This window comes from Peromyscus maniculatus, chromosome 11 (assembly GCF_049852395.1).
Source record: "Peromyscus maniculatus bairdii isolate BWxNUB_F1_BW_parent chromosome 11, HU_Pman_BW_mat_3.1, whole genome shotgun sequence".
Classification (NCBI taxonomy): Eukaryota; Metazoa; Chordata; class Mammalia; order Rodentia; family Cricetidae; genus Peromyscus; species Peromyscus maniculatus.
The window spans coordinates 49,894,112-50,009,245 of NC_134862.1; the positions used below are offsets into that span (position 1 = coordinate 49,894,112).

Sequence of the window (115,134 nt, forward strand, 5' to 3'; positions counted from 1 at the left end):
TGATGAACTGAGTGGTTTGTTCAACACCTTAGAGAGTGACAAGGACTTAAATAGTCCAAGAGAATTATCAGCTGAAGCTGAGAAAGAAGGCTTTGGTGGAAAATAAAATAAAGGAACACTTGTGGATCATGTAGAACCAAAGTTTGATTGCATTTTGGTTATTTTACCCTCTAGACATTCTCCTACAGAAAACTGTAATGCAGAGGGAAGATATTACATTGCAATGAATATTTCTATCAATTAAACAGAATATAAAATTAAAAACTTATGTGGAAATGATCTTTGAGATAATTTTAAAAGAAAAATTGAGACTTTGCCAATTAGCAGAAATAGGCCCAAGCAGAAATTTTAGGACCTTTAATTAATGATGAAATTGACAGATTATGGGCAGAAAGTGAACCTTGGTAAACAGCTTGCAGGAATTTTCTGGGAGAGATTAACAGCAAATCTCCCAAAAGTGATAGAAATTCAACTTATAAAGATAGCTAACTGGATCTTGCCTCACATTGTATGGGAAACACAAACAAAAGCCCGTTATATGAATGGTAGATGTATTGAAATATAAAAATAAGTGTTAATACTCTTCCCTTTATACTGGAACTACATCTTGACTAGCCAAGGTACACTGAAAACACTCAGTTTAAATCCATTTTAAATACTCAATTTCTATTAATTGGAGTAAACCTACATAGGACATTAGAATTGTTGCTTGGTTACCTTGGCTGAATAAGAACTATGGTGAGTTACTGCTGCCCATATTCATAGTGTCAAATTATACATGGAGAGCTCAGGAATAAAGATAAAATCATAGCAGTAGTTGATGAATAATTATTACCTTTTCACTGTCATATAGTTAACAAGTCATGTCCATCCACTGTAAATTAGAAAGTCTTTAAAGATATTAAATGGCAACTCAACACTATTACCTCTAAAGATAAATACAGTGGGTTTTAAAAATAAATTTTATTATATTTATTATTAATTTTACATTATTAATTTAGCCACAAAGTATGTACATGTTCATTACCTGTTTATCAGTTATACAGAGTATTTATATGTTTATGTCAGTGATAGAACCCTATATCCAGTTAAATTTTAATTCCTTTTTTAACTGCCTGAATATGTCACTGTGCCAAATTAACATATTCAGAAATTCACACACAAAATGATTCTTAGATTTGTTTATTAAAACAAAGTAGTATTTAGCAATTATTTATATTCATTGGTAATATTAAGTATGACAGTTTGATTATTACATATTTGTGAGATAAATGCTAATTTGAAGATGAAACAATATGACTTTTGTCCATCAATAATCAGAGTCTTAGATCAAAATGTATTAAGGAAGATTGGAGAGATTTGAAAAGTGGTGGATAGAAACAGACACTGAAGTGATTGCATATATTTTATTAGCATTGATTATTGTGCTAACACAGCCCATTCTGCATTAGGAGTTTTGAGTGAACTACTTTGCATTTGAGGCAGTTTTCTCTCAGGCTCCAATTTTTTCACCATATATCAATACAAGTTTATACTCATAAGAAGAAGTGAGTTAAACAATGCTTCAAATATAAATTTTTGAAACTACATTATTAATATTCATGCACATTTCTAAACAAAGACTCATTTATCCGCTAAACCAATAATGTGATTTTGAGCAACTGGGATAACTGATGTGACCATCAACGCACTTTGTACGGAGTGAAGGTGATGTTTTTATCTTTTTATATCCATATTTACACTGGAATTCAACCTCATCCCCTGATGGAGAATATAGCTTTTGCCTTTCTTTCCATCTTAAAGTTATGTTATGTCTTTCCATGATTTCTTCTCGTATTACACATGCATCTGAAAGAAAAATTACCAAACATTTGTTAATACATAAACCTACAGAGACTCAGCTTTCAAGTATTATTTCTCAAAGTTTGTAAAAACCTGTATTAAACCAGGACATCTAATTAGTTCATATTAAATAGCAAATGACATCAAAACAATGTTTTAATGTGATAGTTACATTTCAAAAAAGATTTCTAACACCGATGAAACAAGACACTTGGATTTCAGGACATTTGTGGTTGTTTGCACTGATTTAGGTATTGGGCCAAGGTAAAAAATTTGAACCTTGACATATATATGATATTCGGATGCAATGTTCAGTGAGATAAGTAAACTTACAAATACTATTATTAGTAGCCAAATCATAACCACCTTCATAATGTTTATTATTCACTCACAAGATTGTAACTATGAATAGTGATTATTGTATCATAGACTTAATTTTCATAGTTTTACAAATAAATCTATCAAATTCCATTCTGAATAAGTGACTAATCTGCTTGGCAAAACAGCTTCTGCAATCACCACCCTGACCTCTGGCCTTCCTTACACTTCTAGAAAACCAAGAGGACATAATGTCCAAGTTCGTGTTATCTCCAACCAATTCATTTAGTGCTGCCATCCTGCCCCACAACACATCTGATCATACTCTACTGTAAAGGCTGGGACTAAGTGCTACAGAGTGGGTGGCAAATTCCCATAACCGCATCTCCCATTGCAGCATCTGGTGTCATGCCATTGTCTAGTCAGAGGAGAATCCTACTGACCTCTTGCTGCTGAATAACCCTTGCAATCTGCCAATTACAGTTTCTGAGAAAACCTGCATCATCTTCTATGAGCTACCACACCCATTGTAGGAGTTGACACAGTGAGCCACCTGTGCCCTGAGCTGTCTCTATCACCCCACGTGGGCTGATAAGTGTCTCACTTTCAGTATAATTCACAGAAACAGTGGTGCACATTGTGTCCAAACGTGTTCATTAAAGGCAAATAACCCATAGGTGCCACATGGAAGTCACTCCTCCACTGTAAGCCAAGATACATCTCCAGTAAAGAGCTTTTTACTAAGAAAGTCACCATAAATATAGTGTATAGAAAATTGATCCAGCAGATGTGAAAAAAACACAAGAAATATGAAAAAATGGAAGACAACAAGATTCTTCCAAAGTTGCATTGCTGCTCCAGTAACAGACTCCAAATGTACTGACACGAATCAAAGATCAGTTGGAGAGTTTTTTAAAAATCATTTTTAAAACACAATTATTTTCAAAGGAACACAGAAAAAATAATTAAAGAAGTGAAAAAAGACAATGGGGAATATCAGTGAAAAAATATGGAAAATATACAATTTGAAACAGATTCAGATGTAAGAATTGGAAATTAACAGCTGTGTAATTTCAATAAAAATAGGTCTGAAAATGTCATTAGAAGCAAAATCCTGACCATTCCAAATGGCAATTTTAGCTCTTTAGCAGTTCAGTGAGATGTATCAACTGGGAGTTAACCAACCAACCAATAACAAAAAAAAAAAAGCCTAAAATATTTAAAAACAGAATGAATGCATATCTAACATAGCTAGCTAACAAAATATTCTCTGGAGAGAGCAACACTCAAAATGAAACATAGCTACCAAGATGAAAATGAAATACATACAGATCACACAAGAACAGAAGATACAAAGATTAAGAATAGAGAAAAGTCAAATATATGTGAAAAAATTCTTTTAAAATTTTATTTCAGAGCTGGGAAATGGTGGTTCATGCCTGTAATCCCAGCTTTCAGGAGGCAGAGACAGGAGGATCTCTGTGATTATGAGGCCAGCATGGTCTACAGAGTGAGTACCTGGATAGCCAGACTACACAGAGAAACTTTTCTTGAATAAAAACAAAACAAAAATTTGTTTCAGATATTTCAGAATTAGTGTTTTTAAAATAGATATACTATAAAATTAATTTTCAGTTTAATGAAAATTCTAATGCTATGTTCTTATAGGCTTAGAAAAAAATATCAGAAATCTTACCTAAGCACAAAAGAGCTAAAAGCAATGCTAAATAGTAAAAACACTGCTGGAGGGATCCTAATATCAGAACTCAATTTATAATCCAGCACTATAGAGATAAAGACAGACTAATACTGCCGTAAATATACACAGATAGGTTAAAGGACAGGAACTGAAGACCAGCTATGACCACCCATTTTGGAGAAAGGATATGAAAACATGTGCAGGAAAGAGAGCCCATTGACAAATGTTGGCTCTGGCAAAACAGGATTTCTAACAATAGAAGAATGAAATCAGACTCTTGTCTTTCGCCTTGAACAAAAATCCATTCAGATCAGATCAGACACCTTAAATAAGAGCTGAAAAACTGAAAGTTTTAGAATAAAACCTAGGGGTTCCACTTCAACATACTGGAGGGGGCAAAATTGTGAATAGAACACCAGCAATGCAGAAACTAACACCAAGTATCAACAGGTGGAAAGACTTGAAAACAGAGTTTCTGTACAGCAAAGGACACACTCAGCAAAAAAAACCCAGCCTACAGATTGGGAGAAAATCTTAACCCTCGACACCTCAGACAAGGGGCTAATACTTAGAATTTACAAAGATTTAGAAAACTTTAAACTGAAGTAAACAATATCGCTAAACAAATGGCCAGATGAACTGAATAGGCAATTTATCTTCAAGATTCTTAAGGTTTACTTAAGCTTTTAAAAATATTTCAGCGGGAATTCTTAGAGATGGTCCACCAGTATCAATTTTTATTGCCTCTCAGAAAAGAAAGGATAATTCAATCCATCTACATTAATCATGTACTACATTACATAATTGGATGAATGATAAATGATCATGTTAATAGATATAGAGAAAACATAAGATAAAACTGTGTGTATCTTCAAAATTAAAAGATTGACTGAACAGCTTAAGGATATATAAGAGAGTACAGCAAAATCATCAAACGCCATAAAAGGTATGTACACCTGATATACCTACTGCCACTGCCTTGTTGTTTGTAAAATGCCCTAAAAATTGACTACATGCATCATCAGAGAGCCTTCCTCCAGCACCAGATAGGAACAGATGCATACACCCACTCTCCACATTATGTAGAAAGAGAGCATTTAAACCGAAGGTCTCCATCAAATCCCTCCTCTTGGAGCTCAGGGAATCCCACAGAAAAGGAGGTGGAAAGATTCTAAGAGTCAGAGGATATAGTGGACATGAAGAAAACAAGATCCTGGGAATCAACTAAGCAAGGTGCATATGAGCTCACAGGACCTTCATGGGTCTAAAACAGATCCTCTACATATGTATTATAGCTATCAGCTTAGTATATTTATGGGACTCCTAACTATGAGAATGAGCGGGTCTCTAACTCTTTTGCCTGCTCCTGGGACTCCTTTGCTCCCGTTAGGTTGTCATGTCCAACATCTGTATCATAGCTTTTGCTTCATCTTTATTATATTTTATTTTGTCATGTTTGATTTTTAACTCCTAGAAGCCTTTTCTTTTCTAATGAGAGACACAAAGGGAGTTGATCTGGAGAGGAGGGGATATGGGGAAGAACTGGGAGGAGTAAAGGTAGAGGAAACTCTAATCAGGGTATATTGTATGAAAAGGGTATAATTTTACTGCACATTGCTATTAAACAGAAACTAAGATGGGAAAACTGTCTCGGTACCAACCAACTGATGAATTTATAAAGACAATGTGATATACTCTTATGTGAAATATAGTTCAGACATTATAGACAATTTTTATTATTTTAGTTAGAAAAGGGCATTGAAGAATGTTAAGTGAAATCAGCCCAACACAGGAATACAAGTCCTTTGTGTTCTTTCTCACACAATGGGAAAAACAACTAAAATTCCTCTTGAATGCCTAACTGTGATTAATACAACTTAGATGATTTTTCTAAGGGAAGGGGAGATATATAAGGGGCACTGATTTCAATAACTGCAAGATATATACAGATGTAGTAATTTGAATAAGAATGGCCTCTGTACTGGGTGATTTTTTTGTGTCAACTGGACACTTGACACAAGCTACAGTCATTAAAGAGGAAGGAGCCACAGTTGAGAAAATGCCTCCATGAGAGCCAGCTGTAAGGCATTTTCTCAACTAGTGATCAATGTGGGGAGGAACCAGGATGTGTGGTGCCATCCCTGGGCTGGCAGTCATGCATACTGTGAGAAAGCAGGCTTAGCAAACCATGAAAAGCAAGCCAGTAAGCAGCACCCTTCCATGCCTCCAGGATCCTGTCCAGTTTGAGTTCCTGTGCTGACTTCCTTTGATAATGAGCAGCAATATGGAAGTGAAAGCCAAATAAACCCTTTTCTCCCCAACTTGTTTTTGGTCATAGTGTTTCATCACAGCAATAGAAACCTTAACTAAGACAGCTTCCATAGGCTTATATATTACTTATTTATCAGGGAATGGTTCTACTTGAAAAGGATTGGGGCTGTAGCCTTGTTGGAGTAGGTGTAGCCTTGTTAGAAGTGTGTCTCTGGGGATAGGCGTTAAGGTTTCAAAAGCCCAAGACAGTCCCAGTGTCTATAGCTTCCTACTGCCTTTTGGGCAAAATATAGACCTCTGGGCTATTTCCCCACCACCATGTCTGCTGTGTCCCACCATGCTCCCTGCCCCCCATGCTGATAATGACTATATCTCTTGAACTGTAAGCAATCACCAATTAAATGCTTTTTTATAAGAGTTGCCAGAGTTATGGTGTCATTTTGAAGCAACAGAGCACTGTTGAGACAATGGGTATGGAAATATCATGCTGGTACCATGTTTTATGGACATAAATACATGTTATCAAAAACAAAATAATAAAGAATCACATGTATAATTATATTTGCCAATTATTTTTATATAAAAAATCTAATAATTTTACTTTCTTCACAAGCTGATATTTGGCAATGAAACACTAAGCAAAAGAGTACTTTTAGTCTGTAAGTGTTATTAACAGAAAAATATCCATATCATGAAACTGAATCTGCTATGATCTATAAGCATGAGTTACTTACGTAAACATTTTGGTGGCTCTGACCACTCTCCATTTCTACATGTTATTTTCTTGTTGCCCTGCAGTTGGTACAAGGACTGGCACTGATATTCAACTGATGATAATGGTGCATATACTGGCAATGGGAAGGAGGTGATGTCTCCATTGTCAATAGGTGGAGGAGGCCCACATTTCCCTGTTGAATCTACGAGTACAACATTTGAATGTTTGAGAAATCAAATCAAAGTACAGACTTAAACAGAACCAATGAAAGTATAATGTTAAACAAGACTTTAGTGATTTCTGGCTACAGAAATGATTACTAGAAGAAATTTCAATCATTTAAACTGAGAGTTACAAGTTCTTCCTTCCTTCTTACCTAAAGCACTTACTTAACTGGAACAAGCATGTCTACTCTGAAGTCTTCAGCTTCTGAGCACACAGACTCCAGTGTAGACAGGTAGTGTTTCATTGTTTTGAAGACACTAGAGTATTTTTTGTTTTTGCTCTATATATTCCTGTTCTTCATTATCATTTTTTAGCAACACATATTTGTAGACAACAATTTAAAGCTTTTAAAGTTACAGAATGCAAAAGAGGCTTCCTGGATCCATGATAGGGGTGAAGTAAGTACAGGCATCTATATGTTATTCTTTCTAGGTACAACTAGATTTCTTGAACATAATATGTTTAGTAAACAATATAGGAACAGGGACGATATTGATAATTCTACTTAGATTCAGGATTCAACTAAGTGTACCATGCTGGTGTGATATTTGTTTCCCTTCTGGACTGCTGATTGTGCTAGTGAGGCCACAGGAAAAGATGAAAATTAAATACTGATGATATGTTCTATTGAGTAAGGCCTCAACAGGATCATCATGAAACTGAATTGAACTCCAACATTGTTTAGAAGAAAAAAAGTATTCAAGATTCAAAGAAAATGTCTTAGCATGAAGGAAAATGAAAAAGGTTGGGCATAAGGCATGCATGTGCATATTTAAGAGCTAAGTAAACTCAAACAGCAAAAGTCCCATGAAGTTCATTCAGATACATGTATTGAAACTGCTTAAAGAAAACATTCTGAAAAAAATCTTTATAAAATCACCAGCTGCACTGAATCAAGATCCAAAAGAAAGTGACTTTCCATCTACTACGAGGAAAAAGAAGAAATATGACTGATAATCACAGAATACAAACGCAAATTAACAAAAGAAGAGATATATCAAACTTACTAGGAATTGTTTTACATGCAAGTGATCTGCATACAGAGATTTTAGTGGTGGACTAGGCACTTGGAGTTTCTTTATATATGTTGTAAATTTATGCATCAGCAATATATAGTTCCTATTCAATAGTAAGTGACTTATTGAGGTAATTTGGGAAATTTCTGTTCTTGTAAAACTAATGTATTCATAGAAAATACCTCGTGTGTGTGTGTGTGTGTGTGTGTGTGTGTGTGTGTGTGTGTGTATGTGTGTGTGTGTTTGGTTGGTTTTTGTTTTTGTTTTTGTTTTTTTTTTTGCAGTCAGGGTTTCTCTGTGCAGCTCTAGAGTCTTTCCTAGAAATCACTTTCTAGACCAGGCTGGCCTCAAACTCCCAGAGGTCCCCTTGCCTCTGCCTCCCAAGTGCTGGGACTAAAGGCATGCGGACACCACTGCCTGGTGAAAACTCCCATATTTTGAATTCAACATGTAAGAATATCCCTGGTGCATGAGCTGTCTTTCTAGAGCCTGTTACCTATGGTTGGAGGCTTTGCTCATCCTTGATGCAGGGGGGAGGGGCTTGCTCCTGCCTCAGCCTAATGTACCAGGCTTTGCTGACTCCCTTTTGGAGAAGGGAAAGGGGAGGTGGGTTAGGGGAGGGAGCTGGGGGGCGGTGAGTGGGAGAAGGTATAAGAGGGGGATCTGTGGTTGGTATATAAAATGAATAATTAAAGGGAAAAAAAGAAACCCTCATTGCTGCTTGCCCCTTATCACATGTGGCAGGCAGGAGAGCTGGTCCCTGGGTCATTAGAGTGGGAGAGCTGGCCCTGCTCCTCACCAGCTGTAGAGTGGTCCCTGCACCTGGCCAGGGCAGTACAGAAGAGCTGACTTTGTTGGTGGGGGCTTGTGTGAGCAAGCCCCTTCTAATATTAGAGGGACCAGCCTTAATATTATACATCCCATGGGCTCTGGAGAAAGAACTACTAACAGCAAGGACTGTTTTCAGGGAAGTAGAATCTCAGCACACAGAGCTCTTAGTCCAGTCATTTATTCTTCGAAATCTTCTCCCTCCTCCCGTGCCCTGGAGTCCCGGTATATATAGACTTATAAGCAGTCATTCCTTGGCAGTGCAAACTAGGCTTCCAGGGTCAAATGGAAGGGTGATAAGAACCACATAGAGGGGCAATAGTTGTTAATTATCATTTGCAACCCAAAAGGGAAGTGACTAATGGGGAAATGAATTAACTCAAGGCTAAATCCAGGTAATATCGAAGAAGAGGGATCTTGCGTACTCAACTATAGTCTTAAATGTGATTGGTAGAAAATATTAAGAATCTATAAGTTGCTAGGTCAATGGGAGAAAATAAAACTGCCTTCTTTTTTCCTGTGGCTTCTATCTGTCCAAGCTATCTGCCGTTTTTCTGCAGGGTGGGGGAAAGTGTGCTTGGTCACTAGGCAACCTGTGCACAGCTAGATGCCTCTGGTGATAGTTAAAGGGAGATCTGGAACTAGAGGTAAGGTTTGGGAAAGGAAGAAGTAATGCTTAATTGGCACATCCGCCAGGCCTTCTCAAATGGGTAGTCTGGATGCTTAAGTCTGTTCTTATAGAGTACAGAGGTATCTCTGATAAGGTACTTTCCTCCATCTGGGGATGGACCTGGTCAGATGCTGCCAATGATGATAATTACAGGGAGGCTTGAACTGGGGTTCTTTCTGGCTGAGCACAGCTGTCAGCACAGAAGGTTATCTGAATATTCCTTTAGTAGAGGGGAAATGATGCCCAATAAATGATGGAAAATCTACAACAGCACACAAGAAACTCATAGAAGGAAATGAATGGCTGATAATCAAAAACCAAATATCACCATGGCTCCTTGAGCCTCACTCAGCTTGACCTCTGGAATGCCCTTGGCTACTTCCAGGTATTAGCTTTGTCATAATCAGCTGAAATCCTACTTTATATATTTTTGCAGCTTGTAGAAGGCCCTAGGGCATGAGTGTAGGAGAGTTAGCCCTCCTTCTGGCATGTGGTGGCATGGGTGAGGGAAATATGCCCTCCCTACCCTCACATCTTGCCATCTGCATCAGGAGGAAGAACTGGCTTTGGGTGTATGAGAGTGGGATACCTGACCCTGCCCATCACAGGCTGCTGCACTTGGGAGAGTGGACCCTGCACCTTGCCTGGGCAACACAGTAGTCCTGGTCCTCATGGTGTGGATACAAGTGAGCTGGCCCTGAGGGAGTGAGAGGAGAACTGGCCCCATCCTTTGATGCCTGCTGAATTGGGTGAGCTAGCTGAGGCAGTGCTGGAGAGCTCTCCATGGTGGTGAGGGTGAAGGGGAGCTGGCTGTCTGACAAATCTAGCTACCACCCAGGCCCAGACCCAGGACTACAAGTTGGCCCACCCCAACATCCACTCATTTATGAAATGCTTGAGCACATGAAGGGGCCAGTCTTGTGGATCCAAATCTGTATGATCTCCATCACACAGGGCAACAACAGGATATCTACAAAAAGTTCCAATGAGGGCCCAGTATCAACAGTGTAGCAGAAGTCAAAGGCCTCATATACCACGGAGTGACAAGGGTAAGGGAAATATGCTCCCCAACCCCTTGCCACATGAGACAAACAGGCAGGAGAGCCAGATCAGGGGCATGAGAACAGAGAAGCTGGCCCTGTCCCTCTCCAAGTGTAACAATCCAGAGAATGGGCACTGCACCTCTCTGGGGCAAAACAGTAGAGCTGGTCCTGGTGGTGTGAGTGCATGTGAGCCAGAACCTAAGATGTGAGAGCAGGAAAACTGGCACTGCTCCTTGATGTCTGCTACATGGGGTGAGCTAGCCAGGACAATACTGGAGAGCTCTCTATGGGGGTGATGATGAGGGAAATCTGGCAGGCTGACCAACCCAGCTATCACCCAGACCCAGAACCAGGACTACAAAGTCCTACTACATCCCAACATCCACCTCACCTATGAACTGCTGGAGTATGTGAAGGGGCCAAATCTGCAAATCCAAAGCTACAGGACCTCCATGACACAGACAACAATAGAATATCCAAGAGGAGTCCCAGTAAGGATCCAGTATCAATAGATTAGCAGAAGCCAGGGGCCTTGAACCAGATCAATGACTCATTGCAATAAACACTTACAAGTAAAGATGTATGGACCAAAGGGTATATTATGTGACTGATTTACTGGACCACACTACAGCTTCAATGCTGAGAATTTTTTGTTTGATTTGGTTTGGTTTTGGGTTTGGTTTTGGGTTTTACTTTAAAATTGTGTTTTTTGGGGGAGGTAGACAGGGCAGAGGGCAGAAGCAAGGGGACAGTGAGAAGAGTGGGATCAGTATGCACCATGTGAAATTCACAAGGAATCAATAAAAAGGTTTAAAAAAAGAAATGAGGAAATCTAACAAAAAAGACATTGTATTTTACTATGTGAAGATATTCTATTACACTACTCATTTACATTTTGAAGTAAATATTCTGAAAATCTTTTCTCAAATGTATTTTATCCATTTAATATTCAATAAATAAGTGAGAGGCTTAATATTAAAAGTGATGGATTTTTACTTAGTGACAATTATTCCTCGAATCTGATAGAAACTTGGCTGAAAAATTGCCACCATAATTCTTCATTAAGTTCACCAAAAGAATTAAAACTTTATCAATATAATTTTATTTTCATTTTCTTATCGTTTTGGTTGTGAGCCTATCATTTAATGGCTGAGCCATCTCTAGACAGCTCTGAGTCTCCAAGAAACAAATACTGGGTAGCCCAGAGTAATAGGATCAGTGCCTTGTCTAGTCATCATTAGAGAGGCTTTGTCCAGGAGCAGATAGGAGTGGATGCACAGACCCACAGCCCAACATTGTGAGGAGTCTAAACTGGAGGTGTCAATTGGATCCCTTTCTTGGATATTGAGGAACCCCACACAAGAGGGGGAGGAAATATTGTAGAAGTGAAAGGGGATGGAGGACACCAGGAGGACATGAATCACCTCAATCACTATATGATGGGCTCACATGGGCTCTCAGAGACTGAAGCAGCAAACACAGGCCTGCATGGGTCTGCAGCAGGTGCTCTGCATATATGTTATGGCTTTTAGCTTGGTGTTTTTCTAGGACTCCACCAGTGGAGGTGGGTGTATCTCCAACTCTTTTGTCTGCTCTTGGGACTCTTTTCCCCCTATTGAGTTATGTTGTACAGCCTCAATATGAGGGGGTTTGCCTTGTGTTATTGTATCTTGTTTTGTCCTGTTTGGTTGTTGTCTCTTGAAGGCCTGTTCCTTTCTGAAGGGAAGTACTGAGGGAGTGTATCTGGAGGAGAGTGGATATGTGTGTGTGGTGGTGGGGGGGAAGGTAAGTTGGGAGGATTGGAGGGAGGGGAAATTGCAGTAGAGATGTATTGTATGAGAGAAGAGTCTAGGGTTGGGGATTTAGCTCAGTGGTAGAGCACTTGCCTAGCAAGCACAAGGCCCTGGGTTCTATCCTCAGCTCCAAAAAAAAGAGAGAGAGAGAAGAATCTATTTTTAATTTAAAGGAAAAAAAGAAAATTAGAAAAATGTTTATTATATGAATTACTTCACTTTATCTTCACTAATGTACAGTAACCAAATTACATTATCAAATAAACATTAGGAAATATGATGGCCTACCTTTGCATTTTGGTGGCTCTGTCCAAACCCCATTTTGACACATCACTTCTACTTCCCCAAATAGTTCAAAAGATTTATTACATTCATACCGTACTTTTGCATTGGGTGGATATTTAGCCATGGGCCTTGTTACTATGGTAGCATTTTTCACAAGTGGTGGATCCACACAAGAATTGTCTAAGGAGCAATACAAAGTATCATTACCTATTTGTTCATCGTAAGATTCCAATCAACACATAAGAGTCTAAATGTATTTCTCAGCAGATGAATAGATAAAGAAAATATGGTATATTTACACATACACACACAAATGAACTTATGAAATTCACAGGTCAATGGATGTTACTAGATAAAAGTCAGTCTCAGTAAGGGAATCCAGACATAGAAAAACATATATGATGTACATTTGCTTATATGGATACTAGCTGTTAAGTCAACAATAGTCATGTTACAACCCATAGAGTAACAGAGGTTAGGTGTACAGCAAAGGACCAGGAGAGGGAGTAGTCTCCATAGCATAGGGAAATATTATAGATAGTTATGGAACAGGGAAGGAGAGGCAAGGAACAGAATACATAGAAATACAACTAAAATTAAGCATTATTGAAGGATATTATAGAAACATAATAAAGTAGAAACTTCCTAAAATACATACATATACGAAGACAATGTAATTGAAATAATCAAAAATGTAGGGAGACAGAGCCCCAATGGACAACTCTTGTTATCAAATGGAGCTTCTAGTACCAAGATTGGGTTACATCTAATTGAATTAGTAGCCAAAGATGTCACATGAGAACTTCCAAAACACCCAGGCTTTTAGCAAGGCTATAGGTTGTTTTACACAAACTGGAGGCAAGGACACATTGTGAAAGACAATACATTCACAACCCACTGAACACAGCAAAGTCAAGCTGGTGCCTACATATAGGATAGCATCTTTGGTAAAGGAAGGTACTTTGCATGCTACCAAAGTAGAAACATAAACACCAACCCATCCATATACCCTTGATCTATAATGGTGTTCTGTCTGCAACTTATGATAGGAAAATGGAGACACCAAACTGCTGTGGATGATTGATTGATAAATAAAACACTGATTGGCCAGTATCCAGGCAGGAAGTATAGGCGGGACTAGCAGAGATGAGAAGGCTGGGAACAGGAAGGTTGGAGCAGAGGAGATGCTGCCAGCTGCTGACAGGAAAAGATGTTAAGATACCAGTAAGTGGCCACACTAGTCGAAGCCCATGAAGTGTGGACTGGTGGCTGTGGAGCCCCCATGGGACTGGACTAGGCTCTCTAGATATGGAAGATGGTTGTTTGGCTCCAACTGTTTGGGGGGGGGGGCACCTAGTCAGGTGGATCGGGATCTGTCTCTGGTCTATGGGTAGGCTTCTGGAATCTGGTGCCTGTGGTGTTACACCTTGCACAACCTTGGTGGAGTGGGAAGGGGCTTGCCTAGGCTTAGTGTGCTGGGCTTTGCTGACTCCCCCTGAGAGACCTCAATTTGGGGGATGTGGGGATGTGGGATGGCTTGGCAAAGAGGGCTGGGGGGTAGGAGGAGAGAGGGCGGATCTGTGGATAGCATGTGGAGTGAGTAGAAAATTTCTTAATAAATAAAAATGAGCCGGGTGGTGGTGGTGCACGCCTTTAATCCCAGCACTTGGTAGGCAGAGGCAGGCAGATGTTTGTGAGGTCGCGGCCAGCCTGGTCTACAGAGAGAGAGATCCAGGAAAAGCGCAAAGCTCCACAGAGAAAAAAATTGAAAAAAAAAAAAAAAGATACCAGTAAGCCACGAGCCACATGGCAACTTATAGATTAATAGAAATGGGTTAATTTAAGATATAAGAACAGTTAACAAGAAGCCTGCCATATCCATACAGTTTGTAAGCAATATAAGTCTCTGTGTGTTTACTTGGTTGGTTCTGAGCAGCTGTGGGATTGGCGGTGAGAGAGATTTGTCCTGACCGTCGACCAGGCAGGAAAACTCTAGCTACACCAAACTTGTTGGATTGACCAAAGAATATCGACTATAAATTAAGAGCTCCTCCATGAGTTGTAACCCATATCTGACCCTGCTTGGGTGGCCAAGAACCTGAGACTAGATAGCCCAGACACTTTATACTTCTGTGAAACCAAATATGACTCTTGTTAAAAAAAAAAAATTGAGATAAAAAGATTCCACATGACCTTCTTCTATACTCTTAGATCAGTGCCTTGCTCAGCTGTCATCAGAGAAGCTTTTCCTGCTGCAGATGGGAACAAATACAGAGACTCAAATAAAGACATTATGTAGAAACCTTGGAACACTCCAAGATTTGTCATAGAATGACTCAGTCAAATCCCTCCCCATGTGGCTCAAGGAACCATACAGAAGAGGACGTGGAAAGAGTAAGAACCAGAAAAGATAGAGGACACCACGAAAGCAAGGCCTTCTAAACAAAAAAGACTGATGCACATACGATCTCATAGAGACTGAGTCAGTACACAAAAGCCTGGATTGGCCTGCACCAGATGGGGTTCTAGAGCTAAAAGGAACAGGTGCCACAGGCCTACATCCCTAACCTAGAAGCAATTTCCAATTGATAACCACTGGCAAATAAAAATTTAGAGTTCTGCAAGGAAGAATCACATGAGAAACAAACTACTGTTAAGGGCAGGCTGCATTAAAAAAAAAAAAACTCAAGGACATCTTTGGAGGTTCTTTGTCTCATAATGTCTTGTTAGGGCTTTCTTTTTTAAAAATCCATTTTATTTTTCCGTTTTGTTTTTGGTTTTACTTTATTTTATTTATATGTTCCTTCTCTCTTTTAACCCTACAGGTCCTTTGCATATATATTATGGTTTCCAGTTTAGTGCTTTCATGGGATTCCTGAGTGTGGGAATGAGTGGGGCTTGTAGTCTCTATCAGTCTCTTGTCTTTTCTTCAGCTCTTTCCCCTCAGATTGTTTATTTTGTCCCATTCCAATATGATTGTTTTATTTTATTATTCTGTAGAAGGGTGTTACTTTTCTGATGAAAAATTTAAAGGGAATTTGTGCAGATGGAACATGAGGTGGGGAGGAACAGGAAGGAATAGACAACAAAAAAACATAATCAGAATATATTAAGTAAGAAAAAAAATCTGTTTTCAACATAAGGAGGAAAACATTGTTTCAAGAATAACATAGGTATAAGAAAATGATGATCAAACAGAATATCCTAATATTGTAACATACAAAATATCTTAATATTGTAACTGATTAGAGAAAATGAGATATAAAGAAGACCTCAATTGAAAGGTGATTATGTAACAATGTATTTACAAATATTTATAGCCTACAGCAATGGTTTTCAAACTGAGTTTGCCCAGAATCCCTAAGGACATTATAGATGACTCAAGGTCTCACATCCAGATGTTTTTTTCTATTTAAGATCTTTAGAATGAGTTCCTCAGTATTAATTTACATTCATAATATTTGGTCAAAAGATAATGATGATGCTGGCCATGGAACCATACTCAGAAGATCATTACTCTATTAGCCATCAGGTTTTTAATTCCATGCTTTTATTTTAAAAAATAAATAAATTTCATCTTGCTTTTAAAAGCTAACTTCTGCCCACTTTTAAATTTTGCTAGACCTTTTTACCAGACCTCTAAAACTATAATAAATACATGTTGAAAATGCATCAAACTACCTTTGCATACCACTTCTCCAATCCATTCGCGATTAACACATGTCACAATGTTGGACCCATTCATATGATAAGAAGGTGCACATGTGAATGTCACTTGTTCACCTGACCTATATGAATATTTTTCCTCTTCTTGGGGTATGGCATTTTCAAACCTGGGCAAATTGTCACAATCTGTTACTGAAAGAAAAAAAAATATACAGGGTTTTGTTTTCAGGAAATTGTAGGATATACAATGTATGAAGCAATATTTAGGTTCATAGAGACCAATAAATAGTGTAGATTTCCCATAGATTTGACTTAGTTACATTGAAATGTGCCAACTTTATAAAAATAAATAAGGTTGGAATGACATGGGATATAGAATACTGATAGTTATAATTATTGAGATATTTTCATTTTGCTTCAAATTTTTATCTCATATGAAGCTATGACATATTTCTACTTCAGGTTCACCAAATGTGAATTAATTATAATTATTATTTAAAAACATTAGAGCATATGTAGTTGTGGTGGCATTGCTATTAAAACCACCACTGTAGTGATGAGCCTCTTGAACAGAGCCAGTGTTTTCTAGAAGTCTGAGGATGCTGATAGGTCAGGATACATGATGTGAAAATGAAATATAACTATGTTTTACCAGTACTTTGTTTGTCTGCCAGCATCCAGTAAAACCTTCTGATATGCTAGATTTACAGCTTGCTTTCTATTTGTGCCAAATATAGCTTAAATTAGATAATCTATTACACAAAGAATGAAAAAAAAACTATACCCATGCAAGTGGGTGGCTGGGACCACTTTCCTCCTAAGCATTTAATCAATGCTGGTCCATCAATTCCAAAGCCTTCAGCACAACTGTATGTCACCTCTTCTCCATGTTGGTAACTGTCTAGTTCATGAGTCACAATACCATGCTCGATTGAAGGTGGAGGTCCACAAGGAAGTCCTGAAAATAACACAATGAGAGGAACAGAGTGAAATGATTCCATATTGCACTAATTTAGAAACTCACTCTCACACATCAATTCTATGTGTAGTAGTACTAGAAGGAAATGTTAACAAGGAAGATGTTCAATCACAGAAGAGGTGGACAGTGCTTCTTAAGACCACCTTCTGTTGCCTTGCATCTGCTAAACTGCTTACACACCAAAAAAGAACTTGACACCAAAATTTCTGAAAAATCATGAGTGGCAAAAGAATAAAAAAAAAATATTCTCAGGAAACCTTCCATATATTGCAGCTGAAACACATTGTCGGGAAAAGACACTGAGGAGTTTAACACCCAGTGGCAAGTCACACACTACAATGCACATGAGCAGGGAGGTTGGTAGAGTATGCATCATATTTAAAAAGAGAAATGCAAGAGTAAAACTAGATTTCAAGACAATCAATACAATTAACAAAAGCAGGAGAGATTGAATTATGCAGATAGAAATTTATGGTAAAATATATAATCAATTATATGTGCCAATCTAAATCATTCTTTCTTCTGGTTTTGATGAGAGTAGCTTATTGGTAAAGACTTATTCTAAAACCAGAATTAAATTTTCATGTTGTTCTCACCGACACAACGTGGTGGAGTACTCCACTTTCCCATGTTGCAGGTTACCCCGTGTTCCTCAGCCATTCTAAATCCATCCTCACAAACATAGCTGAGTGTAGTGCCGTGCTCATGAATTCTGGACTCCACTCTGTCTCTCCTTTCTTCTGACACTCTGGGTAATTTAATAGATCCGTGGTCTATCTCAGGGGGCTGGGAACATGGAATTTTCACTATATGAAGAACAGAAATGAAGTAGTGAAACATATATAAAAAGTTTACGTTGGAAAATAAAAACAGTTTGGATTATGTCTCCACAGTTTTCATGTTAAGCCCTAGTTTTTCAATATTCCCCCTTCACCTGAGTTCTCTTCAGTATTTAAAGAAGGAATGTTGTAGAATAAGTCAGAGCTACTGACCAATGCATCGTGGTAATGACTGCCACCTTCCATCTCTGCACACCATTTCTTCTGTGTCCTGTATTATGTAATTGTCTTGACAAAGAACAGATACTTTTTCTCCATCCTTGTATTTCACTGTGGTTTTCATCACTTGGGCATTTGGAATCTGTGGTGGAGGAGGACAGGATTCTTCCTCTGCTCGTATAAAACATTGGAAATCAGATTTCTTGACTAACTACAGTATCTTAAATTATTGAAATAATGATTTTCATTAAACAGAAAACTAATTATGACCACATAATAATTATGTATATTTTATGCTTTTCACCTTCTAAAGCAATTTAATATCTATTCTTGTCCTCCCTTGAATTGTTATTCATTGTTTTCTAAAGCAGACTTGCAGTATTTTTATAATACTCATTTCAATTACTTCTAGCCTTTATGATGTTTTAAACTAATTATAAGCTGCAATATATAATTAAGGCTACATAGAGTTTTCTCTAGGGCTGTGTATGGATACCTATGAGGGAATCTGTTGGATTAGATGAAAAATCCTGAGATAGCTTTCCAATGGAAGTCATATTTTCATTTAGTTAATACATGAGTGACTTTTCTTATTGTTATGACAGAATATCTGACCAAAGCCACTTAAGAAAGGAAGAAAGTAAGGGTTTAATTTCGCTCATCATGCAGGGAAGTCACAGCAGCCCAAGTGGGGAACAGCTGCTCACATTGTATCTGTAGTCAGGACACACAGAGAAACTAATGCTTGTCCTTAGATTCCCTTTCCTTTTCATTTATCCCAAGGCCCCTACCCGTGAAATGATGCCACCTATATTTATAGTGATTCTTCTCACCTAGGTTAACCCAAACTAGAAATGTTCTCTCAGTCATGCTCAGAGGTGTTTTTCCTAAGTGACTGTAGATTCTTTTAAGTAAACAACAAATATAACTATCACAGTTTGATAAATATGTTGGCATTGACTCCTGGTCAGAGTATGGAGTATATTCACAAATGGTTCAAAGTATGTTATTCAAAATTTCAAATACCCTGGACATCCTATTGTCTTTAACTGGTTAGAGATGTGAAAACTGATGGTATGCATCCTGGATAACAAATAGTTAGTACTGGCATTAACATCTTTTTAAAAAGTTTTGTCTAAGTCACTACAAAATCAAGACAGCTCAGATTCATCCCTCTGACTCAAAACACGACAATGTGCTTTATTAGTGATTATTAATATCATTTTTTCTATTATGCTTAAGTATAGTAGAAGAATTACAAAGAAATGGATGTTGGTATAGTACATATATTTCTCGACATTCTTTGAACAACTAACTAGCCATATAGGAAAGAAAAAGAATTACCACCTTTCTTTGTACTATAATGAAAATGATATCAGACATGATAAAACCAGAATCAACTGCAGAATGACATTTGCACTCCATTACAATACATGCAATAGGTGGATTTCAAAATGGCATGGAAATACTTTCAGTGAATTTTATTCTTTAAGAAATAATTTAAAATATTGAGTGAGGCAGGTATCCAAAATAACAGTGATAAATACAAATAGGGAAGCAAAAGTAGTGGAATGAACTCTTTGCCTAGTTGTGTGGAATTGGAGGTATCCTATGATTCAGAATTTTCTAAGTAAACAAATTGGTTGTTACAAAAACAAATAAGTTATTAGATTGATAGTACACACAATCATACAGAAATGCATAATGACTAAACATAGGCATAGGAAGGGTATGTCACATCCATTGTGATGAGTAAGGGACCATTAAGACACAGTGATAAATTCATGTTGATGAAATTTACTTGTGTGTTTTAAACTACAGGTCATTAACAAAGGTAATAGTAATTTCTAAATCATCTTCTCTATTAAAAAGTATTTTTCCAAGATTTGTTATGATACACTGTTTTCATGTATGATAGGATAGTGAATCCATGAAATCTCAAAAGCGTGGTCATCTAAACAAGACCTGAGTAATGGCAATACCAGTTGACATGTCAACATGGATAGGGGAAATCTTACAAGGCCCTTCCCCTACACCAGAGTTTCTCAACATGTGGGATGTGACACTTTAGGGGTCAAATAACCTTTTCATTGGGGGTCACTTAAGACCTTTAGAAAAACAAATATTTATATTATTATTCATAACAGTATCAACATTACCATTATGTAGTAGCCATGAAAACAGTTTTATGGTTAGTGATCATCACAACATGAGAGACTGCATTAAAGGGTCACAGCTTTAGGAAAATTGAGAACTACTGCCATAGATGAAGAACTACAGGCAATTAATGGCTATTTTGTGAGGAGAATCAATCTTATGCAGGGATGAGTGAGCCAACAAATAGGTTATCCAGTCTCAAGTTCTTAGTCCTAATCACATATCCATAGGAGAAACAATAAATGGACTCATCAGGCTGAATTTATATATACAAGTTTATATATATACATGTATGTGTAGTGTGTGTGTGTGTGTGTGTGTGTGTGTGTGTGTGTGTGTGTGTGTATGCAGAAGAGGTCATGAACTGGACATGAAGTACAAGGAGCATAAGAGGTGTTCAAGTAGAAGAGGGAGATGTAAAAATAAAAATGCAGGATTCACATTAGAAAATGTGAAGAAAATTTACTGTGTTTTAATAACTCAAAGACACTACTATCACAGGTGAGAAAGGACTAGAATAACCACTAAAAGACAATGCAAACAAGAGCTTACCTCTACAGGTTGGCTCAGGATCCCACCTTCCATTGATGCAGGTTGAGTGTTTATACTCCTTCTTTCCTCTACATTTGTAACCCAAGCTAACATTATGATGAAATTCTTTCTTATTGGATTGAATTCTGTCCACGCCAGTTACCTGTGGTGCTTTACACTTCTCCAGTTGATCTGTTGCTATGTGAAAATAATTCCAGGAAAAATAAAAACAATTACAAGAAGTGAGCTAGCTGCTGTATCAAAATAGCTATATGGTCAAATGAAACTATTATTTATGCCTATAAATTCTGTCAATTAACATGCTAAAGTGACCACACAGAGTGGCCTATGGTGAGAGAACTAGATCTCATGTCCAGTTTTGTACATCTCAGAGAGTTTGTGTTGTGAAGTGATTTGTGTACTTGGCAACTGCAAATACATAGGAAATCAGTGTCTCAGATGCTCTACATAGGAAATAATTATGAAATGACCCAAACTTGTTGCTATCCCTTATCTTAATTCTAGTCCATGATGTTAAAAATATTAAAATGAAAACATGAGCAGATAGATTATAAAAAGTTTGCTAGTTTGAATATCCTTTTTGATAGATGTGTTATTAAAAAATCATATCTAGATATATTGTGTATAAAACAATTGTTTCAGAGCAAGAATTTGTAAAAGATATTATATGCTTGTAGTCACCATCTGCATCAGGAGGAAGAACTGGATTTGAGTAAGAGTCTATAAGAAGTTATTTCCTATGCTAGATCATCCTATAATATAACAATACTGTGTCATATTAATAAAATGTTTGGTTGTGTTATGACTTAAGTAAGGGATATATATATATATATATATATATATATATATATATACCTTTTAATGCGTTATGTTTTATAATTACTAACTGAAGATCAAAATTCTTTTTGAATCTGACAAAATTTCAGTATAGGTCCTGGATAACATTTGTTAATAATTTGAAATGTAGAGTGAAATGTGAATGGATAGAGTAAATAAAAGAAAGTGATTAGTCAAAGTACTATAACTTTCATCTAAAACAATACTTAAAATATTGACCAGAGTAATTCAAGAATTCAAGACACCTGAGAATTAGTCCCTTCCTTAAGACTGGTTCACAGGAAGATGAAAGTTATAAAGGTAAGTGAAGAAAGACCAATAGTCACAGGGGCATGGTGACTGTGTGATTGATTTGTTTCATAAGAATCTCTTATTGGTCAAGAGAAAGCTAAAGATATGGAGCAGGGTAAGAATGTATAGTGTCAGGATAAAAATGTTTGTACTGTAAGCTTAATGTTGTAGCACAGCTTATGATAACTGAAGAGGATCATATGAAGGTCACTACAGGCAGATCAACCATCAGAACAAAACTCAGAACTCTGAACAAATAATAAAACATAACTTTGTAACAGAATGGAAAATTGTTTTCATTCGTGAAATGTCTGACTTTTCACCCATATAAAATTATTTGTTAAACAGTTTTAAAACAGTCATGTGAATAGGCTTTAAAGTACTGAAGTAGATATCTGAAAAAAAATGTGTTTGCTTAGCAAAAATGTAATGATTAATTATAGAAGCATTGATTTACATGGCAAACTGTTTTTGAATAGGTCAGTCTTCAGTGTCTGGAGAACATATCACTAAACAACACAGGTATAAATACCCATTCCAAAGGAGCTCCATGTTTCTTTGGCATTAACCAACACTAAAATTCCAATGAAGAGTAAATTCTGGGTATCAAGGACCATTCTGAAGTAATGACCCATGAATACTATAAGAGAAACCCCAGTTTTAGAAAAAAAGTGAATGTAGGCACCAAGATACTTTTAGCTATTTATTAAAGATGCAGTCATTCATACATAATAGAAAGACAATCCTTGGAGGCTCAGAGATCTGCAAATACGGCATTTGAAATGTTTAAAAGTTTTTTCTGTGATAGAGTGACATTCTAGCTCCTGGCAGCACCTTTATTTCTTCCAAAGAAGATAGATGGGCACAGAAGAACTTCAACCCAGAACTTGCTCCAGAGTGGTAGCACCAACCACTGAGCAAAAACTGCCTTTCACCTCAAGTACTGCCTTTTATCTGGACTTTTGCCAGGGCCTTCTTCAGACTAAGGAACACAGGACTCTTGGAAATCCATTGCCTTACTTTTGCCTAGACAAAGTAGGCTGGTCCTCCACACAAGCTACTACCCCATAACTGTTGGATCTTCTGAGGCCTGGCAGGCCTAGATCTGGTAGCTGAAGACTGATGTTGTCACCCTGAGACCTCTGCCCTCAACAACCATGGAGGACCCCGGAGTGACTGTCTAAATAGCCAGCAAGTAAGTCTCTGTCACTTTAAATCACTAACTCGGGTAAAATTTATCCTTCTCAGATCTTTAATGTCATTTGACAACCAGGCTTTGTCAGTTCAACAGCAGCAACCAAGGCTTCAGCTGGCTTTTCGGTTCTCTATGTAAAATTCACAGGCCTCATTCTTTTAGAGCTAATACCAAGTCTAGACACAGTTCACCTTAGTACCAGACTCAGAAAGGGATAAACTTACTTTATAATGACTGCTCTCTGGTGAATTAGATAAAAAGAAGTTGCTTTAAGCTTCACTTCACTTCCTCTTTTTTTTTTAACTTATCTTTCTTAGATCTGATGATGTTTGATGACCAGGGTACTAATGTATATTTTGCCAACTAACAGCTCTCTTCCACAATCTCAAGTCTACAAGAACTTGGTAGCTCATTATTAAGTTTCCTGTTAAAAATACAGACAAGTACCTCGTTCATAGACTTCATGGTACAGGATAAACTGGTTTCAGATGTAATTTCAGAAGTTCAGAGTTTTAACATTGATAAATACAGTTTTGATAAACTAATAGAGCACTGACTACAGACAGATTTGTGAGTCCATAATTTTCTCTGGACTTACTGATCCCAGATTTTAGAGACAGGTTAGCATTAGAGAGGGTATGGAAGCGTCCCTCCTCCTCCTTCACTCACTCAACCACTTCCATTCAGTGAATTTCCTCTCATTATAGATTTAAGGATGTGTTTCATTAGGCTGAAAACAGGCCCTAGAAAATGTTCATACCTTTTAACCGAAAGCCATAGCTTTTGCTGTGACACCAAGATGTAAATATGTTCCACATGTTTTACAAACACTGGCAGGTTCCTGCACAGATCTACCCCTCCTGCCAGACTTGTGCCAAGGCCAAACCCTCAAAGGCCCTCCAGATACATCATCAGCCACTATACCAGCTGAAGAAATGAACTGGGAAAATACTCGCAGGCTAACTTCACCCACATGCCCACTCATAAAAACTTACCTCTTAGTTCACTGACATTTTTACAGTAAGGATAGAGTCATTTCCCACATCCAAAGAAACAGAAGATGTAATGGCTCCTGTACTTCTGGAACACATCATCTCCCATTTTGGCATGCCTCTTCCCACCCAAGCTCCTGGAATATCACTGCTGGTGCCACCACTCCAGACTCAAAAGCATATTTGCTCTTTCATCTGACTCAACCACCCTTGTCTCTTCTGTACAAGCAGGACACTTTTCCATCCCATTCTTTCTGGCAGTTATTGCTCTTCCCATGACTAGCCCTGCTCATGAGGCCAATAATAACAGTAAATTTTTTCTGAGCACCCTGTCTTCTCAGTTCCCTCAAGGAACCTGAGGTCTCCACAATAGCAGCTAACTGAATGCTTCTTCACTAAAACTTTCCGCTGTGTGTGACCCAACCCCCAACTTCCCCCTCCCCACTTCATACCAAAATCAGCAGGAAGTAGTATTGAGAATTTTACACCCTATTTCCCCCCATTTGCTATCCATAACTCACCTTCTTATAATAATCAAAAAAAGAGTAGTGTTATCATTGTTAGCATTCAGACCTGCCCCTTGGGGACCTGCCCAGCATCCTGATATCATCTTATATAAAGTCCTTTTTAAGAGAAAACCCCTCCCCTTATCTCTCTTCCTTCTTTTCCCTCTTCCTCCCTCCCTTGTCATGAGGTAGCACAGCCTCCTCCCTTCCTTTTCTTCCCTTTTCTCTTTTTCATATTCTCCCTCCCTTTCCCCCTTATTAAAACTTTCCATGTGGATACCACTTCTGCATGGTGTGAGTGGCTTTCTGCCATGCCCCCTTGGCCACTGCCTTCTGTGTCTACATGGTGTATCCCCTTTACCTGCTGTGGAGCACCTTGGCTCCACCCACCAAGGCCTCTTTGTGGACATTTTTCAACAATAACAGAGAGTGCCATATAGTAACAGCAATGGTATTTTGTAACATTGTGATATCTTCTTGGGTATTATTATTTACATTTAGTCACAAGAAAATTCATAACCAACAACTAGATTTAACTTAAGGTAAACAACCTTTTATAGATTATATTAATAATTTTCATTCATCTGTAGACACACATTAAATTATAAACAATAAAAGTTTGGATTTATATTATTTAAGACTAGATTTTTCCAAGAAGATTTCTAAATACAAATACACACACACACACACACACATACACATACACACACACACACACATACACACACACACACACACACACACACACACACACACACACACATACACACACACACACACAGAAATATTTCTGCAATAAAAATATTACACTTTGCCGGGCGGTGGTGGTGCACGCCTTTAATCCCAGCACTCGGGAGGCAGAGGCAGGCGGATCTTTGTGAGTTCGAGGCCAGCCTGGGCTACCAAGTGAGTTCCAGGAAAGGCGCAAAGCTACACAGAGAAACCCTGTCTCGAAAAAACCAAAAAAAAAAAAAAATTACACTTCATTAAGTATCAATTTGAGGCACATAATCTTACCAACACACTGAGGAAGCTGGGTCCACCTTCCGCTCATGCATGAAACTGACATATGTCCAATCATTGTGAAGTTTTCTGTGCAGTTGAACTCCACTGAATCTCCATGATGGTAAGGAGGGACAAAAAACTGGACAGAGCCATGCTCAAGTTCAGGAATGTCTCCACATGTTCTCTCCTCCTCTGCAGAAAGATATTTCACAAATGTGTATCTATGGTTAAAGCATCACATGCAATACAAAACAGAGTCTAAGTATTAACATTTTCATTACCAACACACATCGGCAATGTTGTCCAGTTCCCATCAACACACTGGATCTTATTGGGTCCCTTCAGGAGAAATCCAGGCTTGCAATCATATTTCACCACTTCATCATGGCTGTATTCTTCTTTCTTTGTTTCCTTAGCTTCCCCATTGAGGAGTTCAGGAGGTTGATCACATGATCCTACTTTATCTACTGTGAAAATATTATGTAACTATAAATGAAAATGTCCATCTTGAAATCTAAAAATCTAGTAGATGAAAAATCTTTTAAGAATTTATTTACTATATTACTTTTTATGACATTTTACTAAATCAACAGTATTTACACTAGACTCACATTTCACAGTTTGTAACATGTCTATTGAAAAAGCTGAAAGCATATTGAAGGGAATAAAATGTTTGGTAAACCTGAAACCTTGAAAATGCATGAAAACCAGTCAGCAATTGTAGTTGTGTCAATTATAGTGATTTTCACACTCTATAAATATGTTTAACATACAGTTATCAATTGGTAAAAAATGTTGGCACTGTAGAAAACATCTCTGATTAATGTGTTTTAATTTTTAAATAAATGCTAATGAATTCATCAAAATCTGCCTTCATACAGTTTAGACATTCTCTATGCAATGTGAGGAAATGCTTATGCTGTAAAAATACCAGTATATGGTAATACAGACAAAATGAGAGACATCTTTGTACTCTCAGCCATCATGTTGTATGTTTAAACACACTGATAACATATTTTAAGCTAGCCTGGGATTAACTTTGCAAATCAGTGACTGTGTATTAGCCACACAACCTGCAGCTTCATCATGGCTGTCTATATATCTGGATATGTTTAAGATTATGAACACAATGTAAGACTAGGGGATATTAGGAGAAGGAAAATAAACTTCTGATTTTCATTCACCAAATGTAAAACAGATACTGACCTTTACATATTGGGAAACTAGGAGACCATCCAAAGTGGTAGCATTGCACTGAATCTGGTCCAACTCTGTGTCCTTGTTGGCAAGACAATTTTAACAAATCTCCAACTTTATATTTGTCATTCCTGGGATTGACGAATAAGTGTGGTGATAGTAAGGGGATGCTGCATTCTCTTTCTTGAAAAATAAAATAATTAGAGAATACATTTAATCATTCAGAAGTAGTTTTATCTCTCTCATGTGCATTCACAGGGAAGCATCAGTAACCATCTTCCTTATGAAAAGTGTTGAATATTACATTTGCTATAGCTCCTAAATTCATATGGAAGTCTGAGGAATGTATATTGATGGAATATATAAGTCATAGACTTGAAAAATGAAATTAACTTATTTTTACTGGGTCTGAATTGCGCAGGGGATTACTAATGTTAAATTTACAACTAACCTTTTCTTACAATACACAACTGTTCTTTCATATTTGAAATTAATACTATACACTATGTGTATGATATTTTCAAAATATTATTTCGGTTTAATATACTTGAGAAAGTAGAACAGGTAAAGTCATTTCTAATGTATTTGAAGTTAGGAAAATAAAGTTAGTTTATTTTAAATTAAAAAAGAACATAAAAAAGTGGACAAAACAGTAACATAAATTGTTTCAATATTTACAATACTCTAAGCTATTTTGTTGTATTTCCAAATCTTATTAACTGTTAATCAATCTAACTCAAATTAAGAATTTGTAGCATTCCCCATTACAATTATTTTTTTTTAATTGTTGGCATTGTTGTTACAAAAAATAAACACTTTTTTCTTGTTTGAAATCTCCCATATTTACTAATTTATAAAATTAGAGATTACAACTTAAAAACTAGGTTTATACATAAAAGAAAATTCCAGCTTTCAAGAGTCAAGAGTTAGTATGGAGTTAACAACAAAAATGAAAGATATTTAAAAGCAATATCTAAAGCAAATAACCAAAACCTCATTTTGTGAGAGGACACACAAGTATGGCACACATTAGAGCTTCTGGAAACAGTCCCCAATAATTCCTTTGCTTTAATATTGAGTTTTTTAGATTCCCTGGGAAAAATCAGCCTTAACAAGACTCACAGTTATTAAAAGTCTGGGGTCACTCATATTCACCATAACCATGAATAAATTTTAATAAGAAGAGGGTTTTTATTTAGTTATTGGTATCAGGGGTGTGGCACCAGGTCTGCAAAACTATCTGAATTTATTATGCGACAGTTCATCCAAAGTTAAAATATTCCATCCTGCAGGAAAGCTCCTTTAGCAAGAAGGTAAAGATCTCTAAATAGCTCCAGGAAGTCCCTGAAACTGACCAGATCCAGTAGGTAACTTACTCCCAAGTAAACAAGCCAAACTGATGAATCATTCTCAGAGAAGGCAAGCTGCAAAGAAGATACTCAAACAAGCCTAGATGTAAAAATAGAAGATTTCGAGACTATATCAGCTGCCTGGAAGAAGCTAAAACCAGCCCAACTCTCTGGAAGAGGTTTAGAGCAACTGAGTCACTTGGTAAAAACACTCTCCAATCTGGTGTATAGGCTGTGCAGTGTACTCCAGTTATATGTTTCTGTGAGCTGTTACCCATGCTGGGTGGGCCTTGGTAATGCAGCTGTCTTTGAGTCATTTCTGGTCCTGTAAGCAACCCTTCACTCATATTTCAGTAACCCCAATAAAACTCATGGGTCATCAAGTTGAGTTTGGTGGTTTCTGTATGATGTCTGATCATGAACGCCTTATCTGGGGCATATCATCTTCACAGGAAAGGTTTTGTCACATTAATAAATAATTCGGTAGTATATTTTATTTTATTTTTATAATGTTAAGACTGACCCTAAAGTCATGGGGTAGACAAGCCTTGTCCTAATGAACTAATAGCCCTATCCTTGCATTCTATTTTAGTATTATATCGTAGAAAGTCCTGATTTCACAATCTTGAACTGCTTATAATCAGAGAGAAATTGATAATCACCATTTGCCTAGTTTGATTTTTTTTAATTTGCAGCGTCATTTGAATCTCTTTGTTGTTTATGATAAGTCTTCATATGTTGCCCAGAGTGGTCTCATATTCAAGATGCTCATAATTCTCCCTCCCAAGTTCTAGGATTACAGACATGTACCACCTTGCCAGGTGTAGACATCCCTAATGAATTATATTTGAGTGGATGCTTGATGCTACAATCAATTTTCTAAATTTCTGCTGCTATCCTTTCTAAAGGAATTCTGGCCACCCAGGCATGGCAAACATGGCTCTGGCAGGCCTTGCCCTTCTCATTGCCTCTGCCTTCCTATAAATCATTAGATTACCTTGCTAAAGCTAGCCACCAAGGTCTGTTCCCTTATTTGGCCACTTCCTCCTCCTGAGGCTGACTATCAAGGTCCAGCTATCAAAATATTGAAGTCAAAAATCCATGTGGCTCACCTAATAAACATGTCCAAATAAAATTAAACACCTCACCCTGACACAGGTTTCCCCTTGTACCTTTATAAATTACCATTTTCCTATATGCCACATCTGTCTCCTCTCTATCTATTGGTAGCCCTTTGTCCTGAGCCAATACTTTTCCTTTCACTTTCAATTTTTTTTCTCTTGCAACTTGTCCATCTCTTTCCTTCCCACTCTTCAGATTTGCATGACCTTTTTTCATATTTCAAATCATAATTTTGATAATGGAGACCTAGTTTAAATAACTAAGAGCATGCCTTTAAGATAATGAAACAATTATACTTTAGTCAGAGATACTTGATATACACAGGTCATACAAAGGAATAATTAATTTAACGTATTTTGTTTGTTGTTTGTTTGTTTATGGAAACAGAGACTCAATATGTAGCCCAACATATCTTCAAATTTAAAATCTCTTGTTCTAGGGTTATAGTTCTAGAGTCATAAGAATGTGCTATCTACACCTCATAAGTACATTATTTTAAAAACAGATAATCAGCACTTGAGAGGCAGAAGCAGGTGAATCTTTGTGAGTTTGAGGCCAGTCTGGTCTACAGAGCAAGATCCAGGAAAGGCGCAAAGCCACACAGAGAAACCCTGTCTCGAAAAACCAAAAAAAAACAAAAAAAAAAAAACAAAAAAACAAACAAACAAACAAACAAACAAAAAAAAAAAACAAAACAAAAAAACCAAAACCCAGATTATGAGGCCACTGAGTCAGTGAGGGGGCTTGCCTCCAAGCTTGGTGACAGGAGTTCAATTCTGGGACTCACATGATGAAAAGAGAGAGCTGACTCACAAGTTCTCTGACATCTTCATGAGTAATGTGGTGTGCACACCTCCATAGATACACACTTATAACCATTGTACACATATAAGATAAATAAATGCTCGCAATGCAATAATAAAAACAAACATGATCAGCTTTAGCCTTCAAAATAGTCCTTTCTCCTAGTTTACATTGAATCAGAAGGAAGATCCTAGGAAGTTCATATTTTCAAGTAACACATAAATTTTTATTTTTGCCTTGTGAAAAGAAAAATCCCAGAGAAAATCATACTCACCATAGCATGAAGGTATGTCAGACCATCCATCATATGTACATGTTATGGAGCCCTTAGTATGTTTATATTTGTTTTCATATCCCATATGGCATTCATAGTTTAATTTATCATTGAGTTTAAACCACGTGCTATTATTTTTAGTTTCAGCATTCTCAAATATAGGCCTATCACAAGACTCTAATGCAAAATAAAATAGAAGATTTCATTTAATGTGTCAATGGACAATCTGAGCAATTCCTATGAGAACAAAAGTAGTCATAGGTTAATATATGATAACAATGAAATACTATATATAAAGACCCTTAGAAGACCAATAATAAATCATTTTCCTGAAATAGTTATGAAATGAAAACTACACTTCTATTAGCAATTACTGCCTCAGTTAAGTTTTACAAACTTTATAATTTTTCAGCTCATTTTTTTCTTATATTTATTACATACTGCAAATAAATAGACAAGTTCAGATGTATTTTGTTTTAGCGAAGGGTAATAAACTTTGAAAATTAATGTCCCATATTTAGTAGTTCATATGCAATATAGAATATAGAAAAGTAGATTAGTTAAATTTAAAACTGGTGAATTTATTTTATTATATCAAAGGTTCTTTTCTCTCACAATAAGGAAATCCAAAAAGTCTTGTAATTATATGAATATTACATGGGAATAATTTTAATTGCTTTTTCTTTAAATAGATCTTGTAAAAGTACAATAAATGAAAAATAGAAACTAAGAAAGCAGTAAATGTATTAAATCACCTTATCATTTAAGTTATGTTGCATAGTTCCTGAAAAAAAAACACTGGCTAGCTTTCTGATAAGTAAGACAAGCTGAACTCACTATTCTCAGAAAACTTTCATTAACTGTAGGTACTAAAACACAAAAATTTGATGATACCTGGGAATATTTCTTTCTTTTCAATATCAAAATATTTGGGAAGAATTTATAAGAGGGAGACCCTCTGAGACGGACCTTAACTGATAGTGTCAAATATGTATTATAAGGTTATCACATATTCTGGGATCTAAAACATGGATATGTATCTTCACCTAAAGCTTTACCTTTATATCTAGGAGCAAAGGCTTTGATATGCAAGGCAGAGTATCTTTTAAAAGGCAGCTGTTCAAATAATCCTTCACTAAATTTAAAATGATAGGATATTTTAAAGCATTGGAAAGGGAAATGAACTGATATTCTACAGTGCAGGAATGAGTCCAAAAGGAAAAACAAATAATATTTTTTTCTTGAAGTTTAAAACTCATCTTTCAAGTGAAACAACACCAGCCACCTCAAAGGAGAATAAAGCTAAACCCTTATACATTACCAGTATAATGGCAGGAATATCATGAAGTACTCACTGATACATGAGGGTTGAGCTGACCATCCATTTTGGAGGCAGGTAATTGTTCCTGATGTTTCTCCATTTGCTGTTACATATCCTTGTTTGCACCTATAAAGTGTTTTTCTGTTTAGAGCATATGTACGATCAAATTCAGAAAGAAACCCATTCTCAATCTCTATACTGTCCTTTGAACATGTCTCTAAAAGGGAAAGGAGTGAAAAAAGGATGAGTTCATGCTCAGTAGCTTAAGGATTACAATACAAAAGATATTTAAAATAGCTGTCAGTCACTTATACATGAAGACTTAAAATAATCAGAATCATTCACATTCCTGAACCAAGGAAATCAAATCATAGGTTTTAAGATACACAATATCTTGTTTGAATTTTTTAACATAGCAAGATTTAAATCACTCATAATTACTTCTAAAATTGTGTTAAAATTTTTGTCCAAGTGAATGCACAATCCTACAGAAAGTCAGCATCCTGAACGGTATTTTTTCTTATACTTTCCTTAAACCTCAGAATAATTGGCTCTCTAAGGCATCTAGACTTATTTGCTCAATTAAAGATCCTGTGGTTGGGTGATAATCTTGGAAAATCTATCTGCACAGTTGCTACAGACTCCAGTTTCAAAAATTTGAAATACCGTTGTAACCTCATTGCTGGGGGATGTCTTTCTGTATGCTGTGAATATATGTTATTCCCATTGGTTAATAAATAATCTGCTTTGGCCTATGGCAAGGCAGCTTAGAGTCAGGCAGGATAGGAGAGAGACAAGAAAGAGAAAAGGTGGGGTTTGGAGAGAGACGCCATCCCACCATCCAGAAAACATCATGTAATGGCACACAGGTAAAGCCACGAAACATGTGGTGATAAATAGATTAATAGTTATGGATTAATTTAAGATATAAGAGCTAGCTAGCAAAAGACCTGCCATAGACTAAACAGTTTGTAAATAATATAAGCCTCTGTGTTTTACTTGGGTCTGAGCTACTGCAGGACTGGGCGGGACACAGGAAAACTTCCAGTTACACCTCATGCCTAAAATACAATGGATGTTCAATGTTCAAAGAGGATCATGAGAAACAAAAAAAATTATTTAATCTCATGGCAAAATGATGCCTCCTCATATCTTGAGTAACTGAACTTAAAAGTGTAAAAGTAAATTTTTTAATTTCACTTTTCTTATCAGCTGAATAAGATTCCATTGTGCAATGTACCAGATGAAAATATATTCCATAAAAAATTAATTTAAAAAGAAAGTATAAAAAGAAATCCAGTTACTAGATTTCTTCTCAAAACATACATTTGATTGTTTATGGATAAGTAGGAAATCAAAGAATAAAACATTAAATATCTTATATAAATGCTGATTAAAGGATTCGATAAAATATTGAACGGAAACACTAAGTAGTGAAGACACAGGAACACCATCAAACAACTAGAAAAGCATAAAGAATAAAAATAAATAAGCATTTTCACTTCACTAACTTGGATGAGGAAACAAATACTAACACAAGCACAAGCTGTGAAAACCTCAAGTGATGAACAGAGATCAAGCAAAAGCCAAATGTGGGAAAGGTAATGAATTGTGATTTTTGTAAAGGACTGTAACAAAATGTAAAGAAAATAAAAGAAAAACAGAGGGCCATCCATAAACAAGGAGGGGAATGAGAAGTTTTGTGAAAATTACCAATGCCTGTTATTGGAAGACAAAGAGCCCCAGACTAGAATTCCAGAGTAGCAAGAGACTAATGAGGTCTGTTATCAAGGAGGCTTCATTATGGAGGATTTTTCCAGAAAATAGTACAGTGAAAGGAACCTGACCAGAAAATAAATAATAGGCATTTTACTAAATTGAAGAAACAAAACCATTGTTCTAAAAGCGATCAGAGTCACTGGATCTGTGATATAGAAAAGCAGAGCAGAAAGAAAACCCAAAGTAGAATTCTGCAGATCTCCACCACCATCCTCTAGTTCTCTGGCCAGATGTCAGGAAACTACAGCACCTTACAAGACTCTGTGATGCAATAGAACAGAAGAAGAAAATTGGCTGCAAATTGTAAGGTCAAAGGCTCCCAGAACACCAGCAATATGAGATACTCAAATTGAAAAGGTGGGACAGTTCCTTTTGATTAGGCAAATCCTTTAGTAAGATCCCAGAAGAGGTTTATTGATGTTCTGAACACACTAGTTGGAAAGAAAAAGCTCTGAAACTAGTCTAAATAAATTTCATGGGAACAAAATTATCAAACGCAGCTTCCATTCATGCAGATATCCAATCCCTAGCACTAACAGCAAATGTTCTAACAAGGTACTGCTTCTTTACTCAAAAGATGTGGTGGATGTGGAAGAAAATGCATTGTGGCAACATCTTATTCCCCTAACAAAAATTCCCAGAAAAGCAACTGATAATGCTCACCCATTTCATCCAAGTATCAGTGATAAACCACATAAACATATTCATGGTAAGACACAGTAGCATGAAAGCTGGCTGCACTCAACATATACATTGAAAAGGACAGTAGCCCCATATCAGTTACCTGAGACTCTCTTAAAGGCATTAGAAAAGAAAAAAGAAAAAGAAAACACTATCCATAAAAAGACCATGGACAAAATTTCATTGAATGTAATAATAAACAAATCTCAAGGCATAATCACAGGGATTCTACAGAATCTTAGTGTTTTAAGTAGAAATTATTTCTTTTATCTATACATCAAATGCAGTATCAATAATGATATTAACATCAATGTCAGTAAAAGTCACTAAATCATTACTCTGCAACTCACTATATTAGAGATGTCTGATGTATAGACCAAAAGACTACAAGTTATGATCTACATGGCTAGCCACTCCATTTTGTGAATAAAATTCCATTTGAAATTTGAAAAGAAAAAGACATTAGAAGAAGAAGAAGAAGAAGAAGAAGAAGAAGAAGGAGAAGAAGAAGAAGAAGAAGAAGAAGAAGAAGAAGAAGAAGAAGAAGAAGAAGAAGAAATTAAAGTTAAAGTTGGTAGATGTGTGTGCATGTGGTAGGGGTGTGTGTCACATCCTGAACTAAAATAATGAAACAAAAATACAAGGAATAATGTTTGTAATACACAAATGCATTCCTACGAAAAATAACCTTTACACCTTGATACTATAAAAGATTTTAAGTTAATAACATTTAAACAGATTTAGCACAGAAAAGTAGAGACAGCACAGGCTATCAATATCAGCAATTATGGGAAATATATATATTTATTATATATATAAAATATATTATATTATATAATTATATATTTATTATATATAAATGTATATAAATAAAATATATATCTAATATGACTTATTTTAAAAGAACCATCAGGGAATATTTTGGGTATCCATGTCAATTAATTTGACAAATTAAAAATTAATGGAGTTTAAAAGCCATAGTTTATATAACTCACTCAAGAAAAATATTTTAGATGATATAGTTGCTTCAGTATGAAAAACATGTACTAGATAAACATTTACAGAATAACACAGGACCTTTCTGTTGCATACAACAGAACATAAGAAACCAAAGGCCTAACTTACTACACAGATATATCCTACTCATTAATAGAAAAAAATTAAATTATACTATATCAGTTGTCTCTAATTTTATTCCAGAAAAGCATTTTATATTCATAAGTAAGCTCATTTTAACAGTCACATAACAAGGGACCATCACAGCAAAATAATTCTTCAAAATGTCAGATGATCTAGATATTTTAAACCTAATGTAAACTTATAAAATACGTTATTTAATAGAAATATCATACTTCTCCAACGATAGATTTCTACAATCTATACTTTTATTTAACATTTGAATTTTTAAATTAAATTGTTCATAAAGAAAGGGATTGAAGATTTAATATTACAAGGTATCAAGTCTTATATAATGGAGTAGTCACTTATGATGTTGGTGAATGTACAAGTATACAGAGCAGTAGAAAAGAACAGGGAGTCAGTGACTCACACACCTAAGACTAGTTCATATTTAGGAATAATTAACATCAATTTCATCATAGAAGATAATCTTTCATCAAAGAAAACATTAGCATTTAGGCATTTAAATGCAAAATAATAAGCTTAAACTTTTTTCTCACACTCAAATAAAATTATTATTGATCATATACCTTAATGTTAAATATAAACTTCTAGAAAAACAACTGCTTTTGACTTATAAATGACACTTTGATGATTAAAAAAAAAGAGAACCAGTAATTGATTTTTTTTGATATGTTGAATAGCATCAAAACAAATGCTTGCTATCAATGAAGACTAGAGTCACAGCTATGGGTAAGACTTAGTGCCTACCTCCTCTAAAGATGCTGAGATTTTGTCTGACTGCAGCTTATGCACATCTTGTGTATGCTTTCACAGGGAGAGGGCTGACAATGCTCCACTGGATGGACACACACCCAAGAGGTTAGGGGCAGCACAGATAGGACTTCAATTTTTTTGAAGAACAAAAAAATAGGGTGGGTAGGGATGAGGTAGATATAGATGGAATTTGGGGAGGAAGGTGAATATGGTGAAAATATGTTGTATGAAATTCTCAAAGAACTAATAAAAATAAGGAAAAAGTAAACATTTGCCCTTGAAAGACAGATAGAATGTAACTTGAGCTGTAAAAGTGAGGAAATGCTTGTGAAGAACACTAGCCCACAGAAGCCTAACAGTGACAATGTACTAAGTAGTCTCAAAATTCAGTAGAAACATAACAAACAACAAGGAAAACGTGGGCAACATTTTGAAGAACCATTTTCAGAAAGATGTGTAGATGGCAGATTAGCAGGGGAAAGGGTGTCCTTCAGCTTTATTCCCTGAGACCTGAGATGCCACCATTAAAAGCTTAAAATCTGAAGATACGAAGAAGCTAGTTTCCCAGAGTCTGCATATGTGAATATGGAAGTCACAGTTGCAGAAAACTAGCATACATCTAGATGATCCAGCATATCCACCCTGCAAAGGGAGAAAAGCAAGTAAAGCCCTTCCCAGGTGTAAAGACTGTAAAAGCACAACAATGATAAGCAGAGCAAGAAATTCTTATTTGTGCAATAGTGAAATTTATGTATCAGTGGTAACCAATGGCTGTATAATTGTACCTAAGTCCCAATCAATAAGCAGGAATTCATGCCTGGTACAGTAAACCTAGCCAACTACCCTAGAGGAGAGCCTATTACTACTACCTTACTAAACCAGTACTATTTCTTTTTTGTTTGTATTTTTGTTTTGTTTTGTTTTGTTTTGTTTTGAGACAGGGTTTCTCTGTGTAGTCTTGGTACCTGTCCTGGAACTTGCTCTATAGACCAGGCTGGCCTCGAACTCACAGAGATCCACCTGACTCTGCCTCCCGAGTGCTGGGATTAAAGGTGTCTGCCACCACTGCCCAGCTTACCAGTACTATTTCTAATGACATTGTAAATACCTATTTGCTAGGGGATGGTCTTTCTGTATGCTGTGAATATATGTTGCTCCCATTGGTTAATAAATAAGCTGCTATGGCCTATGGCAAGGCAGCTTAGAGGCAGGCAGGGAATCCAAGGAGAGAGACTAGAAAAGGAAAGCTGGGGTCTAGAGAGAGACACTAGCCTGCCACCCAAAGAACAACATGCCAGCAGACCAGTAAGCCACGAACATGTAGCAAAACAAAGATTAATAGAAATGGATTAATTTAAGATATAAGAGCTAGCTAACAAGAGGCCTGCCATAGGCCATAAAATTTGTAAATAATATTAAGCCTCTGAGTGATTATTTTTTAAGTGGCTGTGGGACCAAGGAGACAGGCAGGACCAGAGAAACCTGACTATACTTATTCCTGTATACACAGATATGTGATTTTAGGATCCACATGAAGTCCCATAAAAGATAACCAGTCATGTAATGCGATCAGCAAGAGAATTTATCAAAAATTACCAACATGTTGGGCTCTAACCATCTGACAAAGAGCCAAATGGCAACCCTGAGAGTAGCTCACAAGCTCCTTTTAAATGAGTTTAGGGGAATTTCAAGGAGGAGAGGTTAGCCTAGGGGGTGATTGGTGGATTTTTATAAGCTGTTATAGGATTGGTATGTGACTCTAGTGGTTACAAACTTTCCAGTGGCTGGTAGGGAAACTATCTTTAGCTAGTGGAAGGCTGTGGGGCGCCTGATGTTTGGGTGTCTCTTGTGGTTTTCCATACAACTGCTTGCTCAGCTGCAGTAAACCGAAACTAAGGCCTGGTCTCTGGCAGAAACCTGTCATAGCCCTGGTCTGGGTCCCCAGCTCCCTCAGTCCCACTCATCATCAAAGAAGCTTCTCTTTTTGCAGCCAATGGAGATTAATTCAGAAATCCACAACAGGTCAAAATGCGGAGAAGAAGAGAAGAACTAGAACAGAGGACACAAAGTTGGGTGGGTAATATAAGGAACGCATACCAGAGAATAGTTGGGGATAGGTGAATATAATAAAACATATCATATGAAATTTTCAAAGAACTATAAAAACGAAATTCTCAAAATATTAAAATTGTTTTTAAATGTGCTACATAAGCAAAAATAATTCACAAATACTTATGTAGGCCTCATTGAGTGTTAAAATACAGTTACTAGAAATAACTGCTAGAAACTCGTAAGACAAGCCATGCCATACAAGAAAATATTCAGAAGTTTGATAAAGGAATCATATCCTAGATTGGTAAGGGGTATAAAATAGGGTATAAAAGAAAACATGCAATTAAATGGGATATTCTTAGGTGATTAGTATTATAAGCCAACTAGGAAGATAAAATTAAAGTACAATAACATATTCCTATGCTGATATATTTAGAATATAAAATCTCACTCTCCTGATATTTAGAGGAAAGCAAGTTGACTGAAGCTTGTTCATTGCTGTTATGGATGCAAAATGTGCCAAACGTCCTGAAAATCCACATGCCAGATTTTTACAGACCAAATCATGCACATGCTACAGTACTCATAAATTTCAGTTTTAGATGTTTATCTAAGAAATACATCTTATCTTCAAATTTTCATAAACAGCTCAAAATTGTCAAGATCTAAAATAGCCAAAAATGTTTCTGAAAATGGTATAGACAATTAAATTATTATGTATCCATGTAAAGTTATCTCTCCACAGTAAAATTCAGTTACTATACAAGTCACAATATAGAAGAATGGCATAGATATCCTACTGAAAAGTTATGGAATTAAATCTGAACACATGATGCATAACTCTATTGATATGAAGTGGTAGAAGCACAACATTACAGTAACAAAAATAAAAGTTATTACCTAGTGTAGCTGGCTTTCTGTAGAAACAAAAGCAGAGTCTCCTTTCCAAAGCAAAACATCCTTAGACATAAATTTCAAAATTGAAATACCTTTATAATATACACATTGATTCAACTGAGCAGTCTTTACAATCAAATGTCTTTCTGTAGTTAAGAATCCCAAAGACAATATAATCCAGACTCTCTGTGTGATATCCATCTTTACATGGCTTATTTTTTATATTACTTTTACTTTCTCTTTAAAGACTTTACTATTTTAAAACTTTCTATTTCTTTATATAACTGTCTATGTTCCTTTTCCTCTCTCTTCCAAGCCTATGTACATTTTTACACACATCGTAAAGCATTTAAAGTCTTGTTCCATCTGAATCTGTCTTATTGTGAATCCACCGCCTTAAACTGCAGCATTTGTAAGACTGAAACAGCACTATGGCTGCTGGCTCCGCCCACCTCAGCTTCCCAAAATGACGGTGGTACGTTTACCGCCAGCTCTGGGAGCTATCATGAGTCTATGCTTTTATCCAAGCAGCGTGCAGCCCAGAAACCTCTTTTTTTGTTTTGTACTAGCAAAGGCTAAATCCACCAGGCAGCTTAATGTGCCCCTTGCAGAGGCCTCATTTCCGCCCTACTGCAGGTTAAGCGCACACGCCAGGAACGCACAAGTAGCTCAAACCGGCAGCTGCCGCTCATTTGAGAGACACAATTAGGAAGCTGTTTTTAGCTCCGTTTTAGAATCTTTTCTCAGGTTTTAGGTGGAAACTCTTGCCAACACGTTGGGCGCCATTTGTAGCTTGTGTTTTCCTGCCTTGCCCACAGTCAGGACAAATCTCTGTCACCTGCCAGTCCCACAGCCGCTCAGACCCAACCAAGCAAACACAGAGACTTATATTGCTTACAAACTGTATGGCCGTGGCAGGCCTCCGGTTAACTGTTCCTATATCTTAAAGTAACGCATTTCTACAAATTTATACCTTGCTACGCGGCTCGTAGCTTATCAGCATCTTCACATGCTGCTTGTCCTGGCAGTGGCTGGCAGGCAGTGGCTGGCAGCTTGTCCTGGCAGTGTCTGGCCGCGGCTGGCAGCGGCTGGCAGCGTCTCCTTCTGCCTTTCTGTTCTTTTATCTCTCCTCTCTGTTAGTCCCGCCTATACTTCCTGCCTAGCCACGACCAATCAGGTTTTATTTATTAACCAATCAGAGCAACTTGACATACAGACCATCCCCCAATACAGCCAAGTGCAGACCATCTCAGACACCTGCACTCAGGCCCATGGTCCTAATCATCCTCTATGCAAACCTGCTGGGTAACGCCACAAAGAACCCAAGAAGGGCTCCCACAAGACATACATTAACATCCCACAGCAACCTAGGGTGGTGGAGTTGAAGAGGAAGGAAACAAGAGAAATTCCTCAGTAGATTAAGACTGGTTCTAGCTTGATGGGGTTGTATTCATATAAGCATACTCATTTGTCAATGCCACTGACCTGAACTCGAAACATATTTGAACTATTTCTGAATAGAAATGATTTTTCATAGCCGAGTCCTTTGAAAGTGGGCATGAAATTGTCAGTTGTTTTAAGATCTTTTTGAGTTACTTGGAGAAAGAAGCCTAAAGCATTTTTCCTGGATAGGATTTTTAAAAAACAAGACACAGAAATATGAAAAAGCAGTGTGTTCATAGAAATCAACACAATTAACAAAGACACTAGAAAGAATTTGTAAAATTTAAAATATAGACAAAACCAGCATGCTGGAAATGCTATCAAATAAAAACTTAGTACAAACTTTAAGCAGTTCACTGATATTAATCACATAAAATTTTGAATCACTGAAGATAAAAATTCTTAGAGATTAAACAAATAGTGGACAGAATTAAAAAATCCTAACAAAAGTTTCTCATTAGCAAAATAGTACAATAAAAGGCAGTTGACAGGCATTCAAGAATAGATTAAACTTTTAAATAAATATTGCATTCATAAATAGGAAGACTCAATGTGATTACATAATTATTATTTCAAAATTGTGCTGAATATTCAAGATAATTCATTCAAATATAACTAAAGTTATTTAAAAGAAGTTGGGAATCTGTATTAAACAAAAAATACATACGACTCAGACTGATTTTTAGAATTCTTAATATTGCAGCAAACTAAATACAAATGAATGGATTAAAAAACTGCATTTGAAAAATTAAAATATTGACTGCAAGTTGACTTAGAATTATATTTTAAATGCAAAATGATAATGAAAGGAATTCAAATCAGCACTATTATGTTGTAAAATTTTATAGATATTTATTTTGAAAATAAAGTGTGACATCACACAATCATGTACAAGAATATAGAACACGAAGTAATCATCCATACAAACATATATTAGTACAGAGATTGGAGAAAAACAAGAAAACTAGACAATACACAATATCTCAGAATTTTCTTTTCAATTACACATCACAAAGGATTCAGAGACAATTAGCAGAACTTTAAAATGTCATATTACTATGCGAATATATGAATGATGTGTGCAGCTATTATCATATTTGTTTAATTTTAAACTATACTTTTATAATTATTTTGAGTCAAATAACAAAGTGATTTCAAATTTTATAGTACTCTAAACAAAACTTTACTCAATATTTTGTTGTAATGTCTATTAGGTGTGTTTACTTTTCTATATACTTATCAAGAATCCTCAGTATTCACTTATACATACTTGAAGCATTTTGCCACAGGTAATATAGATGGGATGGGGAGTCAAGAGCATCTTGTGATCTTAGTCCTGGTTACTTACTGACATGGATGCACTTGAGTTGAGGTGACCAGCCGTTCTCTGTACATGTAACTGTGTCTTGACCATTTGGAAGACTGTAGCCAGAGTAACAGTTGATTTTTACAGACTGGTCCTGTATGAATGATCTTTGCCAGGATAAATATTCCCCATTCTCCACTTTATGGATAACACATTGTCCTAAGAACCATAAAATGATAAATTAAAAACAGAAAAATATTCATTTATTCAAAAAACTAAATGAAAACTTATCTTTACAACAGTTAAATGAGCATGTGTGACATTCAAAAATAAAACCAATACCAAATGTTTTAAAAAGTAGCATTTATCTTTAACTTTTATAAATAAAATATACACACAATAAAGGTGTTATCATAGTCCTTACTTCAGATATTCATTTCATGAAGAGCTGCTCATAAAGGACAGAAGCTAGTCTTTTTTGCTCATAAGCTCTTGTTGGTCTTATTTTTGTCATCATGGACTTAACTGTAATTATGCATGTGCTCTTCTCTTTCCACTCTTCCATGGAATTAAATGTGATCTAATGCAGACATTGACTTACTGAGGCATGGAACTGCAGGCTCCCAGCCTTGTCCAGTGCAGTAAATGCGGTCCCAGTCATTCCTCGAAGGAGCCAAAAATCCATCATTGCAGCGATAGTAGAACCACTTGCCTATAGATACTGGGAAGTAGGGTCTGTGTCTCTCTTCATTTTCTAGATATCCATTTTTGATTTGTGGAAAAGCACAAGGTTTCACTTGTAATAAAAAAAAAAAAGATAGAAAAACACTCCTATCAGGGATAAGCTATTTGATCAGTGAATTAATTTCTATTAATTATAACTTCATGTTTAGAGAATGTCTAGGAGAAGGAGACAAATAGGTATGTGAGGAAGTCTTTCCTCATGAAATCAAGTTATACCTGACAGACCATCAGAGGAGTGGCTCAGGGATATTTGTTAATACCCAATATGATAAATGCTTATTTACAAATTGAAGCAGAACTGAAATCTAATGTGATTACACCATAGTGAACTATTCTTGTAACTTCATATTGAAGTGCTATATTGTTCATTGTATTAATAGGTTTATATGTAATGTTTCATTAAAATTTTCCTCTTTTTTTCTTATTTATAAATAATAAGTACTTTTAATATCAAAATAGTATTAATTTTTCTATGAAGTATGATTCTACTTCAGGAACCTTCATGCAGTGTGTTAAAAGAATTCCAATACATGCCCAAATACACAAATCTCATAGCTTCCTTATTCTTGCACACATACACTTGTTACATGGTTTATAAATTTAAATTATTTTTCTCTTGAGTGTTCTTTAAAATTTGAGAATTTTACTTTTCATAAGGTATCAAGAAATTAAATTATCTCACTGAGATTTATTTTTAAAGGATACCAGAAGGAGACATTGTTTAAAATAGGGATAATATAGCCTTATAGACACATTCCTCTGCCTCTTTGCTAATCTTCATTCTCATGTGGGCACAGATGAATCTGTCTTTGCCTCTTTTATAGGTGATTCCTCAAAATAAACCTAATATTCCTTAAAGTGCATGATTAGCAGAGGTGGTCAGTACTTAAAGTAACCTCATTTGAATCTTACATTTTTCCAGATGCAGGTCATGGCCCCATCAGCAGTGATGGTTGGTCCATCACCATATTGATTCAAGCTACTCACAACATTGATTAATATTTATTAATTTTCAAATGCTTTAAATAAGTACTAGCACAGTTCATTTATTGGCCTTTCCCAGGATCTTCTAATTGTTATTGATAAATTATGTCCCAACACAGATTCAACATGGCACAAAAGATGAATTTGTAGACTCTCTCCTAATAAAGATTCATGATCATCATCCCTTGTATTGTTCTAGCTGTGAATTTCTACATTATTTTCCCCCAAACAGGAAACTATTTGATGAAAGAAATTAGTAGTTGAACAGGGTTGAGAAGAGAGTACTACACATTTTAAGTGGAAAAGGTATTTAATGAAATTACAGAGAAATTAGTCAACTTTATCTTATCTAGGAAAACACTAGAAATTCTGCAGTGAAAAAAACCTCAAATTCAGATATCTTCAGGCCACAGATAGTACAGATATCATTGGGGAGATCTATGGTGTGGAAACTCAACCATAATTGGGTTTGAAGTTTACTACACTACACAGATTCCATGCCTATAATTTTCAACCTACTCAAAAGCCCATGGCAGGGGTATCATAAAATTTAGAGGGAACTTAATTCTGTAATTGAGATAAATTGACATAACACTGAACAATCTTCTAAATATATATGTTAATATTTTAGGTAATCAACATTGCCAACATTAATTAGAGATGTCTCTCTTTTCCAGTAAACTATGATGAATGTAGAGATTTGTTAATGTACAAGGTACAGGGAATAATGAGAGTGTGCTCAACATTAAACAAGACATTTACACCATCCCTCAAAAGTTCAAGGAACATGTGAATAAAAGGGCACAAAGATTCTAAGAGCAAGACTGTAGTGATCATGGCTATGAAATATTTTCTTCTGGCTTATTCAGAGCCATTATAATCACAAACTATCAACTTCTAAAAATGTCTGCACTGAGTCTATCAAGAATGGGCCATCATCATCCAGGCATGAATGGAATAAGCTCTTGGGGAACTCATCTCTGAACTATTTCATCTGATTGATTCAGAAAAATAATGGGAGTCAGTGATTTCAGGTGTATACCCACAAGTGACTAAACTAGGTTCCAAAAGACAGTACCAATCTGAGTGTTGCACATATGCCCTTTGTTAAACTACATGTACCATTCATCAAAACTAAAACTTGAGAATCTGGGAGAAAGACAGGCAAGTATGAAGTGTTATTGGTAGAGTTGGGGTGTGAGAAAACATTATGGAGATAGACTATCCAGTATGTTTTATATACATGTAAGAAATTGTCGAAATTAAATTTTAAAAAATTATAAAAAATCATTTCCCCTTATAATTTTCATAAAGTAATAATATTTCATACTGAAAATTGCTTTTCTTTCCTATTATGATTTGGACCTCATACATTTTCCCAAATCTCACTTTAATGGAAACCTGGTTTCTCATTGCTGGAGCTATTGGGAGAGGGGGTAAAGTCCAGACGTTGCTAGCTTGGTTGAAATAAGTCAGATCATTGGGGCTCTGCATTTGAAGGGGTAGTGGGACCTTAGCCATTCTTGTATAGCTATGTTTTCTGGAGGGAAGGAGGCAAGCAGCTTTGCTTTAGCTCTCACTCTTTCACATAATGCTCCGCCTCTCACAGGCTTAAAGTGATGAGACTAGTTGACCGTGAAATCAAGTCACCAAAACTAAATAAATCCTTCTTCTATGTTATTTCTTCAGTAATACTGACAGAGACAGAACGGGGACTAAGAAGAGAAACCTGACCACTCTTTTGTTACTGTATTTGGGGGTGGGGCTTAAGGGATACCAGGCTTAAGTATGGTATACTTTTATCATGAATGTCTAGATAGTATGAAAGGAATATGGATATAGATAGGCAAAAACCTGAAAAGTATGGGAGAGGTATATTAGAAATAAAATACTCTTGACTCAAGTGATGCTGTGTGTGTGTTAAGAAGCCACTGAAGCCCTCCAAAGCAGCTCCCTCCAACAAAGATAATGTAATTTCCCTCTTCATGTGTGAGCTGGACTCAAAATATAAAGAACTGCCATGCCAGAAACAATTGTGTGTGAGTAGATCACAGACAGATTCTGGGCCCCCACTGTCTCTCTGATCACTAACTAGAGCAAGCGAGCTGTTGTCAGGCAATCTCCGCAGAGGCTTATATGATAAGGAACTGAGGGCTCTTATCAAAGCCTTATGAGTATGACATGTGGGACATAGGGCCTAATGTTTAGCAAAGGCTCCTGATGACTGACAGCCATGGCAGTCTCTGAGAGCACCACACTGATGCAGAGACAGTAGCTAAGTCATCCTCAAATCTGGACAACAGAAATGGGGAGACAATACAAGTTTGTTATGAAGCAAATATTTTTACTGATATTTGCTACAACGCAAATAAATAACTAAAATAAAATCTTATATGTCCTCCTTTCCCAATAATTTGCAAAAAATCTTTGAAAACGTTTCATAATTTGAAAAATGTGCATATGTATATGTGGTGGTATTGTGTATTCTAATAAATTTATCTGGGGTCAGAGAACAGACAGCCACTAGATACAAAGGCTAGAAAATGGTGGCACTCACACCTTTAATCCTAGCATTCCAGAGATAGAAATCCCTCTGGATCTCTGTGAGTTCAAGGCCACATTGGAAATAGCCAAGCATGGTGACATGCCTTTAATCCCAGAAAGCCAGCCTTTAATCCCAGGGAGTGGTGGTAGAAAGCAGGAAGATATATAAGGCGTGAGGGCAAGAAACTAGAAGTTTTTTGGCTGGTTAAGCATTTGGCTGGTTAAGCATTCAGGCTTTTGAGCAGTAATTCAGCTGAGACCCATTCCAGATGAGGACTCAGAGGCCTCCAGTCTGAGAAGAAAAGACCAGCTGAGGATCTGGCAAGGTGAGATAGCTGTGGCTTGTTCTGTCTCTCTGATCTACCAGCATTGACCCCAATAACTGGCCTCGGGTTTGATTTTATTAATAAGAACTTTTAAGATTCCTGCTACATGCATATATACATAAATTTGAGTAGCGGTAAATTATGAATTTAAGTTTTCTAAATTTTATTTTTAATATTACTTAAAATCTTAAGTTTTAATATTACTTAAAACTTAAATGTTACTTAAAAGAAAAACCAGGTAGGCTGCCTGCAGATCTTCTCTTTCTCTGTGTTCCCCCAGATCCAAACCCCTAACCTCATTCCCAGTTCTTTAGCAGAACACCTGTCAGCTTTTCCTCCTCCCTCCCATCTCCCGTAGATCCCACAGATTTCCCCTTCTAATCCCCCTCTCCTCACTCACTGCTTTGTTCCAGCCCCAACCCAAAAGCCACACCTGCTAACCCCAGGGCTCCTGCCACTGCAAAAAGTAGTCTGAAGGCAAACCCAAACCTCTCCTGCTCCTGATATCCAGTACTCCAGCCTCATTCCCAGCTCTATAGCAGGAGAACTGTTAGGATCTCCCTTTCCTCTCTGACCCCATCCGCAATAGATCACTAAGCCCTTCTCTTCCTACCTTCCTTCCCCAAACTCATCTCAACATCACAGTCTCCAATGTCAGTAGGCACTCACAGGGAACACACCAGCTGAGCAGGACAGAGAAACAGGTAAGATAACTGAAGGCCTTCACTACTCCCTCCTTATCTACAAACCAACCCCTCCAGTTCCTTCCTTAGAACACCACCTTCAGCCTTCCTTCCCCACTGCCCACATCTCGTGTGGATCCTACATACCATCCCCTCCTAACCTCACTCTCCCTACTTGTTGATTTATCTCAACCCCCAATACAGGTAGGAACCCTCTGCTGTCCCACAGGCCTTGCTTGCCAGAAAACCAGGAAGCCTGCCTGCAGACTCTTTCTTCTCCCTCTGCTTCCCAAGATGCAATCCCCCAATCTCAACACAGCTCTGCAGTGGCACAATGGTGGCAGCCTTCTGTGTCCTCTCTCAGCTCTGATCTCATGTGGATCCCACAGATCTTCCCCTTCTATCCTCCCTCTCACACTCTTTGCTTTGTCCCAGGCCCCCTGCTAAGCCAAATTCTCTGTGAACATACCAGCAGAGCAGACCAGGAAAATAAGCAAAACACAGCCACTACACTCCCAAACTCCTTTGAGGAAGCAGAAAGCAAGGAATAAAACACCCACGCAACAAAGACAAATATAGAAATAAGCACCTCGACCTATAATCACCCCAAAACCAGATGCATAGACACAAATGTATAAGTACAATTAATAAGAGTCAGGGCAGCCGGGCGGTGGTGGCACACGCCTTTAATCCCAGCACTTCGGAGGCAGAGGCAGGTGGATCTTTGTGAGTTCGAGGCTAGCCTGGTCTACAGAGCGAGATCCAGGAAAGGCGCAAAGCTACACAGAGAAACCCTGTCTCGAAAATCCCAAAAAAAAAAAAAAAAGAAAAGAAAAAAAGAGTCAGGGCAATAAGACTTCACTAGAGCACAGTTATCTTACCACGGGAGGCCCTGAATATTCTAGCAAAGCTGAAACACAAGAAAAAGACCTTAAAAACAGGAACTATGGAGGAAAGCTTTACCACCAGAATACAAGAGATTTAAAGGAGACTTTCAGGTGTTGAAGATACAAGAGCAAAAATGGAAACACTGGTAAAAGAAAATGTTGAACCTAAAAATTTCCTGACACAAAACATCCAAGAAATCTGGAACACTATGAAAACACCATACCTGCTGGTAGGGGTGGTGGCGCAAGCCTTTAATCCCAGCACTCGGGAGGCAGAGGCAGGCAGATTTCGAGGCCAGCCTGGTCTACAAAGTGAGTTCCAGGAAAGGCACAAAAATATACGGAGAAACCCTGTCTCAAAAAAACAAAACAAAACAAACAAAAGAAAGAAAGAAAGAAAGAAAGAAAGAAAGAAAGAAAGAAAGAAAGAAAGAAAGAAAGAAAGAAAAGAGAAGATCATGCCTAAGAATAACAGGAGAGGAAGGAGAAAAATCTCAGTTCAAAGGCACAGAAAATACTTTCAAAAAATCATAGAAGAAAAATTTTCGGACTGAAAGAAGTAGAAAATTTTTCTGATAGGAAGAAGGGGGTGCCTATAAATGTACAAGAAGCACACAGAACACCAAATTGACTGGACCAGAAAAGAAAGTCCTCTCACCACGTAATAATCAAAACATTAAACAAAGAACAAATAAAGAATATTAAAAGCTGCAAGAGAAAAAGACCAAGTAATACAAAAAGGCAGATATATTAGAAATACATCTGACTTAGCAAGGGAGGCTCTACAAGCCAGAAGAGCTTGGACATATGTGCTTTGGCTCTAAGAAACCACAGATGCCAATCCAGATTACTATTCCCAGCAATACTTTCAATCACCATAGATGGAAAAAATAAGATATTCTGTGATAAAACCAAATTTAAACAATATCTACCTAGAAATCCAGCCCTACAGAAGATGCTAGAAGAACTCTAACCCAAGAAATTAATTACACCCATGAAAACACAGAAAATAAGTAATCTAACACCAGCAAAATCTAAAGAATGGTAAAATACACACACCCATAAACATATTATCAGCAACAATTACATAAAATAACAGGAATTAAAAATCACTGGTCATTGATATCTCTCAATATCAATGGACTCAATTCCCCAATAAAATGACACAGACTAAGAGAATGGACCCCAAACCAGAATCCATTCTTTTGCTGCATACAAAAAGCACACCTTGGGGTAAGATGGCGGCGAGCAGTACTTCACAAGCTAGTAGCTAGGAGGAGAAGAAAGGTGCTGATGAGTCCAGTAGAGAGATAGTTTGGATCGACAGGACCACAACCATTAAGAATTAATAGCAGGAGGCAGACGGACCCAGTGGCGGCTGACAGGGACGTACAGGCCTGGCGGCAGAGACAAGCAGACGCAGGTAGGCCTGTGGTGGCAGACCGTGGAGGTGGACAGGCCCAGGGACGGAGACGGGCAGACGCAGCTTGGAGCGGGGACGCCCCTGGGCAGACGTGGCTTGGAGCAGGGATGCCCCTGGCCCCAACGCCTAGGGAGGAGGCTGTCTCCGTGGGTCGGAGCCGGAGCGAATCTGAACACTCCGTCTGAGGACAACCCAGGGCCCAACTGCTGATCCTGTGAAACCCAACAACTTGGAGGTGTTGGTGAGACTACCCTGCTCAGCTGAAACCCATCTGGGAGAGGATTCAGATGCCTATAGTTTGAAGTCTGAAGAAACAAGATCAGCTGAGGAGTCGACAAATGAACAAAACGTGACCTGGGAACATAGAAGAAGGCGCTACCCAGCCACCAAACCAGATCACCAGAATCATAAGTATATAATTCACCGACTGAAATCAGCTGCCCCTGAAGAAACAGCCCAATAGCACCAATTTAACCAAGAACCCCTACTAAACCAAGACTAAAAATTAGAACAAGAGAGGCACTCTCAGACACAGACACCACCTGCACCGCACAAAGGAAGAGACGAGTAGACACCAGTGCAAAAATACAGGCAACGACATAAAGGCCTATATGGCAACATCAGAACCTAGTGATTCTACACCTGCAAGACCTAAACATATCATGACAGAAGAAACAGAAGAAATCAACCCTAAAAATGACTTTAAGAAGATGATAGAGGCCCTTAAAGAAGAAATAAAACATTCCCTCAAAGAGGAAATAAAAACTTTCCTTAAAGAGGAAATGAAAAACTACCTTAAAGAGGAAATAAAAACTTTCCTTAAAGAGGAAATAAAAACTTCCCTTAAAGAGGAAATGAAAAACTCCATTAAAGAGGAAATAAAAAACTCCCTTAAAGTAAAGAAATGGAAGAAAAAACGAACAAAAAATGGGAAGAAATCAAATCAAGCCAAGAAAAAGCAATTAAACAGATGAAAGAAACATTCCAAGATCTGAAAAATGAATTTGAGACAATAAAGAAAACACATGCTGAGGGAATGCTGGAAATAGAAATCCTGACTAAACGAACAGGAACTACAGAAACAAGCATAACCAACTGATTGCAAGAGATGGAACAGAGAATCTCTGACACTGAAGACACGATAGAGAAAATAGATTCGTCAGTCAAAGAAAACACTAAAGACAAAAAAGTCGTAACACAAAATGTCCAGGAAATTTGGGACACCATGAAAAGACCAAACCTAAGAATAATAGGGATAGAAGAAGGAGAAGAATACCAACTCAAAGGCACAGAAAATATATTCAACAAAATCATAGAAGAAAACTTTCCTAACCTAAAGAAAGAAATACATATGAAGATACAAGAAGCTTACAGAACACCGAATAGGCTGGATCCAAAAAAAAGTCCCCTCGACACATAATAATCAAAACACTAAACACACAGAACAAAGAAAAAATATTAAGAGCTGCAAAGGAAAAAGACCAAGTAACATATAAAGGCAAACCTATCAGAATAACACCAGACTACTCAATAGAGACTATGAAAGCTAGAAGATCATGGACAAATCTCATGCAGACACTAAGAGACCACGGATGTCAACCCAGACTATTATACCCAGCAAAACTCTCAATCACCATAGGCGGAGTAAACAAAATATTCCAGGATAAAACCAGATTTAATCAATACCTGTCCACAAACCCAGCCCTACAGAAAGCACTAGAAGGGAAAATTTAACCCAAAGAAGCTAAACACATCCATGAAAACTCAGGCAATAGATAATCCCACACCAATATACACCAAAGAAGGACAACACAACACAACCACAGAAAATAACAGGAATTAACAATCACTGGTCATTAATATCCATCAATATCAATGGTCTCAACTCACCTATAAAAAGACGCAGGCTAACAGAATGGATAAGAAAACAGGATCCATCCATCTGTTGTATACAAGAAACACAACTTAACTTCAAAGACAGACACTACCTCCGAGTAAAGGGTTGGGAAAAGGCTTTCCAAGCAAATGGACCTAAGAAACAAGCTGGTGTAGCTATCCTAATATCTAGAGAAAAAGGATGTTTCAAAAGAGAAGAAGTCTTGTGGCAATGCCTCAGTGGTCCAGGTAACTACCAGAACTCGGAAATCCGCGATGGAGACTAAGGCAGCAGAGACGAAACACATAGATGTACATACAGGAAATAATAAAGAAAAAGTCCGTAAAGCGAAGAAGAACAAAAGAAAGGTAGATGCTGAAGCCCATCCGTCAGATGAGCCTGTGAACGAGGAACCAGTGACAAAAAAGAAAAAAAAAGATGGAAAGCAAATCCAAAAATAGTACCGAGGTGCCAAAGGATGACAGCAAGACAGAGGAGACTAAGGGGGACAATAAAAAGCAAAATACTTCCATTAAAAAAGGTGCAAAGAAGAAACCTCAAAAAGGTAAATCAAGTAAGAAAGGCAGCAGACCTGCTCGGGAGATGCAGGAGACAGCACAGCAGAGCCTCCTTCCCTGGAGCTGGCTCAGGAGGAGGTCTCTTCCGGTCCTGCACTCACTCAGGTGGTGGTCACCCCTACAGGCTCTATTCAGCCCGGGCTTCCTTCTCCCATGGATATTGCTCAGACTGGGCCTGCTCAGATGGAGCTGCCTTCTCCCCTGGAGCCTGCTCAGAGGGAGCTGCCTTCTCCCCTGGAGCTTCCTCAGAGGGAGCGGCCTCCTCCCACGGACACTCCAAAGATGGAGCAGCCTCTTCCCATGGAGCTTACTCTGATGGAACAGCCTCCTCCCATGGAGCCTGATCGGATGGAGCCGCCTCCTCCCATGGAGTCTCAGCGGGGACATTGTCAGAAGAGGCTGCTTTGTCCTTTGGACCATGCTCAGGTGGAGGTTGCTCAGACAGGGCCTCCTCACATGGGATCTGTTCAGAAGGAGCCTCCTGCTGTCATGGAGCCACCTCTTCAAGTGAAACCAGTCACCAAAAGGTCTTCTCCCCGAAAAGAGAGTACCAAGGAGAGGTCGGGCATGCGGAGTGAGCTGGTGAGGCAGGAGCAAGTCCTTATTGAAGTTGGCTTAGTGCCTGTTAGAGATAGCCAGCTTCTGAAGGGAAGCAGGCGCACACAGGATCTTCCAAAGGGAAACTCAAGAAGAGAGAAGACACCCAAGGACCAAGAAATTGGCTCTGATGGGGAAGGAAATAAAATGGCCCCTCTCAAGAAAGTGGGAACAGAGGAAGCTGGCAAGAGTCTAGCTACGCTTGCTGCTCCCAAGGAATCTACCAGTGTCTTATCCTCGGAACAAAACTCAAATGGGTCAGGTGGTGAAACGTTACATGCTAAGTGTCAGACTGGTTCAGCTGGGCTTTGTGAAATGGAAGTGGACACTGAGCAGAACCCAGACAGTGTCCCTGTGAAAGCCTCAGCACCCGAACCGGCGTCACCATTGCCTCCGGTCCCATCATCAACCGTAACGGCCTCGTCTCCTATCACTTTGGCTGAAAACGAGTCACCGGACATTGATGAAGACAAGGCATCCACAGCCATGATGGAAGTGACCTGAGTGATAATATGTCCAAGGGAAGTGATGATTCTGGGCTGCATGGGCTCGGCCAGTGCCACAAGAAGCAAGTTCAAAAAGTGGGAAGGAGGGGTTGGCAGTTAAAATAACCGAGGGAGAGTTTGTTTGTATTTTCTGTGATCGGTCTTTCATAAAGGAAAACGATTACAGCAAGCACCTCAATCGCCATCTGGTTAATGTATATTTCCTTGAAAAAGCAGCCGAGGGGCAGGAGTAGTGAGCCGGCCGGTGGAGGGCGGCTTGTCACAGTTTGTAAGCAATGCCTCACTGTTAGTTTAAGGCAGTAGACACACACAAGCTCGCTTTAATTAGTGTGCTGATTTTTAAGTGACATTATTTCCTTAGGACTGTATGTGTTACCTAGTGACTTGCAAAATCCTTAGCAAATCCTAGGGAGTTAATGTAAGAAAACAGATACTTAATCTGTTAGCTTGTGCAGTGCAGTGAAGAAAGGCGGGATGGTAGGTGACGTTCTCCGGGGTGTCTACCTGTGTGGAACCGGTCGGGTGCTCTGCCCTTTTCACTTCACTTGCTATTTTTAGTTCCTTGTTTAGGCTGATAAAAATTGGCGTAGCAAATTACTTGAAGAATTTGCTTGCTTTATGTAAGTAAAGTTAGCACTTTAAGGTTTCTTTGGAGATGAGAAAAGACATTTAAATTGAAGAAAAATTCTTTCAACAGTGGACATTGTATCTGTCCAGGTAATTGCTTCCTGACTTATAGTCGATATTTTTGTGCTTCTATGTTAATCATTATGAAAAGTGATTTTTGTGGGTTTTTAATTTTTTTTATTTTGGTGCTTTACTGGCTTAAGATGTTGCACATGGTTTTTTGTTTTTCTTTTTTAACCTATGCAGTTAATTCCCCCCCCCAGATAGCATTGTGTTTAATAGTAACACTTTATACATATATGCATGTTATTTTTTTTCTTTTTGGGCGTTACCTCTAGGCTTGTTTGCAAAAGGGCCATTTTTCTTTGCTGCAGTTGTCTTTTTTGCAGAACAATAGTATGTGCAAGTTTATGAGCAATGGAACATGCAGGTTCAATCCATTATTTTTATTTTTTTAATCTTAACCTCTTGATCTATGCCAGAAGCAGTTTCATGTAAGTTATTTTGATGGTGAGCATATGTGTAATTCTACAGCTCTCCGGGTCTGGTTTTTGCAGTAAGCCACTAGATCCCATATTGAACAAAATTTAATCTCAGTATCAGCCATTAGAGTTTTTTTACTTGGCTGTTTCTAGCTTATTTCTTACAGAGTGAGAAGTCATTCTTTGAAGAGTTTCTTTTTTCAATAGATGGTTGATGTTGGGATGGTTACTCAAATCAAGTGATGAGTGATGAACTCCAAGTCATCCTTGGAAATAGCAAATCTGTAGCCCAACATAATTGTCCTTTAAACTAGAGAATATCACTTGTGAGAAAGCCATCATGGCCACATGGCTGATCTAGAGTGGAGTGCTGAGTTCTGGCAAACAGCTGCATCTTTCTTCCAGTGAGTACCTGAGCAGGGCTGATATGAATTATGTACAGTCCAGATTTTAGGAATCATACTTTCTCAGGGATCTCCACAAACTAGTGGGTGTCCTCGCTGCCCCTGTGAGACAGCCTCTGTATGGGAGAGGCCTCACGTGACTTTGTCCCTGGTGTTCCTCTGGGGACAGCTGAGTGAGAAACTGCATGCTCCAGAACCAGCTCTTGTGTCCTTTGGCCAATGCCGGAGTGTGAAATAGTCCAACGTGGGATCTTTCTTACTGGTAGTAAACAAAGGATGATCCCAATCGGAAATCGTGACTTTTTTTTTTTTTGATGGTCATGTTCTGTTTTGAAATAACCTCTGTGTATTTCATTTATTTTCTTTTACCTGGTGATCTCTGAACAGGCTTCAGATTTTGACAGTTGATGAAAGATATGACAAGCATTAATGTGTGGGTGAAAAGCTTGGTGAAATTCTGAGTGAAGTTTTAGTTAAAGTTGGTTGACCTTGGGATTGACTGGGAGGCCAAAGATTTAAAAAGCAGAAGATTCTCTCAAAACACAAGTTGTGTGATAATAGTGTGTTTTGTGTGTGTGTGTGAATGAGAATTTGTAAATGTTGAATTCTAGGCTCCGACAATCATTGTCAGTGCAGATCAAGCTGCAAGTATTTATGTTTTAAAACTTAAATTATAAAGCTAGTTACGTCTTTCTAACAACTAGTTTTAATGTTTATGAGCATATTTTACCTACATTACCTTTTCAGGATGTTGAGAAAGATGCATCACAAGCACAGGCTGGAGGCTGGGGGCTAGATGGTTTTGAGGAAGAGGTCTTGGTGGACTTTTTCATAGAGCAAAGGGAAGCAATGCCTTCTGGGAATTGAGCTAAGTTTTAATCTAGTCTTTAAGATTAGAAGTCAAAAACAAAAATATTAAGGAAATGAAAACCTAATTGATCTTTGAAGCATTGTTATGTGGAATTGAGCGGGACTTTTGAGGCCTTTCTTCCAGAAAACAAGGACTTGGTTGTCAGGCCTATATTAGGCCCAAACCTTGGTGCCATGCATTTGTACTTAAATCATTTCAATGGAAAGTGTCTTAGTGATTGGAACTTCTAGTGCAGTTTGGAGTTCTTCCATTTGAAAAATGTGATATTTACATGGGATTGTTTGAATCTTGTTTTCTAGTCCCTCCCCATCACCACCCTCATAGTCTGAAGGTAGATTTTTCTCTTGATAAAGGAACAAAAAAAGTGAATATCTTGTTTGTAAATAGGTATCTAGTAACTAGTGGTAAACTTGAAATGGTAGAATTCTTTAAAGCCTAATTCTAGGTAGCCTTAGGAAAATGTATCTTAATTATTTTTGAACCTGTATTCACCTTGTTTTTTTCAAATATCTTAAGTTATATTTTCTTTTTCAGAGCTGCTTCTTATTTGGGACTACTTTTTTTTTTTAAAATTGAGGCGTAATTCATAAAAGGGTACATTGTTTTGATGAGAAAAAAAAAAGATAGAGGGCACATTTCTGAGAGTGCAGTTTAAGGAAAGACAGTGGTGACATTTCTGGACACACTTAGCCAGAGGTCATGGACCATCCATGTATTCTAAGGTTAAGATGGTGGGCAGGAGCACTTCTGAAAAGGTCTGTTTTTTTCCACAGAGTTTACAATGAAAAGGACACCATGAAAAAGCATGAGTATAAGAGTTTGCCACTAAAGGTGCCTTCCTTGCATGGTGGCTAACAAACTAAACTCAGCATGATTTCTGGGGCTTAATTACAAGAGCTCATAAAACTTGTACCTGGTTTTCTCCAGGTACATCCTATATGGGGCAGCTTCATGTAAAATGTCCCACTACGCTGAGACCACATTCCAGTCTTCCAATTGTGTATCCTTCAGACCAACTCAAATCCCAGCTTAAGTACCAATGACCTCAATTGACACTGAGTGGAAGAAGGAGCAAGCCAACCCAAATCCTAACTCCCTGAATTCATGAGGTTTAATAAAACGTGTTAGGGGGGAAAAAAAAGCCTCCCTGAAACCTGGTGACCCAAGGCTGCCCTCTGCATTTAGCAGGTCCCCAGAGCTAGAGTATTGCCATCTCATTCACAGTGCCCTCCCACTCAGGCCTTGGCAGCTCTGCATGGTGGATTACAGAGATCAAGTGGCTCAGTTCCCTATTTGCTACATATGATCTTGTCTTAAATCTATTTGAGTACCCATTCCATCATAAAAACTTCATAAAAAATGGGTTCTATTTCAGAGGGATGCTGTGAATGTTAAACAAGATAACATATAGTATGTGTATGATATGTATATGTTATGTATTGAATAAACACAACTTATTCCTATAATATAAATATTAAAAGGTATATCATGTATGTTCAAAAATATATATATATTTCATGAGCTTATATTTATTATTTGTCAATTTAAAAAAATTAAAAAGTACTTATTGATAAGAAAAAAAATAAAAAAGCACACCTCAACATCAAGGGACTGGAAAAAGATATTCCAAGCAAATGGACCTAAGAAACAAGCCATTGTAGCCATTTTAATGTCTCACAACATAGGCTTCAAACCAAAATTAATCAAAAGAGATGGAGGACACTACATACTCATCAATGAAAAAATCCACAAAACTATATCTTCTTCTCAGCACCTCATGGAACTTTCTCCAAAGCTGACTACATACTCAGAAACAAAGCTAGTCTCAATAGATAAAAGAAAATTCCAGAAACTCCCTGCATCCTATCATAGATTGAAGCTGTGCATAACACCAGAAACAACAGAAAGCTTACAAGCTTGTGGAAACTGAAACAAGTCTCAATTGAATGGTTACTGAGCAAAGGAAGAAATTAAGAAAGAAATTAAAGACTTCCTAGAATTCCATTAAAATGAATACACAACATACCCAAAGTTATGGGACACACACAATGAATGCAGTGCAAAGGGGAAGGCACATAGCACTAAGTGCTTGCATAAAAAAAATAGGAAGATCTCATACTGGCAACTTAACAGCACACCTGAAAGCTCTAGAACAAAAAGAAGTAATCATACTTAAGAGGAGTAAACAGCAAAAAAAATAAATAAATAAATAAAAAAAATTCAAAACTAGGGCTGAAATTTAAAAAAAATGGAAACAAAAAGGACATTGCAAAGAATTAATAAAAAAAATGGTTCATTGAGAAAATCAAGATAGAGAAATCCTTATCCAAACTAACTAAAAAGTAGAGAGACAATATCCAAATTTAGAAAATCAGAAATGAAAAGGGGAACATAACAACAGACACCAAGAAAATCCACAGAATTATACAGACACATTTTTTTAAAGCCTGAACTTTACAAAATTGGGAAATACAAAAGAAATGGATAATTTTCTCAACAGGTACCACCACTTACTAAAGATAAATCAAGATCAAATAAACAGTTTTAAAAGCTTAGGGCCAGGTGGTTTTAGCCCAGATTTCTACCAGACTTTCAAAGAAGAGTTAAGACCAGTACTCCTGAAATTATTCCATAAAATAGAAACAAAACGAATGTTGCTCAATTCAGTTTATGAGGCCACAGTCATTCTGATACCCAAACCACATGAAGACTCATCAAAGAAAGGGAATTATAGGCCAAATTCTCTTATGAACACAGATGCAAAAATACTGGATAAAATACTTGTGGACAGGATCCAAGAACATATCAAAAAGTCTTCCTGTATGATCGAGTAGGCTTCATCCCAGAGATGCAGGGATGGTTCAGCATATTAAAAAGTCAGTAAATGTAATCCACCATATAAATAAACAGAAAGGAAAAAAATCCATATGGTCATCTTACTAGATGCTGAAAAAGCCTTTGATAAAAATCAAACACCCTTCATGATAAAAGCGACATATTTATACACAACAAAGGCAATATACCTCAAGCCTATAGCCAAACTCAAAATAAATAGAGAGAAACTCAAAGCAATTCCACTGAAATCAGGAACAAGACAAAGCTGTCCACTCTCTCCATATCTATTCAATATATTACTTGAAGGTTTAGCTAGAGCTATAAGACAAATGAAGGAGATCAAGGGGATACAAATTAGACAGGAAAAATTCAAAATATTTTAATTTGCAGACAATATGATAGTATAAATAAGCAGCCCCAAAAATTCCATCAGGGAACTCCTACAGCAGACAAACATTTTCAGCAAAGTGGATGAATAAAAGATAACTAAAAATAAAATCTCAGTAGCCCTTCTATATAAAAACGACAAATAGACTGGGAAAGAAATCATGGAAACAACACCTTTCAAAATAGCCTAAGTAAAATAAAATTAAATATCTTAGAGTAAAACTAAACAAGCAAGTAAAGACCTGTATGATAAAAACTCCAAGTCTTTGAAGAAAGTAATTGAAGAAGATAGCAGAAGATCTTCTATGCTCATGGATTGCAAAATTAGCATAGTAAAAAATGGCCATCATACCAAACCAAGCTACATATTTAATGCAATCCCCATTAATTATAACACAATTCTTTACAGACCTAAAAAGGACAATTCCAAACTTCATATGGAAAAACAAAACAAAACAAAACAAAAAAACCCTAGATAGCTAAAATAACCCTGAAAAAAAATGACTACTGGATATCTCACCATCCCTGATTTCATGATGTACTACAGAGCTATAGTAATAAAAAAAAAGCACATGGTATTGATATATTGACATAAAAACAGACATATTGATCAATGGAATCAAGTCAAACACCCAGACATAAATCCATACACCTTTGGATGCCTGATTTTTGAAAGAGAAACTAGAATGTGGAGGGGGAGGGAAGATAGGGTAGAGGGAGAGAATTGGGGAGAGACAGCTGGAATTAAGGGGTATTTAAGGGATGATATGGAAACCTAGGACAGTGAAAACTTTCTAAAACATGAATGTGATCCTAATGAGGTCTCCTAACAATGGGGGGATGCAGAGTCTCAACTGGCCATCTCTTGTCACCAAACAAGGCTTCCAGTAGTGGAACTGGGTTGCATTCAGTTGAGTTGTTGACCAAGACAATCTCATAGAAATTCCCAAAATAACCAGACTGTTGCTACAAAAATGAGTTGTTCTTATAAACTGACAGTTGGGCCCCAGGGCAGAGCAGAACATCCACACAACTCATTGAACATGGAGAAGTTGATCTGGTGCCTACATAGAGTCTTCACCCCTAGATTCTAGTGCCTTTGATGCTGGAAGGTACTTGGCAGACTATCAAAAATGTGAACACTGCCTCAGTCCTAAATCCTTTGACCTATAATCCTTCTTGCCTGTCTAATAGGCTATGGCAATGGTGGCAAAGAACTTGTGAGAGCAGGCAACCAATGTCTGATTTGACCTAAGGCACTCTCCATGAGAAGGAACCCACACCCAACCAAGAACTAGAGACTAGATAAACCACAGACCTAGGATAAAAACTGAATACTACTAGTAATCAATCAATCGATCAATCAGTCAATCAATCAATCAATCGATTCCTAATGATATTCTGCTATACTTGTAGACTACATAAATAAATAGTAAATAAGTAAATAAATAATCCCTAACGATATTCTGCTATACTTGTAGACCAGTACCTTATCCAGTCATTATCAGAGAGGCTGTCTCTGTGAGCAGATGAGAACAGATGCAGAGACTTACAGCCAGACATTAGGTAAAGAGTCTAAATTGGAGGTCTCCATCAAATCCCTCTTTACAGAGCCCAGGGAATCTCATAGAAGAGGAAGACACCTGGAGAACAAACCCCATTCTACCAACTAAGCAAGGTACATATGAGCTCACAGAGACTGAAAAGGAAAGCATGGGGCCTACACAGGTCTACATCAGATTTTCTGTGAATGTACTACAGCTTTTAGCTTTGAATTTTTATGGGACTCCTGACTGTGACAACAAGTTGATCTCTGAGTCTTGTGCCTGTTCTTGGGACTCTTTTCTTCCTTTTGGGTTCCAACTTTGAGATGATAATTTTTACTTTATCTTAATTATAATTTACTGTGTTATGTTTGGTTGTTATCTCTTAGAAGACATTTACTTTCTCATGAGAGACCGAAAAGGAGTGGATCTAGGTGTGAAGAGAGTTGGGGAGAAAATATGAGGAGCAGAGAAAGAGGAGACTATAATTAGAATATGTTGTATGAGAAAAGAATCTATTTTGAAAAGGAAAATTATTATTATTACTTAAAATATTACTTACTTTTAAAAGCAAAGTGTTTCTAAAACTTGTATGCAAACAAAAATTCAAATATTTGCTACTTATCTCCATTTGTCCATGTTTAAAAGTGTAATTTCAGGATTATGAGGATTAAATAAAATATTTAAATAAATATTAAAATAAAGCTTACAGCCACATCTTGGAGCAGGAATCCAGCCAGTACTTGTACACTTTACGACTGTTTCCTGGGTTGCAGGATAGAAGCCTTCTTTACATCCGTATGTGATTTCATCATCAGCTCTGTGTGTGATCCTCTGAGGTGAGTAGAAACCATTTGGAATATAAGGAGGTTTGCATGTCATTTCTAAAAAGAAACATATACAAATAATGAGGAATATTTTAATTCTCATTAAACTTAAAAATATGAACATTGGCCCACCCAAATCTGCCCTAGTTGCTGGACAGCAGGGAAAACTCCTGGTGGCCAGGCTCCCACACCAAATGCCCCCGCCATCAGACAATGCGATCTACAAGACCCAAGCCTTACCCCAGTACCCATCTGTCTGTGACTCCAGTAACTTCCTGAGACAAGGAATCCACCAGCCCTCATTGGACCAAGAGTGGCTTCCTGAGACACAGAATCCACCAGCTCTGACTGGAGCAAGAGACCTGATAGGACCAAGAATGACTCCCTGAGTCACAGAATCAGCTAGATTAGATTGGGCTAAGTGCAGCTCCCTGAGATTCAGAATCTGCCAGCTCCAATTAGACCAAGAGCTAAGATAAGACCCAAAGGAGCCCCTTGAGACACAGACACAACAAGCACAGAGTTGACCAATAGCAGATCACTCAGACACAGGCATCTCTTGTACTTATTAGAAGAAGAGATGGGCAGATGTCAATGAAAAATACATACAACAACATAAAGAGCAATGTGGCATCACCAGAACCTAGCCCTCCTGCAACAGTAAGACCCGAACATCACAATGTAGAAGAACCAGAAGAAAATGACCTTTAAAATACCTTCATGAGGGCTGGAGAGATGGCTCAGCAGTTAAGAGCACTAACTGTTCTTCCAGAGGTCCTAAGTTCAATTCCCAGCAACCACATAGTGGCTCCCACCCATCTGTAAAGAGAACTGGTGCCCTCTTCTGGCAATTGAGGAAAAGACAAACAAGAAATTGGAAGAAATCAATAAATCGCTTAAAGAAAGCCAAGAAAACCATGAAAAAGCAATTACATATGTGAAGGAAACAGTACAAGATCTGAAAATTGAAATAGAAACAATGAAGAATACACAAACAAAGGAATGTTGGAAATAGAAAATCTGAGAAAATGACCAGAAAACACAGATGCAAGCATAACCAACAGAATACAAGAAATAGAAGACAGAATCTCTAATGTGCAGGATACAATAAAGGAAATAGATTCATCAGTCAAAGAAAACACCACAGCCAAAAAGTCATAACACAAAATGTCCAGAAAATCTGGGACACCATGAAAAGGCAAAACCTAAGAATAGCAGGGATAAAAGAAGGAGAAAAATACCAACCCAAAGGCACAGAAAATATATTCAACAAAATCATGGAAGAAAACTTTCCCAACTTAAAGAAGGAAATACCTTGAAGATACAAGAAGCTAATAGAACACCAAATAGACTAGAACCACCAAAAATGTCCCCTCACCACATAATAATTAAACCACTAAATATACAGAATAAAGAAAGAATATTAAGAGCAGCTAAGGAAAAAGGCCAAGTGACTTATAAAGGCAGACCCATCAGAGTAACACTCAACTTCTCAATGGAGACTTTGAAAGCAGGAAGGTCCTGGACAGATGTTATGCAGACACTAAGAAGCCATGGATGCCAGCCTAGACTAATATACCCAGCAAAACTCTCAATCACCATAGATGGAGTGAACAAGACATTCCAAGACAAAACCAGATTTGAACAATACCTATCCACAAATCCAGTCCTACAGAAAGCAATAGAAGGAAAATTCCAACCTAAGGAAGTCAGATACATCCTCAAAAACACAGGCAATAGATAACCCCACAGCAGTAAATCCCAAAGAAGAGAAACACACACACACACACACACACACACACACACACACACACACACACACACAACCACCAAAAGATAACAGCAATTAACAACCACTGGTCATTAATATCCCTTAATATCAATGGACTTAATTTACCTATAAAAAGACACAGGCTAAAAGAATGGATATGCATCTTTCTGCTGCATACAAGAAACACACAACTTTAAAGAGACAATACCTCAGAGTAAAAGGCTGGGAAAAGTCTTTCCAATCAAATGAAATGCACTTAAGAAGCAAGCTAGTGTAGATATCCTAATAGCTAACAAAATAGACTTCAAACTAAAATCAATCAAGAGAGATCAAGAAGGACATTATGTACTCAACACAGGAAAGATCCACCAAGATGAATTTTCAATTCTGAACATTTATGCCCCAAATACAAGGGCACCCACATATGTAAAAGAAACATTACTAAAGCTTAAATCACACATCAAACTCTATATATTAATAATGGAAGACTTCAACACTCTCACTACTGGACAGATCTGCCAGATCAAAACTTAGCAGAGAAATAAGGGACCTAACTGATGTTATGACTCAAATGGACTTAATTGATATCTACAGAACATTACACCCTAACAAAAAAGAATATACTTTCTTCTCAACACTCCATGGAACTTTCTCTAAAATCGACCACATACTCTGTCACAAAGAAAATCTCAACAGGCACAAAAAGATTGGAATAAACACCTGTATTCTATTGGACCACCATGGCTTAAAGTTAGATTTCAACAACAACAAAAATTACAGAAAACTGAATAATGCTCAACTGAATCAACAATGGGTCAAGGAAGAAATAAATGGAGAAATTAAAGACTTCCTAGAGTTCAATAAAAATATATGTACTACATACCCATACTATGGGACACTATGAAAGCAGTGCTAAGAGGAAAATTCATAGCACTAAATGCTCACATAAAGAAGTTGGAGAAATCTCACACTAGTGACTTAACAGCACACCTAAAAGCTATAGAACACGAAGAAGCAAAGTCACCCAGGAGGAATAGATGCCAGGAAATAACCAAATTGAGAACTGAAATCAATAGATAGAAACAAAGAGAACAATGCAAAGAACAAATGAAACAAAGATTTGGTTCTTTGAGAAAATCAACAAGATAGACAAGCCCTTATCCAGACTAACCAAAAGGCAGAGAGAGAGCATCCAAATTAGCAAAATCAGAAATGAAAAGTGAGACACAACAACTACCACTGAGGAAATCCAGAGAATCATCAGGTCATACTTCAAAATCCTGTACTCCACAAAATTGGAAAATCTAAAAGAAATAGACAATTTTGTGGACAGGAATCACATGCCAAAGAGCTGAATGGCCGTTAGCTAGGCAAGAAGAGGTTAGGTGGGACTTCTGGGTACAGACAGGATTTGGAGAGGAAGAAACAAGGAGTCACCAGCAGAGGCAGAGTAAACAGATATGCAGGAGGAGAGGTAAAAGCCACAAGCCAGGTGGCAACACGTAGATGAATAGAAATGGGTTGATTTAAGTTATCAGAGCTAATGAGACAAGCCTAAGCTATAAGCTGAGCTTTCATAATAAGTCTCCATGTCGTTTTTTGTGAGCTGGCAGCTCAAAGCAAAGCATGAATACAGCCATCATTCTTTTCCACTCACTAGCCTACTTCTTAAATAAAAAAGACTTAGAAAATAAGAGTAATTTTACCTTCACAGGAAGGCTGAGGATTCCATCCGGAAGCTGTGCAGACAGTATCCCCTCTTTCTTTGAAATGAAAACCTCGGTTACATTTATATTGATACCTTTCATTCACCTTGTAAACTGGTTTATTAAATATACCATTTCCATTTTTAATTTCTGGTGGTGTGCAGGAAATTTCTAAATGCAAAAGAATAATTGTATAATGTTTACTATGAAAGGAAATTTGCTGAGCAAGCCATATTTTCACAAGGACAGTGTTTTGTTCTCATTAGGTCAATCAGCCAAAACTAGCCAACCAAACAACAATTGTTTTGGCCTGACTGTTTTCTTAATTATATATTTGGTGTTTCAAATATTCACTTTTGAAAAAAGTTAAAAGTATATTACTTTAACATATGGTAAATTAGCCTGTTGAAATAAATAGCAGCCTGTAACAGTCCACAGATTCCTGTGAAAATGAAGACAGACACAGGCTTGCAGGTTAATATTTGCATTGGATAATCTGAAAAATAGCATATCTTCTGATTATTGATAGTAATTTTCAAGACCTCATTTTTTTTTAAGGAATTCTATTAAAGTCACTTTCCATTTGATCTTTGAAAAATCACAGGCTTCTGCTTTGCTGTCTTCACCATAGATAGGAACTTTTTGTTAAAGAAAAAATAAGAAAAGAAACCTAGAGAAGTCCTGGCTACCACTTTTAACACACTTCTCTTAACACACACTACTCTGGGACTGTGGCACTAGCAACTGGTTTCTCAAAGCCTTTCCTCCCATCTTTTTATTTCATTTTTCCTTGTTTATAACTAAATAAACTTTTAAATGGTCACTTTGAATATGTTTCATCCTTTTCCAAATCAAGCTGAGTTAATCTGGACAAACCTATACAGTAACTGTGCTGGCCTGTGCTCCTTCTCTTACTGACTTATCACCTCTGTTCAACTGTTGAGTAACAATTCTCTCTAAGATAAAACACTTCATGTAGGAGGGATGCTCCTACAAAAAGAGAATGCTCTAAAGTAGTGGTTCTTAACTTAATGCTGCTGCCCTTTAATACAGCTCATGTTGTAGTGACCCCCCCAACCATAAAATTATTTTCATTGCTACTTCATATCAGTGATTTTGCTACTGTTACAGATCATAATATAAATGTCTGATTTGCAGATGACCTTAGGCGAGCCCTGTGAAATGAGTCATGACCCACAGGTTGAGAACCACTACTTTAAAGGGAAGTAAAGCATCCCATCCTCCAAGGGAGCTCATTAAGCTCAGGAAGTAAACAATTCAAATGCTTCAGGAAGTCCTTGAAATTGACCATATTGACTAGGCTCCTCCTTCCCCATGCATACATAAGCAGTAATGACTGCTGTGAAATACTTTTGCATCAGCTGAGCTTCCTAGAAGACCCTCATATCATTGTGCGTTGTGTTCCAGTTTTCCAGCTTTTGTGAGCCATCACCTGTGCTAGGGCAGGCTTTAGATGATGCAGCTAGTTTTGAGTTGTACTATTCCTGCAACAGTAGTAAACTCTTTAGTTCACCAAAGTGGACTCTGGTGGTAGATCTGTCATCAGTTCCCTATCTGAAGTGAGTTGGTTCTAATCTCCCCAGTAATGAGTTTACGCAACAGTGGGGCCTCTGTGTACAGCTGACGAGGCTCAGGACATCATTGTGCCATGGGCACCTTGTTGTCTTTCCATCTTTCTTCCCATGACTTTCTGAGGGCTGCTATGCTTGCTCTTCATCTGCATCCTTATGCTTTCTTTAAAACTAGTCTCAAGGATCAGAATTTCCTATGTTTCATTATCCATAGACAATGAGTTATAGGCATGTAAATAGCACCCATGAAATTCAATGTGTGGAGTATATGACACACTGAATGTACATATAAGTATATCATTATTTTCATGAAGAATCAGTGTTGTTAGAAAGACTTTTTAAAAATAAATCGTCAGTCCTGAGGGAAGGAAATGATGTAATTATAATCTCAAAAATGAAAGAAATATAAAAAAGAAGAAATTAGTGTAAGATAGACAATGTTAAAAGTGGTAAAAATATTGGAGATGTTAGATAATATTTAAAAAATATAGTATAGCTCAACACTCATGGGGCACCTTCAGGAGGATTGCTATAAGATAGATGCTATATGATTACATATCAAGTTCAGGTTGGCCATGGCTACATTGTGAGAGGCTGTCTCAAAAACAAAGACACAAAAGACAAAAAAGAGGAAGAAGAAGAGAAGAAAGAAACAAAAATCAAAGAAATATTGATTAACAATTTATTATATAACTTTGTTATAAGTCAGAAATTTATTTAGTAGATACAATTCAGATAAATAAAACTGACAGTAAACTTGCAATACAAATGTGTGTGTGTGTGTGTGTGTGTGTGAAATATAATAATATTAATATTAGAATGTCATCGTGATGCATGATTGGAAACATACAATAAACCTTTAGCTTCCAAAATCATTGTAAAATTCTCCTTTCAACAGACAGCAGAAATGCTGAGGTTAGACTCTGAATAGCAACACCCGGTAGTAACCTTTGTTCACATCTTAACCAAGTCATTAAGCCACAGTAATGATGGACATCCTGGGTACTTCCATTAAAGAGACTATAAGAGGACATGATGTCTATAGCTGCTCTGAAGGTAAAATAAGAGGTTCATGAAAAAACAAAACTTCAATCAATTAGAGGGAAACAGCCATGCTTAGTAAGCATTAGAGCAATACAATTATGTTTTAATTAAAAATGTACTTTAAGAAGAAATGTATATCTTTTATAAGAATGGCTAAAACCATTGAAATACCAAGCAGATGAGTATGTTCATCTTACCCACACATCTTGGCTTCTCACTGCTCCAGAGGCCATTTTCGGAGCAGTGTATTTCCTTCTGTCCTTCAACCTTGAAGCCTGTGTTGCATTCAAAGCGCACCAACTGTCCAAAATAATATTCCTGGTCCGGTTCCACTGCACCGCTTACAATTCTTCCATTCTCGGGTTCTGTCACCGGCAAACACTTAACAACTGAAAATACAGGAATCACTTTTACCAACAGAACTTGAAAGCTTCTATGTGAAATATGTGTATATGAATTAAAAAAAAAAATCAGCAGGATAGACCTGGAGGAAAACACTTAAAGGTTTCAAAACATGTAGTATGATGGTTTGCAAGAGATAAAAGTTATGTAACATAAGTAGTTTGGTTATCAGTTTCTGTGGGAATGGGAAGCGAAAACTATCACTTTGAATGATAGTTTGAATTTTAATGATAGCAAGTTTCTCCTAAACTCTTAAAAAAGGTGAGTTCTGAAATAATCAAATACAAATGTTTTACTGAGCCTCAGAACAATGTGGCATTGGAATGCCTCAGAGCATTCCAATAAGATGTAAAAGCAACCACCCCCACCCATTGCATCCCTAGCTGTAGGGCAGCAAGCAACACTCCTGAAAACAGACCTTCCCACCACCACCCCACTTCAGACCCTGTAATCTACAAGTCCCATTACCTCCCCCAAACCCATCCATCCCCTAGACCTCAGGGTAGACACAGACTCTGCCTGCTCCAATTGGACCAAGAGATGAGTGACTGTTCTCCAGACCCAAGGCACAACCCTTGCCCCCCACCCCCACCCATTGCAGCTCCAGTTGCAGGCCAGCAGACAAGACTTCTGTGGGCAGGCCTTCCCTCCACCACACCTCATCAGACCCTATAATCTACAAGCCTCACTTTGTCCCCCAAACCCACCCATCCCCCAACACCCCACTGGCTCCCCAAGATGCAAACAGAGCCAGCACCAATTAGACCAAGAGCAGCTCCCTGAGACACAGACAACACTTGCATTGATGGGAGGAAGAGATAGGAAGAAGCCAATGTAAGAATGCATTCAACAGAAGATCGAAGCTGCTCTCTGACAGACTCCATCAGCTTCTATTGGACTGAGGTGAGTCTTTGTTCTCCTAGCCAATCACCCCAGCCTCTAGACTTTAGGCCCAGGGGCACAACCTCCATCCCCATACCCCACCCATGGCAGCCCCAGGTGCAGGCCAGTGGGCAGGACTCCTGCAGGCAGGCTTGATGACTACCATCCCCTATCTGACTCTGTAACCTACAAGCCCCACTACACTCCCCAAACCCACCCATCCTCCAAGACCGCAATTGCTTTCTGAGACACAGACTCCATCAGCTCTGATCAGATCAAAAGCTCCAATTGGACCAAGAGCTCCAATTGGACCAAAAGAGGCTCCCTCAGAAGCAGACACCATTTGCACTGATTAGAAGAATAGATGGGTATATGCCAGTGGAAAAATATATTAAACAACATAAAGAGCAATATAGCACCACCAGAGCCTAGTGGTTCTACATCAGCAAGACCTGAATATCCCAATACAGAAGAAGCAGAAGAATCAACCTTAAAACTGACTTTAAGATAGGTAAATGAACAGGAACTAGAGATGCAAGCATAACCAACAGAATACAAGAGATGGAAGAGGGAATCTCTGGTGTTGAAGATACAATAGGGGAAATAGATTCATTAGTCAAAGAAAACATTAAAGCTAACAAAGTCATGACATAAAACATCCAGGAAATTTGGGACACCATGAAGAGCTCAAACCTAAGAATAATAGGGATAGAAATAACAGGAGAAAAATATCAGCTCAAAGGCACAGAAAATATATTCAACAAAATCATAGAAGAAAACTTTCCCAATTTAAAGAAGGAAATGCCTATGATGATAAAAGAAGCTTACACAACACCAAATAGACTGGACCCAAAAGACCCCTTGCTGCATAAATAATCAAACAACTAAACATACAGAATAAAGAAAGATTATTAAGAGTTGTAAGGAAAAAGGCCAGGTAACTTATGAATGCAGACCTATCGGAATAACACCCAACTTCTCAATGGAGACTCTGAAAGCCAGAAGGTCCTGGACAGATGCTATGCAGACACTAAGGGACCAAAAATGCCAGCCCAGACTATTATACCCAGCAAAACTCTCAATCACCATAGATGGAGGAAACAAGATATTCCACAACAAAATCAGATTTAAACAATACCTATTGACAAATCTAGCCCTACAGAAAGCACTTGAAAAAAACAAAAAACAAAAACTCAAATCTAAGGAAGCTAGATGTACTCACAAAAACACAGGCAATAGATAATACTACAGCAGCAAATCCCAAAGAAAGAAAACACACACACTATCACCAAAATATAACAGGAATTAACTATCACTGGTCATTAATATCCCTTAATATCAATGGATTCAATTCACCTATAAAAAGACACAGGCTAACAGAATGGATACAAAAACAGGATACTGCTGCATACAAGAAACACAACTCAACTTCAAAGACAGACACTACCTCAGAGTAAAGGGTTGGGAAAGGACTTTGTAGTCAAATGGACTTAAGAGGCAAGCTGGTATAGCTATCCTAATATCTAACAAAATAGACTTCAAACTAAAATTAATGTATTCATTATTTATGCAAAATAATAAATTCATATTCATCACAGGAAAAATCCATCAAATTGAAGTCTCAATTGTGAACATTAATGCCCCAAATACAAGGGCACCAAAATTTGTAAAAGAAACATTACTAAAGTTTAAATTGCACATCAAACCTCACACACTAATAGTGGGAGACTTCACCACCCCACCCTCACCAATGGAAAGGTCTGCCAGACAGAAACTTAACAGAGAAATAAGAAAACTAATGGATGTTATGACTCAAATGGACTTTACAGATATCTACTGAACATTCACCCAAACACAAAAGAACATAACTTTTTTTCTCAGTATCCCATGGAAACTTCTCTAAATTTGACCACATATTCGATCACAAAGCAAATCTCAACAGATACAAAAAAATTGTAATAATCCCCCTGTACTTTATTGGATCACCATGGCTTAAAGTTAGAGTTCAAAACAACATAATTGTCGAATACCTACAAACTCATGGAAACTGAATAATGCTCAACTGAAGAAATAAAGGAAGAAATTAATCATTTCCTAGAATTCAATGAAAATTAATGTGCAGCATACCCAAGCTAATAGGATACTATGAAAGCAGTACTAAGAGGAAAGTTCATAGCACTGAATGCCTACATAAAGAAGTTGGAGAAATCTCATACTAGCCACTTAATAGCACACCTGAAAGCTCTAGAAGAAAATGAAGCAAACTCACCCAGGAGGAATAGACACCAGGAAATAATCAAATTGAGGGTTTAAATCAATAAAATAGAAACAAATAGAACAATACAAAGAATCAGTGAAACAAATAGTTGGTTCTTTGGGAAGATCAACAAAATAGAAAAATCTTTATCCAAACTAACCAAAAGGCAGAGAGAATATCCAAATTAACAAAATAAGTGGCAATAGTGAGACATAACAACACAAACTGAGGAAATCCATAGAATTATCATGTCATACTTCAAAAACCTGTACTCCACAAAATTAGAAAAGAAAATCTAAAAGAAATCGACAATTTTCTGGACAGGTACCACATATCCAAATTAAACCAAGACCAGATAAACAATTTAAATTGACCTTCAACCCCTAAAGAAATAGAAGCAGTCATTAAAAATCTCCCAAACAAGAAAAGCCCAACACCAGATGCTTTCAGCATAGAATTCTAGCAGTATTTCAAAAAAGAGCTAATACCAATATTCCTCAAATTGTTCCACACAATAGAAAAAGAAGAAACATTGCCAAACTCTATGAAGCTACAGATACCCTGATACCCAAATCACACAAAGATGCAACAAAGAAAGAGAATTTCAGACCAATCTACCTCATGAATGTTCATGAAAAAAGTACTCAATAAAATACTGGCAAATTGAATCCAAGAGCACATAAAAAAAAAATCATCCAACATGACCAAGTGGGTTTCACCCCAGAGATGGAGTGAAGGTTCAACATAAAAAAATCTGTCAGTGTAATACACCATATAAACAAACTGAAAGAAAAAAACCACATGATCATCTCATTAGATGCTTAAAAACCTTTGACAAAATCCAACATCCCTTCATGATAAAGTCCTGGAGAGATCAGGAATACAAGGAACATACTTAAACATAATAAAGACAATTTAAAGCCAGCTAACAGCAAACATCAAATTATATGGAGAGAAACTCAAAGCTATTCCACTCTCAGGAACAAAACAAGGCTGTCCACTCTCCCCTTATCTATTCATTATAGTACTTGAAGTTCTAGCTACAGTAATAAGACAACAAAAGGAGATCAAGGGGATACAAACTGGAAAGGAAGAAGTCAAATGTTTGCTATTTGTAGATGATATTATACTATACACAGGTGACCCCAAAAATTCTACCAGGGCACTCCTACAGCTGATAAACACCTTCAGTAATGAGGTGGGATATAAAATTAAGTAAAAAAAAATCAGTAGCCCTCCTATATACAAATAATAAATGGGCTGAAAAAGAAACAACAAAAACATCATCCTTTACAATAGCCACAAATAATATAAAATACCTTGGGGTAACTCTAACCAAAAAGTAAAAGACCTATATGACAAGAACTTTAAGTCTCTGAAAAAAGAAATTGAAGAAGATATCAGAAAATGGAAAGATCTCCAATGCTCATGGATAGGTAGAAAACCATAAAAATGGCAATCTTACCAAAAGCAATCTACAGATTCAATGATATCCCCATCAAAATCCCAACACAATACTTCACAGACCTGGAAAGAACAACTCAACTTCATATGGAAAAACAAAAAAAAACCAGGACAGATAAAACAATCCCGTACAATAAAGGAACTTCTGGAGGCGTCGCCATCCCTGACTTCAAGCTCTACTATAGAGCTACAGTAATAAAAACAGCTTTGTATTGGCATAAAAACAGACATGTTGACCAATGACATCGAATTGAAGACCCTAACATTAATCCACACACCTATGAGCACCTGACTTTTGACAAAGAAGCAAAAACTGTACAATGAAAAAAAGAAAGCATCTTCAACAAATGGTGCTGGCATAACTGGACACATGCAGAAGATTGCAAATAGATTCATATCTATTGCCATGGACAAAACCCAAGTCCAAGTGGATCAGAGATCTCAACATAAATCCAGTTACACCGAACCTGATAGAAGAGAAAGTAGGAAGTAGTCTTGAATGTATTGACACAGGAGACTACTTCCTAAATATAACACCAGTAGCACAGACAATAAGAGCAACAATTAATAAATGGGATCTCCTGACTGAGAAGCTTCTGTAAGGCAAAGGGCACAGTAAATAATACAAAATGGCAGCTTATAGAATGGGAAAAGATCTTCATCAACCCAACATCTGACAGAGGGCTGATCTCCAAAATGTGTAAAGAACTCAAGAAACTAGACATCAAAATACCAAAATAACCCAATTAAAAAATGGAGTACAAATCTAAACAGGGAATTCTTAACAGAGGTATGTCCAATGGCCAACAGACATTTAAGGAATTGCTCAACATCCTCAGTCATCAGGAAAATGCAAATCAAAACAGCTCTTAAATATCATCTTTTACCTGTCAGAATGGCTGGATCAAAAACCCCAAGGGCAGCTTATGTTGGAGAGGATGTGGAGCAAGGGAAACAATCCTTCACTGTTGATGGGAGTGAAAACTTGTACAGCCACTTTGGAAATTAGCATGGTGACTTCTCAGAATATTGGGAATCAATCTGACTCATGACCCAATGATACCACTCTTGGGCATATACCTAAGGAATGCTCAATCATACTACAAGGGCACTTGCTAGACTATGTTCATAGCAGCATTATTCATAATAGCCAGAACCTAGAAATAACCTAGATGCTCCATAATGGAAGAATGGATAAAGAAAATGTGGCACATATACATAATGGAGTATTATGCAGCTGTAAAAAACAATGACATCACTGGGTGGTGGTGGCTCACGCCTTTAATCCCAGCACTTGGGAGGCAGAGCCAGGAGGATCTCTGTGAGTTCGAGTCCAGCCTGGCCTACCAAGTGAGTTCCAGGAAAGGTGCAAAGCTTTCAGAGACACCCTGCCTTGAAAAACAAAACAAAAACAAAACAAAAACGACAATAACAGACTAAAAAACCAATGACATCATGTAATCTGCAGGCAAATGAATGGAACTAGAAAATATCATCCTGAATAAGGTAACCCAAACTCAGAATGGTATGTTATGGTATGTTATGTACTCACTCATAAGTCAATACTAGATGTAAAGCAAAGGCTAACCAGACTACAACCTAAAGCTACAGAGAAGCTAGCTAACAAAGAGGACCCTAAGAGGGACACATTCACTGCTGAGAAAAGGGGAAATAGATGAGATTTCCATGAGTAAACTGGGAACTGGGTAGTGGGGCAGCAATAAAAGGGAGGGAAACGGGGATGAGAACATGAGGGAATGGGATGGTCAAGCTGGTGAAGGGACAGAGTGGGAGAGCAATGAAAGAGACATCTTGATAGAGGGAGACATTACGGGGTTAGGAAGAAACCTGGTGCTAGGGAAATTCCCAGGAATCTACAAGGCTAACCCCAGCTTAGACTACTGCAATAGTGGAGAGGGTGACTGAATTGGCCTACTCTGGTAATCAGATTGGTGAGTACCCTAACTGTCATCATAGAGCCTTCATCTAGTAACTGAGAGAAGCAGATGCAGAGATCCACAGCCAAGCACCAGACTGAGCTCTGGGAATCCAGTAAAAGAGAGGGAAGAGGGATTATATTAGCAATGGGGGTCAAGATCGTGATGGGGAAATCTACAGAGACAACTGAACCAAGCTTGTGGGAATTCATGACCTTTATGCCAACAGCTGTGGATCCTGCATGGGACCAGACTAGGCTCTCTGCACACGGGAGACAGTTGTGTAGCTTAGTCTGTTTGAGGTGCTCCAACAGTAGGATCAGGATCTATCCCTGGTGCATGAGCTAGCTTTTTGGAGCCCATTACCTATGATGGAACACCTTGCTCAGCCTTGATGCAGTGGGGAGGGGCTTGGTCATGCCTCAACTGAATGTAACAGGTTTTGCTGACTCTCCATGGGAGGCTTTACTCTTTTAGAGGAGAGAACTGGTGGTGGGAGTTTGGGGTTTAGAGGGTTTGGGGGGAAGGCTGGGGGTGCTGGGAAGAAGGATGAGAGTATGATCTGTGGTTGGCATGTAAAATGAATAAAAAAAATCTTAAAGAAAAAAAGATGGAAACGTAATGAATTTTAAGATATTTCTTCTGATAGAGAAATTTCCTTTCCACCTTGGTGTTCATTTTTTTTTTTTTACTTAAAATTTATCTGTCGTGAAGGTACTCAAAGTTTATGTTGCCTGAAGAAACTTTGGATGCAATAGATATCCTAGGGGTGTTTCCTTGTCTGCTCAGCCAAAGATACCAATTCGACAGGCCATTTGGTGGTCCCAAAGCTCAATTTTAAACAAGCATCTCGTGTAATTCTGATGTCAGTGTTCCCTGGAACCACTTCTCATTTCCTTATCTGAAAAGTCTCTGCGTTTCTCCAGGCATGAGAATGTCCAGTGTGATCACATTCTCTTTCTCTCTCTCCTTCCACCCTCTGACCTGCTCTTCTTTCTCTCCCTTATTTCATTCCATGGAAATAGGACATAGCGTTTGAATGAACCTTTTCTATTTCTGTAGTGACTAGAGATTTGGACTATTTTCCCCAAACTCACAAACAAGACCTGTATTCACTCATTCTTGCTATTTGCAGAACATAGGAGCAAGAGGTATAAAAATAGAGAGTTCTTTCTTAATTCTTGTCTGTTTTCTTTCTTTCTTCCTTTCTTTCTTCCTTCCTTCCTTCCTTCCTTCCTTCCTTCCTTCCTTCCTTCCTTCCTTCCTTCCTTCCTTCCTTTCTTTCTTTCTTTCTTTCTTTCTTTCTTTTGGCTAAAGTTAAGACTGTGGAAAAACCTTCACAGCAGCATACTGTTAATAGATGTTTCAATTACATTCTCTGCCACAGTGGTGGCCTACGTACGTCCCTGTAACAGCATGGTTATTAGGGGAGACATTCTTCATGAATATAGCTTTCAAATTCTGACCTTTTATTAAGTTGGGATGTATGTATGTATTATTAGTTTTTTGAAACTTAAAAATAAAAGAAAAATTGGCTTTGTTATTTCTAATAATCAGATTGGTCATAAAATCCTATCAATCTCTGTTTGTATTTTTTTATGTTTTTAGATAGTTTTTAGTTTTATTGATGACCCTTGTGTGCCAAGGGTCAAATCCATGACCCCCAGAGAATCTACACTAACCCTGAGAAATTACCACCCTCTAGACTTAGTGTACTTAGTACATAGAAATACAAAATAATACTCTAACAAAACTGCTGTGTTCTGTTTTATCCTAGAAATTATAAAATATTATGAATGAGATATACTTAAATGTAAATTTCAAGAATATTTTTCTATAAAATGTGGAAAAATCTTATCTATTTTAGGTGTTTAGTTATTCTTGTCAAACAGCTTTTTATTTACCTTCACATAATGGAACATCATTGGTCCACCCATCTGCCTCACATTCACGATAATCAATCTCACCTAAGAGCTGATACCTAAAAACATAAACAAAATAAAGTTGTGTTGAGACATTATGTATTCTTATGTACTTTTAAGCTCTTTACTGTCATGGATTCCTCCAGTAAGAGATTTTTAAGGAAAAGAAAAACTTTCTCTTTTTTATATTATTCTCATCTTGCCCCTAATTCTTATAGAAAAAAAAAAAAACACCAGCAGAATAACTTAGTCAAGGAGCTTGGAATTAAAGGTTTACTGGATACTTGCTGTAGAGGAGATGTAATAATTGACTGTAAATGTGATACTCTAGCTCCCTTATGAGGCAGAATGTGTCCTCTTCCAACAGAAAAAGCAAGTTTCCAATAAAGACTTTCCATCCACAGCAGAGACCAACCTATTATGCCATGCTCCTTCAGACATTATGTAAAATTCCACACAAAACTTTCCTGAACCTATGTTCATGGAGGGAGGGGAGAGGAGGAGAAAATGGTTTTCCATATAGAAAAAAAAAAAACTTTTTGCAATGTCATCTCAAAATCACCCACATGTAGGACAAAAAAAAAATGATTGCTCATAGGAATCATTCTGCTAAATAATATGTAACTAAACCTATACCCAGCAGAAAAAACAAAGACAGAGCTATAGGACTAAAAAAGGCGAGCAAAAAAACAGGGATGGACTAAGCCTACTCCATCCTTAGCTTTACTTCTGGGTTAAAACAAACAAACAAACAAACAAACAAACATGTATTCCTCAAGATAGATAAAACGTTCTTCAATAAAAATTTAAATTAACATGAACTATTTTTACCTACTGATCCTACATGGTGTGAGGACTCTCATTGATAGGTGTCAGTAATTTTACCAACAGATTTCTGTTGGTGATGGAAGCTCAATATACAAAGTTCCTGACATAATAGGGTTCTATCGGTGTTTATTCTTTATGTATATGTAGAGGGGATAGGAATGAGGTTCTAGTTTATGAACATTGAGTACTTGAGTTTGGGAATGCTTTAGAGCTAATTCCAAAACCTGAAAAGTTTAAACTGTTATAGTTCATTACCTCAAATTAGGAAATAAAGAGCAACAAAAAGATTCCATTCACAATGTTTAATTTTATTTGTACTTATTTAGTATAATATTATAGAGTTCCTAATATTCCCATATGAACTTTTAAAAATAACCTGTGGCAATGAAGAAAACTGATAGAAAATGAAGAGCTGAGGACTCAGTGATGACATCAACCTTGAGACCCAGTAGCTGGTCAGAGGGCAGAGTCAATGATTCTGAAAAATTAGATTTTGAGTCCAATATAATAAAAGTAATGTGCATACTACTAAGTTTTAACAATAGCATTCAGGTGATAGAATTTTTATTCATAAGTAAAAGTCTTGCTTTCTTGGTCTATTTTTGGGCCCCAGCAGTGGGACCAGAATCTGTCTCCAGTGCATGAAGTGGCTTTTTGGGACCTATTATCTATGGTGGGATACCTTGCTCAGCCTTGATGCAGCGGGGGAGGAGCTTGGTCCCGCCTCAACTTGATATGCTATGCTTTGTTGACTCCCATGGGAGGCCTTACCCTTTCTGAGGAGTCGATGGGGGGGGGGTTGGGAACAGAGGAGAGGAGGGAGGGAAAACTATGGTTGGTATGTAAAATAAATAAATTAATTTAATTTAAAAAGTTAAAATCTAAAAAAACCTCTTGCTTTCTTTAAATACTATAAAAATCTTTTCAAGAGGGCTACCATGTAACATAGTTGTTTTCACAATTCCTATTGTCCCTAATATATAAAATTGTCCCATTTTACATAATATTGTGCAAATAGTGGAACGTAGTAGGATTTATCAGCTGAACACTTAACTTTTATGTGTACTGACTTAACACTCCCTTATTTCAATACTATGCCAGAATAATCCTAACTCACTTAACTTTTCAATATTATAACGATAGCATGGCATTCAAATAAAATTACTCACATGATAGCTTTATGTTATTTTTTAAATGTTAATAGTAAAATTCAGTCTCATTAAAGTACAAACTTGTAGACATCTTACATATAATTTCAATGATAATTTTATAATGACAACATACCCATCATTACAGGTATAAACAACCTTTGCACCAAACTCAAACCCAGTTCCAACTGCCAGCCTAAAGGACCCAAAGGGTGTATCTCCAGGATGCCCACATGGCTTTTCTAAAATTAAAAAAAAAGAAGAAGATTCAGTATTAATCAACAGTCTATGGACCACACCTTATGTAGGAGTTCAGAGAACAAGCACATTTGGATATCATTGATCAGAAGGAAAACTCCAAACAGCAAAGGATATTTTATAGTTGAAGCTAAGTGCCTACTTCCATTTTTAATTTTGTAGTATTACTAAATTTTAAAATAATGTTCTATCTTTTAGTTACCATAGTGATATAATTTTATAGTGTTACAACATAAAACATGTAGTACATTCAAAACTAAAGTTTTCTTAAGTTTCTTAAACATGGTGTACTTACTCCGACATATCCTGGATGGGTTAGAAGCCACCCATTCTCCATTCTTGCATACTCTAACAATAGTCCCAAGTGTTCGGAATCCAGGGCGGCATTTGTAGGTAGCCTGAATACCTTCTTCATATGGTTTGTCAGGCCAAGAACCTGTCAGAATTTCTGTATATTGTTTTGGAGGAGGACCTTTACAATCTACAATACAAACAAACCAATATTTGACATACCTATTTACATAGACATAATAATCATTAAATGTAAAAATAAGTGGTATTGTCAACAAAGACAGATTTTAAAAGCTCAACATTTGGGGGAAAGCAAAAGATTAAAAACTGGTAATGAAGCATGGGGGTTCACAGAGACTGAACCGCCAATTGGGGAGTCTGTAAGGGTCTGACATAGGTCCTCTGCATATATGTCATGGTTGTGTAGCTTGGTGTTCTTGTGGGACTGTAGCGGGTAGCCTTTCCAGCTTTAATGTGGAAGTTCCAACCCCCATTGAGACTCTGGCAACTGTCATGCCTATGAGGCGTGGCCATGGGAGGTGCCTGGAGACCCAAGATCTGGATGGGCGAGCGCTCTTTCTGTTCGGGGACCCTGAACGGTGGAGGTGGACCAAGCAGAGCTCCAGGGGACACCCTGGATTGCGATACACCTTCCCCAGACCCCACGACCTACCTATCCCTTAATTTGTAAGTTACGCCATTAAATAAATATCCTTTTAACTACGTGGAGTGGCCTTAATAATTTCACCAATATGGGACCCCTAACAGCAAGAGTTGGGGATATCTCTGACACCTTTGCCTATGCTTGGGACCTTTTCCCTCTTACTGGACAACTTTCTAGTCCTGATATGAGGATTTGTGCCTAGTCTTATTGTAATTTGTTATGCTATATGCAGTTGATATCCCTGGAAGGTCTGCTATTTTTTTGAAGGGAAATGGAGGAGATATGGATCTAGGGGGTAGGGGAGCAATAGGGAATTGGAGTGGGGGGACTGGGAGAAGTGGAGGTAAGGGAAATTGCAGTTGGGATGTAATGTATGTAAAGAATAAATTTTTTAAAAAAGAAAAGAACTACTAATGTGATGGAAGTTGGAGTTCTCATGAAGGGGACAGAAAAGGGGACGGAGGCCATAACTCACACCGAAACTGAAAATGTGTGTTTCTGTCTTAGTCAATGAGGGCTGATAGGACAAAAAGTCTACAGACTGGGAAGCTTAAACACAATGTATTCCTACCAAGGAATGTTCTTTGTTCCCAGATGAATATATTTTCCCTTTATTCTCACATAGTAGGTGGGGAGTTGAGGGTGGGATTGAGGGAGCAGAGAGCCAAATAACAATGGAGAGAGAGACAGAGACACGTTTAGATGCATAAAACCTCTTTCTCTTATTTTAAAGATGCTGATTTCTTTTGGATGACTCCACTCTCCTGACCTCATCTAAACTTAATTACATCCCTAAGACCCATCTCAGTTTCAACATAGTGGTTTGGAGACAGAACAAACACAATATCCACAACAATTGTCTATTGGTCAGCAATTGTATCACTGAAAGTATATCTAAAAAATGCATGTGCATGTGAATCCAATTTCATTTGTGGAAAAGATTATGACAATATGGCTAATATTCAAAGTTAGAAGGTACAACCTCAACAGTTGAATTAATAAACATTTATGATACAGGGCATGTGGTAAATATAGCATCAATGCCACAAAATACATGGAAAGGTATCCTAATAATGAAGGCAAAACAACAATGTTGTATCAATTATTCTAGGACTATTAATATCAATATAAAATTTAAGAACAACATTGGATATATGTAGGCATACACAAGCTGTGAAAAAATAAGATCAAAACCATAATGATAGCATTGAAGATAACTTGTTCCATTTGGAGGAGATAAACAGGGATCTTCTGCGGTGCTGTAAATTCTCTGTTTCTTGGTGTGAATGAATAATAATTAGTAATATACTATGTTTATAGTTTATTCATTAGTATGTGTTACATGTTTTAAATACATAAAATTAACAAAATTTGCATGTGTTGTATGCTCTTTACTTTTCAATAGATTAACTAAGGATAGTATATAAAAAGAATGGGCAGAAAATTAATAAGTAATTTGTGCTTCTTGATTGCATTTATTTTTCATTATCATCATCTTGTTAATTAAGGGTGTGGAAATTTAAACATCTAGTAACTTTCTCAAGGTATCTGAAAGCAGAAGAACTAAAACTGGACTTAAGTTTTGCAGACACACTAGCTCATGTTTTTTAACCACTTCTTATGGTTTGGGGTAGGGAAATAAACTAGAGGTGCTGTGTTTTTACATTGAGTTTCATAGGAGAAACATTTTGTTTACATTTTTAACAGAAAATTCCAGATATATAGGAAAATTTGAACTTATAGTGAAAGCCAATTCAGCAAATGTCTAGTGCCCACATTTAACATTTTAGTACAATAGCTGTGCCTACATCCTTCCATGTACCCATCCTTTTGCCTATTTATTATTTTCCCAAGTGCTGGAATTATGGCTATGGAATATTAGTGCCATGGAATAGAATTGTTTTTAATATCACCTTCTGCTTGATTTTATAATAAATACCCTGATATTTAAATGATTGTATTAATGAAATCCAACATGTTGGTTCTTAAATGGCATATTCTAGTACTTTTTATCTACAATATCTTTATAATTATTTTACTTGCCAGATGCCTTTTACTTCTTCATTTCATAACAACTTGCCACTCTGTTCTAAACTATATCTTTTAAAGGCAAGAGAATAACCTGAGACATATCCCACCTATAACTTGTATCTATAAGATGCCATTATACAACAACATGTGATGAAATAAAAGGACCAGTATATTTTATAGAAGACTAAGCACTTATTTAGGCTTTCAGGTACACATATTTCCTTTGAGTATTTTCCTAATTTTTAGAACATTTGTCTTAGAAAACTTGTGTAATAAATCTGATTTTCATCATTTCAGTAATTAAGTCTTTTGTACACTAGATGGTGCTAATACCCCACCACCATCATAGCAAAAAACCTGGCACTTCAAAATGTGAGTTCTCTGAAAATGAATAATCTTTCTGCTTTCAGTTGCTGCTCAGATCTTCTCCCTTCAAATGCATGTGCTGTTTGTCTTTGTTTAGATTCTCAATATAATATGCACCAGTAACTAATGTTATAGCTAAAATAATAATAATTCACTGCATTTCTACAATAAGTTAAGCATGTTTTAAGATGGTGACAAACAGGATTTCTCAAGTTCCCCTGAAATATAGTCTCAAGAGTTCTAAGTAGATTGTAAAACGTTCTTTTCATTCATGTAGTCGATCTGTCAACATAAATGTACAACAGCACATTTGTTTGAAATAGATGGGAAATTGTCAGCAAAACAGGGCAGGTGCTTATTAAACAGCAACCACAGTAATACTTACAAAAGGATAAAGATTTTCAGAGGGATAATTTAACTTAAAGCTTCGGTAAAGGAGCGAGCCTTCTGCTTCTAGCTCAAGGTAAATTACCAAACTCACTTTTCTTGTATCTACATAATTATTCAGATTCTGACAAATAAAATCTGATCCTATGTATTTGCAGTAACATAATTGAAAAGTTAATGTTGGTTTCTAACACTTCCTGTGTTGATTTTCTATTTCCTTGGCTGTTTTTGTCAATTTCAAATGTTTTTCAGAAAAGGAATGACTGTGTATAGGTTTGACTATCTGAAAACAGGAGTCTTTTTACTTTAACTTGAGGGAGATAAATGTATAATTTTTTAAAGTTAAAAGCAAATACCAGATATTTTAGTAAACATAACTCACCAGTTTTTTTCTATATTCAAATTTTAAAGAGCTAGTACTAACACACAAACCAGATACAACTCCTTATTTCCAATGCCAATATGTCTCTTAATTATTATTTGAAATGTTCTTGCAGAAATAAAATAAATCTTAATAAATTTATTTATTTTGTGAAATGTATCACTCGTACCCACACCTTTGGTATATTAAAGACAGATAGCCTCTTTGTTAATTTACCAGAGCTTCTAAAATGATGTTAGAAAAGAATAAGAGGTATCATTTTTAAAATATTACCTCTTAACAGATGGTAGAATATACTATAATTGAGAACTACAAGTTCCTTAGGTAAAAATAAAGCAAATGAATAAAATGGAAATATCAAAAATAGATGTTTTCATTAAATTTCCCTTATGCCTTCTTCTTGATATAAATGAATATTAATTTTATGGATATATGTGAGCCACAGAGGTTTTAATTAATTAAAAATATTCAGAGAATTAACAAATAGTGTAAGAATATAAAATTTGTAATTTTTGGAATCAAGAAAAATATCAGTTGCAATAAAGTACTTTAAAAAACAAACTACAAAAATTTAAAGTCCAATGGACACTTAACAACCATCTGAAAAAATAAATTTCTACTTCTAAAATATATAGGGACAATTATGTCGTTTATTTGCAAAAATGTTACCCCTGAGGAAAGCATACATCATTAAGGGCCCATGGTGAAACCTCAAAGAAACCGGTGTGGGGAGCAGCTGGTGTTTGTGTGATTGTGAGGAGACAGCTTGAAATCCTCTCAATCCACACTTCTGAGATGGGCACTTATAACACAAACTGCTAACCAGCCTTATAAATGAAATAACTGGATCCAGGTATTGGAGTGATTGCTAAAAGATCAGAGAAGCAGAAGAAGCCACATCCAACCTCACCTTGCCAACCCTCAGCTGATCTTGTTTTCTCAGACTGAAAGCTTCTGAGTCCTCACTCGAATGGATCTCAGCTGAACTGCTCAAAAACCTAAAAGCTAAAAAAGACCAAAGTTCCTGGTCCTCATGCCTTATATACCTTTCTGCTTCCTGCTATCACTTCCTGGGATTAAAGGTGTGTGCCACCATGCCTGTCTCTGTTTCCAGTGTGGCCTTGAAGTCACAGAGAGTCAGATGGATCTCTGCCTCCCGAGTGAGTGATAGGATTAAAGGCATGTATGCCTCCATTTTCTGGCCTCTATGTCTGTCTAGTGGCTGTTCTGTTCTCTGATCCCAGATAAGTTTATTAGGGTACACAATATATTGGGGAGCACAATACCACTACAGGCACTCCCTGGACTGCGGTCTCCTCACACAAAATATGGTTCCAAGCACATGTTGTCTTTTTAAAATAAACTGTTAGTACATATTGAATAGTTTTCCTTAGACTTGAATGGCTGCCTCAAAAAGGAACTTAGCCACAGGATAGAGTAAAAAAACAAACAAACAAAAAACCCAAAATCTGAAAGTTCGGCAGCACCAAAACTGAGGGTTATCAGTGGGATCCTGAGGATTAGGATTAAAACAAAGAGGAAAACATTCCTTTCGAAATTCTACCCCTAATTCTTGGAGAAGTTAAGGTGACTTTATTTGGATGTGTGGGGAGGAGCTCATTTTACAGAACCTCTTTATTTCTTTCTGTATAACTGCTGTTTTCCCCATCCATAAACCTCCCCTTTGCCATCATCTGACTAACTCCTATGCAGAGTTTAAAACCTGCCTACAGGAGGCTGCATGCCTGTAATCTCAGCATGTTGGACAGGGAGATGGGAGCTGAGGCCAGCTTGTGCTATTTAGTCCGACTCTGTTTTAGAGAAACAGCATAAAAAAAATGTCATCCTCTCTCTCTCTCTCTCTCTCTCTCTCTCTCTCTCTCTCTCTCTCTCTCTCTCTCTCTCCTGACCCATCCTATTTATTTATTTATTTATTTATTTATTTTACTTTTAAAGTAGTATGCAAAGGGTTATATTTTATTATGACTTTGCACCCCTCCACCCCTGCCAGACAGGAATTTTCTATGTAGACCTGGCTGTCCTGGAACTCACTTTGTAGATCAGATTGGCCTTGAACTCACAGAGATCCACCTGCTTCTGCCTCCCTAGCGCTAGGATTAAAGGTGTGCTCTTCTTATGGCTTTTCAAAGTAGTTTTATTTTATTCTCTCTGATCCTTCTTCCCCATCTCCCTCCCCTACTGTATCTGCCTACGGGTGTTCTTTCAGCGTTCATGTCACGTGTTTTCATTGCCCCTTCCTCCACAGTGCTTTTCCCACTTCTAGTTCCATGTTCTCTGCAGAATTCACACCCACAAATGTACATATATAATACATTAAACAAATAACTATTAAGTATATGCACTAAAAACTAGGATACAAATACGAAAGGGAACATGCAGTGTTCGTCTCTGAGTCTGGATTCATCCATTTTTTTCCTATTAATTTCATAATTTGGTTTTTTTTTGCAGATGAAAAAAATTCCATTTTCTATTTCTAGCACATCTTTCCAACTTTCAGTTTTCCACTTTAGTACCTTTATAGTTTGTAATATGGACTACAATATTAGAATATTTAAAAGCACTCTTAATTCTTTTCCTATCCACTGAATGACTACCTTTTAGAAAGTATGATTTTAGGACCCAGTACTTAGAACTCACTGAAAAGTGATCCTGAATAAAAGAAACAGTGAGCGCAAACAGAACTGTAGAAGCATTTCCAGGACATGCATCCGTACAGTCACTATGCACAGGTGACCCTGAGAGTGACACATGGGACACTTAATGGACAAGATGTGGAAGAAGAAGAAAGGGACAAGACTGGGAAGGAAAAAAAATAGAAGACCAGGGAACCGTTGTCTGGTGAACTTGGAGGCCTGTTGCATGAACCGACAGCTCTCCACAACTGGACTGCGTTGTTCATCTGTCTACCCCCCAAGTGTGAATCTGTGTTGCAGTTTTTGAAGTCAGGAATCTCTTGCCTATAGCTCAAAGTGTAAGAAGTTCCTAGGAACCTTTAAAGGAATGTTTCTATAATCATCCTCTGTCTATTGCATTTCCAGTTAGCACGGTTTGTGAGAAACTAAGCTTTCTAAGTGAAAATGTCAAAACAAAAGTGCTCCATCAAATCCTTGTGTTCTTTTCATTATTTCATGTAGGCATTTCTTTTTCTATTTAATTACTTGACTTTCTCTGAACCATTTTTCCTTTAATTTTAACCAAAATGTAACAGTTTTCTCCCAATTACCTTGTATGGTTTTCATGTACTGTGTTCTTAGAATCGCTGAAGTTAAGAACTGGGTAAGGCACCTGTCAGTCAACTGAGCACCCAGGACTTGGTTGCCAGCATCTCCTCAAATGATGAAAGGTGGGCATGGTGTGTGTGTGTGTGTGTGTGTGTGTGTGTGTGTGTGTGTGTGTGTGTGTGTGTGTGTTTGTAGGAGAGGAAAGTGGTAAAGACAGACTGACAGAGACAGCAAATAAAAATGGATTAATTTGGAGGGGGAGGGAGAGTTCAAAATTGAGCAATCTAAGGTCAAAGATAAAGACTATTTACTATGTGGCAATTTCTTCCTTAGAATAATTCTAGTTTGCAGTTTGCACTTAAGTGTTGTAGTTTAAAGTCACATTCAGGTAAAGGACATACACATTTCTAGGATAAGGCTGTGCTGGAGGTAAGCAAGGTTTGCCTTCACAATCCACCCTCCACCTTGCCCATGAGTGATTTTTCCATCCTTGGACACCTATTACAGCATTTCAGTATGAAATGCTTCCTGTCCCAGAATGACTTTCTTCTACTGTCCCTTACCACTGTCCAGTTCTATCTTCTATTGGTGAAATTTTACAGTATGTTACATAGATTAGCAAAATTTAACTGTATTGTCCCTTCAGTGTAAATTACAGGTTGGCTGGATTTGTGGCACTATAACCATGTCAAGCATTTTAAGAGTTGCAGAAGAGAAAACACGGAAGACAAGCAGGACACTACACAAGGCCAAATAACACCATTTAGGGAAATACAACAATACCCCTGAAAACATGTATTTTGGAAGTAGGGGTTAATTGCCCCCACTGAAATTGAAACCTGATTTGGATAATTAACTAGTATTAACCATTTTTGTAGTTTGCATAAAGATCTATAACGTTCACATACTTCGTTAGGGTGGACTTGAGAAGAAGCAAATGTGACAGAAGGCGGCATAACTGGAACTCTGGCCCCTGGGGCATGGGGGACTACCACTGAGGAGCTGAGTAAATGTCTAGACTGTGCAGGGAATCTTATCACACAGGATGCATGTTTTCCTGACCTCATCTCTGTAGACTCTCCATCTGAAAATTCTAAACTCAAGGCTCAAGGAAGAATTTCTATGCCACAATCCTGATTCTTTAATCCAGCCACTTTCCCTAGGGAAATGTGGAAGTCTCTCCATGTATTGCTTCCAAGGATTGTGATAAAAAGACTACTTCTCGTTTGTTCCAATTCTCAGATTCAACAGAGGGAGGCTCTAGGGAGAAAGAGAACAACTGAAATATGGCTTGTGCTGTTTGCGTGATTATAAAGTGATGACTTTGCAAGTGGAAAGGGAATATCTTATTTGCAATGGGTGCTTTGGTTGTAGTTGTGAATTCTGTCTCTTTTGCCCTAAACAAGAAGGCCAAACAAATACCAAGGATGAGTGACTTCAGAACTTTTAAGTTGTCTTCTACCGGCTCTGAAACTATTATGATATTCATAGTTGAGACTGCAGCAGTAAATCCAACTATCCATTATAATTTGAAATAAAAGAAATGTTTACAAGGTACATACATGTAAGTCCTGGCTTATCATATAACAGGTTTACACACCTTTGGTGTGATAAAGGACATAAAGGCAAGATGCTAAGATTGGTTTCATGTGTAAACTAAACCACAGCAGATTGTGTGTAGACACATATTTTTACCATGTAAATCCACATTATTTTTTAATTTACTACAGAAATTCCTATTTCTTTTTTACTATTATTTCTTTTAATTATAATATAATTACATCATTTCCCCCATTTCCTTTTGTCCCTCCTAAATCTCCTATATTCCCCTCCTTGCTCTTTTTCAAATTCATGGCCTCTTATTTTCATAATTGTTATTACCTGCATATATATATATATATATATATATATATATATATTAGTAAATACAACCTGTTCAGTCTGTATAATGTTACTCTTATGTAAGTTTTAAAGGCTGGTCTTTTTCTCTTTTAATGAATATTTTTTTTCATGGAAAGGGAAATTGTTGATTGCTCGTTCAGAAGGTTTTTGACCATCTGACATTTAAAAGAATTTTTTCCCATTCTTATAAAGAAGGACGAGCTATCCCTGTGAATTTAGTTGAGAGAGGGTAACAGAAAACCTGAGCAGATGGCTCTTGGTGTTGAATTCCAGTGCTTGGGAGGCTGAGGCTGGAAGACAAGGAGTGCAAGGCCAGCTTGGCCCATAAGGTGAGACTCTCTCTCAAAGAGCTGAAGTGAGGTGAAGACAGAAAGCACAGCTGTGAAACCAGTCACAGAACTCTGTTCATACAATACTGCATGCCATGATACCCACTCCGTGTAACGCTTCTGTATTGTAACTTGTTTCGTCCTTCTTCACTGAGTCTCTTGGGGCACGGGAAACTCTGGTGTTCAGTCTAGCTAAGGCTAGAGGAACAGTGGCAGATGTGGTTTTCAGTTAAGATGTGGCTTGGTCTGCGGGGTGGGGGTGGGGGTGGGGGGGACGACTGGACCTGCCTGGACTGAGTCTATCAGGTCGATCCCGGCCCTCGGGGGAGACCTTGATCTGGAGGAGGTGGGAATTGGGGGTGGGCTGGGGGGAGGGGGAGGGGGCGGGAGGGGGAGAGCAGGGGAATCTGTGGCTATTATGTGAAACTGAATGGTGTTGTAAAATAAATAATAATAATAATAATAATAATAATAATAATAAAAAGATGTGGTGAACCCTATACTATAAGTTGCCTTCAACTTTGGACATAGAGTGCAGGAAAAAGTAAGAGCGCTTTCCATATAAATTCTTTCTCTTAAGAAAAGGCAGAAATATTTTACAACATATCATTTGACTTTTTAACATTATATCGTTGCATTTGAAATAAAAGCATAAATAACTTTTCCTTCAACTCCCCAAAGAGTAACTGTTATTAATTCATAATTAATATATATAACACCAGTTTTTCCACATCAGAGTCGAACTAAGTTTGGAAACACCTTACACTTAAAACAACATAATATAGAATTAAACAAATTCTCCATTCTATGATTAAAATCTCTAAGCCTGAAAGGACATTTTTTTTTGTCCTTTAAACCTCCAGGATTAAAGAACACTTATCTCCCCAGAAAGCACACAGTGGTTATTTGGTTGTGTTTCAGCACAGGTTTAATTGGTTCATTTCAGCAATTCTGGGCTGCGGCCTAATTTCATACAATATCCAATTGTGAGAGTAAAATGTGCGCTTGGAAAGCTTGGGTATAATCCATTCCCCAGAACTGAAATTACACAGCTTGACTGAGGAACTCTTACGTTACAGGTTGTCCTGTAAATCTGACCCAATTCTGAACAGCGTGTGATTTTGCAAGAAGCAGCATTTACTGTTCCTAGCAGCTAGGAGTGTGAACACAGGCAGGAACTGCACTAAAAAGGTATTAGGAAGCCCTTGACATATGGAAAAGGAAAGACAAAAGGAAAGCTGGGCTCACAGTGCTTCCTTTTAAAAAATTTTTTCTTAAAGTTGTTTTTTTTTTTTTTTTTTTCAAATATGGGCACATGTAATATCCAGTTGCCATGCCTGCACGTGGAAACTGGAGCATGGTCTGAGGAGGTGGTTTTCTTCCTTTCACCAGGTGGGTCCCGTGGATTTAAAACTCAAGTAGCCAGATTCTGTGGCCAGAGAGTTCATTAACGTGTCCAGCTCACCTGCTAGTTACCATCAGTTTTTGGAAGAATGTTGATCTCTATCGGGGCAGAAAAGATTTATGAAATGCTTGCATTTTCTTCCCGGCTTAGGAAAGTCTATTACGATAGCATTTCACAACCATTTTTTAATCAGCCCACTACCCAGTGTCTGATGTGGGGAATAGAAACAGAAGCAAATATTCAAGTGCATATGTAACTATTTTTAATTGATCCAAGCTATCCTGCAGGGTGAAATTCCTGTTAAGTGGATAGTCTGTTCAAATTGTTTACATTTGAGACAGACACAGGCTACCAGCCAAGCTAAGAATAAAGAGGCAGTTCTGTGTCTACTGAAAATCCATGGAACTTCTCGTATCTGTTTCTGCATTATGTGCACCTTGTGGATATTACGAGGTTACCTTACATACTGTTTAAATACTAAACTCCGGCTTCATCTCTGACTGTACAGCCCTTGAAATGGTAATGTGTATGGTGCATCTGCCCAACTCATCAGCAAGAACTGGCACCACATTTGAATACATATCGATGAAAATTCAAATCCAACAATAACAGGAAAATCAGCTGGAATCCATGATATAAGTGAAAATTTTAAATCATTAACATTAAATTATCATGTAAACTTCATGGCACTTCCTTTTAATATTGAAAATTCCACTTTGTAATTATGTAAAGAGCTTAATTTCACTTGTATCATTTCTTAAGGCTTAAAAATTAGCTAGAAATAAAATAGATCTTTCTTTCATAATATATGTCTTTAAAAATCTCTCAGCAAGTAGTATGAAAGTGGAACATTAAAATAAATCAAAAGCATTGACTTATGACAAAAAAGGTTGAGTTATGTTTAATAATATCAACACTGCTTTAGAACTCTTGGCTAATATAATCATATTTCACCTCAATAATACTTATATTTTCATATATAAGGAAATGACTGCCTTAGTCTACAAGGTGTCTGAATATAAGACTTATAAGCTAAAATTCAAATAATAGTATTAGAAAATATAGATGAAGAAGTTCACTCTTTCAAAAAGTATACTAAACACACGTAAATATTTTTTAGGACTCTACCAAAAGATATAACTGAGAAACCATGTCTGCCTTTCTTATCTGGGTTGTTAAGTATGCAGTTAGAGCTGGCTTGTTAATATTCCCCAGTGAGGAGAGGCTGCAGCAAAAGCTCAAATTGCAAAGTGCTGGCTAAGTGAAACATCTGGGGAAATGATTAACATCATGTTATTCACTAGATATAACAAATGCCAAGTCAGATATGGCCATTGCTCACACCTGTAACCTCAGCATGACACAGGAGGACTACAGTGAGTTCAAGGACAAATTATGCAGTAGTAGTGACACCCTATTTAAAAAAAAAAAAAAAAAACCAGAACAAAAAGAAAAGCTAATTGAGTGTTTATCATTTCACTAGTTACTATTATGAACTAGGAAAGTAAACCCCTTCCTTGGATAAAGTGAACACTTTTGGGAGAATTGAACTGAATGATAGTCAGAGCTTCTGTTACCGACAAGGGGGAAGAGCGCCAATAATCACATTACCCAGTCCACAAATGCCTTCCACAAGCGATATGTTCCCTACATACTCACAGGGAAAAAAAGAAACCAAATAAATCAGATCTCACAAATATTATATGCAGGTTATGTGTCAAATTTTATAATCTTTTTAATTCTCATACATGCAGTTCTTATGTACAAACCTTTTAAAGCCGTGGCAGTATCAGTTCTAAGTGATGTTTTTAGGAAGTGTTAGAATTATGCCTGAAATAAATCCACTCCCTAAAACACTTGTAAAAGTTTTCATTAAGTATAAATATTTACATTTTTTTACTAGTTTTGCATGAAGTATTTCAGGGATACTCATGCAAAGGCAGGGTTCGTATTATGAGTTAACTACAAGTTAAATGACTCTGCCGAATTATGGATCGCACAAACATGTTTTAAGCACTGTCTGGAGTTTTACATTAGGATGAACCATCAATTATGGCAGCCAAATGAACTGCTTGCAGTTTTTAAACTTACCACCAAAAGCCATTAAGCTACAGACCAGGAATTACTTCCCATTTTCTAGACTTCATTTGAATGATTGCTATGAGAAATATTATCTGCAAATGTTTTATAATGCAGCTCTGCCAGAAGGGAGAAAGGCTATCTGTTTTAAACTTACCTTCTGCTACACAAACAGTCCATAATACAAGCCAAATAATTCTTGCTGATAGTCTCATGGTTTGGATCTTTCTGAGACGCAGAGAAGTTCAGCACCATCCAGTTCTCCCCTGCTAAGAACTGTGGTTACTGCAGGGACAGACTTGCCTCAAAAGGAAGTTGAAAATCGGTTTAGGAAATCAGGATCGCTAGATGCTCCGCCCCCCAGCAACTTCTGCAAAGTAAACTAAAAGGGTAGACCACAAGTCTAGCAGTGTGGGCGTTTGATCCCAGCGCTTACTGCGCTCTGCCTGTGACCTGCTGGATTGTTCTTGTAAATACCAGATTGTTGTCCTTGGAAACAAGTTCAGGTTTCTCGGAATGTGAGAAGCAGGGGCTGGTAGATCGCCTCTGGATTTCATAACCACAGAACAGAAAGCAATGGCAGCTCTTTTAAAAATAATTTAGGGAAGGAACTTCAGTTAGGCAGTGTTTTCAGGACCAACACCCAGGCACAGTAAAGAAACTTTGCTGAGATTGTCATGCTGAGGGGTGATAAGGAGGGGATTGCTTCTTCTAAATTCATGAAATCAGTCTTCCAAGGAACTCTCTTCATATGTGTGAGGCAACTGGCCCGTGTTTCCTTGGATATAAATGAGTAACTCAAAAATCAAGCATTTGAAACACTGATTTTTCTAACATTGAGGTATCGTATAGTAAGGAATATAGAGGTACAAAAAGTGTCTGCAGCAAGCTGAATTAGTGCAGAACCCAGGCAGATACTCAACGCCCAACCTGTTACACTTGGAACCTCTGTCTTCAATTCCGAGTGTGGTGCCTTCCAGGTTTCCACCCACTGCTGGTGTCTCCAAGAACATGGACTATATTTGTCTGTATGTAGTGTAAGTGGGGAAGAAGCCATTTACTCCTTTGTTTAGTTAGAGCCCTTCACTAAGAACTTTATTTGGGATATCACTTGGCGGGACATGGCTCCCGATCGTTCACTTCTTTTCCATGTCATATTCAATTTGAATATAGGACAATTTTAAGTTATCCTTGTGCATGTTACTGACAGAATCCAGCTAGGAAATAATACAAATAGGGCCACTCTGTTAGATTGTGTGGGGTTTGATAAGCTGTTGCTCTCTCAATCATATAGATGAATCAAATAAGCACAGAACATTCAAGCACGCTCATAAGGCCATAAAAACTTTCCAGAGTGAGATACTAAACTCACTGCTTTAATACCCCAAATCATACATTGAATCTATACAGACAGGCATTTTCAAATGGTTTTCTGCCTAATCTGTTAAATGTGTAGAAATTCAACTGCCAATAACTGTTGGAATAGTTGCTTGTCTTGTGAGTGTGACAGGACACTGACCACAGCAACTTAAGGGAAGAAAGGATTACTTTGACTCACACTTCTCGAGGACACAAGGTAAGGGCAGCCACAGGAGCAGGAGCAGCTGGTCACGTGGCAACCACAGTCCCATGGCAGAGAGCAATGATGAATGCTTGCTCAACTCCCTCTCTTTTTCTTCAGTCTGGGAGCCCTCCCCAGGAGAGCACCCGCTAATGGAATAGTTTACAAAACCTCAATTCAGAGTGCTTGATGTTAATCATGTCACAAGAGCTAGCCGAATGTCCTGAAGTGTTCATTTTATCAAAGAAATTGGGCAGAATTTTTTTAAGCCTTGACAATGTGTAGACATTACTTACAAACTAAAAATGTGTAGGCATTACAAATCATGGGTGGTGAACTTCTGATGACCTTGCTAATATTTTGATAACAAGTAACAAATTTTAACCAAATATGCCAGAAGGGATGTCTTTTCTTTCTTATCTCTAGTGAAACTATTATAAAATTGAGGTTTATAACAAAATAATCAAAAGTGTAGACAATCAAAAAATATAAAAATTGAAAGTGCCATGGATTTTATTGTGTAAATAATATGCATATTGTATTACTTTTTAATTCTTTCTTTCTCATCATTTTTTTGCAGATTCAAATCTATTTTATTTTATTATTATCTAAGTACCTTTAAAAAGATAATGGTATAAGACATCTCTTAAAAAATAAGCTGAGGGTAAGTACCCCTGCTGACTCTGGCCTAGAAATTATATATTTACTTGGACACTTAAAAACAGACCCGACACTCTCTATTGAGCCAAGCCAGTGTATGGAGACAGGCAAAGGGGCCTGAGGTACTCAGCTGTCAGATCCACACAGTGCCAGGCAACAGACAGAAGGAATTCAGTGACATGCACAATTTATTTGTACAATTATTATTTGTTTAATATTTAAACTATAATAAGGTATGAAACTATATTCTTTTTTATTTTAAGCAAAATTCTTTATCAAGTCCTTGGAAATTTCACATCATGCACCCCAATCCCATTCACCTCCCAATCCCTCCATATCTACCCCTTACCCCTGTAGTATGTACAAAACACCTCAGTCCTCCATCTTTCCAACACTTCTTCATTCATCCTAGTGGAATTGAGAGCTTTGGTGTATTACACAATTTAGCCCTTTTTTCCAGTCAGCCCCAAATGTTCATTCCAGTGAGTCATTAGTCTGGTTCAAGGCCTCTGGTTTCTGGTACACCACTATCATTGGGCTGGGCCCTCAACTGAAACTCCTCTTGGCTATCCTGTTGTTGCCCCAAGTGGTGGAGATTCTGCGGTTACCATTCTGCAGAACCCAGTCCCTTTGTGCACTCCAGCAGGTCAAAGACAGGGCAGCTGCCAGGGTGGGCCAACCCAAGGACGTGGGTCTGGGTGGAAGTTGAGCTGGTCAGTCTGGACCACTGGGATCACCCCCTCAGATGAGGGACAGAGCCAACTCTCCTAGGCCCATGCCATCAGGAGCCAGCTCTCCCACACCTATGGTGAGGGATGGGGCCATCTCTTGGGAGTCCTGGTGTCAGCTCTCCCATAGGGTGGTGGTGGTGGGGATAACCAGTTCTGCTACAGTATCCAGTGAGGGGCAGGGCAAGCTATCCCAGGGCCAGTGAGGGACATGGTTGGCTCAGCACGGCCCTTGGAATTCAACAGGCATGGTTTCTGTGATGGCCCCCAACACTGGCCACCCCCACCCCCATGGCAACATGAGCCATGGACATCAGCCCAGACCCTGGCTGCTGTTAGGCCATAGACCCAGATGTTGCCCTCAGCAGCAGCCCTGGCACAGATGACACAATGGCCCCAGGGGCAGTACAGCCCTCAAACACCCACATGGCCACAGGATGCAGCCTAGACCCTGGGCATCCGTGTGGTCTTTGGTGACACCACAAGCCATGAGCGTCACTGACCCCTGACTGCTAGGACTATAGACCCAGACATGGTCTCAGGCCACAGCCCAGGCTTGGATATCACCATGGCCCCAGGTGGCAGTTCAGGCCACTCTGATCAGCATGCAACCCCGACCCGAGGCAGTGTGGCCTTCCAATACCAACATGGCCCTAGGTGGCAGCACAGAGCCCTGGCATTGCCTTCAATGTTATCAGGAGCCATGGACATCAACACAGACCCTGGCTAGGGTAGGGCTTCAGACCAGACCCAGACATAGCCCCTCACTGTAGTCCAGTCTCGCATGTCACCTTGGCCTTCAGGTGGCAGCATAGGCATCCAGATTAGCATGGCTCCAGTGGAAGCATGGCCCTCGGAGACCAGCACGGACTCAGGTGTTTGAGAAGAACCCAGTCATCAGCACAGCCATCAGTCATTACTGACGGACCCTGGCTGCTGTGGGGGCATGGACCCAGACATGGCCCCCAACAGCAACCCAGGCCTGATGTCATCACGTCACCTGGGTGGCAGCACAGGCCACTCAGATCAACATGGCCCTGGTGGTGGTGGCACGGCCCATGGACATCACAGTGGCCACAGGTGGTAGCCTATACTCTGGGCATCCCCGTGGCCTGGGTGGTAACGTGGGTCATGGACATCAATGTAGACCCTGCCTATCACAGACTCAGATATGGCTCTGGCAGCAGTCCAGGCTTAGGTGTCACTCTGGTTCATGGTGTCAAGAAGGCCACCCAACATCTGCCCATTCCTCATAGTCCTCGCTTCTTCAGAACTGCCTCTTACTATAGCCAACGAACTATTCTGCCTCTCTCTCATATTTCACCACCATATACTTGCTCATCATACTGACATACAACTGCATGGTTCCTTGTGGTGCCCAGTACACATGTGGGTGTTTCAGGAAGGCTGGATGTGAGGATGCTGGCTACTTTGTGGGTATCTTTCCCCCGCCTGAGCTGCCTGGCATCAGGGGACAGGCCTATGGATGCTTCATGCAGCCCAGACCCTGATGATCCAGGCTGCTCCATGGGTATCTTTCGCCTGCCTGACCCATAAGGCACCAGGCGGGTCTGTGGATCACAATTGTTATTTTTATTTTTACTTATCAATTTTGTTTTGTTTGTTTATCGAGACAGAGTTTCTCTGCTTCAGCTGTCCTGGAACTCACTCTGTAGATCATGCTGGCCTCATTTGACAGAGATCTGCCTGCCTCTGCCTCCTGAGAGCTGAGATTAAAGGCATTCACCCCCACTGCCAGGCTTTACTTACTAATTTTAAAACATCATTTATGATAAATCATCTTTAATTTTACCTACATACCAACTTTAAAATTTTATTTATTTTGTTTAAAACTATTTTATTCACTTTACATACCAACCACAAATCCCCCTCTTATCCCTCCTCCTACTTCCCCCCCAAGCCTCTGTACACCCTCCATCCATCCCCCAACCCCTCCTCCAAAAGGGTAAGGCCTCCCATGGGGAGTCAGCAAAGCCTGGTACATTCAGTTGTTGCAAGACCAATTTTTTAATTTTAATTTTTTTAAAGAATGTCATACATGAATACACTGTATTTGAATGATTTCTGCACCTTTCTCTTCCCCTTCCAACTCCTCCCACGTCCTTCATAACCCTCTCTAATTCTTGACCTCTTCTATAATCATAAATGTACACATATGTATGTGTATATATGTGTACACTCACAATCTACTGAGTCTAATTAATGTGTGTTTATGTGTCTAGGGATGACCATTTAGGATTGGGAAACCTATCAGGGGAGTTGGTCCCTGAAGGCAACTAATTTTCCCAGCCATTGACTGTCTATAATTCTTCATCTAAGTGTGAAATTTTCCCCAATTCACATTGGCATGTTGTCTGATATCATCCTGGGAAGTTCTTGTACAGGCAACCATACTGTTAAATTTATAGGTGTATCAACACTGTCTGGTCTAAAAGACATTATCTCAAAGCAGATGTCCCAATTCTCTGGCTTTTACAATCTTTCCATACTTTTTACGTGATGTTCCTTTAGACTTGGGTGTAGGGGTTGTGTTGTGTGTGTATCAGTCACACTGGGAATCCCATAAACAGTTACTCTTGAATTTTGATTCTAAAATATCCTCTATCTGTGGCAAAAAGTTTCTTTGATGAAGGGTGAGAGCTGAACTTACCTATGGGTGTTTGAGAATAAATATTTAGAATATAGTTGGAAGCTCTATTAATTTGGCAAAATAGCAGTCATAGGTTTTATTCTAATGAACCCTCTAGCCTTGAGTTCCTGGGTAGGCTTACAGTGACAGGCATAAATTCCCTCCTATTGACTCAGCCCTAAGTCCAACTAGATGGCTATTGGTTACTCCCAGTTTGTCAGTGGCACTATTATACCATTTAGTGATACGTTGCTAAGCCAGTTGTTCCGAGTAGCAAGTAATTAAACTTATTATAAAATGTACAACAGTACCTAAGGACATGTTTTAAAGGGAAAATGTTCCATAGAACCAATACTTCCTGAGAGAGGAGTTTTACTCTGATTTGTGAATTAATGTGGACAACAACAACTACAGATGCTTATTTGTAACTAAAATTTGTTTAAGTGAATTAAGGAGAGAGTAGATGGTAGCTAACACTCATGCATCCAAGAGAGTAACTAGCCCATGAATGAGAGTCAAGAGCAGGGAGAGAAAGAGAGGGAGACCAGACGTGAACAGTAGACTGAACCAAGACATGAGAAGAGAGGGGGAGGAGTGAGAGAAAAGCCTAAGAGAGAGAGGCAAGAGAGAGGGAGCCAAGAGGACTAAGAGAGAGGGACAAGATTCAAGAAAGAGCCAAAAGCCAAGAGCATGCATAGCTGAAATGGTAGGGTTATATATTGGTGAAATTATTTAGGCCACTCCACGTAGTTAAAAGGGAGGTTTATTTTGTGAGGTAACTTACAAATGGAGGGATAGTTTACAGGGTCTGGAAAAGATATGGCGCAGTCCTGCAGTGTTCTCTGGAGCACTCTGCTCAGAGGTAGCTCCAGCGTCCAGCATCCAGGAACCAAGAGAGCTGGCGCATCTGGATCTCAGGTCTTCAGGGTCCTCTCATGGCCCCGCCTTGGAGGGGTGACAGTTACCAAAGCCTCAATGGGGGTTGGAACTTCCAGATCAAAGCTGGAATGGCTACCCACTGCAGTTATATATGGATGAGAAGCTGGAGGAAGAGAAGCCAATGAGCTGGAGTTTAGGGTAGGGGGGAGAGTGAGAAGAGCTCAGAGGAGCCACAGTGATGGAGTGAGCATGGAGGCCAGCAGGCACTTTAGTATGCTAATAGGCACCACAGTTAGCCATTTATCTTCAGTTCTTTTAGGACCTGACACTGAGGTGAGTGGTCACTGAAAACTATTATTTTAAGAGGTAAATAAAGAAAGAAGACAGTCCAGAGTCCATTTCCAAAAGCCAAGTGCTCTGCTTCCAGTTCAGAGAGAGGGCAACTGCAAAGAATGGATACCAAAGCTTAATACGAAGACAGTGTCTAGACATGTATAATGTGCTTTTAATAATGAAAGAGAGAACAAGAAATGAAATCTGAATGACACATACTGTCCCTCTGTATTCAGGGGGAAGTGTGGAAACCAAAGGAGGCAAGAGAGGAGCAACAATTCAAAACCACAATCTAGTTCTGATGTGTTCTTAAGCAATTGATAGTCCAACTAGTCAAGAATCCTGGAGTTCACATACCATATAAATGACAAGGAAATCTTCCCTTTTCAACCATAAATCCTCCCTCTAGTCAACAGTCAATTGCGTCAGTGGTGAGAAGACAGTTTTTCAAAAACATATGCTGAGTCGGCAGCTAGGCATCTAAAGAGGCGATGGTTCCTAGAGAATGGCTCATTCTGGGGACCCAACACAAGTGTCAGTAGACTGACTTCCTGAAACCTGGTCCTCAGAATATCTCTAGGTAAGAAAGAGTAAACTTTTGAGTCAGACCCCCACAGTGTTTCATGAGGTGGAAGTATGATCTGCACATTAGACTATATCAGAACACACATAGCTGCTCATCCCTCACCTTACACATGAGGGACCAGAGAGAAAGAACCCACACACTTGTGTCTATGTGAAAGACCTGCACAAGCACCCTGGCAAGAAACTGTCAGGTCCAAATTCTGGTGGTTAAACAAAAGCCAGCATCCTAAAGTAACTCGTGAAGCCAGTTAGTTCTCCTCTGCCACAGAAGCCGGGTTCTCTCATCACTGACAGAAGGGACAAGTGACTATCTGCAGTGTCCATTAGCAAACCAAAACACATGCTGGCTTTCAGACTCCTTCTTATCACAAGTACCTGTAATACATTTTAGAGTCCATCCTGGCATGCTGGCCCTTCTCACCCTACCCCTTAGCCTAAACTTCTTCGGTTCATGTGTTTCCCTACCCTCAACTTCTCATTTCTCCTTGTGACCCTGCTATTTTGGCTTGTGCTCTCTTTTGTCTTCCTATCTTAGTGCTCCTTTTTGCCCCCTCTTTCTTGTCCTCTTCTCTTTTCCTCTATTGCTCTCCCAGTCTCTCTCCTTTTGTGGCCAAGTACAGTCTTCTGGCCATGTTCAGTCTACTATTTTCTCTCTCTGCTCTGGACTCTTCTAGATGCCTGTGGTGGTTCTCCCCCTCTTATGGACCATAAAAACTTTCCACTTAACCATACCTTGGAGTGGTCAGGTTGTCAGTTTATACAGAAACCACATTTAGAAAACATCATAGCTGACTGTAGACATGCTACTGAATGGAGACAGTATCTGTAACTGGCCTTAGAATGCCTATCTACCAGTGCTCATAGTTTCTAAAGTCACTAATTTCCTCTCGGTATGATGCTGGAAATTTAGCCAAGTCTCTAAGCACATGGATTGAAGAGAATCCTGGAGTTGCTATACAGAAGACCTATAATGCTTTCATCAAGGGAAAACCTAAATTTAAGGGTAACCTGTGACTCAGTTAATCCTCCCTTTGGTGGTCACATGTCTCTGCTGAAAACTGCAGGGCAATCTGAGGACCAGAAGGAAGATGCCTTCAGCTGTTCCTTGCAGGAGTGTGTTCCCAGGCAGCTCTGAGCTGTATGACCTCTAAAGTGCTATATGGGGCCTGACACTCTCAAGGTCCAGTAACCCCCAGTCTACCCTTTAAATATACCAAACTGTAAAATAAAGTAAAACAAACCCAGAGTCTGTGTATGTAAACTGTTTTTGCTGTTTTTGTTTTATCTTTCAGAGGCTTTCAGCTAAGAAATTGCCACAAGTTCCTGAAAAGACTCTGCATTTTGGAATTTTTATGTATTGGGACTGGTAAAATTATCAGGACTCTTGAGGTTAGACTGAATGCATTTTGCATTCGGAGGTGTCCACGAGCCTATGGCAGCCAGAAATAAAATATGAAGATTCTTTAACTACCATGCCTTCCTTGCTGTCACTGTTCTATTGCTGTGAAGAGACACCAGGACCAACTCTTATAAAAAAGAAATTATTTAGTTGGGTCCTGCTTATATCTTCAGAGGTTTAGTCCATTATCATCATGGCAGAGAGCACACAGGAGACAGGTTGCTGGAGAAATAGCTGAGAGTTCCCTATCTGGACCATGAGGCAGCAGAAGGAAAGAGACACTGGGCCTGGCTTGGGCTTCTGAAGCCTCCAAGTCTACCACCAATGACACATTTCCTCCAACAAGGCCACACTTCTTAATCCTTCTCAAATAATGCCACTCCTTTTGATGACTGAACATTCAAATATATGCATCTATTGCTGTGGGATGGTCTGTATGTCAAATTGCTCTGATTGGTCAATAAATAAAACACTGATTGGCTGTGGCTAGGCAGGAAGTATAGGCGGGACTAACAGAGGAGAAAAGAAAGAACAGGAAGGCAGAAGGAGTCACTGCCAGCCGCCACCATGACAAGTAGCATGTGAAGATGCCAGTAAGCCACGAGCCATGTGGCAAGGTATAGATTTATAGAAATGGATTAATTTAAGCTATAAGAACAGTTAGCAAGAAGCCTGCCATGGCCATACAGTTTGTAAGCAATATAAGTCTCTGCGTTTACTTGGTTGGGTCTGAGCAGCTGTGGGACTGGCAGGTGACAGAGATTTGTCCTGACTGTGGGCCAGGCAGGAAAACTCTAGCTACAGTCTATGGGGGCCATTCTTATTCAAACCACTACATTTCCCTCCCCATAGGCTTGTAGCCATATCATAATGCAAAAATACTTTCAGTCCAAGTTCAAAATTCCCCATGTCAATCACTGTCTCAACACTGTTTAAAAGTTTGAAGTTCAACGTCTCATCTAAGACTCAAAGCAATCTTTTAACTGTATCCCTCAGTAAAATCAAAATCAAAAAAGCAGATTGTATACTTACAACATCTAATGGCACAGGAAACACATTACTATTCTAAAAGATAGGAAAGGAAGCATAGTGAGGAAATATTGGACCAAAGCAAGAACAAAAACCAGCAGGGTAAATTCCACATTCTTCATCTCTGATGTTAAAGTGCTCATCAGATATCCAGCTCGCTTCTTCCCTTCTGCTTTGTTGACTACATCAGACTTCTCTTTCTTGGGCTGTTTCTACACCTGGTCTGTAGCTTTGGCAAATATCCCACAACTCTGGCATCTCCAACATCTTCTGGTCTTCAGTACAACATAGGCTTCAGTTTCGCAGCTTCATATGACTGTCTCTCTGAGCCTCTATTCTGGGATACAACTAACACATATCTGGCCTCAGCACCTTTCCTTAGATACAGAGGGAGATTCCATAACCCTTTTCTTGTATTCTTATCTCTAAAGCCAGAGCAATGTGGTCTAAGCTGCCATGTTCTGCTGCATTCTACGGAGTAGGACTTAGCCTCCTTGTTCAATTACATTTCTACCAGCTTTCTATCGTCCATGGTTTTCTTCACTGCTTAAGTTTGTCTTTAATTCCTTTCCACAAGTAGGAAGCCTAGCTGGATAGGGGCTTGCCTCTTATTGGATTTAACATCAGGTTTTCTTTCTTTCACATTTTTATCTCCTTGAGCACTTGACTTTGCTCCATTGTACTTCCCAGTGCCTGTTTCCTCCTCAAATGGTACATTTTGTGTTTTTTCTTGCTGAACTTACCCCTCTTCACTATAGATCTGCATAAGCATGGGCAGTTATAATCACACTACAGAGTCAATACTACATTGTCTTGAAATCTCCAAAACTCTTCAATTTAACCTGAGGCAGATTTTTTGAACAAGGGCAAAAAGCAGCCACATTCTTTGACAAAATATCGCAAGAATGGTTTCTAGGCCATTCTTCTCCTCCAAACCCTCTTGAGCTCTTGAAATTAGGCATCATAATCTACACTGTTCTCAGTACCACTCTCTTTCATGTTTCTACTGTTATGGCAGGTTAAGCCCCACGTAAAGCATTCAACTGCTTTTCTAGTGCAAAGTACCAAGGTCTTCTAAATTCCCTCAACAAACAGTATGGTCAGCTGTGTTGTAGCAATACCCCACTCCCGGTAGCAACTTCTGTCTGTCACTGATGTGTTTCTCTGAAGAGACACCATTGTAAGCTAACAAGCCCGTGGAAAATCACCTTGTCCCTGGCCTGGCCTGGAGCTCCAAGACTTGGAAATCCCTGCCTTTGTGATTCAGCGTTAATGGCCAATGTTTCAGAATTAGCAGCCAAGCAATATTTCCAGCTGCACTGTACTTTTCCACTAGTTTAGTGCACATGCTATGAAGACCCTATAAAAGCCCCTACTTCCCACCCCATTGCTATCTCTCTTCCCATTGAGGAGCAGCTGCCATTTTGTGCTTCTCCCCAATAAATCTCTTGTGTGAGGTTTGTTTCGTGGTGTGACTTTGTGGAATTCCTTGGCTCCTGACTGCCAGGCTGTTCTTGCATTAGAAAAAACAGCACATTGATTTCATGACTCAGATAGGCTCTCCCAGTGCCTGTGTTCACCCTTGGGATCTGAACTGCATCTTCTCCGGTCCATCTGAAGCAGACTCACCTTTGGCTCACCAATGACTTGGCATCCCATCCAGGAGCAAATCAGGAAGTTTGCTCCTCAGTCGGTGTAAATGCTTCTCCAAGTCAAAGGAAGTGGCCTCTGAGTGTTCTGTAGCCCTATTGTATTCTTGGAGGCAGAGGTACCCTCAGCCATGGCCTTTATGGCTACAGCTCACCCTCTTCACCAACGCCATACCCCCCCCACACACACACATACACACACACTTAGAGATGCAATCCTGCAGCTTCTTTAGGCACAATTGGGCTATGGCAACCCTTTCTTGCCCCACTCCTTCCCTTTTTCGTGCCTGTTCTCATCCTTTTCCTGCTGATGAGTCATGAGACCTCTTTCCATTCCTGTGCTTGGATTTTCATCACCCTCTGGCAAGCCTTTGGGCCTCTTAAAACCCTGGTACCAGGCTTTACCTGTTGAGTGCAATGGTGACTCACTAAAGGGCTTGGTCCTCATTCAGTCCTCCCTGAATCCACAGGATGCCATTGACGACAGGCTCATTGAGTGATTGCTTCCAAATACAAAAGCGGTTGGGATCTTAAACCACTAACCCCTCCACTTTCATTAAATAATTCCAGTATATTACTCAATCTTACAACCTCACATTTCATGATTTTTACAGGATGCTCACCAACAACCTTCTCCTGGAAGAGTTTAGTCATGTCTTGGATCAGGCTAGTGCACATGCAGATGAAATTCACTAAACTATCCCTGCCCACATAGTCAGAGTTGAGGTAATGCTGGAGTGGGACCCTGAATGGAACTAAAATACCCCAGGGGCATTATAGCTAGGGACCAATGTATAACTTGCCTCCAGGCTGTTCTCTTGGGAGAGTTCCTCTTAAAGAGATAAATTAAGAAAAAATTAAACAGGTAAGTTAAGAGAAAATCCAAGAGGTCATACAGGACAAACATGAAAACCCATCTCAACTCCTAGGCTACCGTACAAAGGCCCTTTTACAATATACTAATCTCAATCCTGAGACCCCTGATGCAAAACAACTTATGACCTACTTCTTCTCCCAGAGTTTCCTTGGTATTAGGGCCAAACTTGAACACCTAGTGAGGGGAACTCTCACTCCACAAGCAGAAGTCTTAGTGGTGGTCGGCAAGGTCCACCATAGATGTGGTGGTTTGAAGGAAAATGGACCCCAAAGGGATCAGCAGTATTGGGAGATGTGACTTTGTTGGAGTCGGTTTGACCTTGTTGTATGTCACTGTGCGAGTGGGCTTTGAGGTCTCCCATGTTCAAGCTATACACAATGTCCCAGTTACTGAGGAGAAAAAGAACATCAGAAAGTAGTATGTATCTAAGTTTTGTGTTCAAGGAGATAAACAGATTAGCGATTTGAATAAAGAAAGCAGTGACATTAGGGAAAGATCCAACCCAGCTAGGTTTCCATCATGGGAAAATGAACTACAGAAAAGCTTAGAGCCTGGTGTGGTGGTGCACACCTTTAATCCCAGCAGTTGATGCAGAAGATGGCAGATCTCTGAGTTTGAGTCCAGCATGGTCTACAGAGCAAATTCAAGAACAGTCAAGCTTAGGCAGTGAAGGAAAACAGAAAGCTGGTGAAGATGTAATTGAACGAGGGGGTCATGTTCCAGCCCCAGTAAGCATCAGAACTTGGAAGATTCATCCATATAATTTTGGAGTTAAGGACAAAAGAAAGGGGCTATAGAATTTGCCTCCATGGCTAAGCAAAGCTGCTGAGGCCAGGCATATTTCAGGGGTGTCCCTGAATGGAGGCCTAGAGATGTCATTTCACGAAGCCGTGAAATCGAAGCCTGGATTGCCTCTGAGACCCCAAGATGTTAGAGATGCCAGAGCCATGGGATACCTGCCAAGGAAAGTTGCTAACAGGGAGTGGAAAAAGCCCAAGAGAGAAGATTGTACTGCAGTAAACAGAGCTGAAAGGAGTTGGAGATCTGAAGAACATTTTGACATCAGACGTGGAGATGCAGAATTTGAAGTTTGCCCAGTTGGTTTCTGATTTTGCTTTGGTCCAGTATTCCCTTACTGTGCCACTTCCCTATGTTTTGGAATGGTATATATGTATATCTCATGCTATTATAATGTATATCTCATGCTATTATATGTTGGAAGTATGTGATCTGTTTTTTAATTTTTATTTTATAGGGGATTACAGTTAAGAAATTGCATAATCCTATACAATAAAACAACCTCTGGAGGCATCACCATCCCAGACTTCAAGCTCTACTATAGAGCTACAGTAATAAAAACAGCTTGGTACTGGCATAAAAACCAACATGTGGACCAATGGAATCGAACTGAAGACCCTGACATTAATCCACATACCTATGAACATATAATTTTTGACAAAGAAGCCAAAACTGTACAATGGAAAAAAAAGAAAGCATCTTCAACAAATGGTGCTGGCATAACTGGATAACAATGTGTAGAAGGCTGCAAATAGATCCATATCTGTCACCATGCACAAAACTTAAGTCCAAGTGGATCAAAGACCTGAAAATAAATCCAGCTACTCTGAACCTGATAGAAGAGAAAGTAGGAAGTAGTTTTGAATGCATTGGTATAGGAGCTCACTTTCTAAATATAACATCAGTAGCACAGACACTGAGAGAAACAATCAATCAATGGGATCTCTTGAAACTGAGAAGCTTTTGTAGAGCAAAGGATACAGTCAACAAGGCAAATCGACAGCCTACGGAATGGGAAAAGGTCTTCACCAACCCCACATCTGACAGAGGACTGATATCCAGAATATATAAGGAACTCAAGAAATTAGACATCAAAATGCCCAACAGTCCAATTAAGAAATGGGCTATAGAACTAAACAGAGAATTCTCAACAGAGGAAACTCAAATGGTTGAAAGACATTTAAGGAATTGCTTAACATCCCTAATCATCAGGGAAATGCAAAACAAAACAACTCTGAGATACCACCTTAAGCCTGTCAGAATGGCTAAGATAAAAAAACACTGAAGACACCTTATGCTGGAGAGGATATGGAGCTAAGGGAACTCTCCTCCACTGCTGGTGGGAATGCAAGCTTGTACAACCACTTTGGAAATCAATATTGCGCTTTCTTAGAAATCAATCTCCCCCAAGATCCAGCTATACCACTCTTGGGCATATACCCAAGGAATGCTCAATAATACCACAAGGGTACTTGCTCAGCAATGCTTGTATCAGCATTGTTTGTAATAGCCAGAACCTGGAAACAACCTAGATGCCCTTCAACTGAAGAATGGATAAATAAAATGTGGTCCATATACACAATGGAATACTACTCAGCAGAGAAAAACAATGACATCATGAGGTTTGCAGGCGAATGGATGGATCTAGAAAAAATCATCCTGTGTGAGGTAACCCAGACTCAGAAAGACAAACATGGTATGTACTCACTCATAGGAAGATATTAGATGTGGAAAAAGGATGACTGGACTGCTACTCACATCACCAGTGAGGCTACCTGGAAAACAGGACCCCAAGAAAGACACAGGGATGGCCCAATGACAGAGAAATGGATGAGACCTACATGAACAACCTGGACATGAGTGGGGGTAATGAAGGGCGAGGGTCCAGGGAAAGAGAGCTTGGGGGTGCAGGAGATCCCAGCTGGATCAAGAACAGAGAGGGAGAACAAGGAATAAGAGACCATGATAAATGAAGACCACATGAGAATAGGAAGAAGCAAAGTGCTAGAGAGGTCCACAGAAATCCACAAAGATGCCCCCACAATAGACTGCTGGCAATGGTCGAGAGACAGCTTGAACTTACCTACTCTGGTGATAGGATGGCCAAACTCCCTAATTGTCGTGCTAGAAACCCCATCCAATGACTGAGGGAACCAGATGCAGAGATCCACGGCCAGGCTCCGGGTGGAACTCCAGGAGTCCAATTGGCGAGAAAGAGGAGAATTTGTATGAGCGAGAATTGTTGAAACCAAGGCTGGATAAAGCACAGGGACAAATAGCCAAATGAATGGAAACACATGAAATATGAGCCAATAGCTGAGGAGCCCCCAACTGGATCACACCCTCTGAATAAGTGAGACAGTTGGTTAGCTTGATCTGTTTGGGAGGCATCCAGGTGGTGGGACCGGGTCCTGTACTCAGTGCATGAGTTGGCTCTTTGAAACCTGGGGCTTATACAGGGACACTTGGTTCAGCCTGGGAGGAGGAGACTGGACCTGCCTGGACTGAATCTACTAGGTTGAACTCAATCCTCAGGGGAGTCTTTGCCCTGGAGGAGATGGGAATGGGAGGGGCGGGGCTGGAGGGGGAGAACAAGGAATCTGTGGCTGATATGTAAAATTAAATTAAATTATAAAATACAAAATTTGCATTAATCTCAGAAGAGGATTTAAACTTTGGACTTTTACACATTGAGACTGTGATAGACCATGGGGACTTTTGAAACTGGACTAAATGAATTTTTACATTATGATACAGCTACAAGCGTTTTGGGGGCCAGGGAGTGGAATGTGGTGCTTTGAAGGAAAATGACTCCCAAAGGGAATGGCACTATGAGGAGGTATGTCTTTGTTGAAGTAGGTATGGCCTTGTTGGATGTGCGTCATTGTGGGGGTGGGCTTTTATCAAGAGCTATAGGGGTCCTGCCCTGCATAACTCTTTTCCAGGGTCCAGGTAAGAATCTACAACCACCTGAGTTTCTAAAGGTAGGAATACCAAATAAATCTAAGTACACCGAGCTCTTTAGTCCATTCACTTTATTCTTCTAAGTCAACCCTACCAGTACGTGGGGGTACCATTATATATACACTTACAAGCAGTAATTCTTTGGCAATGCAGTGCAAGGTTTGAAGTTTTCAGGGTCATAGAGAGAGGTGATAAGATCCACACATAGAGCAACAATTGTCAGCTTCTATTTACAACCCAAAGTGGGAGTGACTAATGGGAGTTTTCTGGTACAGCCAACTAAGGGCTAAGATCAATTAGGGTAATCTAAAAAGGAATTTATGTGCTCAGACTATGTTCTTAGAAGTGGCTAGGTAAATAGGTTAGGAGTCTATATGTCAGCATAAGTTAAAAGTAAAGGAAACCTGTCTTTTTCCCCCTTTGGCATCACTTTTGGCTCCACTTATCCTGTGGTGCCACTTTCTGGTAGGGCAGGGGAAGTGTTCTTGGTTGCTAGGCAACCTGTATCTCAACATATAGCATTTGGTTAGCAAAAGCACTTTCCACTCCGAGTTAATTGCTAAAGGGGAAATCTTTAGAACTAGGGATAACACCTGGGCTTAGATAAAAGAGGGAAAACTAAAGTTTAATGTGCATGAGAAACGAAGCTTGGCACCTATCACCTGCCTGGCCTTGGTGGCTGTCTCTGTGGGTCAGTGTGAATAATTACCTTATCTCAGTAATGAGCAGATGGCCAAACCACCATCCCAGAATTATAAGCAGTCAATCTCTTTAATTAGGGTCTTGTGTTAATAAACCTGGGGTGAAGGTAAGGTGTTAAGGATTTAATGTTAGTGAGGTTATTTTTCTCTTATCTGTAGGTGAGATGAGATAATACTTATCTATCTACAGTCTGTCCTAGGATGTTAGCAAAGTATCTCAGATGAAATACTTTTGTCCAGAGATGGCCCTGGCCAGATGTTTGTTAATGAAAATAATTACAGAAAAGCACACTCTAAGTCTGCTAGAAAGAGGAATAAAAGCCTGATTATTGGAAAGGGGTTTTGACTGTGACCATTATCAATCACAGCTGGAGAATGTTATACAAATACTCCAATTGTAGAGGGAAGTTGTATCCAATAAATGATCAATCACACTGTTAGAAGTTCTTGGGCAAAGAATCAAATGGGGAAGCCACAATAGCCCACAAGTAATTCACTGCAGGATACAGCTAATACATTCAGAAGTCAGTATCACCAAGACTCTTTGAGTTTTGACTTTCCTCTGGAAAAGTGTTTCTCTCTTCAATGTATTAACTTTGCCAGTGTCAGCTAAATTCCTACTTCATATTTCTGCAGCTACTGACAAGCTTTGAGGTTTCTCATGCTCAAGCCATGCCCAGTGTCTCAGACTACTTCCTGTTGCCTTCTGATCAAGATGTAGCCAGCACCATGTCTGCCTGTATACCACCATGCTCCCCACCATGGTGGACTGAACCTCTGAACTATAAGCCACCACCTCAATTAAATATTTTCCTTTATAAGAATTGCCGTGATCATAGTAGTTATGGTCTCTCTTCACAACAATAGAAACCCTAACTAAGACAATGGGGAAGATGAAAAAGCCCCAAAACAAAAATATCTGATGTTGGTCATAGCAACTGCTCAGGATTTCTTACCTCCCAAAGCCCAAGAACCCCCAGGTCCTTGTTTCAAATTCCGTCAAGAGTCTCATGAGGCCCAGGACTGCCTGAGCTCTCACCAACCACTTTCACCATGTCCAAGGTGACATCAAAAGCAACATCGATCAGTTGACGGTCCACATGTCTCTCATGATGCAGGGACATCAAGCCCAGATTTCCCTCTAGTAGACCTCTTTGCCTGACCATGAATAACTGAGCAGTACTGGACTCCCTTGGCCTGACCACTGCCATATCTGACACAGAGCCCTGGGTAGTCATCATGGTATCAAGACAACCCATCTCCCTCCTTCTGGACACCAGGGTCACCTGAAAGTATTTTGGGGAACCATCTTCCTTTCTCATTCCCCTAATGTCAGGGTATGTGGACAGCCTTACCAACCTCATCAAACCTCCCCACTTAGGTGTATCTTTAGGGGTTTTCCCTTTACCCACTCCTTCCTAATAGTACCAACATCCCATCCTCTTGCTAGGAAAGGACCTCCTAGCCAAAGTGGAAGCATCTATTTTCTTCCCCCCCCCCCATACACTTGACCCTCGTTTCTCCATCCATTCCCCTTCTCCTTCTCTCCAAATCACACAACCTAACATACCTTTTTCTTGTCTTCTAAGTATAGACTTAAAGGTGCTTCTCAACATACTAAAAACTGTCCAATCTATATATCCAGCTCTCTAGACAGAGGAGAAGTGTTCATGCTTTTTAACCCAAAGCTTTTGCTATGACTCAAAGACATGACATCTGGTAGCTGTCTTTTCTATAATGTGGATTTTAGTACACTTTAAAAACAGTGGTAATGCTAACATATCTAAATCTTTTATCTCTTCTGGTAAACAAAAAACTCATGTAAGTTTCAGAGAGTCAAGAGAATCACCATATTTGGATCCAACTCTCACAGGTCAAACAGACTCTATATAAGTACAGGCTAAATTTCCCCACCTGCCTATCTGTAAGGTTTTTTGTGTGGTGGCATGAATTTGTGGTATTCCTTGGCTCCTGACTTTCAAGATGCCCTTATAACTATGACCACAGCAACTCATAAAAAGAAAGCATTTAGTTGGGGCTTGCTTATGGTTTCAGAAATTTAGTCTATTGATATTATGGCTGAGAACATGGCAGCACACAGACATGCTTGTTCTTAGACGTAGATGATAGCTGAGACTTCTACATCTGTGTCTAGAGACAGCAGGTGGATAGAGCCATTGGATCTGGCTTTGGTTTTTGAAACCTTACAGCCCACCTCTAATAACACACTTCCTTTAACAAGGCCACACCCTATAACCCTTCTCAAGTAGTGCTACTCCCTGGTGACTAAGCATTTAAATATGTGAGTCTATGGGGCCATTCTTATTCAAACCACCACACTTGCCAAGGCAGACCACACACTCAGAAGTTGTGAGTCAAAATACATATTTCCTCCTTTTGGTTGTGCTTTTATTTTGTCACAGTGACAAGAAAAGCTAATAATCATCTCGTTGTCAAATTACCAGTCATCTGGGATCTTAGGCAAAAAGCCATAACAGGAAATTGATTTTAACCCCCATCTTTATCCTATCTGCTTCTTCTGATGCCTTTTCCCAGGTTGCTAGTCATTCATACCAGTGTACAGTACAATACAATAATAAATTTCTGACTCTAACACTTTTGCAGATAGTTTTATTCTTCCCAGTTTTCCTCCATAAGGAAACCAAATCATAGAGAGGCTTAAATACTAGCTGAATTTAGTGGTGGGCTAGAAATCTGGACCCAGTTGTCTACTTTCAGAATTTAACATTTAAATATTATGCTTACCTCTTGCTGTGGTTTGAATGTAAAATGTCCCTGATAGCATTATGTGCTTCACCATTTAGTTTCCAATTGGTGGTGCAATATGAGGATTTTGTGTAACCTTTTTAGGTAGGAACATTGTTGGAGAAAATGGGTCACTGGGTACTTTGAGGTATTATAGATCTCCTGATTTTATTCCTGCTCTCTCATTCCTGATTGCAGATGCAATGAGACCAGTCCCCTCAAGTTCTTGCTATCTTGCCTCCCTGACCAAGATAAAAAATAAAAACCCACCTTCCTTAAGTGTGGGGGGAGGCCTGCCCCTACTTTTTCCCCCAGGGTACTCTGGAGCAGGAAGAAGTGAGGAATATGTAGATACAAATATAGAGGAGAAGGACAGACAGAAACACAGGATAGCCTCGGAAGGACCTGGGTGAAAACCCATCAGCCCCTTCTGTCTCTTCTAAAGGGCTTTTAAGGAATGCCAAGGGTTGGAGCAAAAGACCTGCCCCCAGCACAGCCAAGTACAGACCATCCCAAACACCTAGTTACCATGCACGTGGTCAAGCCATCCCCTAATGCAGCCCTGCTGTGTAAAGGAAGCCCAGATCTCACTGGGAAGCTTTTGTGGGCTCCCACACTTAAATTGCTTCTTGTAGAATATTTGATCACACAATGAAAAAAGTAACTAACTTGCGGCCTTTCAACTCCAAGTGTATACTATTCCAAAAGTTTATCATCAATGGTGTTTCTAGGCAAAGGAAAATCTTAAAGTTTGTCTTGTAGTCTTTTACAAAGATTTATATGGAAACAATTTAGTAATTTGCATAATGATTCTGTTTCAGTAAAATATAATTTCATTTTATAAGTTACTTTTCAGATAATAGCTAATGAGTTACATATGTTAATGCATCATCAAAGTAAACATTTCTTGGGAAGAATAAATTATCTTTCTTGTGATATAAAACTAGTGAAGGGGGCCGGGCGGTGGTGGCGCACGCCTTTAATCCCAGCACTCGGGAGGCAGAGCCAGGCGGATCACTGTGAGTTCGAGGCCAGCCTGGGCTACCAAGTGAGCTCTAGGAAAGGCACAAAGCTACGCAGAGAAACCCTGTCTCAAAAAACCAAAAAAAAAAAAAAAAAAAAAAACTAGTGAGGGACTGGACATAAATTGTCAATGATCACTTATTAGTTCAAAGTAAATAGTTCATTATGCAATTGATATAGCCAGTTACATTGACTTGTATGTCATCATTCAGATGCAATTCAAATTCAAAATGATGCCAGAAAAATGTGTTTTCATAAAAATGCTCCATAATCTTTGATGGCTGTGACACTACTTATTTTATATCTCAAAATTCCCTCTTCCTGTCTTCCACAATATTGACGTTTCCTGTTCCTATTATTCCTTAATCTTTCATAGATATGCCTTTTTTATTTCATTGTCTTCTTGTTGTCATTTTTATTTTATGAATATATTTTTTAATTTTCTTCTCAGAATAAAAAAGCCTATTGCCTTAGCCTAAGATAATTTCTGTAACAACAAGCAAATGAAATAAAACCTACGTCTAAGTTTTACTGGGTACATGATCAGATTTTAGTATATCTGATATAAAATTACATTAACATATAAAAAGTAATTTGGTTACTGCTGGTTCCATTTTCCAAGCTTTAATCATATTAAAATCCTAGTTATTTATAATTAAACCTAATATTGATATTAATATTCCCATTTTATGTACTAGTAGGTCAACAGAAAGAGATTTGATTATATGATAGAAACTTTTCTATCAAGTAGCATAGAATAGAATAGAATTCTATTCACAAAGTATTTCTCAAAAAAAATTTTAAAGTATATTAGAATATTTGTTCTGTAGCAGTACAATTGAAAGATAAACCCATGTTATGGTTGCAGTAAAGGATAAGGGAAATTAATCCTTTGTAAGCTTACTAGTGGCACAGAAACTTTTATTTTTCTGTGTAAAAGAATGTACTGGAAATTAAGTGCCAAAGTGTTGGAAAGCCTGTTCTATATAAAACTCTTCTTTAATTGTTCACAGATTACTCTTGACACTTCTTGAAGGCTACAATGCTGGAATCTCATGTACCAAGAAATGGTCAAACCACTGACTAAAATGACCAATTATATTTTTCTCTTTTTTTCATCTTTAATCCTGTCACAGGCAGTGGTCCAAATCAAGCTTATTGTAATGATTTATTTTGGGGAACAACCTGTCCTCAGTGCATGAGCTGGCTGTTTGGAACCTGGGGCTTATACAGGGACACTTGATTCAGCCTGGGAGGAGGGGACTGGACCTGCCTGGACTGAGTCTACCAGGTTGAAGTCAATCCCCAGGGAAGTCTTTGCCCTGGAGGAGATAGGAATGGGGGTTGGCTGGGGGGAAGGTGGGGGAGGCAGTAGGGGGGAGAACAAGGGAATCCATGACTGATATGTAAAATTAAATTATAAAATAAAATAAAAATAAAAAAGAATACAGAAAGCTACTTTTTAAAATTTTTGTATCTGAAAATAGTCATAGCAGCTGATATTAGAAAGCCATTAACAGTGGGGAAATCAGCTACGCCAAGATATTCTTATAATGAGATTTGTAACAAGGACCTTCTTCTGTGATTAACAATGGGCTACCTATATGTTAAATCCATATACTTTCATTGCCAATTATATCTCACAATAGAAAATTTTGGAAAGACGAAAACAATGCCAAAAGTCAGCCGCAAGGCATCCTTGAGGAACAACGGGTCCTGCTTACAACTCTTCTAGTGACAGCATGGTCACACCGCATTGGTTCCAGGGTTAGATGCAGCCAGACAGAACTGGCTATCGAGCCTTCACGTTCTTTCAAGATTGAACTACATGTGGACCTTAGTAACATGAAATGAAAGGATATCCTGGCTTTTGTTTCACAGAGAGCTGGATGCAAAGAAAGCCAACTTGAATTCCAGAACAGGAAAATAAAAGAATGATGAAAAAAAATCTGTTCATTATGAATTTAACTATAACAATGGATGGATGGAATATGGTTCACTGCACCAAGAAAGGTGATTGTGAAGCACGGATAAATTCATGAGGCCACGGATACCGTGAATTTTAAGGTACAAAAGATTTTTTTTTTTTTTTGGTTTTTCGAGACAGGGTTTCTCTGTGTAGCTTTGCGCCTTTTCCTGGAACTCACTTGGTAGCCCAGGCTGGCCTCGAACTCACAGAGATCCGCCTGGCTCTGCCTCCCGAGTGCTGGGATTAAAGGCGTGCGCCACCACCGCCCGGCGGTACAAAAGATTTTAAATTATTGTCCAATAGTGCTATCCTAATTCTCAAAACGTTAAGAGCACATGAAACCACATTTTTCTTTTTTATCACAATCATGCCAAATTGCTAAATATAAGATTTCTAAGTAATTTAATATAAGCAAAAAAATTAAATATTAAGGAATTTAAATGACGATTTAGAACACGGCATTAATGACTCACACTTTGTAGGTATTTGTAATTTCGCATTTCCCCCTTTGCTCCTCTTCCACGATTACATTGGAATTCCCAGTAAGCTCCTTAAGCATTAATTTCCTACCTCTGTGCTAACAAAGTACCACTACACATGTGGCTTAAAAGAACAGAAATGTATCCTCTCACAGTGCTGGATCCAGAGATCCAGATGGGTCTTTGCCTCTCGAGTGATAGGATTAAAGGTGTGTCGCCACTGCATGACCTCTATGTCTAATTTAGTGGCTGGCTCTGTTCTCTGATCCTCAGGCAACCTTTATTGGGGTACACAATATGTCACCACATTACTGCTTTGTCTTCTTGTTGATGTTTCCTGTATTGCAGACGCAAGGCTTTGCCCTTAATTCCTTTCCTCTCACTGTCTCTATTACCAGGCATTATTAAATAAGCACACATTGAAAACTATTTCTACTTCTAGTAATTTCTGGAGACTGTGTATGTAGGGGGAAAGCTAATCATAGTTCTTGATTTATAGAAATTCCAGATAAAACCATAAAACATAAATGTGATGGTAATGGCATCCCTGAGTAGAAAATGAATATGATAAACAAAGCAATAAGCCTGAAAAATAGAGAAGAACATTAATCTGAACTTTGGAAAAATAAGTAAAAATTCATCAGGAAAGTCTTGGTGAGTTTCAAC

At 38.3% G+C, this 115,134-nt stretch overlaps 1 protein-coding gene across 5 annotated transcripts; it reads right to left on the reverse strand.

Annotated features, from left to right (window-relative positions):
• Window positions 1-944: 944 nt before the first annotated feature.
• Window positions 945-91,857, reverse strand: LOC102918459 (complement factor H). Of its 5 annotated transcripts, none has more exons than XM_076547552.1 (22): window positions 91,576-91,857; window positions 78,636-78,821; window positions 78,219-78,324; window positions 76,089-76,165; window positions 67,440-67,631; window positions 64,607-64,777; window positions 61,013-61,186; window positions 42,606-42,800; window positions 42,047-42,223; window positions 31,985-32,167; window positions 30,630-30,806; window positions 27,090-27,263; window positions 26,165-26,350; window positions 25,896-26,075; window positions 21,058-21,234; window positions 18,343-18,519; window positions 17,947-18,156; window positions 17,156-17,329; window positions 16,387-16,563; window positions 12,709-12,885; window positions 6,865-7,047; window positions 945-1,848 (listed from the first exon to the last, which is right to left on the reverse strand). In XM_076547552.1, exons 1-22 carry the CDS (start codon window positions 91,631-91,633, stop codon window positions 1,628-1,630), a joined length of 3,732 nt encoding a protein of 1,243 aa, XP_076403667.1. In that variant the 5' UTR covers window positions 91,634-91,857; the 3' UTR covers window positions 945-1,627. The 5 variants fall into 5 exon arrangements, 4 of the variants coding, with proteins under 4 accessions (XP_076403667.1, XP_076403668.1, XP_076403670.1 ...); XM_076547553.1 differs by having other exon boundaries at window positions 26,165-26,347; window positions 91,576-91,800; XM_076547555.1 differs by lacking the exon at window positions 12,709-12,885 and having other exon boundaries at window positions 26,165-26,347; window positions 91,576-91,811.
• Window positions 91,858-115,134: the final 23,277 nt, after the last annotated feature.

Bases quoted from the DNA above. Each gene is read 5' to 3' on its own strand.
- LOC102918459 (XM_076547552.1), bottom strand. From the start codon at position 91,633: ATGAGACTATCAGCAAGAATTATTTGGCTTGTATTATGGACTGTTTGT. The intron at 30,807-31,984 runs GTGAGTACTTCA...ATTTTGCATTAG, and splicing joins AGCTCAACCCTCATGTATCA to AGTCTTGTGATAGGCCTATA. The intron at 26,351-27,089 runs GTCAGTATCTGT...ATATTTTCACAG, and splicing joins TAGTTTCCCAATATGTAAAG to TAGATAAAGTAGGATCATGT.